At 39.9% G+C, this 144179-nt stretch overlaps 4 protein-coding genes and 1 long non-coding RNA gene across 9 annotated transcripts; 2 read left to right on the forward strand and 3 right to left on the reverse strand.

Moving 5' to 3' along the window:
* The first annotated feature begins 747 nt into the window (after positions 1 to 747).
* UCHL5 (ubiquitin C-terminal hydrolase L5) lies at positions 748 to 17246 on the forward strand. 4 transcript variants are annotated; one of them, XM_032695952.1, is made up of 11 exons: positions 748 to 902; positions 2319 to 2382; positions 3517 to 3622; positions 10982 to 11107; positions 11194 to 11255; positions 11334 to 11464; positions 12802 to 12865; positions 13915 to 14017; positions 14420 to 14533; positions 14698 to 14796; positions 16637 to 17246. In XM_032695952.1, exons 1-11 carry the CDS (start codon positions 821 to 823, stop codon positions 16679 to 16681), a joined length of 996 nt encoding a protein of 331 aa, XP_032551843.1. In that variant the 5' UTR covers positions 748 to 820; the 3' UTR covers positions 16682 to 17246. The 4 variants fall into 4 exon arrangements, with proteins under 4 accessions (XP_032551843.1, XP_032551844.1, XP_032551845.1 ...); XM_032695953.1 differs by having other exon boundaries at positions 765 to 902; positions 14423 to 14533; XM_032695954.1 differs by lacking the exon at positions 14420 to 14533 and having other exon boundaries at positions 765 to 902.
* Positions 17247 to 27564: 10318 nt separating this feature from the next.
* LOC116791262 lies at positions 27565 to 56962 on the forward strand. 2 transcript variants are annotated; one of them, XR_004358666.1, is made up of 3 exons: positions 27565 to 28616; positions 53821 to 53929; positions 56340 to 56962. It is a non-coding gene; the product is annotated as an uncharacterized LOC116791262 (long non-coding RNA). The 2 variants fall into 2 exon arrangements; XR_004358667.1 differs by lacking the exon at positions 27565 to 28616 and adding an exon at positions 53557 to 53612.
* Positions 56963 to 67769: 10807 nt separating this feature from the next.
* Positions 67770 to 70794, reverse strand: RGS2 (regulator of G protein signaling 2). The gene is made up of 5 exons (XM_032697014.1): positions 70668 to 70794; positions 70334 to 70435; positions 70171 to 70232; positions 69138 to 69304; positions 67770 to 68761 (listed from the first exon to the last, which is right to left on the reverse strand). The coding sequence occupies exons 1-5, from the start codon at positions 70775 to 70777 to the stop codon at positions 68567 to 68569; spliced, it is 636 nt and encodes a 211-aa protein (XP_032552905.1). The 5' UTR covers positions 70778 to 70794; the 3' UTR covers positions 67770 to 68566.
* A 36190-nt stretch (positions 70795 to 106984) lies between these two features.
* RGS13 (regulator of G protein signaling 13) lies at positions 106985 to 113251 on the reverse strand. The gene is given in 6 exon segments (XM_032696759.1): positions 106985 to 107045; positions 107047 to 107180; positions 109001 to 109076; positions 109078 to 109162; positions 111050 to 111111; positions 113187 to 113251. Coding segments are annotated over 6 exon segments (483 nt in total).
* A 12017-nt stretch (positions 113252 to 125268) lies between these two features.
* Positions 125269 to 128879, reverse strand: RGS1 (regulator of G protein signaling 1). The gene is made up of 5 exons (XM_032695876.1): positions 128686 to 128879; positions 128214 to 128297; positions 127529 to 127590; positions 126819 to 126982; positions 125269 to 126145 (listed from the first exon to the last, which is right to left on the reverse strand). The coding sequence occupies exons 1-5, from the start codon at positions 128784 to 128786 to the stop codon at positions 125960 to 125962; spliced, it is 597 nt and encodes a 198-aa protein (XP_032551767.1). The 5' UTR covers positions 128787 to 128879; the 3' UTR covers positions 125269 to 125959.
* Positions 128880 to 144179: the final 15300 nt, after the last annotated feature.

Genomic DNA, 144179 nt, shown 5'->3' on the forward strand with positions numbered 1-144179 from the left:
CTGGGGGGCAAAGGCAGCTTAGCTTACGCAGTAGAGAATTACGAGGCAGTAGCACCTAAAGCCGATACCGGAGCGCAGCTGTCAGTCATTATAAAGGCGATAAACACGTGTGACGAGGGAGCTGCGTAAGAGCGGGACACGCCCGGCGATGCCCCGCGGGGCTCCCCTCGCCCCGGTGCCGCCGGGGATGCACCCCTGGCTTCCCCACATCCCGCCACCATCCCTGGGGCCCCCCGGGGCTGGCACGGGGAGCCCGCACCCCGCTCCCCCCGCACCCCGGGACGCGCCACTTGCCTGCGCTGCCGCGGCCCGAGCGGGGCCGGGCGGTGCCGCAGCGCCGGAGCCCGCGGGGCGACGGGCGGGGGACGCGCCGGGGACACCGAGCGGCGGCGGGGCCGCGCCGGGCGCGCAGGGCGGGCAGGGCTGTCCCGCTGCGGCCGCCGGAGCTCCGCGACTCCCGCACCGGCCCCGCCCGCCGCGCCCCGACAGCATCGCCGGGACCCGGATGGGGCCGCGCCCCCCGCGCGGTGCCCGGATGGAGCCGTGCTCGGGGCCGGCCCCGCTCCCCGCCGGGGCGTACGCGGGTCCCGCACCCTCCGCCCTCCCCGCGGCCGCCCCGCAGCGGCCCCGCGGGGCGTGGCGCGGTCCTCCCGCGGCCGGGGTGGTGCCGGAGCCGCCGGCGGCTGCCCCGGATCCAGTCGCGGGCGCCGCTTCCTGCGGCCGCCCCGCCTCTCCATGGCGCTGCCCGGCGCGGGTCCTGCCGGGAAGGGAAGGGAGCGGCGCGGGGCGGCAGCGCGGCCTGAGCGGCGGCGGAGCCGCCATGTCCGGGGGCAGCAGTGCCGGCGAGTGGTGCCTCATGGAAAGCGACCCGGGCGTCTTCACCGAACTCATCAAGGGCTTCGGTAAGGGGGCGGCGGGGCCGGGCGAGCGGCGGAGGCTTCGCGGGGCTGTTCCCGCGCGGGTCGGAGCGGCAGCGGTGCCCCGGCGAGAGGTGCGGGGCTCCGGCCGAGCGGGGCGCGGGGCTCGGCTCGGACGCTGCAACGGGGCGGGAGCGCTCCCGGCGCGGGTGGGGACGAGCCGTCTCTTGTGACCTCCGGCTGCTGTCCCGTCCCCGCGGGCGGTGGAGCCCTCGGGCCCAGCGCAGGCTGTGCGGCGGTGCCCGGCCCTCGCCCACGGGGCCCTCGCCCACGGGGCCCTCGCCCACGGGGCCCTCGCCCACGGGGCCCTCGCCCACGGGGCCCTCGCCCACGGGGCCCTCGCCCACGGGGCCCTCGCCCACGGGGCCCTCGCCCACGGGGCCCTCGCCCACGGGGCCCTCGCCCACGGCACGTGTTGTGCTGCCGATGGGGAGCGCGGTGAGGACGCGCCGCGTGGAGTCGCCGAATCACTTAGGTTTGAAGAGACCTCTGCGGTCATTGAGTCCGACCTGTGACCGAGCACCGCTCTGTGAACCAGACTGAGTGCCGCGTCCAGTCTTTCCTTAAACACCACCAGGGACGGTGAATCCACAACCTCCCTCGGCAGTCCATTCCAGTGTCTAAGCACGCTTTCTGTGAATAAATTCCTCCTGGTGTCCAGCCTAAACCTCCCCTGGTGCAGCTTAAGACTGTTCCTCTTGTTTTGTCACCAGTTGCCTGGAAGAAGGGGAGAACAAGCCCCCCAGGGCTGAGCTATGGGCCTTGGCGTTGGGCTGGGGAGTCTACAAGGGGCTGCTTGGTCTTCTAGAGTATTAAATTTTATGTTGAATTGCGTTTAAAATCTTCGGTGATACTGTGAGTGTATGGTTATAGTGACAGCTAAGTCTACACAGGAACTGGCCAAAGAAGCGAAACGGTTTTATACTGGGTTGATTCATAGTTTCTATCCTGTCTTTTTTTCCACAAGTCCAGACATGCTTCTCCTTTTCTGTTTTTATTTAACCTCTAGATTAATCTTCCACGTTTTAAGTATTGAACCTTTTGGGCTCTGTCTTATGCCAATGTCTTGCTTGAGTATCATTTACAGCATTTTCAGTCTACTACCATGGATCTTTTCCTGGAGATAAATGTTTTAAGTTCTGCTTTGGACTTGCTGATAATGTCTTTGAAAACAGTGTTGTTTTCAGTTGAGTGGAGGACACGAGGTGACCAAAGACATTTTAATCTCCTCTGCTTCTTTCTTAAATGCAAAGCCCATAGATAGACTTATCCATAACCTGGACATACAAGTTGTAAGTGTTACATATGTCTTTATGTATTTTCTTTCATATGTCTTTGTTTAGTGGCTGCATCCCTTTTAAATGGGTTAGTTGAAGAAACCTGTATTTTTCCTTGTTTCAGGCTGTAGAGGAGCACAAGTTGAAGAAATATGGAGTTTGGAACCAGAGAACTTTGAAAAACTGAAGTAAGGCACATGGTTTTTATTTGCATTTGTCTAAAATGACCGAAAGAATGTGTACAAAACTCAGGTGTGGTTTTGGTGGCTTTTTTGTTCGGGGTTTTTTGAATTTGGTTTTTTTCCTTCAGTTTCCAGAGAAGTTTATTAGGATTTTGATTTAATGAAATACCTGACAGTTAAATTGCTTTTTATTAATGCCTTGATCCTTAATCTAGCTTTTCTGGGTTTTGAGAGAGGTCCTAATATCAGCTAGAATGTGGAAATAGATTTCTAATGATTTTGCCATTAGCTTGCATTATATCTTTTAACAAATTCTGTGACAAATTTCTGTTCCTTGCTTTTATTTTCCTTACTTCCTCACTTAACTATACTGCATCTGTTGTCTAAAATAAATTACTTTACTGTACTTATGTACCTCTGTAACTCGTTTTTCCTGCAGAGACACTTCCATATGTATGTGAAGGCAAATAGGCTTGTAGCTGAGAACAACTGGTGTCATATGGAGCAGTTCTGTTCTTATTAGGCAACATTAATTCTTTTACCATTTTGTTCATGATGCATTGTTACCCTTATTAATAGACAAATTTTAAGAGGAAAATGTCATCTAACCTGGACCATACTCCTGTGTCCTGTGTGGATATCCCACTCTTGCATAATTAACCTTTCAGAAGACGCAGCAATTGGTGCAGTCTGAAAAGCATGATGTATTTTTAGTAGAAAACTGGAAGTTTCGTGAGAGCTCCTCTTTGAATGTTTGTGTCTAGAAGGATTACCAAAACTTTAGTTCCTGCTCTTGTATGGGATTGACAAATGTTTTGACAGGTATTTATCACTAACCAATTCAGATGAGAGTTGTGCAGCTGTAATAGTTGCAGTAACCAGGAAAGCTGGCCCTGACTTAAGTTACAGGCTGAATGCTAATCTAAATTGGGTTTGTTTAACGTATACAGAAGGAAGCCTGAATTGTCTTCTGCCCAATTAAAAGACCACATCTGAAAATTTCAGTGCAAATTCCCTGTGTTTGTGAAGAGTGAACAGAACTACCATACCAGCATACACTTAAATTACAGTATAGATTTCTGGATTCAATACTTTTCATCAGTACAGGTGATCTTTTTTTCTATCAATTTTGTTTTTCAGGCCTGTACATGGGCTAATTTTTCTCTTCAAGTGGCAGCCTGGAGAGGAACCAGCAGGTTCTGTTGTTCAGGACTCCAGACTGGATACAATATTTTTTGCTAAGCAGGTATGGCGAGTTCAGTAACTTTCTTAAATAAATCATGAATCGTAGCTTTTAATACTGAAAAATAAGCTATCTATGTGTTAATATGAACACAAAAATTAACACTTTAGAAGGTGAAATGACTTCAACAAATTCTGAGAGTAAGAACTGTGTATTGAAAGGTGATTAACAAAGCAAATCAGTTTGATATGTTAAGACAAAAATACCATCCATGGAAGAGTAAAACTCATTTATTTGTCAGCCCACAGATTAACTCACTCTTCTGTGCAGTAAATAAAGACTTGATACATGTTCTCAGCAGAATGAGCAAATTATTTTTTTGAAACCACTTTCAACAACTTCTTGAAATAAATGTTTATTTTGGCCCTGTTTTTATTTCTTGAGTTTCTCAAACGCTCTGCAGCTGGAGAAGTATAGCTCTAGGATGATACTTTCCTTAAGGGTTTGCAGACCGTTTTGGCATGCAAGTTTTAAGTATTTAAGTCAGAAAGGTGAGTTTAAGTTTGAAATTACAGCAGAAATTGGTTTTGCTGATGTAAGCCATTGTGTTTTATTAAATACTGAATAGTACTGAAATTTTGTGTTAGCATTGACAGACCGTGTGTGTGTGTGTGTGTGTTGTTGGCAAGCAAGAAAAGCAAGAGAAAGTAACCAGAATGAAAACAGGAGTATTTAATAAATGTTTTTAGGTCTTTTGCGCGACCTGCTTATGAAACAGTGATAAGTGTAAGTCTAAACAGGAAATGTAATCCTATGTGTGTTACTTACAAACCATTCATACCAAAAGGCAAAATATTAGGCTTTCTATGAAGACTGTACATAGTCTATTTGCTGGAGAGTTTTTTCCCCTGGTTGGGTTTTTTTTGTTGTTTTATGTCCCACCACAAAGGCAGAAGTGTTTTGTATGTAAATTTCAGGCTATAAAAAGTCTCCACACACCTGCAGCTAAAAGTATAGAAATATGGAAAACAGTGGAAATAGCTGTCCTGGCCACTCTATACCTGTGCTTCTGTTGTATTTTATAATCACCTTACTGTTTCATGCTATTGTGGATGACTTCATTCTTTGGTCTTTTTTAATACTGATTTTCTTCATTGTTCCCCTGCTGCAGCTCTCAAGTCCTTCCAAGCACTGCCCACTATTTTATGATAGAATGATCAGCAGTGGTTTGCCAAATGTCTTTATAGTTTGATAGCTCTGCTAGACAGTGGTTTAAGTTGTGACTTCTGCCTAATCAAACATTCTGCTGGTGATCATAGGCTGTGGCTGCAGAATAGCCATAATGCAAAGAAGCTCAGGAAAATCCTTGATAAAACTCTCGCAGGGTAGTTACATGGCAGCAGGCAATTACTCTGGTATGAAGCTAGAGACGGGTTTTTGGGTTTGGGTTTTGGTTTGGGTTGTTTGTTCTTTTTCTCAAGATGAAGGTAAATTTTCCCTCACTCAAGGGACTTCATCTTGTTTCCTGTTAGTAGTTGAGGGTCTGCCAGAATTGCTGTTCTTGTGAGTGCTGAAAACTTTCAAAGCATTTGTCTGCTTGCTCTGCTTCTTTTGCCTTTCCCCCCCTCTTCACTTCCCTTTTTGAAGCTTGACAGTAAGCTAAGAGGAACTTTCTTGGGTTTAAGATTGCAGAATTTACATAAAAAAATTTGGATAATGGTAGACTTGAGAACAAAACCCACGAAGTTAAAGGCTAACAGTGAAAAGTCTTCTTTATTTTATAGCTTTCTTTGAAACATTCGTATTTCAATGTTTTCTTAAGCCTGAATCCTCTTTGTGAAGGTGTAGGAACTTTGTAATCTTCTGCTTCCTTCACTTTCTGCCTTTAAGGAGGGTGTGGTGGAGTGACTCTTAATTTTAGCAGGAAAGCAATTTCTAGAAACGTTGACTCTTAAAATAGTAGTACCTAGTTACACCACTTGATGGCATGGAATAGATGTTTCAAAAGTAATTTGCAAAAAGTTTAAAGTTAGTATCTTTGTTGTGTTTTAGTGTTGTCTGTCAGTCAAGTGCAGTGGCTTAGCAAAATCAGGACATTTTTCTTGTAGACATACATATGCTTGTGGTTTATATCAGTTCAGCTTTGTCTGGACTGATGCATTGTGGCTGAACAACTAGTGAAATAGCTGTGAAGAAATTAGTATTAAAAGCCAACAGATAAGTGAAAAAAACTGCTTTGGATATTTTGGAGGGAGCTGTAATACCAGTTTAGCTCTGGTGACTCTCACATCGAAGAAAGTTAGCCTTGGTTAGAGATTAAACTTGACAAGCAATATTTTGAGGACTTGTAGGGTTTTCTTGAGCAACTGTCTGATCTTGTGATGATGAGAGCAGGATGCCTTGGTCCTCTCAGCCTGTCTCCTTTCCATGCTGTGGTTCTGTTCTTCTCTCGCAATGGCTCAGCTACTCACTGAACTTGTGTGAGCTGCTGCAACTCATCAGCCAGCAGTTTTCTGTAGATGCTCTGTGCATATTTTCTGGGCTGGTCTCCTGCTGTATTGTGAGATGTGTTTGTCCAGTGAGTCTGGACAGGACAAAACCAGTAACAGGTAAGTGAGAGAGAACGGGAGTTTTTCTATGGTAGTGCTGAGACCATAGTCTGTGAATCCTTCTGAGTCACCCAGGAACACCAAGGAAGATGAGCATTAATATTAAATACTTTTATTGTGAAAGAGCAAGTCCTCCCAGCCATCATTCAACTGGGCTCATGTGTCTTTTTTTTTATTTTCTCTGTGTATGTTTTAAGTCAAATTTTGTGGTGGCTTTGAGGTCTTTCGAGAAGACTTTTTTTCTTCATTACAAAAATGATGATGTAAAATAACAATATGTTCATTTGTAGGCTGGAATCCCAGAACAAATAGATTTGTTAGGAAAATTTTTGACATTTAAGGTGTTTGCTCTGTTGATCTGTGTCTTGACATGACAAAGGAGCCTTAAAAATCTGAGAAAGTCTTTGTATCTCTTTCCTTTCCCATACATTTTCTTCTTTTAAATATCATCATCTGAAGAGATTTGGTACAATTCGTTTTACTGCAGACATGTTTTAAAATATAATCCTGAATCCTGTATGAGCAAGACAAAGTTACTGTTGATATGTAACAATAGTTGAGTATAGGAAATAACTGATGTTATTACAGCATAGCTCTGTTTCTATTCAACTTCAATTAAATGTTCCATCTTAAAATTTGTTTAATTGGGGGGAACTTTAGTTAGATTTAAAAGGCTACAGCTCACAAACTGTGTCTAGCAAAACATCTTTGAAATTGCATTAGGAAACACAGTTTTACTAAGAAGCTTGTGCATGCTCACATCTTACTGATTTCTACTTTCATAGTGATGTTGTAGTTGAATTCCAAATGACAACTAGATCTTGTTCACAGTTAAATCAGGATTATGTTTGGGGGTTGAATTTAAAAGTCTGTCTGGTATGCATGCATATTAAAGGTGTTTTTTTAATGGTCACTTTTTTGTGCACTCATGTTAAATTTGGCCTCCCTGTTATGCCTAGGTATGATTTGGTCCTCTATTTGAGGCCACAGAACTCTGGATGATCTTACATACCCTTTGAGCTAGGATACCTAGGCACAATGAGGTGAGTTAAGGATACAATTTCAGCCTTAACTCTGAATTTCCTGATTTCTGTGTTGTTTAAGTGGGCCCTTGCTGTTATTTTGACATGCAGCAGCTACATGGTTATGCCTACCCAGTGTATTCAACTTCCCTCTGCACTGCTTGGAGTAGCTGTGTTCTGTGCTCAGCACTGCAGGAGTGCAAGTGTCTCTTGACAAAAATGAATGCCATTGTTGCAGACTTGTGAACTACACTTTTTTAGTTTAATAAACTCTTCAGGTTTTATTACTAAAGTAATGGTATCCTGCCTTTCTTTGGTGCCATGTATTTATTTTATTTTGCATTGGTTGATGATAGAACATTAACTTCATTAATTGGGAATACCTTCAGAAGGAGGGTCTTATAAACGATACTGTTAATAACAAAACATTGGTCTTCAGTTGTCTTTGTGCCACTGAGGGAAGCATCTGTATTTTAACATTTCCAGTACTTAATTGATTTCAAGTTTTGACTCTTTCAGGTTTGGTAACATTAAGACAGACCAAATATCCATGTTAAAGCTAAACTTGGGGTATCAGATAACTTCTAAGTACAACTTGCAAGACATTAAACAAATTGGGAAAAGATTTTCAGTAACTGAATATAACTGTAAAAATATTATATCCTTACTCCAAGGAAATAAAAATTTTTAAAAACTTTCCTTTTTTTAGACAAGAATAAGCTGTGGAACTTTGTGCTAATGCTGAATTTTTCATGTTGAGCTTTGTAAAACCAACTGTTCTGTACCACTGGGATGCTTAGTAGTTAAAGCCCAGAGATTTGATGGTTATACTACCACAGCACAGGGTTGTCCACAGCTTTTTTGAAAAGCAAAATACAAAATCCATCAGATGGAAGATGCGATTTGAGACTTTAAAGTGCTTCAGCCTGAAGTTGATCCAGAAACTCAGACTGGATCCCTAGAGAAAGATGCATGCTTAGGAAGTAATGCATCTTGAAGAGTGTGCCAGAGTAACCTGTTCTAGTGGTTCCTTGGTTTGTTTTAAGCTGAGTTTCACTGGGTGATGTGGCAATCTTCTCTTGATACATACCTGTATATGTATATTATGATTTTGTTTCAAATATTATTAAATACTCTTTGTACTTTTGCTAGAAAAATCTTTCAAATACAGGTATATGCTTTAAGTTGGAGAGCTGGGTATCCTGAGCAGTTTCCCTTGAAGGACTCAGTAGCTGTGTGTGGGTACCAGTGCTGGCCTGGCTGTGTGCATTGATGGCATCGTGCCTGTGTGACAGTAAACCTTGCACTTGTCCACATCTGCTACTGCAGTCACATCCTCCTCACTCTGCACTCTTCACCCTGCCTGTGAGCTGCCACTAGCCAGGTACCTCCTTGTTCCTCCTTAGTACTTCTCCCATGTCATCTAGGTCCAGGAACATTGGATTGTTATGTGCATAACGTGCACTTGCTTCTGTTCCTCTACTACAGGACTGTTCTTGCTGCCCTTTCCTTACCTCCTGTACCTCTCACTTTCTGAAGTTCTGTAATGCATTTTTGTAATGTATTTTCATTTCAACAGCTGGAGGCCCCTGGCCTCAGGTCTGCATCTTCTGTATATTGTTTTCTAGCAGTTAGACATTGTTTAGCTTGGTCCTTATATACTTCATCAGACACAACTCATACTGTAGCTGAAATACGAAATCATATTTATGCTCAGTATTTGATGAGCCCACGAATTGCCTGCCAAGTCTAATTTTTCATCTTTTCTGTTGTTTAAAGCTCCTGTATCTAGCTAGTCAGCACAGTTTCAACATTGATCTTGCCTCTAAGGCACAAAATGTCTCTGAATTTCCCTTCCCTTTTTTTGAAGCCATTACTGAGTTATCTTTGCCAGAGCAACTGATTGTTCCATCCTGATTTTTCAACAAAAGTGGTTGCCATTTAGTCCTGTCTCTCTCTCTAATGTCCTGTATTAGTCAGGATTTAACAAGTACAGTTTGCTGTAGTGGCCCTCCCTTTGTTGTAGCAGCACTGTTCTAATATTTGTCAACACAGCTGTCCCTACCTTCTTTCTCCTTTCTCTATCAGCTTGGAGTGTTTGTAACCACTGTGTCAGGTTAGCCCACTCTGATCCGCTTGGGATCTTCTGTTTTCATCCTAGTGCTACTTTTACAACTGTCTCTGATAACATTCTCTAGTCATATCTGAGAGACTCTTTAGTTCTTGATTACTTTTCCTGTGTAACAGTGTTAATTCAAATTATGCCATTCTGGTAGCGGGGGTGTGTGTGTTGAATTTTTCTGCTTCTGTTTCATTATTTCACTGCCTTTGATGGCTTTTCTTCCTATGTTCTTAATTTTGCAGTTGTGTGTACTCCAGCCCTTGCTTGTGTACCTGCAGTTTGCTTAACCCGAGTTTCACTTGCTGTAATCTCTCTGCACGTGTAGTTGACTCCCTTGATTACCATTTAAGTCAACTAGATTGTAATTTTATTAAATTAAGGAGTGTTTTATTATTTCTTTATCATCTGCATACAAACATAATCTGAACTGAGAACACCCTGAAGTATAGAAAATGAATATATAATGTGGCTTATATTATTACCATAGTAGGTTTTCCTTTGTACAACTAGCTTTGACTGTAAAACAGGTTGGTCGGGTTTTCTCACTTTTTTTCCTTCTCCTTTCTTGTTGGAAGTGGTTTCACATTCACAGCCCTCAACTAATTTTCATTTTTTTAATACAAAATTCACATCCTCTCTACTAGTCCTATGGTTTAAGTAGCATTTTCAATTGCAGAACAGTGTCATAGACTAAAGATACCTTACTTTTTCCTAACCTATAGCTCACTGAGAAAACACTAATATAAAGTCTTTCTTTTATTACGGTCTTGTAACTTTTGATTACTCTGCTTTTAATTAAATCTCAGATTATATTTAATAATTCTTGTAGTCTCTTTCTTAAAATACTGTGGTTTAGTTTGGGTATTAGTAAACAACATTAAAAACATGGCTTTAATGTGAAGGGGGTTGTTTATGTTTTCTAAAATTGGAATATTTATCACTGAAGAGTAACAGTGTCAAACTAGTATGTTAGCTTGAAAAGGATAGGTATATTGTAAATTAAGAAAAAACTGAAAAATCTTGAAGTATCATATGGCTTATTATATTATTCAGTAAACTATATTTTTAACAATTTTCACATCTTGGAACACTTCTAAATTTTATTAGTTTATCCCTGGAATATGTGAAATTGTTTTGTCCAACACAACCTTTTAATAAAAATTCTAGGTTCCATAATGTGCTTTATTGCTCAAATTAATTTTTTTTTGACCTGCTGTGCCTGGTAGGAATTCTGATTATTTAAAGGAGTTTTTTGAGGCGAAAGTTGACTTTTTGGTTTAAGATACATTAATGCAATTTGGGCAGCTTGCTTTGAATAGTACTTTATGTGTTTTTCCACAGAGATCAGGGGATTCCTACATTTCTTCTGTGTCCTTCATTAATTGTTTTAGGGAGATGTCGAGGCAGTAGAATGACAGTTTCTAAGTAGAGCTGTGCAATACCAGTTTTATCAATGTTTTGCACATTGCAGCCATCCAGAATTTATTTCACTAGTCTCCTACAGCAAAAGCTTTTCTGCAGCTACTCAGGCAGCAAATCTAGTCTGTTTTAGAGCGAACTTGTAATATGATGCAGCACAGAAAGTGTGTGTTTGTAACGAAAAATGTTGCCCAGATTAAAGTAAGTTTTTATCACCGATGATGAACAAGTTCTCAATCCTTTTTTCTAGGTAATTAATAATGCTTGTGCAACTCAAGCCATAATAAGTGTGCTGTTAAATTGTGCTCATCAAGACATCCATCTAGGAGAGACTTTGTCAGAATTTAAGGAATTTTCACAAAGTTTTGATGCTGCAGTAAGTGCCCACTGTTTTCTGTATTTTTTAAGTGTTACAGTGTTCTAGCTGTGCTGGCTCACAGTCATTGTGTTACTTCCTTTCAGATGAAAGGTTTGGCACTAAGCAACTCAGAAGTGATTCGGCAAGTTCACAACAGTTTTGCCAGGTAACACATGTTTTAAATCTAGGCAAAACTGGAAGGAAATTCTTTTTAATCTCAGGTTTTTTAAAATTCTCTTTGCAGGCAACAGATGTTTGAATTTGATGCAAAGTCTTCAGCAAAGGAAGAGGATGCATTTCATTTTGTGAGCTACGTTCCCGTTAATGGTCGTCTATATGAGCTGGATGGCTTAAGGGAAGGACCAATTGATTTAGGTAACATTTGGTATTTTTTCTGGACATCTTTCATTGTAACAGTAGCTTTTTGAACAATTGGTCAGACATTATAGGCTCAAACCAAGTTATTTATTAAAATAAAAAAATATCTTAAGTTTTCTGAACGTGCAGTACAGGTTTGTATTTCTTTGTAGTCATTTATATTGTTTTAGTTTTGTTGGACTGAAAATACAGCTTTCTTCCTGCTTCCTCCATGTTTCCTATGATCTCTTCTTTCATTCAGTAATCAAATGAACAGGCCATGCAATCCATTCTAATACCTTGATAGTTTTGTTGCAAGAGAGTAAGTTTACATACTGGCAGCATGTACACAGCTGATTCCAAACACTTCTTTTACATTATGTGCTTGTGTTTGTACCCTGCCCTCTTTCTTCTTAGATAACAATTATTTTCCTAATGGTTCTAAAAAAAAAAGTTACTTCCAGCATAGTTTTATTCTCTGTAAGACTTGCTCCTGTTTTGTAATATTTCTTAACTTGGCGATATTGTGCTGTGTTGTGTCTTGAAAAGCTCAACAGTGCCTATCATGTATCTGTACTTTCATGTCTGATCTTATGTCAGTGTGTTCCACACTCCATTTCCAAAGTGTTTTCCCAGTTTTGTTGACAGTTATATTTTATTTTTAGGCTGAGTAGTGGCTTGCTGCTAAATGGCTTGTCTTGAGTCAGTCTAGAGATAGTGTACAGTCAGCAGACCTACCAGTAACATCATTTTTGTGGTCACAAGATCATGAGTCTCTTCATTTACTTGAAGGTCTTGAAGTTGTTGAAGAGGCATTGTCAACTTAGGAAATCACCTTCAGTTATTCTCTTGTTTATCTCAAAGTCAAGTTATCTATCATATAGCCTTTTATGGTTTTTCTCTGTGTCTGACTTTTTAACATTGTATTGCATCTGCAGAGACAAAAATCAAGAGTTAATACCAAACAGACAGCTGTAGCTATCCATAATGTTTTCTTTTGCTGTCTCTTGTAATGTTGTCATATCAACTAACTTCTTTCCTCTCATATAAATCTTCCATAACATACTTTCCCCCTGCCCTATTGTTTTGTGCTATCAACAAAATAAATTGTTAGATGCTTATGCCCTTAAAATTTAGTTTTGCTCCCTTGCTTTGGTCACTGCATTATCTAAATATTGTAATTAATAAAATGTCTTCTGCCTCCTGAAAAATCACCTGAGTACTTTGAGACTGCAGTTGCTAAGGAGGAACTTGTTACATACTTGCGAGTTGCTACATACACCTGAATTATCCAAGTCTTGACTTTGCAGTGAATTTTGCCAAGATGGTTAATTTTTTTCTTTGTTTTTCCCCAGGTGCATGCAACCAAGATGACTGGATAAGTGCTGTACGACCTGTCATAGAGAAGCGTATACAAAAGTAAATGGTCATGATGCTTTTAAAATATAGCACCTGCTGTGTGTTTTAAAATTCCTTACTCTTAATTTCCTTCAGTTAAAGAATTTCAGCTGAATTTCTGAGGAATTATGCTTATGCATCATTTTTATATGCGTATCATTATGTGCCTTGAGAACCTATTGCCCAACATGAGATAAATGTGAGACACTGTACTGCTGTGTAATTAATCAAAGTAGATATCTGTGTAGTAAAGAGAGACCCTATTAGTGCTCTGGAGAAAGAAGAGCAAGATTATTATCTCTGTTAAACAACTGTGGGTTTTTGCAAGTGAAAACTAAGAGTGTCATGACCATGAATAAAGTTTGAGTGTGTGCTTATACTTAGAAGTACTAGATAGTGACTATATCCATACAGCTGGGATTTAGAGATAACAAGGTTTTCTTTGGTATGTGGCTTGTTTTAGAAATTTAAGCTGGAAAAACATACTACGTAAGTTTTCATACTTGTTGGCTCTGACTCCAAACAGCAGCCCTAAATGTGCTAGAAATAAAGTTGATTTTATGCTGTTTTTAGAAAATTACTTTAAAAGCTTTTGCTTGAAGACTTTTTTTTAATAAGCAAAGCATTACTACAAAATTGCATTTGGAGAATTCAAACTCTGAAAGGCCTGCTAGTCTAATTGTTGAATGTACTTTTCACACTGTATGAAGAAGTCTCCCATGTTTTCTAACAAGTAATAGTAATGAGAAAGTAAAAACTATTGTATGCAGCAGTCTTCTGCAAGTTTTATTGTCAAGTGTATCGTGTTTTGTTTTAAGTGTTTATGTTTTGTGACCACAGACAGGAATAGTAATTATCTGGGGAGAGGAGGTTATTAGGAGTTACAAATTGGGTAGAATTCATTTGAAGCAAAATTAGAACTTAATTTAATAGGTCCACTTAAAATGTTGTTTCCACAAAATGCATTCCCTTCTAATGAAATAGAGGAGGAGGTTTTTGAATTGTCATGTTAGTGACTAATTTTGAAAGTGGGTTGTTTTTGTTGTTTTGTTTTTCTGTTCCTCCTTTAGATACAGTGAAGGTGAGATAAGGTTTAACCTGATGGCTATTGTGTCTGACAGGAAGATGATATATGAGCAGAGGATTGCAGAGTTACAGCAACAGCTGGCAGAGGTAGGCCATGGTATTTACATTAATGGAGTAGTTCTCTAGTAGTTCTGTGTGTTTGCTTTACTATTCACCTCCTTTCCTTGCTCCAAATGGAATATCAGTAAAAAAAGCAGGGAAGGATTGCTATTACTGCTTCCCTGTGCAGCACAGTCACTGCTGCAGCTCTGGTTGCTTCCCAGTGAGCTGAGCTGAGGACTGGGTACGGTGTGACCATGTCATTGTGGCTTTCAGTCTTGACTCATCTGCTGTGGTACTGGAATTGTTCTTTACCTAGTGCCTGAGCTACTCTGCTTATACCTAACTGAGGAAGTTCCTGGAATGTTGCTTTAACTGTGATACCCTAATCTGTGTTAGAAATATTCTGAAGACAAGACTTAGTTTAGGTTTTTTTCTGTTTTGTGGAAGGAGGAGCCTATGGATACAGATCAAAGTAGTAATATGCTAAGTTCTATACAATCAGAAGTTGCAAAATACCAGATGTTAATTGAAGAAGAGAACCAAAAATTAAAAAGATATAAGGTATGTAGCCTTTGCTTTTCTGATGAAATTATTGCAACAGTTGTAAGAAAAAGCTGGGTTTTGTATCTATGGGAGCTGCTGCAATTAATGTGAAAGAACAGGATGGGGACTAGAAGATAATTGAGTGATATAATAATACTTTAATGCTTTTAATTTGTTTTTAGATCGAAAATATTAGAAGAAAACATAATTACCTGCCTTTCATCATGGAATTATTAAAGACTCTAGCAGAGCACCAGCAGTTAATACCATTAGTAGAAAAAGTGAGTATTTTCTAGCTGACTTTTAAGAAACGGTATATTACTATAATTCTTCATACCTTCTATGTAAAATTAAATAAACAAACCCATGACATTTATGATTCCAAGATATTTGACCACATTTTTTACCTTCATGTGTATTGCTACTTTACCTTCTTCTCAAGAGGCACAATTTCAGTGCAAATTAGAGATTGTGGGACAGACCAACTTTGCAGTATTAGGCAAAGGCAAACTGTATCTCCCCTTTAATAAACTAAACAAATTTTTCTGATGGTGATTTAGGAAGAGGCAGTTCAATGCCATCTAAATCACATTACAGGGCGTAAGATGCTGCAATACAAGAGACGTAAGATTTGGGCTTTTCTGCGTGGATAATTAAAAATCCTATTAAAATTACGATACTTAGCTTTAATTAGTATGTGATAGAGTTCCCCATATCATTCCTGATATCCATTTTTGAGCCGCAGAGTGTCTGAACGTGCACCCCAGGACCGTCGGCGGTCGGTCCCTTTGGCCACTGCGGACTCTCCACGGCCAGTTCGGTGCAGTACCGGGCTGTGACCGCCAGGTGGCAGCCGTGGCACAGGGACTGGAGCTGGGAATTCTTTCCCTTCTTTTCCCTGTTCTGCTCATTTACGGGCTTTACTTTCCCCCTTTTCAAGGTGTTTAGCTATTAACATTGATTTACTGTTAAGGTTTGTATTAAAGCTTAGTTATTAAAGAGTGTCTGTCACTTTGGTAAGGTTATTAAACTGGCTGGTCGAGTACTTGAGCTGTACTGAGCTCAGTGCTGGTTTGTATATCTGCTCGTGTGCCAGAGGCAGTATCCCTGGTCTTGAACTCACTGAGAAAGGATCTCTGTATTATTATAATGAAAAAAAGAGCTATATATTATTTTAACAAGTCCATTCTTTAGCTGAATTTACTTAGGTAAATTTAGGTACATTTGCTGGCCTATAGCTTACAAGACAGTAACTTCTAGTTTTTAATCTTTTCCTTCTTTGGGTAATGTGTGGAATTTTAATCCAGTTTCGTGTTGGCAGGAGTCATTTATAAGACCATCAAGCTGCTTTTACAAACAAATTTCCAGTGAACCTGAGCAGCTGGTGATAGATCTTAATTCTAAATCACACAACTAGATACTTTTCTGTTCAATAACAAGTGATACAAGCAGCAGCCTGATTCAGAATGAACAAATATTTTGACAGAAAGTTGGCTGATATTGCTTCTGAATTGCCCCCTCTTCTTGGCCAGCCCGTCTTTTAACTAAATCCATAAGGAAAAAATGCTAGTTCCGTGTCAATTTGAGCCATTTGTAATTGATACAAGCTATATAAGAATTTGTCTGCAAATATCTTGATAGGAACTCTTATGGGTTTTTTCCCCACTCATCTGAAAGATCTAAAACACTAAGATCTTGGTCATTGCAGAGTTCAGTTTTGCTAGTCAGTGTGTCTGAATGCAGTGTTTCCTTGTGACATGGAATGTTTTCATTAGCAAGAGTTATTTCTATGTTAGATGAAATTAATACGATGGTATGAAAAATGAAGGCTTAAATTATGTTTTAAAAATAGTGCTTTTTCCTCCTCTTGTTTTCCCCATAGAAACTACCTAATCTTAATTTCCTTTATATTATTTATTTAAACCTGCATCTATTCTTAAAAGCCTTTATATATGAACCCAGTAAAATAGTAGTAGGATGCTTCTGAAGGGTTTAAATTTACATTTACAATGTTTCTTTTTACAGTACATTCTGACATTCAGGAATGTAATGAGTAGTCATTCAAAGCTTCAGAAAGATCTGTCTTCTCAGAGCTTGATATCATCTCCCTTTGTTTTCTAGGCAAAAGAAAAACAGAATGCCAAAAAAGCTCAGGAGGCCAAGTGAAGATGACTTTGCATAATACATACAGTTATTTGCTTCTGAAACTATTTTCATGACTACAAATAAAACTTTTCATAAACTTCAAATTTTGTCCAGTGCACGTTTGACAGTTGTAACACTTTGTCTTGTACTGTATGCACGGGTCTGATTCCTTCCTTCCCCTGCATCTTGTGCATGTAGTACTGCTAAGCAATGTTTAAGTTCTCTTCAAATTCAGTATTTAACAGTCTGTCTGATTGCTGAAAACTTGGGAAGTGGACCCAAAAATGTGCAAGGAGAACGTACCCATTTTGTCCCGTTTGAACATATAACGATACAAACGCCAGAGTTTTAAGCATAAGCATGAGCTTCCTTTGCTCATCCCTACTAACAGTTACAATACCTTCCAGTTGTTCAGTGGCATAGCCTGTGTCTTTGTTTTTATGAAGTATGTGTCTAATTTTTTTACGAAATTGAAAAGTATGAATTTAGCTGTAGAAACATTTGCAAAGACCAATGTATAATCTTAAAAGAACTGCATTGCTTTAGTAGAAAAGATAATAAATATTCCCATTTTTATTTTGGCAAACTTTCTTCTGTGGTATTTTATTACTGGGTAAGATAATTAGGATAATGGAGTTCATCAGCCTTGTGACTGTGAGTATATGCATTCTAGATTTGGGTTAGAAGGGGAGTTATACTGTTGTTTTGGGGAGTTAATATCCTTGAATATAAGCGATTACTCTTCTGGAGTATGTTAAATTCAAGTCTTTAAAGCAATGTTTTTTATTTGACCTTGAGAGGTAATTTAATATAAGAAAAAAGGTGGGTAGAGGATTATTGTTGATAAAATCATTGTGATGGAAGACACTTGCACTGTCTTCTGTGGACCAAGGGGAACATCTGAGGAATGGAGCTCACTTGGTGTCCTGCCACCTTAAAAACTGCTTGCACTATGAATAGACAAATTGCTTTAGTATGAATAATAACAGGTCATTACAACAATACATACTATTTTAATTACTCAAACACTGTCACTGTATGTGAATTTGTTTAGAACACTTCCTGTTTCCTCCTGAAAGGTTTGGGTAAAAAAAAAAAACAAAAACAAAAGCAAGAGAACTTTGATTGTTTGGAAGACATTTTAAACTGTTAAAATGCTTGTTTCCCTTACTTTGCCTGTGGGCATACTTCATTGAACTGTGAGCTCCTGTGGTCTTGTAGGCTTGTATGATGAGAATATAGTGTGTTTAGAGAGTTTTTTGAAACCCCAATATGAAATAAATTCTGTAATCTGTTAGTGCTTCATAAATATTGCATATAAACAGGATAAAGTTTTGGCTGAAGAAAAACATTTACTGTGCTCTTCTACTGCTGGAAGGATCTCCTTGAGTCATTGCTGTGGCTGGAAGGGTAAGATGTGTTTCAGAAGAGAACATCAGATCTATATTTGTGTTCTGTACAAAGTTGATCAGGTTAATGAGAACACAAATATGTGTGTGAGAGTCTCCCACTTTAGTAAATCATTGTAGCATTATTGTCCAGGGGAAGAGAAAGACACTTCCTCTGTAAGAGACATTTCTGATCTTAAAATTACATTTGAAACTCCATTTCAACTTGTTGAAAACATTTGTCTCTCTTTTTATGTGGTAACCTGACGATTCCTGCTGCACCCTGTCATCCTCGGAGAATTTTGATGTCTGCCATAAAATTTTGCTGTTAATAGATGTCAACTTAAACTCTACTGAAGTCACTCCATTCTCCTTTTATTTGCATACTTGAGCATGTACAAAAGGAAAAGGAATTTTGCTGAAGCAGCAAATTATTTTTGCAATTATCAACAAATTCTAATAGCAATTTTTGTAGAAATTAGAAAACTTGTGTTGCAAGCAAACTGTCTGGGTTTGTGGAAGGCAAAGAAGGATGGATGTAAAGATTTTCACAAAATTTGTTAGTTCAATGTTTAAATGAAAAATATTTTTTTTAAAAAAGGCTGTTTAATGCAGAAGTAGAGCAAGCCAAAACTAGTGTTCTGCATTATATGATAGAATCTTTATTTCCTGATCAAAACCCTTTTGATAATTTTTTACTATTTTCACCAAATTTGTGGAACCATTTTTTCATGTGTGTCTTGGCTTTAAAGGCAATTATTTGTTTATTACCTACTTTTAGGACAGTGTCACATGAATGCAAAGCTGGGTATGAAGCTGATGAATGTCCAGGTTTGGCTGGGCTACAGTTAATTCCAAGTAGCCTGTACAGTGCTGTGTTTTGGATTAAGTATGAGAATAATGTTGATAACACAGTGGTGTTTTTAGTTGTTGCTAAGTAGTGCTTATACTCGGTCAAAAACTTTTCAGCTTCTCATGTCCTGCCGGTGAGGAGGCAGGACATGAGGAGCTGGGAGGGGACACAGTGATTCCAGTGGCCAAAGGGATATTTCATAGCATGTGACATTGTGCTCTGTGTTTAAACTGAGGGGAGAGCTGGCCAGGGGCTCTGCTCCAGAGCGGGCTGGGCATCAGTCAGCCAGCAGGGAGCAGTTACACTGTGCAGCACATGTACATTCTAATTCTATAACTATTACCATCATCCTTTTCTGACCCTTTGAGCTGTCTTTCTCTCAACCCACAAGTTTTCTCACTTTTCTGATTCTCTCCCCTATTCTGCTCGTGGAAAGTGATGAGTAACTCTGTGGGGCTGAGTTGGCAGCTGGGGTTAAACCAGGACAATGAATTAGCAAATTAAAGGTGCCCAAAAAATCAAAATAGAGATTTGCGCCTTAATCTATCTTACAGTTTTCAGAAACTCTGTTTTGCTGTATGTAGAATGGTGAAAGGTTTGTGTTCTGATTTATTTCAAGGACCACTGTGTTCTGTTGGTATAAACAAAGGGTGTGGCATAGCTGTCAGAACTGAAATTTGGGTATAATGAGAATGAGCAGTAAGTTCCATTTCTGTGAAGAATTTTGCCATACAGCTGCTTTTTCCTTTTGCTCAAAAGAGGTCAGTGTGTCTCCCATTTGCTAAAAGTTTGCAAACATAAAATCCCAAACTTCAGTGTGATCTCTGGCTACTAGTCTTAGCACAGTACATAAAAATTTTAGAATCCTACTGTAGCCTGATTTCTTCCTTCACAGGGTAACATTTTATATTTTGTACGTGACTTATTTGTAAGGAGTTTTGTGCAGCTGAAAACGCAATGATAAATTCAAGTCATTGTTTTATCTGTGACCAGTAATGGAATCTTTAAGCATAGTTTGTCATCATTAAGGAAAGTTTTAAAAGTGTGTTACCTTGTATTTGTTGGAGGCTAAGGGAAATATATCTGAAAAGTTACGTTAGCTCTCGTTAGTCATAATAGTTGAACTATGAACCTGAACTTTAGGAGCGTTTGCCAGGATTTGGGTAGTGCATCCAGAGAAACTGCAGGGCTGTATTTCTAGATGACTGACTGAGAAGAAGCAGTTCTCAGCAGCACTGGTTGTGAACTTTGAGGAATTTTTTTCTTGCTCCCTGACCAAGTAAATAGAATTAACATCAAAATTAGAAAATACTGGATCACCTACTGCTTTGAGGTTATAGTAATTTGCCATAAAACAAAAATCCTGTGTTCTTAGCCAGTGATACAGTACTTTCTGGTGTGGTGAATAACAATATTTACTTGTCAAAGACACAGCATGTGTTACTGTGCATGTCATGTTTGGCAGACTTTGGGTGTGATCTTACAGCATGGGCTGAGCTATTTATGTTCTTTATCCCAATAGTGTATCAGTAAATCCAAGTTTCATGTTAACATTTAAGTGGTTTCTGTGCTTAGACCTGATGAGTGTAAAGAAATGAAATAATTCTTACACATTCCTCAAACTGCTCCTGTGATGACTGAAATCTTTTCAGTTGATTACCCTGCAGCTTCCTTAAAAGTTGGCTTACTACTGGGATTGAAGGGAAACTTACTTCCTAGGTGTTTTCAAAGCCTTGTGTGGTACCTAACTCCCCAGGTAGGTACTAAACCTTTCATGTTTCACCTTAAACTCAGTCATGTTTGCTGTTTCTGTTGGTAGGTGGCTGATCAATGTCTTGGTAAGTTAAAGCCTGTTTAATATGGCAGTGATAGCATCCAACTTCACTGGATTTATGAGGCAGCTGCGTGGAACAGTCTGGCTTCTGATGAACATCAACCACAATGTTTTAGTGGTCTTCAGGGTTGGAAGCACTTCTTCAGTCTTGTCTTGAGAAAGCTGAAATTCCTCATTCTGTTAATTAGTGAAACAGAGTGTGCTTAATCAGCCTGGTTTGGTTGAAGACAGGGAGCTTTCAGGAGGAATTAGAGTTGATGCTGAAATATGCACTGTCAGACTTGTCTGTGAAGTCCCTGGGTTTAAGTAGGATGACTAAGCTGCATCAAACTGACAGTGCAGTTACTCCTACAGTAAAATTAATGTGTCCAGCAAAGAGTACTTGATCAGTTTTGTTTTCAGCCTCAAAAGCATAATAGGAAAGTGGAGAAGTGTCAAGTTTATAGCCTGTGTTCACTTAATACCTTTGTGAAAGAGTGCTGCGTTCCTGCAAAAAGCATTTTATCATGATTTGCTACTCTAAGAAGCTTTACCCAATGTAAATCCTTACAGAGTGCTCAGAATACTGTGAATCATTTTAGCAACAAAATTTTTATTATGGAATTATGTTACAGATAAGTTTTGTAGAGTAGAAAAAACCATTTTTTGTTAAAAAAACCAAACAGTAAAAATTGGATCATTAAGGATGTATGGACTTGATCACTTTTTATGCCTTGCTAGTGAAATTTCTTTCCTGAAAGTTCATGCATTTCTGAAATGGGAATTATGTGAGATTATAAAACACAGATTTTCTCTGAGGTCCCTGAACATTCTCATCAAATAAAATACGAAGAGAAAGTCATCCTATGTGTTCCCTCCAGCTGTGGGGAAATGTTATGGGTCTTTCTTTTTGGTTTGTTTTTTTTTTTTTTGGTGAACACCTGATAGGGATATTTAAATCAATCATCTGTATGCAGTAGGTTCATAAGAAGTTCTGCTGGCAATCTCACTCTTTTTGTTCAAGCAATCTCTTACTAGTGGAAGTGGTGATCGTGCAGAGTTGTCCTCACAGAGTTACAATTATGAAGCTAAGTGAAACTGAGGTAGATTTCTCTGTTAGATGTAGTAGCTGCAAATGTTGGTTTAGCCATGGAGCCTTTTTGTCTGCTCTGGATAATCTCACTTTCCTCCTTTAATAACATCTAATAGAGTTTGTTATATTGAAGGCACTTTGAAAATCTAGTTAAATATTTTTCCATGATAAGCAAGTATTTTCCATATTTTGTGTGGTTTGTTTATGCTTTAGTTACAGCAATTGAAGATTATGTTAATATTTGACTTCTTTTTTTCAATATACACATTGCTAATTGCTGGGATTACGTCTCTGACAATAACTAATCAAATCATCTGCAGTGTTATCAGTGTCTGATATTTACAGTTCAGTGAATGAAAAATAAAGAGTGCTTTATGTAAATATTTTTACTAATTTCTGCTAACGTTATCGATGGCAGACTGGGACCAAGATAATCATTATATCCCAATTTAAACAAGAAAACATTGAAAAACTGTAGAGTGTTTTTTATAAAAATAATTTCTGGCTTGAACATCCAGTAGCACCTCTTACTTGAAACACTTTGTGCAAATGTGCACAAAAGTGTGTATGTGAATTAACATTTCTTTACATCAAATGCAGAAAAATGGTATTGCTAAGTTGTTGTACTCTGAGAGTTGATGGAAAAGTAAAGATTGTCTTGAGGAAGCAAGGCATGTGCGTAGAGTTCTGCTGGTAGTATTAAAGTAACCCTTTGAACAGCCTGGACATATTTGACTTGACTCATTGTGGTTACTTTGTGGTGTGCTTCAAAAATTAAAACAGCATCGTGGCTTACGAGTATTGTTTCTCAATAGAAAAAATGTTTTCTAAGAGAGGAAAAGAGTATCACGAGCTTTTTCTTTTACCATGTCCTTCTAATTCCACTTCTTGTTTTTTCCAGTAATGCATTGGTGACTTTTCAATCACTCAAAAATCTGTAGAGCATTTCAGGAAGTTTGGCACTCAGTGTTTACTTTGAAGTCTTAATGTGGTAAGCACTAAGAGGTGAACTAAACATGACTACAGATTGCTCTTGAGGAGAAAAAGAAGAGTTTTAAAAGTGAAGCTTCTTCAGCTGCTTTCATTTGTGTTTTCCCTGTTCCATCTTTTAAATGTCACCCTGTCCTCCATCTCTGTATCCCTGTTCACATGAGAGCAGGGATTTGCTGTCTAAAGTGATGAAGCATCATCAGATAGGTATTTTTAGGAACTGTGAATGTCTGTGAATGATGTTTTTTCATCCAGTTTTACAAGAAAGGTGGAACTTTTCTGATTTTAATCCTGGAAGTGCTCTAGTGGTGAAGTAGTGAAATGTAGCTTGTTATCATAGCCCTGGGAATGATAATAAGCATTTTTGTTCATTTATCTCATCTTCTAATGTGAAGCTGTGGTGTGGGAAGAAGTGGTATCTTTGCAGTGACTCCTGCCTTCATCCAGACCATTGTTTCCTCAGTGCAGAGAATGTTTATACTGTCAAAACTTACCAACGTAAGATGATGTATTAGTTTTCTCTTTGTGTTTGGTTTTCTCCCCTTCATTCCCAACTCTGGTAAAGAGCGAGAGTGAGGGATGTACCGAGATTTCTATATCTGTCTCTAATGTGAAGGAAAAAAATCATTAGAATTACATGCTGATACGTGGAAGTGAGACAGACATAACTGTCCCCCCTACACAGGAACTGGGAGAGACTATTACTTAATGTTGTCTGTGTACTGGTGAAAAAAACTACTTCTTGCCTGCCTGACAGATGATAAAAGAGAGCTTCTCTTATGAGGCAGTTTTCATGCTATGCTGAGAAGTGGAGAGGTAAGGACAGTAGGATTATGCTGTCCCAGATACCTGATGCTCCTTATCCAGGACTCACCTGTGTCTCTGTGCAGTCTTACATGTGCCATGGAAAAAACACCGGGGGAAAGCAGGTCTGTGCACATTCTTCTCTATACATCCTCCACTTCAGTAAGCCTATAAAACCAAACAAAGCTAACTCCTGACTGCACTGGCTGCCCTTGTCCAGGCTCTTCCCCGTGTATGCACAGGGCAGAAGACAGACAGGTTTTGCTGATGTGGCCTTACTGACCAGGCATCAGTCCTGCTGTTCTTTGTGTGACAGGTACTGGGGACCTGAGGATGTTGGGATGCTTGAAAATTTTCGTTACACTCTAAAGAAAAGATCTCTCCCACTACCTGTGCACCTTGAAGAGTCAAGTAGGTATTGTTAAGGACTTGAAACTGTCTGTGCGCTTATAATCCATACTTTCTATGAGCTCCTTTTATAATCTCTTCAGTAGTTGCTTCACTGGAGGTCTTTCAGTTCTTCAGGAAAGTACCCAGAAAAATTTAGTTATACATTCCTGGTCAGAATAACTGTTTAATACTTTAGATACCAGAAATTCAATTAAAGCAAGGAAAAGTACTGAAGGAAATAATTGAGAGAAGTGTAATAGGAAGCTGTAATGAGTGCAACTGAATTTCAATTTGCTTGTGGTGTGACGCATTCTTTCTTTTCCATCTCAAAATATTTATGGTCATAGGAAGCATTCTGGATAAGGAATCTGTTATACACATGCAAACTTTGGTTATGAAGTTACTTGGAAGTTGAATCTTAAAATTGAGGGGGGGAAAAAGTCGAAGAAACAAAAGTTTGAATGTAGAATTTTAGCCTTTATTTTGTGCTTTGTCTCAGGGATACATTTTCACTTTGAGATCATTTCACTACATATGTTTAAATTATTGTGTTTGACTTGCTGTTGTTGTACAACAAATGTGGAAAATAACACGACAAATGAAGAGGGAAACTACTGTGTCTGTGTCCCATGCCCAAAGGAAACATTCCTCCCTTCTTCCCACCCTGCTCCTCTCATTCTGTTTTAATGGTAGACTTGAAGTTTTGAAGATTCCTGAACCTCTTGCACTTACAGTATTTATGGGGCTTATGTGCATAATTATATTAGCATTGTTTTCTGGTAGCACTGCCCTCCGTTTCTTGTGTTAGTATTTTGATTCCTACTTCTATTAGCTGTTTTTCATAGCAATCACAGTCATTCTGATGCTCTCAAGCTTAATGTTCTTCTAGACTTTAGTTTTCCTCTTCCTTCCTTAGGTGCCACACTTCTGGTGCTTCAGCTCAGTGAGATCCAGTGACTCTGGAGAGACCCTTCAGTGCTCACACTGTACTGCAGGTGCTGTTTCTAGCTTCTGCCTTCTAGCTAGAAATCCCAGTATTTAACTAGATTTTCAAAATGCCTTCAGTATGTCTAGTAATATATTCTTAACATGAAAACAATCCTCAGTGACTTTTATAAAGGAGCTGTCCCCATGGGAAAACATTCAAGTCAAATTTTTAGTAATTTGATGATAGTAGTATGTTACATAGATGTCCCTTCTTTGTGTATCTCCTTTACATGCTCAAACCCCTTCAATAGGTGGGAAAGTCTAAGTCCATGTTTTTCTTTCTTTGTCAGTTACCAAATGGAATATAAACTGCTAATGATGTTTTACATTGTGTTTATAAAATATGTTATTAATATGTAATTTTACAGTAAAATAGAAATGAAGAAGTCAAAGCCAGAAGAGAATGTTTGGCTGACCTTTTAAGAAATGTTTTTGATTGATGCAATATAGGACACTGTAATCTATGGCTGGCTTTGGGGGCCTGGCCCCTAACAGTGCTTGGGTGAGGGAAAGGAGGGGGGAATTGTTTTCCCTGGAAGTGATGAAGCAGCATCCAAATTCAGTGCAGCTGGAATTTTGGTTCAGTGCTTTGAAGTGGGATGAGACATTTCCAGTAGATTGTCATCCTCTCTGTATTTCATGAATCACCCAAAGCTGCATGCTGTGCCATCTGCTAACAGTTTGAAGCCACCAAATCCCCATTAGCAGTATTGTCTGGGTTGCTTCACAAAAGGCTGACTAAGTGTGCCTAGAGCTTGACACAGACTCAGGATACCAAAAATGGTAAAAGTTGTGACCACTTGAGAGGAAGGCAGGTGTCATTGAAAGGGCCTAATGCTTTGTAGAGATTGGATGCTCTCCTGTCTTGAGAAGTTAGAAATGCTTATAACACAAGATGATGCTGGAATCGAAACTGCTTGAAGAGTTTATGAAAAACTGAAAACAAAGAACTAAAAAATGAAGCTCAGTATGAACAAAGAGTACTCAGACTGGGAAAACAAGAAAAGTGGCCTTTTCTTTCACAACTTTTGCAGAAGTGGAAGAGACTTAAAAACAAATGAGAAGGACAAGAATTTATGCAGTGCTAGAACTACTTGTTTTTCATGTTAGATGGAGCTCTACTGAAGTAATATTCCTGCAGTATTTGCATCAGGATAATTGCATCATACAATCTGGCATCATTCTTTCCAAAACAAATGAGTACAACTAGATATACAAGATGCACAAGAGATAAGGAAGTTAGATAGTCTTGTCCAAGAAAATATCCCAAGACTTTGGTTCTCAAAAATCTGAGACAGGAACTGGGACATTTGTAAAGAAGGTGGAAAAAACACTTGAAAATATGCATTGATTGGGTGGGAGAGCAGGAGAAGTGAAGATCCTGGTTTCTTTGTGTGCCTCCTTCTCCACAGAGCTAAATTCAGTGAATTCTGTCTACCACATGGTTTATTACATATACAAACACAATGTGCAGGAAATAAAGTTTATAGATATCAACTGCAGTAATGTCTTAATGACTGCACTCACAGCAGACACAGTGGGTACATTGTATGCTCCAGGTTCAGTTCTAGATAGACTGAATTTGCAGTCCTCATATCTTGGTAAATATCAAAAGGTTAACTCTAAAGACAGTCACCTTCACTGTGATGAAGCCAAAGTCCAGATCTTTGTTCTGATGTAAAGGCTTGCTTTGTCCATATAAAATAATTTTGAAGTCATACATCCATATACTATCCCCCCCAAAAAAAAAATATTTAGTAGAAGAATTAAACAGCATGTCAGATGCATCAGCCATTCTACTGGAGAGAAAAACTAATGTGGACTAACATTTTTAAAAAGATGAGCCATGTTAATCTGTTATGTTTTATGTATTTCAGTTAGTTTTTGGACTTAGGTTTCACATGTGGGGAAGTTTTTAATTGTGACGATATCATGATAAATAGTGGAGCTTGAGAGCTTCATGAGTGTTTTAGATGTTGTCACAAGCTCTTTGAAACTTTTTTTTTTAGTGTATAAAGAATTTCTTTTTCCAGCATTTGACTGATTCCTAGTTCTGACAGTGTTTATGTGCCTGTGAAGAGTCCTACCAAAGTCAGATTTCTTATATAAATAATTTCTGTAGACATGTAGGAAAGCTCATGCCTGTGTATATAATTTATGTACTTGATTAGTTCCTGTCTTTGAGTAACTACTTGCTGTATTTCTAAGTAGTTTTCAAATATGAGATCCTAGTGTTTAACTGCAGCAGATAAGAAATATCTCCATTGTTTTCTTTCACACTTCAGTAAAACTAAGTTCGGAACAGCCCTGAGAGAGTGATGAATTAAAAGTGAGATGTTTAATTTAGACTGGGCTTCAATTCATATTGTTCTTAGTCCATTATTTATAAGAGGTTTTATGCTTTACTGTAAATGCTCAGTGTTTGAGGTCACAGTTTCTTTCTGCTAAACCATGTTGAACTTTAATGGAACAATTAAAGTAAAAAATCTTCTATGTACTGTTCCCATTCTTCATGTTTATATAAACTTATCTTTATTCTTTGTTACTTTTTAAATTACTTTCCTGACCTTTTTGCTTTTGCAATGATCAAGCAAAATATATAAATTTTACAAGTTCACATAGAGGTTGAAGAAAAACAGTTGAATAATATTTATAGGTGCAAAGACTACTTTGAAATTACAAAATATTAAAGTAGTTGGCTTTGCATGAGGTACTAATTAATTAATCTAGTCCTAATCTGTGCTTTTGTATTTTTATTTCTTACAGGATAAAGCATTAAGGCATAGTTCTACTTTTTAGTGTGTGATACACCACGTCCATGAGTAGCACATACAGAGTTAATAAAACATAAACTCTAACGTGCTTTGCTTTGCTGTTAAAACTACCTCAGGATTTACCAAATAATCCAACTCTTTTTGTGTCTCAAGGGTACGATGTGTAAGCCCAAGTCAAGATGGGACATGCTTTTCTTTGGGCGCTACAATTACTGTTGATGGATGCCAGCTACATTTATTAACTGATTCTTTTTATCTTTTAGATCACATCACAGGCTTAATGATGTCTGTCATGTCCAGAAAGGCTTGTGACATTGATGGTAGAGGAACTGGTCAGCTGGGATATTTTATTTTGCAAACATAATGTACGTCAGGCACTTGGGAGGATGAGCTTGCTGCAGAGATGAGGCACTTTCCGCCTAAGCCAGGCAGGGGGAGCACCAAGTCTGGATGTCCTCCTGCAGTGGAGCCACTTTTGCTTTACAAGTGCCTTCAGAATACCCTGACCTCAGTGAATATTTTGTCCTAAACTCTGGAAAAAACACAACTGATAGCATGGGATCAGCTGTTTGCTGTTTATGTTTCCAGGCTGTATCTGCATAGTCTAAGTTGACTGCAGTATAACTGGAGTGAAAATGCAGAAACTGGAGCCAGCAGAAACTTATGGAGAAAGCTCTTTGCTACTCAGAGAGGGAACAGTGTTTCTGCATTTTTTATTGTGTTCTTATTTTCTGCCTTTATCCAGATTAAGGTACATCTGTCCCTACTGTTATGTTGCACCCAGTGTTCTTGCTGTGGAAAAAGGAGAGGATTTTTGCTTTCCTCCTTGGGGAATGCCTTAACCATGAGAAGGTTATGGAGCAGGTAAGCACTATCACTGCTCTTTTCCTCTGCACATCTTTAAAAGAAAAGTTAATCTCCTTCTTTGGAAAGGAAATTGTGGGAATGTGCTTATCAGGTGCGCACTGGACTCTGCACACGACGTCACCCTTTGTCCTCCAGAGCTCAGTGTCCTGTGCTGGCAGAGGGCACAGAGGGAGGATTTGCAGTGGCATTAATTACATTGGGTGTTTGCTACAGACCAGTCGTAGGAGTTCCCATCTTCCTGGCTGTTTTGGACACTAAGTTCCCCCTCAGTGTTGTAGTAGTGAACACAATTCCCTGGAGTTCAGAGACCATCTGACTAAAAGATACAGACCTAAATTCTCAGATTCTTTAATGGAGTTGCATGCCAAGCATTTCTGTGAAAATCTGCTTTGGCAACGTGTATTTTACATGACATGCTACTTTTGGAACTGTATCTTTGTATTAACAGCAGTGAGGAGAATCACAGCATGTCCACATATGACTGGATGGGAGTAAAGTAGGGACTGCCCTCAATTGCTGTTCAGTTTTTGCTGCCTTCTTGGCTTGATGTTTTCACACCCAGTCACCATAAAACACTGCTGTAGCATGTTAGATTTGCCTGTTCTAGGCTAGATGAGGCTGAACAGTGTTTATAATTGCCTTGTAATTTCCACAGTCTAGCATGATTTGGCTTTAAGCATACAATGTTAAAAATAGCTTTTTAATACAAGTCAAGCAAATCATAATAAGCAAGTTGCTGGCAATAGTCCTTCTGGTGTAGAGAAGTCTTATGAATGTAAGGAGCGTACATTAATTTAATCACAAGCTCCTAGAGGTTAATATTAACTCAACTAACTGAAATCACTTTAATGAATTTCCAAAATATGATATAATTAATGAGTTTGTGCTTATGTTCAGTTGCATCGATTGTCTTATGATCCATTTTGTTTGCATCTCTATCTCCAAGTCTTTGGCACCTACTGATTTTTAAAGAAAGCAGTCATGCCTATAGTTGAAGTCTAAATTCTTAACAGGACTGAAAAAAACCCTGTAGCAGCACCCCTTTTTGCCTCGACATTCTGGTTTTCTTTGGGCTTTTTAATGAAGTTTTCTCTGGATTTTTTTTTTATTTTTGTTTGGTGGATTATATATCAACTTCATGAGCAGACATGTTGCATTTTATGTTCTTAAGTAATCATGGTAGTGTCTTTACACAGATAGAAAGAAGCTGACCTGAAGTTACCTTGGTGGGCATTTTGATCAAATAATTTTTTTACTCATTAAACTGCAATTTGCATTTAAAATCCTACATGAATAATGATATGATTTTGATATGTTATCACTTATGGAAGGTTTTTCTCTCACAAAAAAGAAAGAGAAGGAAAATAATAATAGAAAAAGAATTGTATGTAGTTTCCTGGCTGAATAAGATATCAACTGTCACAGTAAACCAGTAAAACATTCTTGCTTGTCAGTCACTGCTTTTGAACCCCTGTATGTCCACCAAACATGATCTTTTATTATTTCATAGCTCTTTTGAACAGAATACTGCCTTCTAGTGAAATTTCAAGTGCAAGATCTTACTGGTGCACGAGCTCACAGGGTATTTTATTAGTTTCCTGTGCAAAATAGCTTTTCTTTTGTAAAGTTTAGCTGTGGGTATGGAGAGCCACAAAGGTTTCAAATGCCATTCACAGATTTCACACTAACATGTCCCCTAGAGTACTTGACTAATAAGAAACAAAGTTTAACCAAGAGCACCTGAGTTAAAAATGTTGTTACTAAAATGGAGGTTCCAGCTCACTCAGTCCTTAGTGCATCTGCCAAAAACCTGTCATGATAACTTCTGATTTTTATTTCATTTCAGCAGGAATAAAATTATCTGAGTCATAGACCTATGCAATGTTTTGATTTGGAAATATCAATTAGCCCCTTTCTGAAAAGACAGGAAAAGAGTATTTTTTAAAGTTTAATTTGAATAGGTACACTCAAAAGTAACCCTTAGGCTGTAGCTGAGAGTGCAGTGGAGCCTCTGAAAGGCTCTAGTTAAGGCCTAATGGATACAGTAAAAAAGATACGGTCTAAAGCAGAAAAAGTTAACAATAGAGTGCAAGAACCTCAGATGGCACTAGAGAGTTTGTCTCCTCTGAACTAAGTGACACGAAATCAGTCTGCAGCAGCACTAGTTCCCATGTGTTTATATAATTGTGGGAATAAAATCTAATGAAGCCCCTTAAAGCAAAATTTTAGCATTTGTTATTGGTTTTAGTTTCTTCCCATTGCCATTTTGGGTCAACACCTTCAGACAGAAGAAGAGCAGAAGCAGTTCTGGTATGAATATTAGTATTGCATATTCCTATTTAATATGTGAAATGAGGGAGTGGGAATATTCCTGTTGTATATGTAGGTGTGAGTGATGCTTTTTTTTTAATTCTTTTTTTTAAAACCAGTTTTGACTGTTACATGTGCTTGCATGTCAGCATTAGCTGGTGTAAATTAAACTTCGGGTGCATAAAGACAATGACAACTGCAGAGAGATGCTCCCTTCTCTTTTTCTAATCTTAGCTTTGATCTTTAAAAAAAACTCCAATCCTGGAAGTTAAAATTCAAATCTTTTCATTAGGGTGTCAGAAAGAAGAAACAAACAGAAGAACAAGAGAACTCTTGCCTCTTTCTTTCATCCCAAACCTTGCCTAAAAACCTGAAGGTGTAGTAGTTATCCTAGTAGGTGTAGGTGTAGTAGTTATCCTACTACAAAGGGCTGCTCAGGATTTATAATATTAGTTCCCTAAAAACGTATGCTGTATTTGATTTTTTATTTATTTTTTTTAGTGCTGGCTTCACTCACTTACTGAGGATCTTTTCTATTTATACAGTACATGTTAGATAAAGAAACTATATACTTATGTTAGATATGCCTCCCATTCTGTTACAATTAGATTACGTTTTTTAAGTACTGCTAGAGCAGAACGTCAGGAGCAGTCAGTGTCTTGTTCTTGTTCTTCAAATGAGTTGTTGTTAGAAACTGCATCTAATCTAAATATCCATCCTCAGCCCACCCTTCCAAAGCTGTCCATAACAGGGCACAGATTTCCAGTTCCTCATTTTAAAAGGGAATGTCTCCTGTAAACTCCCTTGCATGCAACTCACCACACTATGACCTGATGCCAATGTTTGTTTCCTGTTTCATAATAGGGGCTGACAGGTGGGAGAAAGTAAACCTGAGCAAAGAGGGAAGACCTGTGTGTCTTGAAAAAGTAACTGTAACCTATTTTTATCTTTTTCCTGCTGTCAGAAGGATGTAAGCCTGTATGAATAGGGCCTGCACAGACTCTGGCATAGATGCATTGCATACAATGGGGATATTGGAACTTTTACCCCTTAGTCCAGAACTTACTCTACTGAATTTCACAGAACCGAGTAAATTGGCTGAATTCAACAGCTCCTGAAAGAAAATGTGTAGAACATCTTTTTATGCACGAGGGCAGAAAACCTTTTTATGGATTGCTGCCTTTGCCTTGCAGGTGGTTGCAGTATTGCACCCAGGGCATCTCCAGGAAATGTGGATCTTGCTGTTGATAGAGGTGGTGTTGTGGCTGCTCAGCAACAAACCACGGGAGAACAAGTCCTGGCATAAATAATAACAACAGCTCTGATTCTGCAGGGGGTGAAGCTAATGAGTGGTGCTTTGTCCTTGGCATCAGATTTGGGCTTTCTCTTGTTGTGCCAGACATAGACTCTTTCGACCAGAGACCCCCGGGGTGTGTTTTGCAGCATGGGCCTTCTGTGGCCCTGCTGCTGGCACGGAGGAGAGCAGTTTCCCAGTTTTCTTGGACACTCTGATGAGCTTTTCAGTGTGCTTTCTGACACAGCTCCAGTGTACTGCCTTGTGGTGGTGTCTGCTTCTATCTAGAGACTTCTCTCGGGAAATAGCTGAGCTAATTTTAGAAGCAAAAACAGTCAAAAGAGGCCCATTTCAAATGCAGCCAGAGTACCTCCTGTCTAATCAGTTATGAAATCTGATTGATGCTAAAGCCTTTTCTTAGCAGAATGTTTATTAATCTTGAAGGGGGTGGGGAGAAAAACAACACAAGAGATCTTTTACGAGGCAGACATAAATGAACAGAAGCTCTTTAAATATGAACTGGTGGGAACTGAGAGATTGATGCAATACATCACAGGGACAGAAAGGCCAGACGACAGCTTTCTGAGTACATGTTGGCATAAAATCAGATAGAGAGAAAAGAAACTATGGTACTTTTTGCCTGACATGACCTGAGGAAAATTACTGGCCGTTGTGTGGCTCTTGCATCGTTGTCTCGGGCATATCATGTTCTGCAGTGATTAAAATACAACTTCTGGTGACAGCAGGAACCCAAATGCCCTTCTGAATTGTGTAAAAAGTGCGACAGTTGTTCCTTTAGCCCAGGTCATGTTTCAGTATGTGCTTCAGCAACTGCTTTTTATTCCATTTGATTCCTGTATCAATGTTCTGAATGAAAACAGAGGAAACACAAAATCTTAGGGCAATATTCTGTTTATAAGAGGAAAGGTCACCTGTTGTCAGGGTCTGTGAATGTTGCATGGATTTACACTGTTCCAGGAAGGCAGGGAAGACAAAATCGAAATCAAGCATATTTTTAAATCGTTCATCTAAACTCTCTTTTACTGCTCTTTTTCAAGTTGTGCTGCAGAATGAACAGCTTCAGGAGAATACGTTTTGCACCATGAGTAGAACTAGTGTTATTTCCATAGCAGGAGTACTGTTGAAGGCTCTTTTCTTATACTGACTACAAGAGCCTGGGAGATGAAGAAAGTCCTGAAGAGAGGGCATCTGTCATCCATTTTCTGGTGTTTGCTCCTGAATAGACCTTTACCATGTTCCATTTCACACAGGTAGGGGTTTTCTGCACTGAGTATTTTGTCTTATTTGACTCTCACATAGCTGTTACTAGACTTTAAAATGTTACTTAGATGCAGGCATGAGAAAGAGACTTTAACCTAAATAAAGTAGGCTTGAAACTAATATATCTGAATCCAGCTTTAAACACTTACATTTTGGGCTGCGCAAGTTAAAAGGTGCCACATTATTTGGAACTGTACATACATTTCTCCTCTGACTGATACATGCAAAACAACTAATTCCCTCTTATTTTTTTTGCTGAGATGATGCTTCCCAGTCTTCCTTGTAATCAGCTTCAGAAAAAGAGCAGTTTTTCTCTGTGCGAAACGTCTGCCATAAAGCTAGTGCCATTCTAGGACATCTTGTTACATCTGATTGTGCCTCAAATGTCATCTTATTTTTATCTCTTTAGTCTGGGCCAGAATGAACACTGATGAGCTATTTCTTGCGTGATTTAAGTTCTTGGAGCACAGCTGATAAGAGCTGTAACAGTCATGAAATGTTACAGCTCTCTGCTGGAGTGGGTTTTACCATACTCTGGCTACAAACTAGAGTGGGAGCAGATAAGCCTATGCTGAAAGGTTTTGACAAATCCTACTGAGAGCGTTTTTTGAGAGCTGTAGGACCTTTTCGAAGTTGTATGTAAAGATCCAATGTGAGGCACGGAGTGAGAGCCCTAAGGCAAAGAAACCGCTCTACTGCTCATGTGCTTAAAATTACTTCGGTGCTTAAGTCACTTCTGAGCCAAAAACAACCAGATATTAGACCTCAGTGAACTTGTGAATGTCAGAAGTATTTTGGGAAATTTTGGAATCCTTCATCATAACCACATATTTGGCCAAGATATGATGTGTGGCCCCAGTTCAAAGAAACTGTAAATACTGCCATTTATCCCAAGTATTATTCCCTCACTGTGTCTAAACTTCAAAGAAAAGCAGTTTCTTAATAGTTTGTATGATGCTATAAATAATATTTTTCTTTATTGCATACTGAGAAAAGGAAAGCATTTCATGAGTCATACTTATTGTGGGGTCTGCGGACAAAGCTCTCAAGGCTTTATGAGTTTCCACAATGTGCAAAAGGCTTAAGATTCAACAGTCTTGCTTCTTCCAACAATAAATTAAAGGTAGATTGTTAAAATACTTTGACATGAGTAGCTGAACCTACTTCAAGACACACCTTGGCGACTGAGCTGCTCTCAGATTCAAGCAGAGGAAAGGAACTATATGCAAACCCTCCTTACAGGTCAGATGAAGGAAAATCTTTGTCCAGAAATGCCTTGGGTTTGATTGGTGTTATCAGTCAATAGGGTGGAAGTAATATGTTTACTGAATGCTGTAATGCATAACTGCCAGGATTGTTTGGGGTTTTTCTAATTACTTACTTGATATGAAACCTGCTTAACAGAAGTGACACTTAGCCATGATTTACTGCAAGTATAACAAATCCTGTTCTGTTACAACTCTAATCTTGTTGAAGTCCATGGCAACAGAGAGAAAAAATTAATCCTCCTTATTATAATTTAAAACTTTGAACCAAATTGCCAGATAAGCTGTGTCAATACCATTTTGATCAAATATCAGATCTCTAAGTGTGGAAATTCCAATCACTGTATCTTCTGTAAAACAACAAAAGCAAAACCTGAAAAGACAGTGGTTTTCCAGGTGTGCAATTCCTTGCCCACAGTATTATCTTCTGCAACTAAGTACCTTTGAGTGACCCAAGTGCTGCAGTTTTTTACTGTCCTGTTCAAGTATCAAAAGATGTGAAGTTCAGTGGGTGCATCTAGATGTTTAACCAGGTCTTCCTTAGCTAGAAGGGTAGTGGCAGTATCCTTCCTTTTGTCTGAACAACAGCTGAAATAATAAACCACACTCTGTGACTGGACATGGCTTTATCTTCAATACCGTGGCTCTGACAGGATCACCAAGAAGTGATTGAATTTGAATTCAATTCTTCTTTGAAGACATTTCCTGTGTCTTCAGATATCTCATCCAGAAATATCTGTTTTGCAATGGCTCTGAGGAAAGCGTGTGATACCCTGGACCACACTGAATGATCTTCTGACTGACCAAATCTATTCCATAACATTGTCAAAGAGTCCAGTAAATACATCTGGGAAGCATTTCCATTTGTGTGCAAAAGCAAATATAACTGACCCTTTAGTACACTTCTGCAGACAGTCACGTCTATGAACTTTGCATCTGCAGAGATTGCACTCAGATGCCTCAGATGCTGTGCCCAAACTTAGAAGGCTGAAATGAAACTCTTAAGTTTAACTTTTTTTTCACCCTTTTGAGAATGAGATCCTCTTGAAAAGCTTTGGTTTGTTGATCTATCCCCAGCTTTGGAGAAGAACTTTCTTGTCCCCACTAGGCTTCCAGTTTCTGCTTTTCTAACATGTAAATAGTCTCTCATTCCTTTCAATTTGGAGACTAGAGAGAAACAATGCTATATTACTGTAGAATATTTTTTAACTTTGTTTTTCATGAGATTTTTACAGGTGAAAATACTATAAAACTAGTAATTGGTCCTATTCAGTAAGGAAATGGAACATTTAAGATTTCTAGATGAGAGCACTGAGATGAGGGATTGTGCTGCCAATATTTGAGTAACTATTAAAACACAGTAAACACTGTGAGAATGGATTGATGCAAGTGATAGTAACTGCAGTATTTCAGATGCTCAGTACCAGCAAGTCAACAGCTTTTGTGCCTTCTCCCTCTCTGCTTGCCTCTTTGCACCATTTGCAGTCGGTTTTTTTAGGACTTCATGAAGACTTTTCCTTTTATGTTCTTTTTACTGTCTCTTAAGTATGATTTTGCTCTATGTACTTGATGAATGTTAAGCGAACTGCAGGGAAATACTTGATTACTTGGGAAATCAGCTCTTAGGGTTGTTATTTTTTGTTTAACTGTACGGTTAAGTCCATGAAACAGCAAGATACTCAAGCACAGACCTCTTCAATGCACAGCTTTTTTACAAATAGTAAGTGACTGCTTCAGTGGTATCTCACCTAACACACAAATGTCAATATTTATAGGGGGTTTTCAGTGTGCCAGGGGGTACTTAATAGCATTTCCATGCAAGGGATCAGGATTTTCCACCATCAAGAAATCTAAAGCCTTTTATTGACATGGGGTAAAGATACTGGTAGCAATTGAAACCAATGCTAGAACAGTAAACAAAGGTTGATTTTGTATATTTGTCACAGGCATTCATCCAAACTAAGCTGTTTCAAATTGAACATGCAGGTTGGAATAGCTGAGCACAGACACAAAGGTGCTACTTAAGGACAAGATGAAGTAGTGAATAAGTTAGTTTTCAGTATCTGGCTTTCTCTGAGATCCACTTGTCTCTTTGGAAACCACTGTAAAAATTCAGATTAACCTCAGTAGAAGATGAAAATCAATATTAGCATGCTGTTAATAACCAGTGTGATCGTTGTGGACCAGCTTCCAATATACTTTCCCTAGCTAGTGTCCCAGTGTATCCAATGCAAGTTTAGCTTCAATAAGATTAATTAGTAGGGAAAGCTGGGTCTCATCGCTGTACTGCTGGTCTGTGAGTGTAGGACTCTATTCTCTTTTGCTCCTTCGGAGACAAAATCTCCATGACTTTGAAAACTTCTGTGTTTTCAGTCTTGCTACCAAAATTCTTTCCTATAGTCTCAGTTGAACAGACATACCTTACAACTGTAGAGGTAAAACCAGCTTAAACCAATTAAATTCCACTTGGGAATTTTTTAAGAGTTTCTCTTTGTCCTAACCCTCTCCTTCTGAGAAGTTCTTTTAGGATCTCACTGTTCTACGGATCAGGTAGTTTTCTCCTATCTCCAAATTAAGCCTGTTCCCAGGCCACAGATGGTCTTTTGGTCTTAACTTGTAGAAATCTGTGCAGGAAGTGCTCACTGTTTCTCTCAATATTTCTTTCTTTTGTTTCTTGTTTGGCTTTTTATAGTAAACAAGGAAGCCTTTCCCTCAAGAGGCTGATTTTGGCCTCTTTATTCATGTTCGGCTGGTAACTTGTGTTCCTATGCTTTGCACTAAATCCTTTGTGCAGAAAACCTGAAAAAAAGTTAACTTTTCTTTTTCCTGTGCAGAACAATCTTTTGTGATCCATGAAGGGAAAATAAGAATTTTTTTAAATTTACCTGTTAAATTCATGTGAATATTATTGAAATATAAAATGCATACAGTGGTGGGACATCCTGGAATCTTGAATTTTCAAGTTTAAAACTGGTAGGTGTTAAATGACCAATAATTTGTCAATATAATCTCCTAAATAAGTCTGAAGGGTTAGTGATGATCTCTTTGGTAAATGTATCTTCTACATTGTAGGATATTTATCAATTAGCTTGTTTATTGGAGATTTTTGGTCAGTGGTTCTTTTAAGACAGGGCTGCTGAGACTATCTCTGCTGACTTACAATAACTTTAGCACTTTGGAATTTATGACTTCAGAAATGAATGCTGTGGGTTCTATTGACAATTAATAACTAAAACCTGTAATTATTTCTGGGGGACAAAACAGGGACTGTTTCCTTTTCACTGAAACCAACGTAAGTGTCATGGGTTTGTACAAAATGCAGTTTTTCATTTGTCTTGGTCACACAACATACCAGCTGATGATAAAGAAAGTTGGAAAAAAAACCCTCCTATATAGTTTTCAGATTTCATATTATTTACATGAAACTAGTGTGAAAGTTAATCCTGTAGCACAGCAGAAAGGGTTGTATTACAAAATATTTTCTCAGACAGAACATTGTTTCTAACCTAACTGTATGATGAGGTCAAATAGACCTTTCAGTTGGTTGAGATATTTTTGTTTCTTGCTTGGAGGAGAGCAGAGGGAGGAGGAGATGCACAGGAGAACTAAGACAAGAATTTGTCAGTGTATTTAAAGAGATCAGTCGTAGAAATCACATATGTATCAAGGACATCTGGTCCTGGTCTTCTAGTTATAAGATGAGGATAAAATATTGAATTACTGGAGTCAGAAAAGAGCAAAGGCAAAGGAAGCCAAATCCATTGTCAGCAAGTATGTTTCCAAATAAAGAACAGTTTAATTATCTTTCCTTGTTAAGCCTGTTTTCTAGAATTTAAAAATAACCAAGAGCACTCTTTAATCAACACTGCAAATTATGATCTGGCAATGACCTGTGTCGAGCATCCTGCAGGTCTGTGCTGTCTGGGTGGTCACAGTGGGGACAGATTTATGAGTTTTCCTGAATACCTCCTGGACAGCTGGGAAGGAGGCCACTGTTCTTTTTTGGCATATAAATGAATGCCAGTTGTGGGTAGTGTTGCCTAAAAAGACCTCAGAGACAAAGACTCTGGGCCAATTTAGTGTATAAGATAAGATAAAGAGAGCAGGTCCTTTAGTGAGGCCAGAGGAATGCACACCCTGCATGCCTGCCCACACAGTGGCTCTGTGATTTCTTAAAAAGGTCCATCCAATCCCAGATCTGTCCATCCCCACTTCTGCCCTGTTCTGCCCCCCTCCACACCCCTTCGGGAATTGGGTCTGGGGGCGTTTGGGACCCCTTCTTCCTCATCTTCATCTTCTTCAAAGCAGGTACAGTCCTTGGAGCTCCTCCAGAGTTCTGGGCTTGAAGGTTGCTCTGTCTGCGTGATATCTCCTGGTCCAGGCCTAGAGTGAGATGTTCTTAAACAGGGGTGTTTTTCTACAATTCTGCCTTGAAAAGAAGGCTAAACACACTAAAGGAATTTAGAGGGATTGATAAAGGGTAAGGGATATAATACAGCTACATTAAAATCTACATTTACTACATAACTACTTCTAAAATCTATATGAGTTAAAAAGTCCAAAATAAAGCTCTGAGGCATCAATAGCGGCAAACCTGAAAGTTGGGTCTTGCCCTTTACCTCCAGGCAACTACCTCCAGTAAAAAATAAAAAGGTGGGATTTATCTCACCCACTTCAGATATATAGGTGTAGTTACTGAGCACAAACTGAGTGCAGAGAAATAGGTTTATCTGGAGTGTTGTTTGCTTGCTCTGTTTTAAACATCTTTCCATTTAAAGCTGAGTAAACAACTTTGAAATGTCCATTTCTCTTCACCAAACTTAAAAGAAAGTTTGACAGCAAGTCTAAACATAGAATTTTTTTATTTAGAACTATGAAGTTGGGCAAAAGTTCCTCCCCCTCAAAAGAGTCTGTTTATAGAGCCTCCTTTCTGCTTATTCTGTTTATTAGAGCTCAGGTAGGGATGCTAATTTTGCAGCACTTAATTAAGATACAAAAGAGGCCTTTATGTCATCTGGGGAGCTGCAGTGGTGCCAGATAAATCAAATTCTCCCACCCCAAGGGCTTCCTGGGGATCCCACACTCGGGTGACAGAAGACCAGAGTGCAAACTGGCATTTACTCCCTTTACCTCCTCTCTCTCCTCATGTCTAATATATGGGGAATTACCACAATATATCAACCTTGCTTTAGTAAAGTATTTCAAACTAATGTTTACCAAACTCTCAGATTTAGGCCATGATGGCCTAAAAGGTGCTGTCCACCACTGCTTCTGGGATAAAACTGCCTAGTGATTCATAAGAATTTTAAAGAGTTGCTGGTGGATCTAAAAGAATTCTGCCTACCCATTTAAATCACATATGTGATGATTTTTCAGTGCTCCTCCTGTTTATACTATCCTTAAACTTTTTTTATAAAATTAAATTACCTGTTGTTCCTCCAGCTGTTTAAAAAGAAAAAAAACAATTTCTTGCTGCAGGCATTAACTTATTTATGTAATTGGGCCAAATCTTAATTGTATGTATATCTGTATCATTCTACTAATTTCAGTGAGAAAGAACTCACTAGAACTGGTAACTGAACGGAAATTCTGCTACTTAAAAGCAGCTGATGACCCAAGAACAATAGAAATGTCATTATATGTGTTTATAATGTCCTCTAAAACAGAATAAGAAATTTAATGAGAAAATGTCTGGAGGAAGGAAAATATTGCATTATCTCTGCATATTGTATTGTCATCTTCAAAAACTACTCTGAAGGAAGAATGAGTCATTTTGGAAAACAGAGAAGGTAATGAAATATCCATGAAAGGTCTGAAAACTGAATGGTTACAGTGTCTACTATAAATAGATTTTCATGAGCTAAATAAGGGATTTCAGTAAAATATCCAGGTGCTGACTTGGACAAGTCATTAAATGTATTGGGAGGTGGGGTTGCCTGAGTTTCATCTCATGGAATAAGTAAGAATTCTCAAGTCACAACAAGTATTACAGTGTGGTCCTTATTTTGGCTACCAGTGCTCCTCCTGCATCTCTTCTTTCTCATGTTATCTTGTTTGTTACTTCTCCTTGTGCATTGCAGAGTAACAGTAAATGTCTGCAACTATTACACCTTGATGCTTGATTAAAGCAAATGAAAATGGAGGGGGAGAAATCTGTGCAGTCAGAAGAAAGCTTTTATAGTCAGGTAAAATATTATCAAGAAGAGAAAAAGTAATCCCTATGAAATGACTCTATTTCTAAAAAGAGGAACAACTTATTTATTAGACTCTGGGCTGGTTCTTCTCAAAGACGAGCTGGTCATGGAGCTCATCAGTCATTTCTACCAACATCACAGCACCAGGAGTTGTGGAAAGAAATGCTCAATTACAAGTGTTCTGATCTTTCCCTGTGACTCTGTGCCAGTAACCCTGATCTTAGGTTTTTCTTCAGCCCTGGTCTTTCTAGCTGTGACATGCAGTGACAGGGACACTTGTAAGCACTGATGAGGAGAACAGTAGCGTCCCACTCACATGAGTATTAGTTACTGCATGAAAAGCTTTATGAGACTGTAAAGTGTGATTCCTTTTCGCCCCCTCAACTTCACAAGTTCTCATATTTCTTGTCCTCTGTTCTTCCATACTATTTATAACCTATAGCTACGCAGATCACCCTCACTGTAGCTCCCCTGCTAGTTTAGAAGAATGTTATTGTCGCCTTTCTGTCTAAAATTACTCTAGTGTGCTTCATCTTCTCGTTTTCCTCTTATTATTCTCCCTCAGATCATTGTTCTTGATGTTCTTTCTAAAATTATTGTATTGATTTCCTGTCTCTCTCCTTGTCTCTTTATTATTAAGATGATAAATGTTTAAAGATAGTCTGTCATTTATTACATATATCACATCTCTCTTTCATCTTAGAAGAAAATTGCTACCCTGAATTTAAGAGCTGAATCACAAGTGTAAGGGCTAGAAGAGCCATCAAACACCTCAGTGTTCTTTGTTTCATTACTTCATTTCCAGGTTGCTGGTAAAAAAGGACTATTTGTATTCCAGGAACAGTGATATGATGGTTTGCACTTACATCTCTGAAACTAACTGCCACCGAGTGTCTGTCAAAACAACTTCTGAAAAGAAGCTGCTGTAAAAAAGATATCAGTCTTATTTAATTTTACATTAAGTGCAAAGCCTAAAAGTTTCAGGTCCATAACTTTGCTGCTTCTTTACCATTCAAGCTTCAGAGTCAAATGATCCCAAGTCAAAAGTCAACTGCAACTCGTAGGCTGCTACTGCTTTGGGTTTAAAGGCTTTAAACATATGAGACCGAAGTGATGTTTTCCTATCTGGAACCCTAAGCCAGACTAGGTTTCTTCAATCTGGTAAACTGTTAAGTGTTTTGATTTAAAAGGGAATATTTTGCACTTTTACTCATTTAGAGCCAAGTCTTTGTAGGTGTGAGCTCACATACCTGCTGGGGGAGCCTTCTGTCTCAAGGGGCAGTGCCCTCACTGCAGTGTATAAGACTCGGGTCTTCTGTCACCCGAGTTGGGATCCCCAGGAAGCCCTTGGAGTGGGAGAATTTGATTTACCTGGCACCACTGCAGCTCCCCAGATGACATAAGGGCCTCTGACTGCTGATGTGCTGCAGTCAGATTGCTCTGGAAAAAGGCAGCTAAGGCTTGTCCTGCAGAATTATATGTCCTTGGGTGCAAAGGAGGGGAAAAGGGGCACATGAGCACCTGAAAACCCACATGAATCTAGGGAGACAGGGAGAAATGGAGCTATGGAATAGAAAACTGGACAAAGGGTATGGACCCACAAGAGCAGGAAAGGTGGACACTGCTCCTTGTGTGCTTGCTCAGAAACATCAGGAGGTTGGTATCCCAAGTCTCCTGCTGGAGGCAGAGGCTGGAGCGCCCACACCCTGTGTCTGAAGGGCAGTGTGGGCAGTGCTGATCTTCAGTGCAGCTGTGGCACCGCTTGAGGATGTCATCTAAAGAGTCAAAACAAAAGGTAATCCAGCCCACATGTTGGAACATGGCTGGATACCATCGACTTGAGTGGAATTTCACTCCAGTCAAGGCTTACTCCAATCATGGTACTATATTTGGAAAGATAAACATAAATGTATGCTTATATCCTGAATGCAAGTTATTCAAGTTAGATAAGACAGGAGAAAGTAAATATAAGTAATGCTATAGACCAGGGTGCCAGCTGACCTTGTGTTTTCTCAGCTCACTTCTCAGTATTTGTTCTGCTGAAAGGAATACTTGAGTGTTTCTTTGTAATGTTTGTGAAAGGACTGATGTGTTCATCTTTGTGCTTTTCTGTCTCAGCACTGCAAACAAGATAACGAGTGATTAATGTACTCTGGTAACTCCATGGGCACGCTGAGGGACACGCCAGCTGCTCCCGCTGCAGCCCAGAGGTGAGTACAGCAAGAGGAAGATGCATAATGTGTACAGTGTGTAAAAGGATCTGTGGGGAGGTGAGGATGTTTACTCAGCCATAAAGAGAACAGGTTTGTGAGTGTGTGTGTGACTCCATAGAAAACCCAATATCCTGTTTATCAAAGGAAGTCTCTTGTTTTTTCATGGAATGAGTCGCCCTTGTATTTGCACCTTTGGACAAGAGAAATAAGGAGAAAAAGTAAAAATAGCTGCAGTATCAAACCTTCTTCCTGAACCAACCACCCCTACGGAGAGTGGTTGAAAGGCTCGGCTCAGGCAGAGAAGTGTAATTGTGTGGTCAGCTCCCAGGTGGGAGCCCTGCTTTATCTCTGAACAATAGAGTAATTTCCATCTGCTTGGTAGGAGCAGAAACCCTCTCTGTTTCTGACAATACTTGGCATAGTGTTGACTCTAGAACTACAATTTTCCATTGTTTTTTTGACCCTCGGACGACTTTTTTCATGGACAAAAGCTTACTACCTGCATGTTTTGTGTTCAATGTCACTGGCATTCTGCCACACTGGCTTTTCCGCTCCACTGTCATTGGGAGAAGGAAAGTGCAAGACAGTGGCTGTATGTAGACAACTCCACTCATTTCTAGTGAGGTCTTGCTGAGTGGCACTGGAGGGCGATGGTCTGGCCACTGGAGACCATCACCCTCCAGTGAGCTGTAGAGTTTGGGATTTCCAAATCCATATTAGAGATGGAAACCTCTGCCCCTTTTAGGCCAGTGAAAGTCATCTCAGGCTCCCAAGACTCAAAGAGCATTTTTTCCATCTTGCGCATAATGACAGACAATAAATATTGCATTAGGCCCTATCAGGGCTGTAGCAACAGCAACGCAGAGGCTGTGATGCACATGCACAGCTTTGCAAATGGTTTTATTCATGATGCTCAAGATGGAACAAAGCCACATTCCTTCTAGCTCAAGAGAGTAAGGAGAGGAAATTGGGATGCTGGATGACTATCCCAGTGGCTCCCTTGTGTCACAAGCAATGGGAGGGTTTCTGGGGGGAAGGGCTGATGGGGAGAGCAGGTCTAGGCTCCAGCTGGGGGTCAGCAATGGTGGGAGGAAGAGCTGAAGCTGCCTCATCAGGCTTCTCAAAGAAGAAAAAGCATGTGACTTTGCAGAAAGAGAATATCTAAGATATTTAAGTTAGATCAGCCACTGAGTACTTATAAAAAAAAAATTAAGGGAAACAAAAAACCTTATGATTTTATTAGTTTTAGGCATCTGCTACTCTCCCCTGTGGTGAGCCTGATAGCTTTCTTTGCCAAAGAATGGCAATAATAAAGTATCCTTAAAAACAAACCGAACATTTTTATATATGCTGCAAAGCTGTTCTAGCAAAATGCAACCCCTGACCGAACTTTGAAATGTCTGCTTCTAGAAATACAAGCCAATGCCTTTATATAGCAGCATACTGACAAGGATAATTTATGTATTCCACAGTATAGAAAATCCTGGAGGCAGTGTTATTTTTAGCATGTAACCTTTAAGTATATTCATCTATATACTAGTAAATTGGATTTTAACAGGTGAATGACTTAATATAGCAAGGCAGATGAATTACAGATGTGGACAATGTCTGCCCAAATCGCTATTTTTTCCTGGCTCTAAATTATTCATCTGGGATGGCCAGAAGCCAGCTATGGGGATTATTGATAAAAGTGAGTTAAGAATAGATTAGAACATTTCTCTTGTGCAGTATAATGTTTCTTTGTTGACTGCGTTATTTTCCATCTTCCATTAAGCGCTGCAAGCCAGACTTTTTAAACCCAATTTTAAGCTATTCATGTTCTATATAAATAATATTATTATAAATGCTTGAGTTCCTTGTTTGTGGGGCAAGGGGTGTTCTTTTAAAAGACATAATATTGCTGTAAACAAGAAGACAAACATTTCAGTGTTTTGCTTAGGAATGGATTTTCTGGAGAAGTAGAACTCTTCTTCTGAGAACTTGCCAGCTGTCAGAGCTGGGTGGCTGAAACGTGCAGTACCTTTTAATTTTAGTTGATAGTGCCAGTGCAGTTGGTATTCTCCTGTGAGTATTAAAGTTTTAGCCCAGCTGTGGTTTTGTATATTTTTTTCTTCTTCTCTGTCCCTTTTTTCACTATTGCTCTTTATTTTTAATAAAACTAGATTACTGAGAAGATTAAAGAAATCTTTGGCCTGCACCAAAAAATGAAGACAGAGTTACGTAAGGGGAATTAATTTGAAACGTGATAGTGGAAAAAAGCATCATTCCTTCTAAAGCATAAAATAAATGAGGTTTTATTCTACAATATGTGCAATAAATTCTAATACCTATGAAAAATAAATGAGGACTGTACAGTGGTGTAATAAATGTGAAGTGATTCTGTCCCTATGAAGATCATAAGGGTCATTTTTTTGCTACACTAGCATAGTGCTTCATTGCATCTGAGATTAATTTGGGTTACCACCTGTCATAAAGAGGTTATAGCTGAAATCAAGAAAAAAACCAGAAAGATAAAAAAAAGTCATTTATGAGGGGAAAAAAAAAGGTGCAGAAACAAGTCCAAAATCTCGTTGTTTCTTTTGGAATGGAATTGGAGTATTTTAGTCCTTGGTCCTTGAATAGCTGTAAAGGAGTGGTAAAACCAGTAACATAATAATTCTGGTGCTCCATACCAGAAATATGGAGAAAGGAATTACCTGCTGTCCTATGTAAACACTAGAGGTTAAAGATTCAGCTCTAAACTCTGATCTTGCCTTTTTCTGTCATCAGCATATATTTCCTCGGTCTTTTTTCCCCAGTAATGAGAATAATGCTTTCTGTTACATATTGTCAGAATTACTTTACTTATTTCCATGAATGCTTTTTTCAGTCCCAAGATGAACATTTTCTTGCGTGTAGTACGTTTCCATGTGACTTCTAACTGTAAGATAACTGTAAAACAAACTACAATTCATCGACCTTGCTGGTAATACAAGAGAAAGCATTGTCCCAAACATCTTTCCTGGCAGTCTTCCTGCTTCTGACCTTTCTCCAGCTCTGGGTTTCTGAGCTATTGGATATGATGAGTAACTTGGTAACACGAGTAAGAGTTTGCCTTTAGATGAATGGAAGCTGAGGTACAGGTTGCATATACGACAGTACTGTTTTTAAAATGTCCAGCTGCCTTATTTTTATCACTCCTGACTTTGCATTAGTATGTAACTGGGACAACTGGAAATCCTGTAGTGATGTGAACTGTGGTGCTGACTCTCAATGAAATGTCATTGCCATTGCAGTCATTATTTAAATGGCCTTCTAGAAAAAGAGATTTAGGTAAGAAACAGCAAATGGGGAAATGGAATTTGAATGACAACATGATCTAACATGCACAGTGTTTACCGAGGTGATGCAATAAATTACCTGAGTTAACATATCAGAAAGAGAAGAAAGTTGAAAGTAGAAGATAGCTCCAGTGCAGTTTAAAGCTGATACTATCTCTCAGATGATTTTTTTCCCTATTTGGTAATGTGCTAACTTGTGATACAGAATCGTATCATTGGACATTTGAGGTTTTTACAATTACTGTTGTTATTCCACTAAGTCTCACTATTTCTTATATTCCCTTGCTGTTCTTCATGTTCCAGCCAGGGTATATCTTGCTGGCCAGGATGACATTTATCAGTGTTGTTTACTATGGCAGTCTTGCCAATGCAATAACTTGTTTTGCTGCTCTTTCTCCTTCCCTGCCCTACCTCTTCCTTCCTCTGCCCTTTCTTCTGCTCACACTTGGCTGTGAAGTCCTGCCCCATCCTTGAACTAGTTGTGAGCCATAACTGAACTAATTTATGTTTCTAACAAAATGAGCTAAAACAGAAGGGCCTGACAAGTGCCAGACCCAGCTGAACAAGCTGGTTGAGAGCAGGGGAAGGGCTGAAAAATAATGGTCTATGAAGAGGGGTTCTTCAGTTCTGCCACAAGAGACAAGCCTTACTGGCATTGTGGCTGTTTGCTTTTGTTTGCTAACAGATTGTAGGGGAATTTTTGAGGGATACATTCCGTGCAGGTAGCTCAGGGGGCAGCTGCGGTGTGAGTTCTGGGGGGCAGGAGCCTGAGGAAAGAGGCCATGAACTGCTGACCCTTTTCATGACAAAGGGCATGGGGACCTGGGGCACAGCCAGGTGAGGGACACTCAGAGACACGGCAGGAGCCGATGGCCCCAGACTCTACTGCACTTGGACTGTGAGGGTATAAAAACCGGAGGCACCACCTCGAGTTGTTAATTTCTTAATTAGTTTTTGCACCAAAATTAAATTATTTTAAGGATTGGGACATCTGAGGAGGCTCTGCTCTGGGAAACCTGGGGCCGAGCTGGTGAGGAAACCTGGTCTGACTGTGAGTTGGGGGGTGTAGCTCCAGAGGGACTTCGGTCCCAGCTCAGGTGGTCCAGATGTGACTGCCAAAGTGGCTCTTGGATGGTTGGATGGGGAAGCTTCCTAACCAATATAGAAACACTTGGCCAAAATGTATCAGTTTGTTGAAAACGTGTGGTTTAAAGAGTACGTGTCAGAAGGAGCGCAGCCAGAACCAGGACAAGCCCTGAGGGGCACAGTGGAAAGCATTTCCCCCGTTAACCTTGGCACTGTTGTTCCTTGGCACTGTTGTTTCCTTTCTGCCTGTATGAAAAGTTTTCTCTTCCTGGACTTTGCATTGTGTTTCCCTGAAAGGTTTCAGTCTCCCTCATGGAAATTATGCAAATGTCCGTGTGCGCACATAAAAAAACTGACAATGGCACAAAAAGTACAGGACTAAAATAGGTTTTGCTAATAAAAAAAAAGAATCTATGTAGCAATGGGAGACCTAATTTCCCTTCTACATATTTAAATTATTAGGAGATAGTTCTGTTCATGAGTCTGCCAAAGTCTCATTCAGAAAACGAACTATAAATTTTAAGAAGTGGATTCACAAATTTAGTGACAACGATGAAGTAAAAAACCCTGAGATCTAGAAGCAAATTAATTTGCTGCCCCAGATCTTTAACAGCTGAAGGAGTTCAGCTTGTGTTTCAAAACAAGCTGACCTTCTAGCAGGGGCCAGGCATGAAGCTTTTTGCCAAAGGTGAATGGTTTGGAAAACTGAGCGTGTGTGAAAAAGGGAAACAGTGGAAACTATTCAGTTTGGAGCGCACTTGGGCTCTGGACAGCAGCTATGTAAAAATGTCAGCCTCTGACTAAGTAGGTCTGCTTTCTGTGTGTATAATCAGCCTCAGCTTGTTCCCTGTTTCATGTCCTGCATGCAGGTTGTACTATCGCCGCAGTCGATATATGGGTGTTGGTGTTTTAGTTGCTTGGTGCTTCACAGCCAAATGCAGATGAAGCAGACACTAGCCCAGCCCTGGCCATAAGTGGAAGTCTTGTTTTGCAGACTCTTCTCTGCCGATCTCTTCTTGTTTCACCCTTGCAGGTGCTAGCAATGCCATGGTGCCAGCAGAGTCCCTTTTGGAGATGTTTTCAGAGAGATGGGGCTCTGCAGGACAGGGCTGCCAAGCGTGCTAGAGGCCACCCTGCTCTGTGAAGTGTGGGTGTCCTTTTGCCAAAGAGCCTGATGGGCAAGCATCAGGTCTGTCTTCTGTGAATGTCACTCCAAAATTCCAGAAAGGAAGCACCGAGACCTTAGGTCTAGCAAAGCACAAGTAAGGCCACTGAAATCAATATAACTTCTCCTAGTGATTTGCTGGTGGCTCGAGGTCCTAAATTGTGACAGGAGCCATCCAAAACCATCTATTTTGATGTAAATATGTGTATTACACATTGCTGTGTTTATACTTCAGTTTTCTGTCAGATTTTAAGCTCTTCTAATAACTCCTGAAGTGTAAGAGACAGGTATAAATGACCTGTAATTGAATGTCATTTGTCTGACAGGGGAAGTTAATAACGTTAGTCTTTGAGGGAACTATAGCAAGAAACATAAATAGGAGCAGAACACTGTGTTCCTTTGTCAGTGTCTTGCACTAATCCTAATACGTGAGCAACCTACCAACACAGCGTTATCAGATCAAAATGGCCAGCCAATAATAAATCAGCCCTGGCATTAGCAAGGCTCTCGCTGTACAACAATGTGACCTCCACTCTGGAAGAGACTTTATATTTTGTCAGAGATGTTTGCATTTGGTAAAAAGCAAGTTGCACCAGTACTTGGTAGATGTGCAGCACGGGTCGGAAAAACAAAGGGTGACATGGGGAAGGTGTAAATTCATACAGAGTATGTATTGATGAGTTATCTTCCAGCTACCCAGAACAGCTGCAGGGACCACTAAGTGTTTCCAAAACACAGCAGAACTGGGCAGACAGCAGATGCTCGGTGGCGTGTGGGTTATAGCTCAGAGCTGGACATTATTGATTGCGAAGGGCTCACTCACTGCTGGCATACAGGGGCAAAAGTAAACCTCTCTGTGCAAACGTGTGATACTTGAAAAACTGAATGTAGGTATATAATAAAATCTGCTTTCAAAGTTACTGGCATTTCCATCTACAGGAAAAAATTGTCTTTTCATCTTAAAAACTATTTGAGAATAACAGTCAGTGCAGAAACCCCAGTACAATATATGAGACTATAATTTGCCCCCTTTGAAATGTGCTGGATGTGGAAGAGCAAAGTTCAGTATTCTTTTATTTATAGACATCTTGGTGGCACTGGGTGTTTTTTTTTGTAACTGTTCCTGCATGCTATCAGCATCCATCAATGCATTTCAGATAGATCCCAAACCAGAAGCTTTAGGGTTTTTCCATTCCCTCCCCTGCATTTTCCAAACCTTTGTAATCCCAGTCACAGACTGTACCAAAGGTCATGATGGGTGGATAAAGCTTTAACAAGAGTATCAAGAGGTCCTGTTTCTATTGAAAAAATAAGAAGTATTTGGTTCAAAGTTATTGGTTCGATTTAAACTGTTTTGAAGTCAATTCTGAGAATCTACTGACCCTACTGCAGGATGAATTATTCCAAGAGATCCAGTGCAAACATTCAGAGCTACTTAGCTAGAAGTAGCAGGGCATCTCAAAACCAAAAAACCACACTAAAGGCACATATTTACTGTTTGTGTACTAAGCACAAAGAGAAGGGCATAGAGCACGCCAGGAGAGAGATAAGGTAACTTCTATTTTATGCCATGAAATTGCGTCTGACAACACGGTGTATCTATTTGTGAACAGTGTAAATGAGCCTGAACCATATGGGAAAGTGAATAAGAAGGGATCTGTGCTGTTGGATGTACAGCTGATGGCAGAGGATGTGCCCTGTACTTTCTGTACTCTACAAAGCAGGAAGGAAGGGCAGGTTGCATGATGGCAGTACCAAGCCATCAGGATTTCCTCCCTGAGAATTTCTGGTGAATGTCAGAGAGCATTGTGTATTACACTGATAGATATTGCATCAGTGCATAAATTATGCATGTACATCTGTGTCAGAAGAACATAATCACGGGTCCAAAACTGGGCATGCAAAAAGAAATGCTTGAACTATCGTTGCTTGTAAAACTTTGCTTAGTCTTCCCTGAGTAAATACATCAAGACATGATCTTTAAATCTAGAATTTAAGTACTGCTTTGATTTCCAAAGACATTTGAAATGCGCACTGCTGTCCAAGTTTGGGCACAGCTGTGGCCAGCTCGTACCCCCATCTCTGTGCAGATCATTCACAGGTAGGTGACATATGAAATCCGCATGGAACTGGTATTTTTTGGTGCCCTTGTGCATTCTCTAGTTTCTGTACAGCTTTGCTGTTGCACAGAATGTCTATAAACATAACCCATGGTCACCTTTTGTACTTTCTCATTTTCTCCCCAAACAAGAATGGTCTGGTCTGGACTTTGCAGTAATCTCTGATGTACGAGCAGTCTATCCCCAGTGATGCAGGGAAGGAGTCACAACCTCAGCCAGCGATCCGAGCTTGCTGGCAGGAGGAGGTGTGGGGCTCTGCCCTATATTTGAAGGCAGAAGTGCAAAACTTCACACAGATCAAAGGGACTCAAGTATTCATTTGACAGATGCAGAAATCTGCAGTTGCAGAACAGTTTCAGAGCCAGAGCACCCAAACCAAAACCTGTGTTTCCCTAGAGTAGGATCTGGCTGGTGATGGAAATGTCTTTCTGCCTTCCTATGCTTGCAGCACTTCTCTCTGTCTGTGTGTCTTGCAGCCACAAGCTCTTTCAGTTGCTGTCAAACTTTTTTCTCACCTTGAAGTTTAGCTGTAAGGCAGTTCCTCTGAAGAGCCCAGCAACAGCAGAAGAGCAAAAGCATTGAAGACCATCACTTCATAGTGCTTCACTGCACTCTCTCAGAGATTTGTGTGAGACACTGGCATTTTCGCTGAAAGAATAATCAAAGCTCCTCGAAGTGTTTAAGGAAAATATGGCAAGAATTTAAGTCTTGTGTTAGAAAAGTTGTTTGTATCATTCCTGAGAGAATTTATTTATAAATAATGTTGTAGTACATTAACTTCTTGTGCACCCAGTCCTACCCGATCCTCTTTCTGGCTCTTGAAATGTTTAGATGGAAAATACAAATATATCTAATTATGCTTACTTATTGTCTGCCTCTTGCATTTACAAAGATGCAACCAGGTTTAGAGCTAAGCTACAGCACTTGTTTGAAAATGTGCTGGTTCAGAGACTCTTACGTAGAATGTTTGAGTTCTGGGTTCTGCTTGAACTTTGTTTTTTCGTTCTCTTAAATTTTTCATTGCTGTGTCATCAACATAGAGGAAAGATGTGTGAACAAAAAGAGATGTAAACCCAACATGTTTAGGTCAGTGACATCTGTGTGCTCAGATCCTAGATCCGCATAGATGCAGGTCTGAGAACTGGACAGTACACTTCAGGAAAGGACTGCATTTACCCTGGGATTGACTCAGCATTTTTAATATCTCCCTGTCCAACTCCACCAGTTGTCTCTGGAAGCCAGAATAATGTACTGCTAAATGTGATCAACACTATTTGTATTCAGCTTGTGCTAACAAAAAAACCCCAAACCAACACCTAAAAACCCCTGAAAATCATCAGGTCCTGGTAACATTTAGAATTACACCCATAACAAAGCCCTGACTGGTGCGACCTTGTGCTCATTGCACTGAATTAAGTACAAAATGTTGCACCAAAGGACTCACAGGCACTGCTACACTCCCTAGAGAGGTGACAAATGTAGCAGCCTGTTTCTGTGCTAATTGTGCAATCCCTTTGTCATCATTGAGGCAACTCTTGCCTGCTCTTGCAGCAATCTGTGCTAGTCCTCTTGCTTTTTGTGTGTGCCCTTGCTGCAACCCCAGGCTGCCCTGGGATCTGCTGTCCCTGCTGCTGATGGCAGGAACTGGGTCATGGGTGTCCCCAGGGACAGTGGCAGAGACCAGGGGCTCTTTCACCTCTTGTACTTACACGCTCAGAGGTGTTAAACGAACAGTGATGCAGTGCCTGTTTCTGGATCTGTACACAGCCCCACGCTCATATATCACCTCTGCTGTCTGGCTGTAGGTTTTTCCATGATGTGCCTTTATCTTGGCAGTTTCATTTGATTCTCAGTGTCTGAAACACAAGGTTCATACATCAAAAGGGGATCCCACCCCCATCTCAGGGGTTATGTCCATAAATGGTATTTAGATTTATAAACCGAGTAAAGCAGTTGCTATTTTAAGGAGATGCTGCTGAAAGTCTGGCTCTGACCCTCTGCAACTAGGTCTAAATAATAAATTTTAAATGTTCCACAGTGGTGAATCTGTCACCTGCCAGCAGATCCTCTGCTCTACAGCAACAGGGGCTCCAGGCAAAGGCAATGGCATTGCACCATTTTATGTTAGTCTGAAACACTCAGTAAGAATTTAAAAGTCAAGGCCTCTTAAATAATAAGAAAATAGGAATACGGGTTGGAGAGGAAATTGAGGGGTTTTAGCCTTGTATGTAGTAGCCTTTTGTGCTTTTAGAAGTCACATTTCAGTCTTTGTTCTGCAACCACAAATGCTATAAACATGTTTTTAAAAGAAAATTGAATTAATCGTATTAAACAACAGCTCCCATAACTGAGGGCTCTCATAAAGCAGAAAAGATTCCTTAAGTTGGAAATGCTGCCCAAGCGCAACGTGCTTTCAATTTACCTCTGGTTCTAAGTCTTAAACTTTCACTTTCCATTTTCCTTGCCCAAACCTTGTCAAATAATCTCACTACAGTGTATTGCTAAATCCCCAATTAATTAACATGTCATGATTGTTTTCTGCCGCTGCCTGACGGCCCTACTTTTACTGCTCTGCTCAGGAAGCTGTGTCATGAGGGTGTGTAAGTGCCACCGCGCTGACACCCGCAGCTGTGCACGATGACATCTCCAAATGAATCAAAAGGGAAAGGCAAATTTCAATGTGCACATCCTGGGCTGCAGCAGTGACTGATGCGGAAAATATTAAGAAGTGGCATAATGAGTAGTGTATGTGGGAGTGCTGGGTGTACGTGGGGCTTCACTAAAAAAAGCCTTGTGCCATCTGACAAGTGTTCGAGTAAGTCTTAAGTCGACAGAGCGAGAACAAAGACTGCACCCAAGCTTTCTGGGCTGGCCTAAGTGAACAGCAAATCAAACAAGCAGGGAGCATCAGGTTTCTATTTTTAAACTGAAAGTTCCTTTTGGTCTTGTGCAGAATGGTGCGTGAGCAGCGAAAGGTGCACCTTTCTGTAACATGTATGATGATGGGGAGTCAATATGAGTCTGCTTCTGTTGGCTGGAAGTGTGGGAATGTGCACCACCGTGTAAATATCACCTTCGTGCCCACTGAGACATGCAGGGGAAGCGTAATCAGCTGCAGGGTTTTTAATAATCCTGGTGTGACTCGCAGCACAAGAGGTTATCAAGGCCCACTCTGTGGGTCAGGCTCCGGGTGCAGTGCAAACAGCTCCTCTGGGAACTATGCACGTAGGTTTAGCACTGTGTGCTATCAAGTATTCGACAGCTCTGAGTCACTTCTTAACCTTTCTCTCAACCACTTCAGTAGTTGGAAGTGATGAACAGTTTTGCCACCAAGCCCTGCCTTGCCACGCGCTCTCACCCCAAACCAACAGCTGATACTTGCGACAGCGAGGTGGAAGGAGGTGTAGGGAGCTGGCTGCTTTCTGTGCCAGAAATGCCACAGCTGGCATCCCGCTGGGGGTGAGGACATGTGGGCGAGAGGGTAGGATTGCAACATCCTAAATATAGATGGGAAGTCCCCAGTTACGCTGCTGTGGGACTACATTCCAGTCTCTGACAATAGCACATGATTTTCAGACCGCATTTTTGCAGCATAATGCTGGGTTTGCCTTTTTCTTAAGTGCCTTGCACTGAGCTATTCAAGCTCTGGGTGTGCGAGCAGCTTTGGCATAATATAGAAATATATCCCTGACATAAAGCTGGGCAAGTATTTTCATGTTGGAGTGTACGTGCTTGTCTGTGATATATAAGCTTGTCCTGGGCTCCTGCAGTGATAATGCAGAAAGAGAACTTCCAATCACACAGATTTTTTACTGTTTGTGAATGGCTGCTTTTTTTGCTCCTTCCTCTTCTGCAGAATTCAGCAACTGGCAGCACTGACTCTGTGTGCTCACAAGAGCATACAGGAGGGACAGGGAAAATATGAAGCTCCTAAGTCCTAATTACAACCTCAGCAAAGTCTTGAGAAGCTTTCCAGCTTTGCTTTAACCCATTCGCTTTCCTAGATCTGCATGTTGACTGAACCCCTTAACTCTTAAGGGTGCTCTGCACAGTGGCACAAATCCCTGCTCATTGCCTTACTCATCATGGCAAAGACAAGATGATCCCTCTCTGCTTGTGCTCTGGCTGCAAACCAGTGCTTGGAGATTTCTCACAAGCAGGCCATCGGCTCTAATAATCACTCAGCCTAATTTTATTTTGTTGCTTTTTGGTTTTTTTTTTAATTTTTATTTTTAATCTAGCTAGTCACATCTTAAAAGCTGTTGATACTTTCAGCCTCTGGGTGATCCAGGGTGTAATTACAGCGTGTGCAAGGACATGTTCCCGCTTGTTTGTTTTAGATCTGCCTCCCAGCAGATGCAGTTGGGTGCCAGACACTTCCCGCATTGTATGAAGCAAGGAGGGTTTGTTTTGGGTTTTTTGTTAAACTTCTCTGCACTACTTGCAAAATTATAAACAGGCCCCTCTGCCACTTATTTTAAAATATTAAACCCCTTCAGAACTGACTGTTGGGGAACAAGGTGTGAAGTCCTTCCTGAGAACAGACCCTTTGCCAGCTCCCAGACCAGCAGGGAGATGAACATGGATCTGATTTCACAATCCGGGGCTTTCTGCTTATCGTCTTGTTCCCATGGGCTTTTCTGTGGGAAACAAATCTCTGAAAGGGAAAGTTGTCCAATGTAATATTGGGATTTCTCTTAAGCCCTGGCTACTGAAGGCAGCGGGAGCCCAGGGAAGCCAAAATTGCTTTTGAAAGCTGTTCCAGTGTTGCCTGGGGGTTTTGTATGTCTTTATTTTCCATCTCCTCCCAGTAACGTATGGCAATAAAATAAGACCTAGTGTTAGGAAATCGCTCTGGAGTTAACTCAGGTTTTTTTGGATTTAAAGCGATTCCTGAATGTCTGTGTTCCTGGTACTTTACTCCAAATGTAACTTCATTTCAGCTTAATGTAATTCCTTGAATGGGCTGAACTAAGTAAGCAAAAACCAGCTGTGTACCAGCATCTGAATATTTCTATCCTGGACCGAGTACTGTGGACTATTTTATTCCACATTAACTATTCCAGCAAATTCTCCTATGAAAAAAAAATGTTTAATGGAACTGTGGAAAGAATTAAAACCTTTTTTTCCCCTAGTAAATCTAAGCATCACTGTAACCTCATTGAATTGCTTCATATTTTTCCAGACTGAGGAACTAAAAGGGTATTTTGGATAGAAAATTCTGTTATGCTGACATTTATAAATGCCAGTTTTTTTACCAACCATCTCTTTTTTGCAAATCCTCTACTCTGTTTAAAAGGCCTCATTTTAATTTGAGAAGCAAGAAAGATATAGCAATAACTTCTCTTTTTGTAACAAAATTGTGCTGGCTTTTTTGTACAGCTGAGCCAAGTCTAAGGTGTATTTCCTTAGTTCTTTTTACATGTCCCCAAAACAAAGTTTCTCATCTCCATTTCCCACATGTCCATACAGGGGACCAGGTACCAGGGAAGCTGGAAGACCTTCTTGTCAACCTTCTTGTCACTCACCTATTCCCACGACTGTAATTGTTGAAGATGGTGACCATTTTTCAGACACGGCTGCTCGGCACAAAGCTTTCAGGAAACCAAACCAGAAATCTGAAGAGCTGGAAAGTTGATGTTGGGTGAGAACAACAGGTATAGCAGTGAGAAAAGCTTCTTGATAACCTGTGGCTGCTCCAGGACAGAAGGAAAGGTGCCTCCACTGCCGGGGCTGCCCCATCAGCCACACCACACTGGCCGTGAAAACATGGCAGGCTCTTCTCCAAGGGTTAATGTTTTAAGTCACAACTTGCACTGCAGTTATGCCTAATTAACTCAAAATTAATGGTCCAGAACCTAGTCCAACAGTTACGCTCAATGGTGCAAAAAAAAAAATCTCCCTTTTATGTTCAGGATAATACTTTTTTCCTAGAACAGTGTTGGTTAGTCTTGAAGACCAAAGAATTGTAAGCATAACTTCAATGTATACATTTATTTTGCTTTTGTTTCTTGTGCAAATTGTTGAGCCTTTCCTAAGTATTGCTTTTCTTCAATTTCCATGTCTTTACAAGTTTCATTTAAAAAATAAATAAACATTTTAAAAAAATAAATAAACATTTAAAAAAAATAAACAACATATTTAGCTGCATTCTTACAAAATACCCATCCGGATACTCAGGTGGAGTAATGGGAAAGATTAAATTAATGCTTCTGTGGCTGATTACTTGATTTGAATTTCAGGCTTTTCTGAAAGGCTAAACTTGAGGGGAATATCAATTTATTCAAAACAGTTTCTATTTTATATATGTCTTATTTTAATACTAATGAGTATTTGTATTTTAAACGCAGTCTTTATAGATGGTAACTCCTATCCAAGCTGTAACTGATGGGTAGAAATATATGATCAGTCCTTGAAGTAATTGGGATGATTTGCCTTGGCACCAGATCTAGCTATTAATCAATAATTTGGATATATTACCTAATACCAGTCAGAAAGAAAAATGCTTTAAGCCACCTACAGAGTGCTCAGATATGTTGTAATGTAAATCACTGTGCTGTACCAGTTAGCCTTTTGTATCAGAGACTTTTTACAAGGGCATGTAGTGACAGGAAGAGGGGCAATGGTTTTAAACTGAAAGAGAGTAGGTTTAGATTAGATATTAGGAAGAAAGTGCTTACTGTGAGAGTGGTCAGGCACTGACACAGGTTTCCCAGAGAAGCTGTGGATGCCCCATTCCTGGAGGTGCTCAAGGCCAGGCTGGATGGAGTTCTGAGCAGTCTGGTCTAGTGAAGGTTGTCTCTGCCCATGGCAGGGGGTTGGAAGGAGATGATCTTTAAAGTCCCTTCCAACGCAAACCATTCTATGATAAATGAGGGAAATTTTTGAAGCTGAGACTTCCCAGCAGAGCTGAGGGCTTGATCCTCACCCTGAAAGAAAGCAAGGTGTCATTACTGCAGGTGTGATGTGGCTGAAGTGATGTTGGCTGAGCTTCCAACACCAGCTTGGTTTCAGACAAACCCAGCTTCTTATGAAAAGTTAATTGGAAACGTAAATGCTGCCTATGGGAGGAATCTATTTTAGAAAACATACCAGATGCTCCCCCTGGGAGGAAAGTGGCTGCTGCAGAGGTTAATGGAAGGAAAGTCGTGCTGGCAGCATGCAGCTCAAGATGTGTCCACCAGTAACTGGTGTCATTTGGTGATACAGAAAAGCTACATTTCAAAGACATTTCAAACCAGAAATCTGGCTCCATGGTCATCTCACAGTTATTTTCTGTCCATTAGATCCAGCTCATAGTGACCAAGGCCAAATTGGGTTCTTAGTTCATGGAAGGATGATGGAGGAAAAAAGACATTCAATACTGCTTGGATGCATTTACTCCTGCCAAGGAGGAAATGTGGGTGAAAAGGATTCCCCGAATTTTGTAATGCTGCAGCTATGGCAGTAAATAGAAACGGTCGTTGGGAAAGATTGCAAGAATAGAAGTAATTATCATCAGTCATCCGACTCTGGGAAAGGGAAATAACCTACTACGTCAGCTCATCCAAGTCTTTTGGCGTATCTGAAACTGCAGCAGGAGGCAATCACTGTGCTCCCTTGCTTCATCCCTATTCGCAAGAAATACATCCCTGTCTCTTTGGGAGAGATTAAACTAGGAACTGTGGCTTAGTTAGGAACACACATGTACTCTAAATAAAATTTCATTGAATCTTGGGCAAATTTTAGGTGAAAGTTAAAGCTGTTCAAGCAAGAACAGTTAAAGTCCTTGCTTTAATCGGAACTGTCTGGCCCCAGTCAAAATGTAAGTCTGGTAACTGCAGTCAGTAACAACAGCAGTGCAGCTGCCGCTGCTGAGTTGTGCCTGCTGCCAGTAAAACCTTTTCTCTGTTACTGGTAGTGCCTGAGAGGGGCAGAATATTTATAAACTACGCAGTAAGAAAGGTGCTGCAACAAACTAACTTAAAACTAACCCTCATCTCAAATATACTGGATTCTTGACAAAGTCAGAATCCTAACTAGTTTGGGAGGGTGTATCTGATGGTATTGAAATATTGTAAAAATCAGCACCTTCAGCTGGCTACCTTAATCAATGGTAAAATGTCTCCTGGCAGTGGAGTTTAATATTTGCCTTATAAAAATCAATACACTGTAGGCAGTGTTTCCTATCCCATAACAACATGGGTTTTACTTATTCTGAAAACTGCACTCGTCATCGGAAAGCTACTAAATAAATGAAGAAGTACTGCTGGAAGATATGAATTTGCATCAGTGCTTTTCTAGCTCTGTTTGGAAACTAGGTAAGCTGCTTTTGGAAAAGGAGGGTGCTGAGCAGCTTTGTCCATTGACTCTTCTGCCCATTTGCATTATGCCAATGACTCAGATCAGGTCACATTACCAATGTACTGAAATTATTTCCAGGCCATAATTGAACCTTGTACCTCCCAACAAGTCTGTTAAGCGTCAGTAGGTACTCAGGTGATCTGTAACGTGAAACCATTTATTGGCTGTTAAACCAGCCAACCAGCCCTTCTCTTTTCTAATGACTGACCCAAGCTGCCCCTTCTGTGTTTGGGCATCACCATATTCACAGCTTTGCTGGTGATATCTACCATTTCAGCTGCTCCCACAGTCTGTAAATGTCTCCTGATGTGCTGCTCTGTGACCAGTCTGGCTGGGTTATCAAGGAAGGAGGGGCTGAAAATCAACAGTGCCGTTTCCAGACGAATGGCATTCCTTGTAAAGAGGCTGGTGATGCACCAAAGGAAGGTGGAGGTGGAGTGCAAAGGGGAGAGTATGACAAAACAGTGACAAGGGACGTGAACCCTGACGTCAGCCAGCCACGCCTTCCTGTAGCTCAGGCCATGGGCCCTCCCCAGTGTGTTCCTCTCTTACCCATCACCCTCATCTGAGTGTCTGAAGGGTAAGTTGGGTCAGTGATCTGATCCCATGGGAAACAAGCCCACCAAAAAAAGAACAATTTCCTGCCCAACCAGCTTGCTCATCCAGCTTCACAGCAGCTGCACAGCTGCTAAATCAGATGCGAGGGCAGAGAGGGACGTGCAGGGACCAGGGAGGGGAGGGAGCGGGGGAGCATGAGTGTCCTGCTTCCTGGTAAAGCAGCTGCTGTTGGTACGTCAGACCAAAGTGTAACACGAAATCCATATCCTTTGTCTGAGCAAACTTTCCTGAATCCATGCAGCTAGCAACAACCAATGGAAAGCTCACTGAGTGGTGATGCTGTCCCAGCAAAGGCCATACCCTGTGCCCTGTCAGTCACTCAGTGTGGTGGCACTGGGAAGGATGTGACCAAACAGCTGTCACCCAGCTGGTGATGCCACTCAAGGTCCTTTGATACTCACATTAACAACGTGTTGAGATTTTAAAAAAGACGCCCAAATGTGGCTGGTTTTGGTAAACTGCCATTAAAATAACCCTGTGTATTCATTTGTGGTTATGTCAGTTCCACAAGTGGCTTGTTCCAGGAAAAAGTAATTTGGGCCGTATTAAGTCCCACAGGCACAAGTTATGCTTTGTTGTCAGTAAAGCAGCAAAGCAGCTGCATTATTTCTATCCTTGAGGAGTGCAAGCAGTGATGCTCCTGCCACCTCCTTTTGATCTGAAGGGAGGAATATTTCCTATCTGCTGGCAATCTGCTATCAGCTACACCCACACTTCCTTAGTGACAGTTCACCCACACAACTCTATTGTCCATGGCACTGAAACCACACAAACCCTGCAGCTGATATGTTCTTTGCACGTAAACAGTATTTTGGTCTCCTCGTACTTGTTTGTTTCTGGTGGCACCAATTCCTGGTCCTCCGGTTGTCACCAGCAGCACCTGCCCAAGCCCAGCCTTCCACTTAGGCAGCTGTGGGAGATGCTGCACCAGCCTGTGCTTACTCAGAGGAGCTGCTGCTGTCTTTAGGCATTATTTCCTAACTTGTCGCCTTGTTAGTGACTGCCATCATTGTTAGTCACTTACTACTTCCTAGTGGAAAATGTGTTCCTCACAGACTCCTCTGCAAGTCCACACTGATTCCACCTGCTCATGTGAAAACTGAGATGACTCTCCCATCCTGAAGCTGCCACTAAAACCTTTGCTTGGAGGTGATTCACAGGGCTGAAGCAAATGCTTGGCAGGTCTGTCCCCCTTGCTAGTGGCCAGCCATCCTCTACAATGTCCTGTTTTGACCATGCTGCCAGCCACGTGGCTGGCCTGGTGGGAATGCTCTGCCTTCCCTAGGGAAGCCACTTCCCGTGCCAAGAGTGCTTCTCTTCAATCCCAGTACTCCTGTAATTATGCTAAGCTGCTGGGCTGGAGTCATACTCCTGTTCTAAAAACAGACCGGTCACTGCTGCAGGGCTGTTCCAGAGAGGCTCACCATCCTCTGAGGTTTCTAGGTGCTACTTTTGGGAGCAGGCTATTGCAACCTGATTATAGGCATAGTCCCTGCTTTGCTGTTTCAGTTACACTGCATTAGCTGAGACCTTCTGGATGCTCTAGATTGGTATAATTGCCCTGCACAAAGCTGAGGATCTCTATTTAATATTTCCTACTATATTGCTGTGCCTCTTTTATGTGTCACTCAATGAACAATCAGTGATTTGGTTTCCCCATCTCTATCACAGAGTGAGGCAGTGGGGATGAACCTGCTGGGGGCTGTCCAGCCCCTTGTTCAGAGGAGGCTGGAGAAGGGCTGTAGTTATCCCTGGATGCACTGGCAGCCAGCTGGGCAATGATTACGTTTCTCTGATCTGGTTCTCCCTCTGCAAACCCTTAGCTCTGCAGAGGGCAGGAGTTCAGTGGTGTACTGGGGTTATTTGACACCAGGTACAACACCTTGCTCAAACACTTCATGAACACTGTAAAAAAACAGACTTTGCTCAGCTAGGCTTTAGGTAATAATTGCTCCAGGTTAAATACTACAAGCATGCTGCAGGAGAGGTGCATTAGCTGGGGTGTGGGGTACAGCTCATATAGTTGCTGCTTGCTGCTCCTTTCAATACTAGACATTGTCATTAGTTTGTTGCCTTGATAAAAATTTGGTTTTCTCACAGGAAGGAAATTACTGAAAGAGAATAACTGTTTTATGGTGGTCAGTAGAGTTGATTAAGAAAATTATTTCTTCCAATTCCAGCAATGAAAAGGGAAAGCAGGTAGAAGCCACTTTCAAGAGGTTCTCCCACAATCAGCAACCTTGAGAAAAAAAGCAAAAAGAGATTTGCTGAAATTCTTGTGTGAAGTGTAAGTTCCTGCTCCAGAAGTTACAGGGCACGAGCACACCAAGAGACCTTTCAGTGTGCAAAGGCTGCTTGTTCCAGAGTGTAGTGGGATTTATGCCATTATATTTTTTTGTTTTCTAAGGAAATATACATAAGCAGAAATTGTTTACAAGTGTGTTTGTGTTTCAGAACACCACACTTCATAAAAATTGCGGGCTCTCATAGTTCCTTAGAGTCAAACAGCTTCAAGACAATACTTTGCAAGTATAATATCTTAGACTGTGGGGAAGAAATACTTGGATGCAGGAAGCGAAAAGGAGAAGAGAGGTTGGCTGGAAGAGAGGGCTGATGCTCTTCCAGCCTTCTCAGGTTTTGTATCTAAACATGTAGCTTAAATATTGTGACCCATTCATGTTGTGTATTTATCTGGCATTTTCTTCTTGAGAGGCTGCTGCTGACCTGTCCTTTTGAAAACAGAGGAACCCTGCCCCAAAACCCAGCAGCCTGCAGGGAGGACAAGTGGCAAAAATGGCACTTCAGTATGCCCATGGCATCGAAGGCAGCTGGAAGAATCCTGTCCTGTCTGGCAGTCATTGCTCCCCGTGCTCCAGGCACCTGGTCCCAGCCCACAGTAGGTATCGGGGAAAGCAAACAGCAGGAACCAACCGCAGCCAAGCCAGGAGACAGCTCAGCTCAGCAAACAGACGCACTCAGGCTGGGGAGGCACCAGGGAGGGCAGCCACACACGGCAGATAATCTCTATGACGCAGGACAAAGCCTGCTGGGAGCGAGGGAAGCCTCCAACATCTGCACATGCCACAGCTGTGATGGCCCCGGGACGGTGGGGACGGCTCTCTCCCAGTGCCCCTTCGCCTCCCAGGCTCAGCCCCATCAGCTCCGGCTGGTCCCAGCAAACCAGTTAATCCTGCTAGCCTTTAAAATCAACAGTTAAGTCAAGAGGGTGCAGGGACAGACCCTCGCTGCCCCTCTGCCATGCCTGTGTCCTGCCACGCTCCTGTTATTTCCATTTCCCTTGGACACCCGCAGAAGCAAAGGAACACACAAGCTCAGTAAACAGCCCGCTCTGCTCCTGAATGTCTTTTCCATATTCGATGGCCGACTTCCTGAGCCCTATAAATATCATATTAGTACCATGTCCCCTGAAAGCCTAAAGTCAGGCTCCTGCCCAAAAAGCTGTGGAGCTGCTCTCTAGTCTAAATCTGTAATGCAGAAACGCAACTTATTCCATGAGATCCCAAGTGGGAAAACTGGCTCAGGAACATAAGTACTAATTTATGTCAATTTGATTATCTTGAATGGAATATTTAATATTTTTAATGGAACATTGTTTAATTGCTGCTCACGGGTACTTTGTAGCTGTTGGAAACTCTGATCTAAGTGATTATTTTAATGAAAGATTGCCAGAGGACTCACATATGAAACTCCTACGTAGAATAACAGTGGGACTGTTTTCCCTGGGCTTCTGTGCTGGCCAGCCCTCATTTTCCAGTTAGGGCACTCAGGGTAATGCCAATTAGCACAGCTACAGAATTGTCTGAGGTCAATTGCTCAGAGTGGTCACCACAAACCCGGCTGCAGAACCTCCTCAAAAATAGTCAGCTTTGGGTTTATGAGCTGATGGGCTCATATGGCTCAGTGCAGGAGCCCTCAGAAAAAGATTTCTTCATATTTGTGTCAGGACCCTGAGGCCACTAATGGGCCCTGACCAGCCCCACCTGACCCCCCACCTGCTGCATATTGGCTGGAGCTCCATTTAAGCTCAGCCTCTGTCTTTCCTCTGAACTTGTTGTAGGCACAACCTTACATCCAGCTCTTCCTCCAGGATGGATTAAGGACCTACACTGCAGGTATGTCTGTCACCAGCCCTGTTTCTGGCCAGTCTCTGGGATGGACTTTGGGTGGATGTAGAAGCCTTGCTGCCAGTTCCACTCCTATCTCCTGCTGTCCCCTGGCACATGTGAGCTGGTAGACACACCAGAAATTCCTGTGCTGGTGGGATAAAGGAGGAGCTATTGGTAATGTTTTGCCACCCGAAGGAAGTTGAATTTGGGACACTGTCTCCGATTCTTGTCAGGTTTTCCCTCTTGAATCACAGTAAGTCAAATCTGGAAAAAAAAAAAATCTGTGGAGATCCTAAAACTACTCCTAAAGGTCACTTTTTACTCCATGCAAGTTGCCAAATTATGAAGTCTCACCCAAGAAACCCTTCCACACATGTGCATGTGAGCCTATAAAGCCCTTCAAGTTGTCATTAGTGAACCCTTCTCCAAATGGAGATCTAGAATTTCATGTGGAAAAGCAGATTGATTTTATTTATAGTCTCAGCATATCTTTCAGCCACAACACACAAACACATGGAGCAAGAGCCCTGTGTTGCCCTTTGTTTACTGCGTGGCATTGCTTTCCCATTCGGCTGCAGTGGTGAATCATCATCACTGTTTAGCTTGCCCTGTTCTCAGAGGCCCTCTCCAGTCTTTGACCTGATGAGGGTCAGCTGCTTTGGTGTTGTGTTTTAGGAGTTTAATTTACATGTTGCCTCTTGACAGTATGGAGGACTCTCCTTCAGCTTGCCCTATGCTGCAGTGTCATCACAAGCCCTCAAAAACCCAAGCTGTTGCCGGATGTGGGCAGTTGAAACTCCTGACCTAGTTTCCCAAAATCATGTGGTTGGCTTAGAAAATTAGAGGTTTTTTTGCTTTTTTAAAGAGATTGTGTAGTCTTTGCATTAAGTTGTGGTTTAGGAACTTACTGGAGATGCTCCAGTTGTAGGTTTTAGTTTTTCTTCAGTATCATAAGGGTGAGAGGTGTTCTTTTTTTTTGCAATACAACAGCAGGGGAATTGCTTGCCCCTAGCAGCTAAGAAAAGCACCACATATTATGAGACTGTGGTTGAAAAACAATGATGTATGGATGGTTAAAAGTTGCCTTTATTCTAGATTTGCTGGTGTTTCTCAGCAGTTCTGGGTACTCAGATTTTTATGTGCCAGTATCAGATGTTTTAGGAGGCTGGCATTGGCTTGCCTGGGATCAGACAGGGCTTGCTGTGCAGCTGAAGCCTGCACTGCACCAGGGTGCTGGGCTGCCTTCCTACAGATGTCTACTTCTCACTCCTCGGTTCTTTGCAATATTTCCTTTTCCTATCTATGCTAAGCTTGTTTACAGACTTGTTCAGGTTCTGTGCTCCTTTGCAGCTACCCACTGAGATCCCTTCTTATTTTCCTGCCTGGGAGGCTCCAGCCTATATCCCAAATAGGCCTGGAGCTGTTTTATAACCTTATGGAAGCTAAAAAAGGGATGGTGCTCTGGCCAACTGTTTAGCAGCACCCAGACCTTGACCTGCACCCTCCTTTTGCTGTTCCCAGACCAGTCTTTTCCCTGGCATTGTGGTGTGTTTGGCTGTGAGCACCCAGTGGGACTGGAGGGTATGTGAATGTTTGGATGGGCAGTGGGGGAATGAGCAGTTTATTATTTGTTGTCATTGGATACTGACACCAGAGTACCAATTTTAACTGCAGCTATAAGGCTGCCCAGAGCACAGAACCAGCATCTCTTAAAGCAATCGTGTTTTCTTTATTTCCCTAGGAAATGTTCATAGCAATCTCTTGGGTTGCAGCATTCTCAAAGTGGCTGTAGTACCCTTTTTCTGGTGAAGCTTATTCCTGGGAGTTGGGGAAAACAAGGCTCTGATTAAAAAAATGGAAAAGCTGCAACTGGAAGCAATGTTGTATGAACAGATCTATTATATTGTACTAAGTTGTTTGTTTTGGTTTTTTTTTGCCATTGATACACCAAATAGTTTTGCTGCACAGCTTAGCCTTGCAGCCAGGGCTCTCCAAGGCTGCAGACAGACTGTGCCAGGGACTCAGCATGGCTTGCTTGGTTTTCCACCCCAGTGGCATGGCCTGTGGAAGCTACAGAGCTGCCTGCATGGCCTTCCTAAGACTCAATATTCATGATTCAGATTTTAAAAATACACAAGGACAGCCTTCAGGCAAAGATGCCAAGCCTAACGGCCCCACCTAATTTCCCCTTGAAATACATGCTGTGCTATAAGTAGTTCAAGCACCTGCTGAAACTAGAAATGTTTCTTTCCTTAAAACCAGACACCAGCAGTAGTTAATTACCACATCCCAAATTGGCACAGATTAGTTCAGCTTCACTGAAGCCAATGAAGCTTCATGGAATTATTCCTGCCCTGGCTCTGAGTCATTAATAGGTATACTTCTGGCTATTTTCCTCTTTGGATTATTTTGTTATACTAGGAAAGCAATTATCAGCCCAAATCTGTTTTTCCTGGTTAGTAAAAAAAATCCTCTGTTGCAATAAATTATTGGGCTGAGGGGTTTTTTTTGTGCTTCCTTTATGTGGACTTAACTGATCAGCAAATGAGAGCCAGCTCTAAAAGCCCCAGAAATGGGGCTATAGCAAGGTGGGGGATGTACCAAATTTATTTCCATGCATAGAGTCAGGATAGTAGATAGACATATGTGTATCTGTACATATACATGTACTATACATAGAATCATCATATAATCATAGAATGGGTTGGGTTGGAAGAGACCTTAAAAGATTATCTAGTTCCAGCCCCTTGCCATGGGCAGGGACACCCTTCACTAGATCAGGTTGCTCAGAGCTCCATCCAGCCTGGGCTTGAACACCTCCAGGGATGGGGCATCTACAGCTTCTCTGGACAACCTGTTTCAGTGTCTCATCACCCTCACAGCAAAGAGGGTCCTCCTAATATCAAATTTAAGCCTATTCTCTCTTAGTTTTAATCCATTCCCCCTTGTCCTGTCACTACATGCTCTTGTAAAAAATTCCTCTGTGTCTTTCTTGTAAGCTCATTCCTGCAATGTATGTATGCAGACATGAAGTAGTTGCTTTTGAACAGTCCTTCCCTGTGTAATTGAAGTGGAAAATCCCATCGTTATAATTTCTTGGTGCTTGGAGAAGTGGACCCTTATAGAAGTGACTGCTGTGGATATATGTGAAATAAGCAATTTAAAGCTGTGACCTGAGGATTGGAGTCAAGCAGCCAGGACCTGAACAGACCTAGTGTTCAGATGCCAAAAAACTAATAAACTAGGGACTGGTTTTGGAAGTTTGGAGTTTGGATTTTGTCCAAAAAGTTAGCATGAAATAATGATGACCAGTAACTTTCCCTCTAAGAAGCACTAACCTAGCTGGGAGTCAAATGCCTTTATTGTAGTACTGCCTCTACTGAACCTTTACAGATTTTGCAGCCTGATACTAAAGTCCTCCTAAGTCCTTTCTGAAGCAGAAAGCAAGTGCAGTACTATGGGTGCCCGCATTCCAAATGGCATCCTGTGACCTCCCGCAATACTGCTGCTCTCTATTTGATCTGTCATCCTGTGTAGCCATACCTGTACCTTGTACTGTCCTAGACATTGGTTTCACAGAGATGTGTTTAAGACAGAGGATGTGATATGTGTCCCCTGCTAAGCTTTCAAGCTCTGAAGATTTTTATTCTGTTGAAAAAAAACCCAAACAGAACACTCACTTCACAGACTAAGAGCTACCTGCTTTAAAATTAGTCCTAATAAGATCTCCCCAGGTCCCCCAATCTCAGTATTTCGGAGTCCAGTGCCAGATAGTATATATCTGTGTGTGCTAAACAAATCAAGCAAAAGCAGCTTTGTATCAAAATAGTTTATTAAAAACAATAAAACTTCACTGAAGCTTGCTGTCCTCGAGACAGAATTATGACATTGCAGCATTCAACACAATCATAATCCACATATAAATATAATACTATACAGCTCCTGTTTGCCTTGGCCACGTTCTGCCCTCAGTCTGGCCCCATGCAGCCCTGCTGAGACAACTCAGCCCTGCATACTTTAGTTGCAGAACCTGTTCCTCTGGGAACTGAGCTATGTCCCTTCCTCACCCCACGCTGCACAGTGCTGTTACTGTCTGCAGGTTGCACAGAAACCCAGCACAGCTCGTGGCAGCTCGAGGCAGTTCACAGAACCGGTGTGAACACACCGAGCGACTGACAACAGCAACGCTGGTTGATGTTTAGGAAAGATAAATAGGCAACCAATTACTCAAGTTCCCAGCACTGCCCAACTGCAGAGAGCAGCTTGTGTTGAGAAGAAGGAAGCTCTGTTCGGACCTGCCGCGTTGCTCCTCAGCCGTGACAGAAGGGCTCCTGCACGGTGCGGTTTTGTCTGATGCATGGAGTCAGTTCTCGTGGCAGCACTGGCAGACAAGGGCACTGCCAGCAGCTGGCTGGCACACTCCTGCCATCACCCCTGAACACCTCCAAGCATCACTCTTGGCCATCAGCTCTGCACCACAGTTGGTATTTGTCCTTGCACGGTGGCAAACAGACTGAGTGCTCAGTGTCTCAGTCTTTTGGGTCAGGATGCTGCCATGAGCTGTGGCTTTGTTTTCTCACTAGCGAGAGGCTGCTTCTTCTTCTCCATTGCTCATGTCCCCTGGGCTGCTCTGGTGATGGGTGTCTTCTTGCACAGTTCCTGATAGAACTCAGACTCCAAAAACCGTGGGTATGAGTTATTCTCCATTAAGCTGTAAACTCTCTTCTGTGCCGCACTGAAACAGGTATGTGTGGCTTCTTGAATATTCTGTGCAATCATGTTCTTGGTTTGGAAGTCTATGTTTATCTGAAATAGAGAAAGAAGGACATTTACTTCTCAGAACTGAATTCAAGTACATATAACACACAGTACAATTTCTGAAGAGGTAAAAAAGGCAAGACCCTGTTACTACAGGGTCAAATTAACGAAGCTTTAAGAAAATTCTTCTTTTACATAAAACCCAAAGTAGTTCAGATACTTGTCTTTTCTCAGTTAAAATGGAAGTGCCATTTTAACTGTTTGTGCCATTTTCCAGTTTGGGAGAGAGTTGCATTCAGACACAGATATTGACACTGAGGTATGTACAATGCAGTTTGACATCTGTATCTTTAAATGAGTTCAAAGAACTAAAGGCTGCAAGAACTCACAGAATAGAGCACAAGTTTAGTCAGGTTTTCTTTACCTCTTTGGGAGCCTCCTTTTCAATGAAGTCATTGTAGATTTTCTTTGCTTTCGATGTTAGCTTCTGGGGTGACTTGGTTTTCTTGAAGTCCTCGCAGGCCAACCAGAACTCGATGTTCTCTTCACAGAACTCAGACTTCAGAAAAGCTCGGAAAGCAGCAAGACCATCTAGGGAAAGGAGTTGGGGAAAACCACTGTCAGTTAACTACTTCAGGAAGCTTGAATTTACCCACTGTTCACATCTGTTTCTATGGAAATGTTTTGCTGTAGGTCTGTTATTTTCAGGGATATCATGGCAATAAAAAAATGTCCCCATTTATGCATGCAAGCAAGTTAAAGCTCTAACAACTTGGCAGGCTTCACTTTGAGTTAGCCATTTTTTAGGTAAACACAAAAAATGAAAGCCATTTCTAGTTGGTATGTTCCTTCTTGCAAAGCCTATGTACATGTAAAAACCCCCCTTCTCTCTAGATAAGACTGCCTATGTTAACCTTTACACTGCAGTAAATATGACTGCTGCAGAACTCTGGAATATTCTTTCAATGGAAAGGATGACTCAAGTTCAAAGAGCAAATAGTAGTACTATTTCTTAGACCTTTTGCTTTGCTGTTGAATGCTGCTTCTTGTAGAGCTAAAGTAAAGCCCTGAGATCACTGAACTTCTGTGTTGCAGAATTTTTCTCATGTTACTGAAAGACATTTGTCTTGGTTATGCAGTGAGCTCAGGGAACAAATGCTCTTTTCACATTTGGCAAAACCAAGCTGATATTTTTGATTTTAGCTAACAGGGGTTACAGAAAAAAAAATCCACTATAGTGAGGTATTTTTTGGTTTACTATTAGTTTACAATTTTTTAAAGAACACTTCCGTGAGTTTTGGCTTTAAACTGTTCAAAGCATTTCACTTGCAAGACCAGAATCAAAGCTATTTACATAAACATGTACAAGGCTGACATGGAAGGAAGCAATCTCTTACAGACATATAAACTTCACCATCCCTTTGCTCCTGAATGTTACTTTTTGAAGACAAACTTACATTTATTAGCAAGAAGTTCATCAAAGGCTTCTGACCACAGCTGGGCTTCCTCAGGGGAAGGTCTGCAGAAAGAGAGGGAGAATATCAGACTCCACTGCTCAAGGTTTACTGTTTTTGTAGAACACTTGAGTTATTTAAACAAACTTTCTTTCTCGTAACTTACCTGAAGTAGTTGCGGTGTTTCCCTGCCTTCTTAGATTTCCTTTTATTAGAATTAGAAGAGTTCTGCAGGAAATAGCTCAGTCTTGTTTTCCAATCTTTAATGCTGTAAGAAAGAAGAGGGAGAGAAGCCTGTTAAAAATGACAGCTCTCAGAGCTCTAGGCACCAGCCAAGAGCAGTAGTAATTTTCCTCAGATGGCTTTGCCAGTTCTGTACCCAGAGTCACCCACAGCACCCCGAGGGCGAGGAAACGATTTCCCCCCACCCCTCCTTCCACTCAAACAACAGGTTCGCCCGGGAACCCGTTCGAAAGGGAGCTCCGGGCGAGGGGACTCACATCGTTCTCTTCATCCTGCCCTTCTCCGCCTCCTCCGCCTCGCTGCGGCGGCGGCCGCCCCGCTCCATGCGCCCGCCGTGCTGCACCGCCAGGAACAGCGCGCTCTGCATCGCGATCGCCACCGGCACCCACCGCAGCCGCTCCGCCGCCGCCCGCGTTTATAGCCCGGCGGGAGCGGGCGGGGCCCCCGCGGCACGGAGGGAGGGATGGGAGGCAGGAGGGAGGTGCTCCGGGCTGGGCTGCGGGGGGAGCGAGGGAGGCAGGGCTGGATGTCTTTTCCCATTATAGGAAAGTTCGCCTCCCCCCAGGATCGCGTCTTTTTTTCCCCTTTATTTTGTTTTTCCTTACTTCTCTTCCCCGCTCTCCCCCCTTTTTCTTTTTCTTCTTTTATTTTTTAATTTTTTTTTTCCTTCCTTGCTCAGCTTTCCGTGCCAACGTCTTCTCGGAACGCTTTCAGCAAAGGGCTGGCTGTCCCCTCCTTTCCATCACTCAGAAATGCACCCTGCATTTGTGCAGGTGGGGGTTTTTTTTGTTGTTTTTGTTTCAAGGTTATTCGGATTTTTGGGTATGGCCAGCACACGGAAAAGCGTAAGGAAGGAGTTAGCTCCGTTTCTTTAAAAAAAAAAAGTGAAGTGACCCTAAGTTTGAGCATACGGTATTTTTGATGTCGCCCCTCTGCTAACCCAGGCTGTCCAGTCGTCTGTTCGCACACGTGCTTTAGCTCTGTACAGTGTTGCCACCTACCAGTGAGTTGTGTAAATTACTCCCAGCGCTCGAAGCTGGAGTCGCACTGACTCGAGCCTTCAGCCTGTTGAAAAGGCCATGTGGTCCTTCTCAGTGGTGTCCAGCTGGAGGGTATCATGTCCAAAGAATTTGGATTTAGGAACCATGTGAGTTTTTCTTTAACCTACCCTGCTTTTCTACTCTTTTTCTGTGCACGTCTTCCTTTCTACAGTGCTGTAGAGCACATCTTTCTTCCCATAAAAAGCAGTGTTCAGAGAAACTGTTTGACTCCCAAAACACTGGCTGACTTTAGCACAATCACAGAGCATAAATGTCTGATCCTTTTAGGTAATTACTGTAGTCTTAGAACACTCACAAAGCTGCGCAAAGGTATTTTGCTTCAAATGAGATGTCTGGAGAAATGTCATTTAATTTCTGACAGCATTTAAACAAGGATGTGCTTTCAGTGCTGCTGGTGGTAAGTTCTTTGCAGTATATATATTGGTGTTCTGATAGGAAAATAAAGTTCCATCCTCTAAATTTTACCAAGTCCCTTTAAATGATTTTTGCAACAGGTAGCTCTTAGTCCTGCGTATGGTATGCACATTTTTTAAAGGGAAATTATTGTGACGGTGGTTACCATGGGAAGGGAGGAAGTGTGAAAACACCAACAGAGGTAAGGCTCTAAGTGCTGTAAAAGCATGTGTTCCAGAAACTTTATGGGGGGAACTTGCCAAAGAAAAGACCAGGGCAGGCAGTGCCTGTGTGATGGATGGACCCGTGCTGACTCGTTCCCAGGCGCTTTCATCGTCATTTGCTTCTAGTGCCAGGGTCAGCTGAGCTGTGCAGCTGCGAATGATTTGGGCAGGAGCTCGCCAGGAGCTGCTGAACAGCCTGTAACACACGTGGGGACGGGAACAGGGAACACGCTCTGCACGTGCGAACCTGACAGTGGGCGGCCCCAGGCTGGGGGGACGGGCTGTCTTAGAATTACAGATAGAAACTCAGCCCTGGGGCATTACCCAGAGTGGAGCCTTTGCAAAGGATCAAGTGCTGTTCAAGGAGAACAGCACGTCCTCACCTGCCACCTCATTTTTAGATTTCCCCAGTTTTGAACCTGGTTTCAAGTTTTTTTCACCTGATTCTCAGAGTTGAATGTGGGAAAATGTGCCAAATATTGGGAAGTTGAAAACGTTAAAGTCTAGTAAGCAACAGTAAGGTTTGGTTAAGTATTGATATTCTGGGAGCTTACCCACAGCACACCAGAAATCCTGCTGATGTTTGAAGCCTGACAAAATGTTTTCTTGTTGGTACCTGCAAGGGTAGAGCTGGGATACTCCCAGCATCTGCCAAGTTGTAAAGTTGGCAGTAGACAGCATGTGGAAAATGGCAGCATGAATCGTGTCTTTATCTGCTACTTTTTATTTCAAACTTTTTAATTGCTTCTTTCAGAAACCCATAAAATGGAAGTGCCAGTTAAGGAAGGTAGTCATAATGTGTAATCTTTCAACAGTGAAAAAAACAGGTAAAAAATAAGCTGAATATGGAATTGGGAGGAGAGATGGCCTGAGAAAACATACTTATAGTAACACTTGGTTTAAAAACTATTTAGATTAAAATTGAATTTTGTTGGCTGCATTAAGGTATATCTTTTGTTTATATATTTATTATACTTTTAAAGCATGGATTTTGCTGCACCTCCAGCTCGTGATTCCTTTCGTTGGGAATGGGGCTGTGTGACTCAAAGCAGCATCCAGAGCAGCACTCCAGATCTGTCTGTGGGTGTGCTGACCTCTACCCTTTCAAAACAGGGAAGCTCTTGATAGCTGAGGACAAATGCAAACATAGTGCCAAAGCCTCTCCTTTAGATCCCCCTCAAAGCTTCAGTCTATTTCTGTAACTAAACTTGTTGGCAAGAGGCAGGGCCCATGGAAAGTGATGGGAGGGGGGAGCCTGTAGCCAAACTTTGCTGTTGAAGTTGGTGACAGATTTGCTATTGCCTGCAGTGAAATCTGATGTCAGACATTTAATGGCACAAGCACTCGCCCTGGAGATCACACTTTTCTTTTCAGAGGCTTTCTTGAGAATGTTCTGTTCTTTTTCTGCTTATATGATTCCTGCGGGCATCAGAGATGGCTGGATGTACAGAGGACCGTAACATATGCAATAAACAACCAGGATGGAAAATGAGGTTTTTTCCATCTCAGTTACATTGTATGTTGCAATAGCCATGCTGATCTTTTTCAAGTCCCCAGTGAGTAGCTGCTCTCACTGCATGATACTTAAATCCGTGTCTGCATTTTTTGAAATGCCAGCCCTTGTTTCTTTCTTTTACTTGGCTGAGAGGACATAGGAAAAATTATCCAAAGACTTTATAGCTGAGTTTCATAAAGCCAAGAGGGTAGAATATGCTCTTGCATGGTAGTCCAAACCATGGGTTAGTTATTTGAGGGATGCTGAAAAAATTATATTCAAAAGAAGAAACAAGATGTTGAGCGATGTCTTTTTTGTTTTGTAATGCAAATTACACAGGTGACTTTAATTGTTCTTGAGCTTCCAGCTGTACAGTCCTGTTGCTGTGTCTGTGAGATGGTTCATGTAGGCATCAGAACAGATCAGCGACTCACACCACTGTGCTGCTTCTAAAAGCACTGTGACTGTCTGTTCTTATCTCTTTTTTAAGCTGTGTCTTCTCTGAAGTGCAGGGGACTGATCTGTATCAGTACAAAGGGGCATGAAGGTACCCAGCTATGGGGGGAAGGGATCTTCTTCTCTGCTGTGCACTGTTAAATAATAGTAGCCAAGCATGGGCTGTATGGTATTCATTTCTAGATGAATGTTATGATTATGAATATTAAAATTGCTACTCTGATTTTTTTTTTTTTGTAAGTGAAGAAGTTTAATCCTGTTCATTGTATTCTGCTTTTCTAGTCCCTGTTACAATTCCAATTACATGTAGTGAGGGGTGTTGGGTTTGGGTTTTTTTTTTTTTTTTGGTGGGCTTTTTTTATGGTTGTTTTGGGGTTTTGTTTTACTTTTAGTTATTTATTTTTTTAGTTTCTTTGTTTGGGCTTTTTTAATTGCTTGAAGCTTGCTGAAGTCAAGTTGTTGCATTCTTTGGCTTTGGCCCTGCAGGCTGTGCCTGTTGGGCTGTTGTACTTCTCCCAGTATTATTTTCCAGTCATAAAGCCGAAAACGTGCAAATCATCAGAAGCCATTCCTGGATCTAAGTTTAGCACTACTATGGATTAACACTAAGGCTTGACCAATTAAATGTTCAGTCTTCCCTAAAAAAAAAAAAAAAAGTGTCTCATTACAAATGGATCTTGTTTCACTTAACAGCAAAATCCTCTGTCTGAGTAATCTATAAACTAGACAGAGTTTTCTGAGAACTCATCATTCTCGGCCATCAGCCACCTTGTTTCACATAAACACCGACATTAGTTTATAAAAGTTCTAAAAATAGAGCTGAAATTTGTCGAAGTGGATCAGCTGGGACTGTATGTCTACTTACAGGCTTGCTGTTATGTGGACGTGTACATCTCTGTTTTAGTGATGCCGTAAAAAGAGCAGGAATCCACGCACTGAGCAGTTGCTCGTGATTCCACCCCTACCTGTGGATGTTTGGAAATGTTAGTTTTGAAGGGGACATACTGTAACAATGGTGGGCAGGAGTTGGAACAGCAGGTTCTCTGGGGAGGCTGGGATGGCTGTCCTCCTCCTCGTGTAAGATCTGCTTCATCCCTTCTGCAAAGACAAGCTGAAAGGAGACCTGTTAATATAGTCTGCATTCTAAAGGACAGGATATTCTCGTATTCCTTACGGTCTTTTGCCAATACAGAAAGCAAACAGCTTAGCAAGAAGCAGTGTATTTTTAACAATGAAATTTTCTTAGCAGAGACGAGCTGGGTTACACCATCTCAGGTAAAGAGAGATGATTAATCTTGTTTGAGGTTAGCTAGGTGATGCAGAACACTGGCTCCATGTTCTGTTCCAGTCGCAGCCTATTTTGTTTCCCCCCAAAGGCCGTATTTGTTACACCGGGTGTGCAGAGGGACATTAAACAATCAAATGTGTTTGTTGAATCTGGATATGGGCACCATCTTTATCATATCATCTGCACGTAACACAGTCAACACACACTCCTTTCGATGACTACTTAGTCCATGTTAATGAAACTCTCTGTAAGTGCCTGAATGGTATTAGTCAGACATTGATTCAGAAAGTCTTTGTGGCTTACAGAATCAATCCCCTTTTACAACTCCTGCAGATAAATACTGTCAGGAACACACCAATGAGAAAAGTAAAGATTAGAGAGGGGTATAAACATTTTTGCTCCACCTGCAAAGTTCAAATTAAAATAAGCATTGAAAGTAAGTGAAAATAAGCATTGAAATGGAGATTAAATGTCAGTCTTTCTTATTTTGTGATGGTCAGAAAAATTTCAATAAAACCACTTCTTGGAACACCTTGTTTTCCAGGTTGGTTAGAACTAGCAGAGTTTTAGAGTTTCTTAGTGGAAAATAAAAACACTAGCAAAATATCAAATTTGTCAGTGTAAATTTTTTCATTTCCTTAAAATTATTTTAGGGTGGTATATTCTTTTTATCACTTTCAGAGTTGCTGAAATTTGTCTGATCATGAGTACCAAAATGCACCAAATAGATAATTTAAGGTGAAAAAAGGAAGTCTTGCCAGTTCTTAAAGGTTAATCAGAGGTGTCAGAGAGGAGAGTTGAATATGTCTGTGAACAGACTTGTATTTGTAAGTTTGGTAAAGACCTAGAAAGGCTGACAAGTTGTGAAGACAACCAAGGATGTTGGTCAGCTCATTTGGAACCTCACAAGATGATGCAAACCCTAACCTTTACTATCCCCAAGCTTGGATGAAAAACAGTACTAAAGTCCTGAGAGGGGAGTGATCTTCCAGCAGGCATGTAGAGGAAAAGGGAGGGAGAACTAACTGCATAAGAGGGGCCAAATACTGCCCGAGTCCCTCTGTGGACACTGCCTTTGCTCCCCTCAGGTGTGACCTTGCAGATCACCATTTCTGTCCAGCCTGGTAGCTTCTTTTTAGAGATGAACAGCTACTGAAGAGGAGGGGCATGCTCTGTCATGTTAGCTGTGAGTTTACCTGGGCCTTTCAGGAAGCTTTTCTTAACTCTTCTAAAAATGAAATCAAATCTGTGGCAGTTTCTAAACGAACGCTTCATTACTCGTTCTGGTACGTGTTGTTCTGAGGTGTGATCCATGAGCTGCAGTTCAAATTCTGGGATGGTGAACTTATTTTACAGTTACCATTGTACTAGTGTTTAGTTGCTATGGTTTTGTTGATGGTTTTTGGTTTTGGTTTTGTTTTTTTTAAATCAAATTGTTTACTTAATGCCTTTGTTTTAAATAAATGTGTTCTTCTGGTAGTTTTCCAATAAGAACTGTTACTCGAAGGCTGGGAAAATATTCCTGGCAAGTTTATAAGAGAAAGAAACCAGGGGACAAGATGGCTTACATCAGCCCTCTGGGGTAGACATGAACATACCAGGAATCCCAGGAGGCATAGGTAAATTGCAAGGAGTGATAGAAAAAACTAAAATTATGAGGAGGAAATTTCTTTCTGCCATGTCTTCTACCAGTATCCATCAAGTAACTAATGCCTGCTGTATTGATTATCTTCTGCTTGTTTTGGCTACAGGAGAAGCGAGGACAGTTTCTTCCACATATTATGGAATTGTTACTTCTTTGTATAGTGTATTTTCTTTATTTCAGACAAATACTCTAATCCATATACAGTATGCAGCGAAGAGAGATTTGGAACTGGGCACAGAATCAACACACAGAAAGCCTCTTGCAGCTAGAGGATATTTTTGCACTGAGTTTCCACACAGGTGGTTTGCAAGTAAATGAAGAGTAAAGAAGGATGTGATGATGTCCTCTGCTGTGGTTTTGTTTTTTTGGCAGGTATTACAAAACTACTCTCTGTGCATCATACAGGCATGCTGCTTTGAATATTTTTTACTAAATCTTCTGTCTGCCAGCACTATTTAATTTGCATTTGTTAAAACATATTGAAACAAAAGGTTTTGTTACAAGTCAAAATGGCTAAGAGACTTTCATTTTCTTTGCCAGTTTGCATTTACATTTCTAATGTATTACTAGCCAGCTCATTTTCTCTTCTGATAGACTTTATTTTCAGTGACAAGCACAGCTGAGAAATCAGCAGCTTTTTATTAAACTACATCCCCATTTTTTTTTTTATCCCTCATGGGAGGAAATCTAATAAGATTTGGTTTTGCTTGTCTGTCTGTTTGTTTTTTAAGTTTATGACTGAAGAATCAACATGTATTTATAACATTATTATAGTGAGTCATTTCTGAACTGGGGAAACTAGATAAGGAAGGTCATCTTGAATAGGAACAGTCAGGCCTACAGGGTGTCTGCCTGTATTTTGGGCTGGCTGTCCTGGGGATGGAGATGGGTTACCATGATGGCTGTAGTATTGAATAGCAGCATTTCACAGCCGGAGCACAGCTGCATATGCACATGGCAGTGAGGCTTTCCTGTTAGGTCTGCCTGACATCCAGCCAGCTGGCAGCACAGGCAAAGCACCTGTGAGCCTGGCTGGACCCCCTCCGAGTGAAGCAGCCTTCGGAAGTGGACAGGTCGTTCCTTGTTCTCCGTGAACCTCCATTTTCCCTGCCATGACCGAAAGTTTACATTGCAAATGCATATTCGAACGCGTTTGTGCCCGGAAAGGGAAGGGATTTTATCGAGGGGTGAAAAACGAGCATTTGCCGCTCTGCGTCTGTGCTGATCCACTGCTTTATCTGCTCCTGAAACAACCGTCAGCCCGAGATCACGTTCTGTGCGAAACACCCCGTGCCAATGTTCCACGGAGCCGTGCTGAGCTGCAGCAGCTGCTGACTTGGCTTGAGCAGCCCTGGCTCCAGCTCTCTCTCTGTCACAGCTGAATCTCACCCCTGCACAGGCTCCAACACCCTCGGAGGGCAGAGCTGGGCAGCCCCAGCCCTGCCGGGGCTGGAGCTCACTCTGGACCCCGTCCCAGTCCAGGCGGGTGTGCACCAGGACCACGCACCTACTGCTTCTCTTCAGCAGAAAAATCTGTCTGTGGCTTCCTTCTTCCTTTGCGTGAAGCCCTCAGGCTCAGCAAGCCCTTTGAAGTGATGCTGGCAGCTGGGAAGTAACCTTCTGAATAAAGAGACTGAAGGTTTCCCTTTCCCTCTCTGTATTTCTATTATTTTACTTTTCATGTTTTCTTTCTATTCTGAGAACTGCGCATTCAGTGCTGCTGTGATTGTAATTCTTTTTGTCTCTTCTTCAAATCCTCAGTGAAATAGCAACACTGGTCCGATGTTTTAAGCTTTTAAAAGCAGCAGGTCATTACCATTTGCCATTGCTCAAGTTTGAGAGCATGTTTATTTATAAATATTTACCCAAAGGATAATGAAACAAGAAACTGGGAATGTTTTCCCAGTCTCCTATATTGATCTGGTCATGTGGTACCATTTAGTAGATTTACAGCAATTTTCCAGCTCTGTGAGCTCTCCTAGGTAAGAGAGCTACCAATGAGCAGCTCCTAGATTTCCCTTTTGCCAGCAAATACACTGGGAGAAATGGGAAGGTATGAAGTATCCTGAAAATCTGCAGGTGTCTATATTGGTTGTTCTAAGCTGTGCCATAGCTGACATTTATCCTCACCCGCTTTGCTCTGCATAAGCTGCATGGAAGCAGGTGAAAGTGTGGTCCAAGGACTGGATCAGTGAGGTTATATGGTAATTAAGATTTGATTAAATAATAATTAATATTTAATTAAATTAACAAATTATATGCTGTTTAGCAAGAGTATAAAAAGTAGATAATATAAGTGCCAAAAAAATTAACCACAAAAAATTCTCCTTTGCAGACTCTGAGCTAAAATAGCTGAAATGTAACCTCTCCCAGAGTATATAGAGGAAGATTGGGTCCAATTTCTACTTGTTTTCAAAAATCTAAAAGAAATTGTTATCTGGAAAGCATCCTGTTATTTTTACAGTAACAGAGGATTTTTAGATTTTGCAATCTCAAACGTTTCTATATTGGCCTGTATTTTGCCCTGCTGTTAATCAAGGGCTTCCTAGGGGGTAGTCATTAGCTTTTACTTAAATCACAGAATTCTGGGATGCATTTGAAAGACATGATGAAGTTTTAAACTTACTCCAAACAATGCAGAAGAAAAGCTGTCTGGAAGACTACATTTGCTGTGGAGAGGCTGTGATGAGATTTTTAGATCAGTTTAGTTGATACCACAGGATTTTTAAATCATGGGCACCTGGGTATTAACTCATGCAGCTGCCTTGCCTTGCATCATCTTTTAGAGAAGTAGTGGTTGCTCTCTGTCTTTTGTCTCGTCTTTGTCATTAATTAGCAAGAGTTTACGTGCTCAGGGACTTCTTTTCCTTAAGAGGCATTCAACCTTTGAATATTTTCAGCCATCAATGTAATTACCTTGATCTTCCTGCTTAATCCAGTTGCTGATTTTAAATAGCTATGTTTTTTTACACAACCTTTTCATGAAGTAGACTCAAATGCGTGTGAAATTATCCTCATCTCCAGCCAAGCTCCATTTGAGCGGGAATGTTCTCAGACTCTGATAACAGCATTTTGTGCTCTTTGGAATTTAGGGTAATTTTAGAGAGAGAGATTGAGAGCTCCAATTATTCTTTTTCAGAAACCATTTCGAGGAGAAATCCTCTCTAGGTAGACACATCCATTTGTGTTGTTTATTTTGCCACAGTCACCCTTTGCTCAGTCATTACCAGGTCGATTTTTCATCAGCTCCTGGGTAAACTGAGCTTCTTTTCTGCTGGCTCCTTAGTTACTGCAATGCCAATTTTCAGGGCCACACAAGGCACCCCTCATTTTCTAGACATGCATTTTGTGAAATACTGACATGTTATTTCTGCTCCTGTTTCCTTTTTTCATTTTTCCTGACCAGATTTTAGTCAGTAGTTAAATGTAGATGCACTCAAGAAACTTTGCAAGTACTCAAGATGTAAGACAAAACCATTACTAAGCAGTTAGTGTTCGATGCTTCATTGCTGCCCTTTTTGGAATATGTTCAGAACTACTGGAATAATGTGGTAATGGTAAGAGCTCCATTTTATTTTGTCCCCTGATGCATGGGACCTTATAGCACATGCTGTTAGTTCTTGCCAGGAGCAGGCTGGAGAGTTCATGGGCGATAGGTCTGTAAATGGATACTAAAGGATAGTTATTTTGGGCTTGTCTACCAGGAGCAAGGAAACAGTGCAAAGAAGGGATATTACAATGATCAAAGGGATGAAACCAGGGGATCACTTGATAAAAGCAGTAGGAGACCAGTTAGAATGGAAACAAACTGTCTTCAGCCAGCAGACAGTGACTACCGGGAACTTGCTTCCACGGGAGGCTGTGGAGATGGGGCAGTTACTGGGTTCTAAGTTAAACAAATTATGGACAACAGATCCACAAATAGATGCTAAAAACGATAAGGATCCTCTGACATCTGTAGTGAAATAGTTGTGAATGCTGAGCAACTGTGAGGGAAGCAGAGCAAGAAAGCAGTTGGTTTCTTGTAGTGGGTTTCCCTACTTAGCTACTTCACCACCACTGGAGACAGACTTCTGGGCTAGACGAGCCAGTGCTCTGTCCCACTGGGGCATTTCCTATGCCTTTGTAAGTTTCTATTATTGTTCAGACCACCACACAGTTAGGACTTAAAGCATTTACCCCTCAAAACTCTACAAGGAAGGACCTTGTATGTGCTCAAGATTTTTGCTAGACTCAGGTCCTATACTTTATTTGGTTAAATAGTACAGCGAACATTTACACAGCTATACAAATAATCCCATCCAGCTAGTCCTGTCAGCTGAGCCAAAATAGAGATTTTAAGTGCCAAAAACTTAGAACATCTCTTTCTAATTTTACCCTGGCTCAAAGTATGTTTAGAAGATAAGCAAAATTATTTAGTATCCTGTCACTTGTAAAATGTTTATCAGTTAAAAATAAAAGAGGTGAGAAAAATAAGTTTAATCTTTTGCAAGAAACAAAAACATATCTAATGGCTGGGTTAGGAGCCTGTGTTTAATAAGCAACAAGCAATGATTACAAACAGTCCACAGAGGCTCTTGACAGACATCCTGTTTTTGGCAGTTTGTGCACAATTCACAAAGAGATGCTACCTGCATGTGTTGTCTTAGCTGTAGCTAATTAGCTGGAAGATGGGTAGAAAAACATGAATGACTAAACTGAATATTGGAGCTGTTTGGAGATGTTCCAGCTGACTGGTTTTCTGGTAGAAAACACTGATTCTTCCAAATGAAAACATCTTGCTAGAATATGTAGTCACAATAAGACTGACTTCTGTGCTCGGTCCAGACTATTCTCCCACTTTGCCAGGCTCTCTGGCAGTCACCAGGCAGATGATATAGAGGTGAACCCTTTCCCTCTTTCTCTGCTGGATTTGCAGTGCCTCCTTCCTGGTCTTGCTGTCAGTGGCCATGTCTGTTCTTACAGCCACATCAGCTGACTGTGTTGTCTGTCCAAAGCTACCATTGCAGATGATATTTTTTCATATGCTTGAAATATTTTACAGGTGGAATAGAAAATCTTCCAGGCAGCTGCATTAATATACAAAGACCCTGGAGGCAAGAGAAGTCCTTGCAGAAAATACAGAAGATGGGGTTTTTTCTCCTGCAAGAAAAACTTCTGTAGGCTCCTCATTATTGATTTGTAAATCAGGAGGGATTTTCGGTGGTTTTTTGAAATATTTCCAGCTGAAACTGGGCTGTTCCTGCCCTTAGCAGTGTAATAATATCTAATGGCTTATGTATGCTAAGCTTCATCCTTGTTTATGAAACAGGACTTGTGGCACAAAGGATGCTGAGAAAGGTTCCTATGCAAAAAGATTTAATAGTGTGTTTCATAGCTTATGGTATACAGTAAATCTAATGATGGATGTTACTTTTGGGGAGACAGAGGCAGAAAAGGGAAAAGGAAAAATCTCAGTAGCCACTTCAGAAGAGGAAAAAGCACTGCCACAGCACCTCAGGTAAGAGGTCTCAAGAGCTGCAGGTGGGAAGTAGCTACCACATTGCAAAGAGATTTTCAGTGCTACAAACAGTAAGGCTCCTTGCAACATCCAGCTGCTACATTTTCTCTTTACCAGGTAGTTGGATGTCTGTTTACCTCTGTCAATATCTCATGTTTTATCAAACACTCCTTTTAAAAAATCACAGGATTGTGCCTGTCTAAAGGCACATTGCAAGTTTGGGTGGTTTTGTAATAGTTCAGTGTTTTCTCAGCCTAAAATGTCTCTTTAGCCAACTGTTTCACTGCTTTTGCAACCATGAGTATAGCTGAAATGACAGGGTAGGAACAAGCAACTGTGCATTCCTCTTCATCAGAAAACAGTTCTTTATTTCAGTTACAATATTTGTTTCTTTTTTTGGCTCTAAGGTGTACAAGTCCTCCATCGGAGAGATCTATTTTGTGCTTCGTAATTTATATCTTTGTGTCATGGATGTCAAAACTTCACAACATAGAAGGCAATAAAAATGTTGAGCTCAGCAAATCATAGTCCAGGCAGAATGTCAGCCGTGGGTTTGTCCTTCCTGGAGGTTGAGACATGATATTACCTTAAGGAGAAACGAAGAAGTCACTTACGTTTGTTTATCACAGTGTAAGGACTAACTTACCCTGATGGTGGGAAATTTGGACTCATCTCTGTCTTTTCCATATCAAAACTACTGTACTAATAAGGAAGGAAGGAAGAAAAAAATGAGGCAATTGCTAGACAATTAATTCTTGCAAAAGAGAAAAAATATGTTTACAGAACGATGTTTACATTATTAGATGGAACAACCATTAGGGACTTTAAACATGAGCCTTTTCAGTCTCTATAACTCCCAGATGTTCCTGCTGGCAGAGGCCAGCTGTCCCTCAGCCTTACTGCTTGTGCATCCAAAAAAGGGATGTGGAGTGATGGAGTTTCACCTTACAGCTAAACACATCAAATGGTGATTTGCTTCTGCAGGGGCTGGTCTTGTTGTTCTGGCTCTGGCCCTCATATAACCTCTGGGTGTGCTTCAGCTGGCTTTTCCAATGCCAGACTGGTGCTTTTGTCCCTTTCCCAGTCACTATATCAGATATGAGAGAAATAATGGGAGGAGGGTGCAGGGTAAAGCTCCTCTCAGTGCTTCTTTGTGTCTTATGCTGCCTTGGCTGGATGACATTATACCCTTAGGAATGTGGAGGTTACTCCTTTGCAAGTTCCATACCTGGAGTTTGGGACACTTACAAAAGGGTATGCTGGGGGATTGACATGTAGAAAGAAAAAGAGGTATTTTGTGGATCAAATGACTTCTCTTTTTCAGTGATAATTGATGAATTAAGAATAAAGCCAATTTTTAGAAGTGTGTGTTGTAATAATGAAAAGAGAGGGTTGGGTTGAAAGACTAGAGATGGTCCCATGACACAATGTTTAATCTTGATCTGGAATCATAAGTTTTTCCTTTGTTTTCCTTGGGAATCTGTAATTATTAAAAAAAAAGTCCAACCCAGCAACTTCCCTGCTCTGTGAAACATTTCCTTTTAACCCTGAGCTGATGAACACTGGAGAGGCAAGTTATTATTCCTTTCCTTTACAAGGAGAAAACACCAGCCTTTCCCTATTGCTGGTCAGCAGATTTCACCATGGATACGGATGACATAAAATTCTCTTTTTCTTTTCATTTTATGCACCATTAAAATATACTTGGCTCAGTTCAGAGTACTTCTGAGATGGCCAGGTTTTAATCTTTGAAATAAAAATATGCCTGTGCTTTCTGATTTATTTCTCCTATTTATTGACTTCTTTTTTTTTTTTCAACATAACAAACTAACTCTCAGGAACAAAGCAACATGTGAGAAACACTGTGGCAGGAATCCCAGTGCAGTGCAGCCTATACAGCAAAGCACCTGCAACAGGACGTGCTGATGACGACTTCTGCTGCATTTTAGTTGATAGATAGAGTTGGGGATAGTGCTAAGGTTTTTAAATACTAATGGTGGATTTTGCAAGACCCAAAGGATACCAGAGTCCAATAAGATAGAAATGGTTTTGTATATGTATTATATGGGCTGAACACTACGGTCAAGGTTGCAGGTGCATTTCAAAAAGCAGGTGCTTTAACATCCCACCGTCTCCCTGGCAGAGGGTTTGTGATTGTGGTGAGGCCTGCTGTGGTCAAACTGCAGTGACAGAGGCTTAGTTCTAGTACTGGCAGGTATTATTACACACAGGGCACAGCAAGTTTGTTTTGGGGTTGCCTGTTAAAAGTATAAGCAGTGAAGATTCCAGTTCTGAAGTTCTCACATTCCTCTAGTCCCTGGGAAGGAACAGGAAAGGCACAAGCTCAAAGAGGCAAGAACATCTTACATTTTTAGAAGGTACCGTGGAGAACATATTAGTATTATTTTGGTCGCATGCATTCCAAAATTAAAAAGAGATAAGGAGTTTCACTGCAGGAAGATGTTAAAATAATCCAGTCTTATATTTAAAAATTAGAAAACGATCTTCCCAGTATGATATTTAAAGGCTTTGAAGGCTGCTTGTATTAGATGATCCTGTCTCTCGCAGTGCAGTATCAAAAGAATCAACTTTCTCAAGACCACAGGTACAATTAAAATAGCAGAAAAGGGATGGCTGCCAGAACTCCTTTTCCAGCAAAGGGTCTTCTTGCAAGTGTTCTGGGAAAGAAGCAAGGAATAATAACAAGAGTGTTGATCTAACTCTTTTTCTCCAAATATATTCCAAGAATGACCTGAAAAATATTCCTTCTCTAAACTTGCAATGGATGTGCTCTTCCCTCTCCAGTCTCTCTCTCTAGCAATGAGAGAATTGCTGCAACAGGAATAAGGTCAACTCCTTATCTGGATTTTTATTATTTTTTTTAACTAGAAGTAGATTGTTAAAAGAACAAATTGAGACCAAATTTGCTACACAATATCGTGTGGAAATGCTAGCTTGGTGGGAGATGTGTTTGAAAGTCATAAGAATATGCTCAGTCCTCTAAAATTTTTGTCGCCTAATTTTAGAAAGGAAACAGGTGCCTCAGAAGGTAAATAGTCTCAACAACCACTTGCAGAAGTTCTTACAAAGAAAGTTTTCAGTGCCTATGAAAATGTAAACAGCGCTGTGCTGCTGACTATTTATTTTGGCTTGGCTTTGGTGGTATAAACTTTGGAGTTTCAGTTGGTTTCCTGTAAATAGATGTCACGGGGGAGCTGAGAATTCAAAAATGCATTATTTCTGTCAGGTGTCACTTTCTTCTCATTGTGTAGGATAGCTAACAACCGAACTTATTTTATTGTATAGCTTTACTATTTAGAGTTATTACATACTAGTGAACAATTTGCTTAAGGAGCCTAGAAGGACCTTCTCCTAACAAGAACCAGTCTCAAGAACTGAACTTCAAATTCTCTGAAAAGGACATCTCTTTTCTCATTTCCAAAGTGTTCATCTTCCATTTCCCTTATAATTGCATGGTACTTCTAGGAGACATTCTGAGTTCTAAATCTCTTCTCATAACTAGACAGAAGAGGTTTTACAGAAGACTCCTTCAGTGGGAAATGCACTGTTTAGCTTAGTTTATCTTTGTGTAGGTATTTAAGATGAGAAGTTAATACACTTTTGTGCAAAATCGTTATGCTGACCGGAAGATTTAGATGGTCCCACTTAACATCTGTATAGTTTATCTGTAAACAGGGGAAGCAAATGAAGAATTATTAGGGACATTGGCTTGTTTTCTTCACACAATTCTAGGCTCAGTGCCAGAGAGGCCTTCCTTTCCAAAACTCACGAAAGGCTTTTTGGGCACGGACTGCATCATGGTGACTGTTTGGAGAGAAAAAAATTCTTTAGTTTTCATGTATAAGCTCAGAAAATTCAGGAGCATCAGGTGAGAAAGAGGTGACAACATATTCGGGCTTCATTAGAAAGAAAAAAGCAGCAATACACCAGATTCAAGGAATTGGCCACCAAGGAAACAGAGTTAACAAACAAAGAAACAAACAAGAAAAGGACATGATGGTTTGCAGGCAGGAGGTGCTCTTTGGTACTGGATGAGGCTGGAAAAGGTGCACGTGGTGAAAATTCTTCTTCTGTCTTCATGAGAGTAAATATTCACAGTTAGCATTACGTAGGGTGGGAATTTCTTGTGCAAGTAGTGATAAATAAAAGCATACTGAGGAACAAGGAGGGCTTTGCTGCTTCTGGGAGAACAACCTTCCAGGCATGTCCCCACCGTGCTGGGCAGGGCTGGCTGGAGATCCACTTCAGCCATTTAGGAACTTCTGCAGATGAACAACACAGAGAAGGACACAGATGTGTTCTGGGCAGGAAGAAATGCAATTTACTCTCTCATGAGAAGTCACAATCGGAGTGCGAGGGTACAACCCACGTACAGGCCATGCTGTCAGCCCTGCCTAGGGGCAGGGGCAGCTGCCCTGCTGCAGTACCTTCAGGGAGATTCTCCTGTCTGCCCATATATATGAGCATCTTCTTAATGCTTGTGGATTGAACACAGTGATTACTCACTAGTAGTCACTGACATACACTAGTAATCACTGACAGAGATACTGAGCCACTAAATGTAAGCTGTTCACAGATATTGTTCATGACTCTAAGGAACTTATTCTGGAGAATCCATCTTATTACAGCCCTCTGCTTGTCATCTAATTGCAGTTCCATTATTCCTGTAGCCACAAAAGCAATGTGCTTAATCTTTCAACTTTCAGAGAATGAGTCAGAGGACTTGTTTAACCCATAAAGTATAACAATTTTTTCCTGTTTGTGATTTTCTGGCTTTACCTTACTAATCATGGTGTAAATATTTGAAATTATTTCCAGGTAAGCTTATCTGATAAGGCTCACATTGCATAAAATAGAATTTTACATTATTCACCAAGGTATTTATTTAATCCTCAGTTCATGGGAATGAGGCTGAAAGTATTCCGTAGAAAGACACAGTCAGGATCTGAGCGACTTCCTCTAGCCTACATATTAACTTATGACTAGCTTTACTAGCAAACTTGTGGCAAAAACACAGAATTAACGCAGTCCTGTAAAAGTCTGTGAAAAAAATCCAGCCAGGTTTTGCTACATAGTACTGAACTGTACATGTAAAAGAGGGGGCTGTAGAGATTAGAGAACTCTTGCAAATAAATGTCTTTTTTCTCAGTAGAAATATTTTTCCTTCCTTTTGTTAGTGAAAAGGAAATGTAAGGAATAGGGGCAGTATTTGTGGATTGCACCAACTACTATCAATACTACAAATACTGAAGATTGGAGTAATAGTAATTTATATAAAAGATAAGCAGGAGGAAGTGTACAAAATTGTGTTTGTCCATCTTCCATGACTTGGAGAACTCACACTGAAGTTCCTCTGCGTACATTAAACTAAGCTGAAATTGCAATAAATCTGAGAAAGCTGCAGTACAAACTGAATGTACTGAACCACAGAATTTATGAAAATCAGTCTTATCTCATGTTCTGTTGTAGGTTCAGACTGTTTCTTAGCTGATGCCAGAATTTAGTCAACTAGGTGTTTTTCAAAGACTAATTGAATTTTGAAAGAAAATATTTGCATAGGCATCAGATGTGCTTTTTATTCCATTCTCTTTCTTAAACTGATATGGACCATGCACCTCTATTACTGAAAATTAATACACCATTTTTGGACAAAACTATACTACTATTCAGCAAGACATACTGTAGCAGTCATGTGTAATGTGAAAATCACAGCAGCTCTTTAAAATCCCTTCATCACCAGTCAGTGCCAACGCAGCCTCGTGCAGGATTGTTAGTTACCTGCTTAACTCCAGCCCCTCTCCTGGTGAAATGATTTCTTATGCTACCTTGCTAGGTTAGTCATCTGTTACTAGCTTGGGGAGGCTTATATGTTTCACTTTACCTCCCAGACCTAAGCTGCCAACTTTGTGTAGAAGTACGCTGATAAACGGCTGGAATTTAAGGAAGGGCAGAGTGACCAAATATCTAATTAAAACCTTGCACAGTTGTGATTCAGGCCTCTAAACCAAAGTCCGTGGAAGCTAATAAAATGTGGGTCGTACAACTTTGTGCATAAACACAGATAAGAATCTAATTTTTGACCCCTGGTTTTCGGAGACTTTTGGCACAGATTTCTTGAAGTGCAGTGTATAAGCCATTGTTACTTGACGGCTTCTCCAGACAGAAACTGTGACAGCTGACCTATGATGCAACTTGTAAAAATTATAAAGAAACCGTATTTCTTTCTTATAAGGAAAACAAGGACAGCCTCAGATCATCACATTTTAATCTCCTCCTCTGTATTTCCTCTAAACTCAGAAGGAATTTGGCCAGGGCTTTCCACTAGTCCATCTTTACTGGAAATTTGTGCTGAATTAATTGGCAGACTCTGTAAAGCTTTTCTGCTTTTGCTGATGGTGATTACAAATCAGGACAATAGTGACTACAAATCAGTGCAACAGCAACCTAGAGGTGACAACTGCTCAGCTGCTTAAAAAGAATAGCAGAGAGCTGTTCTCCTGGGAGTACAGGCTGCAAGCAGAAAGTTTTCCTTTTGTTAATGGTCCCTAATGGAAAGGCTGTTCCATGTTTCTCTGGTTCTCTAAGTATGGTGGTATGTCAGGGGGTCTTGCATATCCAAGTTTAAGACCAGGTTTTCTTTGCATGTCAAGGGTAGGTACTTGTAAATTGAATGCAGCACTTCAAACTAGACAAAAATATGTTTCAGAGAACACCATAGACCAGAAATACCAGGAAAAATACTCCATAATATTGGCAGATATTGGTGGATATACTGACACCTAAAATTAGCCATATAGGTAATTTCAGTAAGGGTAGCCTAATTTGGAACAAGTAGCAGTTTCTGTCCCACTGCAGATGGAGTTGAACAGCTCATTTAGCAGCTGCTGCCGATCACAGTCTGGAATCCCCATTGGGCTGTCCTAAATAGCAAACAGGTGATGGTGATAAGGGCTAATTGAGCAGTTAACTGCTGTTATATGAAGAGGCTGAAGTGAGAGGAGGTTTTGCCTGGTTGGAGGGTGCATGTTTGGGAAAGAAGTTTTGTAAGTTTTAATGTAAAGAGTTTGTTTAGTTTAAGTTGTTTGTGTGAAATATGTAGCAGAGTGACTTGAAAAAGCTATACTGAATTATCCTTCTAATTCACTAACAGGAGACTTGCACCAAATCATCTGAGCAGCTGAGGCGAGGACATTCCTACAGGAAGCTCCTCCGGTACAGATGGCTAAATATACAACCTGCAAGTGAGTTCACTGGAATTCTAGTACCACAGTTTTAAGTAAATATGTTGAGTAGTAAAATGTGGTTTAAGTAAATAGGTCAAGTAAATGATCAATTGAATGATCACACTTATTTTAGCAGAAGTTTTCTGCAACTTGGGCTTTCTTTGGGGAGAAGAAAAAACCAGGATGTGGGTAAATGTCACCTCCCTTACCCCTGATGGTAGCTGTATTTTTAAGCAAAGCTTGGGAACTCCGGCTTTAGAGGGACATGGTTCAGAGCAGCAAAGGTGAATGCTGTGGTGGCCTTGCAGGTATTACAGTGCCTAGAACTGTGGCTTCTCAGGAGTTTCCACTGTTTGCAGGCAGAAATCACCTTACTCTGCCAAAATGCTGAGCTGCTGGGAAGGGTCACTATGTAGTTGCCTTGAGTTCAGTGGTGTGCTTGGCCTGCCTGCAAGGCCAGGAGTCTGTCTTCAGAGTTTTTGCTGTACAGCTTTGCACATTTTGTAGCACAGGCAAGAGCCTGTGCCTGCTTTGGTGATGAGCCAGTCAAGCCTGTTTCTGCTTGCAAAGTACTCCAAGGACAATCTGCAGGTTTAATAGAAGGCTGACGTATGTCCAGCTAAAGCATGCAGAAGATATCTCTTATCAATTCTCTTTTCTGTTTGTATTTTTATTCTCTTTTAATGAATTTTTTATTGTAATACTTCCAATAAAGACTGACTAATAAAATTGGGGAGCAGGGCTATAGATTTGAACTGCTACCAGGGAGACAGAAGGTACTCACTGCTTAGTAGGATATTAGAGTTAGTTACTAAATTAATCAATTAGTTAATTAAGCTCAGAAGAGTTTATGGAGCTGATGCTTAGAGTCTGACTAGCAGCATTTCCCAGCACTACCCAGACATGTATGGTCTCTTCTGTTCTTCTCTGTTTTAAATTCATCTTCATGCTTTTTCTGTTGGAAGAGTTTTTAACCAAAATCTACATTTGTTACCTTCTCCTGTGCGACCTGCACAGGGATATTCAGCAGAAGGCGGTGCTACCAGACCCAGATGTGAGCTCAGACCTGCTCTGGAAGCTCTCATAAGCATTCCCTTTGCTCTTTGGCACTTAGTGAAGCTGCACTGGCTGCTTACCTATGAAATGCCTGATGTCCCTGCAGCTGTTTACCTGGACAGGTACATGACCCTGTCAGAAATAGTAATAACAAAAAAAAATATGGAAAGAAGTTGGCACTCCACTTTGATAATTTAATTTGCTCTTGAACTCCAAAGCAGAACCTGAAAGTATCTAATTTAAGAGTGTAGCATTTTAATTGCATCATAGTCTATATGCAGTGAGATCTAACATAAAATGCAACGTGTGTTTTAGATTGAATTAGGGATGGGTTTGCTACTAATAACCTTCTCATTTCCTTGTGATGAATTTAGTGTTATTTTGTTGTGTGATCTGTTATTTCTGTAAATACTTTGCCTAATCTAGTTATAGGAGCATCTGCCTTTGTGAAGAATTCCATTACTATACCTGCTCCTTATATTTGCATCTCTGCTTTCCGGGCTTGATTGTCTTCAAATTTGTGCATCACAACAAGTTAGTCAGTTTTTCCACTGAAATAAGTCACATTTATACGAAAAGGGTACTGCCTGAAAATTTGTGCAAGCCCTGTTATGTGTTCTTTAGAAACTCTAGTGTTTTATTGCTATCTTTCTTGTTTAATGTTTGTTTTGTAGCCATAAAGAAGGAGAGGGAGAAAGAAAAGAGCAGGATATGTGAAATGTTTTCTTGCATCAAAATTAGGCTGTGAATGACTTTAAAGATCCTTTTACAGATTAAAGGGTTAAAAAAAGTCACTGGAGTGTACTATTTAGAAGTATGAGGGCTTTTAGTAATGAAAAATCACCAATGAAAATGCTGAAATTACCACTGTATGCCTTTTTTCTTGAAGAAAACTGTTGTCGGAGCATGTTTCCTTACTTTCATCTGAAATATTCTCTTGGAAAAAAATTCAGAAAGTGGGTGTAGAATAAATATTTTCTGATACTGCAAATGTATACAATAGGAGGTTATGTATTTGGTTTACATCATAGAAACCTAGCTGCGCTTAATCAATTGCTCCTCCTTGCTAACCTTCCTTAGGGTAATTTGGCTCTTGTTTTATTCGGGTTTTGCATTAGTTACGGTTCTTGAAATATTGCTACTATGTTGCAGGAGACAGTATCTGAAAAGAAAAACAGGGCAAAAAAGTGTGACAGAGAATTAATGTTCTAGTTATAAGTTTACAAGCAAATTTGAACAGACTGTTCTAAACTATTTTGTACTTCTGGCATAGGAAGACAGAAAAGTGATGTTGGTAAGCTGGAGCAAGTTATGTGTTTGTGTACTTGGCGTGTGGGATTTTTGTGTGTTACATTTGGCCAGATCTCTGTGGTCTGAAGTCAGTACAGCTTTGCTGGTCAGGACCAGGCTAATGGGAAGCTAATTTTTTCATTTAATGTTATGTTGGAGATCAGGCTTGATATTCCCATTCTGTCTCGTGTGTGTGACTTTGTGCAAAGGTTGTCTCATGATCTGCCTTTGATTTCTTTGTTTACAACATAAAACTAAAATGTCCTTAATCTGCAAGGAGTCTGGAAGAGTTTAGACCATTAGTGGCTGTTAGTACCATGTGCTGGGGCAAGGTGGCTCAAACCTATCCATCTCTTAATTATGTCTTTCTGAATGGGATCACTCACCTTCTCAAACAAATCTTCCTTTGCTAATATATCTTTCAAAATATTTTTTTCCAGTCTTTCTTTTTGGAACCTAGAAAGAAAATGTGGTTTAAAATTTAACCAGAATCAACTGACTGGGGGGAGGGCAAACCCAACTCTTGCCTTATTTCAATTTTACTGTGGGTTTGGTGTCTTGCACACATTGTAGGTTGGGCAGAGTAGCAAAGGACCTGCCTTTCCCAACTCTTGTTCCTCCTGGGGATGTTTCTGGGAAGGGGAAGGTAAGGTGGCTGTCTGTCAGCAGGGTCAGGGCCGTGAGCTGAAGGGAGGCAGCTGTACTGATGGGACCTGTTGCACTGGGAAAGGTGGCAAAATCTTCCACAGCAGAAGTTTTTCCTGAGGTCACAATGTTGGTGGAACGTGGGGAGTGATTTTTACATTGTTACTCCTGTACTATTTTACATCTTATTGTAGAAGCTTCCCTTTTGTTTGCCTGCTGTCACCTTCTGGCTCCTTTCCCTGATAACAGATTTTCTGTATGGGCAAGCCTGTTACATCTCACCAGGTAGCAAGTGCTCTTCTCTTGTAGTCCAGGCTTCAGGAGAGACAAAAAAAAAAGCCAAACAGAAAACCTGAGAGAGATCACATGGATGGTCTTCTGAAGACACCACTAAAAATGAATGTTTGTGACAGTGGGAGTTCTCTACATGTGATGTACTCTTTCCAAGTATCCTGGGAGGAAGTATGCCTCACTGATTGGGGACATTCATGGGTCTACTGAAAGATGGAAGAATGAATAAACAGAATGCTTTATTTAAACAAACAAAAAAGGAAAAAAGAAAAAAGGAAAAAAACCCACCTCCTGGGTACCAGAAGCACTGCTGTTTGCTGTGATCCTTTATTTGCACAGTAGGCAGGTATTTTAATTTCTCTATTCTAATTACAGTGGCGAGTACATGTTGCCCATTTCACCTTTTGTTGTTGGATTTTCTGTTCCAAGTATTGTAATTCACACAGGACTGCCTGGAAATGCACAGTTTGCTCCTGATGTAAATAACTTGCTGTCAGTTGCTTTTGAGTAGGGTTTTGGCCCCTATCTGATGGAGGAGACAGAGAACAGCACAGTGGTGAGTTGTGCATGATGAGGAAATGACTCAGACCATCTTTACATCTCATTTGAACCTGCAGCTGAGGATTCTTGTACTTCAACAGGCCTGGCTTTAAACTTGTGCACTTAAACACAAGGATGGATTTATTTCAGTTATAATCTAATCTGATCTGTGCTGCTGGACTAATTACTTTCTAAATGAGTGTGATGATTCCATGTGGTAATGGTGCTCTTTTTTCCCATTTATGGGGACTTAATGACACGAAGGATTTGAAGCTTGGTATAAAACCATTCAGCAGATCCGTATGATAAAGAATGGAACATTTTACTGATAGCAAATATCACTTGGTGGTATGAGACAGTTAAAGATGTAGCTGGTGAGCTTCAAATTTCTTGCCTTTTCTTCCCTCCTTGGTGTCTACTCCTGCTAATAAGCTTATAAGAACAAGTACAGTAAGTTTGGTTTCCTGTGTTACTCTGCTTCTCTGGCATAAACAAATCCACAAAGTAAAAGCAAAATGAATATGGATGTCTTAGTTGCATACTTGCATTCTTATCAGAAATTATAGTCTTTGCTCAGCTGAGCCTTTCAGTTGCCCTGGATACAGGCACTTTGTGTATTAATGTTCTCTCCTTATCAGAACTTGTCAGGAACTTTCAGTGAAAGAAGAAAATGATAATTCAACTAGTCTTTTAAGTTCTGATAAAAATCAGTGGTATCTGAGCTGCTTCTGGCAAAGATGTCTTAGCTCTTGTGGTGAAATTCTTTTCCAGAGCTGAGAGAAAAACACTTCTGAAACCTATTGCCTGGACACTGAGGTGGCTTGAAAACCCAATGTCTTCCATTTTTTTTCAAGAGGTCTATCTAAAGCAGACTGCTGGTTGGCCACTGCTGCTCAGCTTTATGTAACCACATTTAACAGGAGTTCTTTCTTCCATACAGCAGCTGAGGGTGCTGAACTAGTCATCATTTCAAACAGGTTTTGTTTGGATGTGGAGACCCACTGTGGCATGACCTAAAGCTGTATATTGTGGGGACTTAAGACATTTACTTTTGGCTTTGGATGAGCACAGAAAGGACTGGCATGGCTCCTAAAAACACAAATGGGCATCCAAAAGTGATGGGTGCCATTCCTAGCCTGCACTCAGCCTCAATCAGTATTGGTTACGTCTTTTCTAATGCTTTCCTACTGAGACTTGGCTATTAGGGATTGCATCTCATAAGGTTACCTGGAGAGCTTGTGCCTACAGAAGAAATCTTTCTGACACTGACATGGTGATTGCAGAGCTCACCTCTGTCAGCGAGCATGGGTGAAATAGGAGGTGTTTCCTTCAGGCTGGGGGTGAGCCCTGGAAATCATGCAGCTGAAACTAAGCACACTAAGAGCCTCGGCCACTCCCAGTGTCCTGAGCAATGTGTATTTTATAGGATTTTGGAAAAGCTGATTTCTCTGGAGACTTCAGAAAAGCTAGCATTTACAAAGCAGAGTTTATTTGTCTGATGCTAATACTACTTGATCTGTGTCAGACTACATCTGGGTCTTGGATTTTTGCCTAATAGACCACAGCTTTGGAACTAGCATGTTATAACAAATTAACTGAAACACCTGCTTTATTCTAGTCACACTTTCTTTCTTAGATTGTTGAGACAGCACTATGAAATTTTAATTTATTTGAGGATATATTGCCATATAGTGCTTTGACAACTTGCCAAGTGTTAAGTGACTGAGTTTTCCAGCTGCATGCAACTCTGACTTCCTTGGTTTTATTCCTTTGAACTATTATTCTGTTTCACCAGCACACTGAGTCACCCCCATACACTGAAGTTATTTGGTAATATTCCTGGAACACTGTATAAACCAGTTTATTCTGAGAAGTTACAAACTAAAACTGACATGATCTTACTCAGCAGACCTACTCCTCTTATTCATTACAACTTATTCGAGCTGACACCAGAGGCCTCCTACCTTTTGCTACTTTTTGTTCCTGGGAAACTTTTGATCAAATGTGTCAAGTCCCAAACCTGTGGTATCAGAACATTTCTCAGGAGGTGCTATCAAGCACCACTGCACAATTCAATGTGGAAAAAATGCCCTTTCAGACATCTACATGAAGGAGGAGAGCTTTGATGACAGTTTCTGCCTCAAAACTACAGTGTTTGTGCACACATATAGAGCCAAGGATGGAAGATGAGAAGAAAAGTGAAACATTTAAAATATTTTGTAAAAGTTCACCATGTTTACTGACACAAACCAGCAATGGGTGGAGAGGCTGATAAGGAATGCTTTTGCTTTTACTTTTACAGAGCAGATACTGGCTGGGTTTTGGCTGTCCCTGCGTTCTGTGAACAACACAAGAGTGATTGATTATGCAGACAGTTATGGAGTGGGAATTCCTCGGATGAGAATTGTTTGGTGGCAACAACTTTTGCCAAAACAGAACCCTGAGTTTTATATATGTTTTAAAGTGATGTTTAAATGCCTCTCTTTAAGTCATAACAGGAAAATTGTGGTGATGGAAGGTATTATCTTAGGTTTGGCTACTTCTAAGCTTGTGTGCTTTACAGAAGACATTTAACCTCTGAAAATGAAAGGATTACTTCTGAAAATACCTCCAAGACTGTTATCAGGAAAGAAATGTGCTTCTAGGCTCCTTGCCAAGCCTTGGGGTTGCATCTGTCCTTTAAGAGTATGTTTTGTTAGTGCTAAGGAGACAGTGTACTCTTGTGTGTGTTGTCTCTTTTCACTGGAGTAAGAGAAGTGACCTTTCAAACGATAATTAATTGGATTTTTCTTCCTCTTTTGTTCGCTAGTTTCCTACTGAATCTAAACTTGCTGGCTCTGTGATCTGTTGAACTGTACCTTCACTCCATCTTATCAGGGCAGCAAATTACAGGTCTCCAATATCTATTGTTATTGAATGAAGGGCTCGGTGGGTAATTAATATTCCAAAATACCTAGGTATAAGACACTTGTGGAGAAGTTTTGAGCAGCAAACAAACTTGTAAAAGTTGCAGAACTTCTCTACCCAGCATGTAATCAGACAATAGTGAAACCTGATGGCTAATTTTCAGGTCATTTAAATGTGTTTTTTTCCTCCTCCTTTTTACCGGCAATGTCGGATGGGATGGACCAGGATTGGAGGTTTCGTTCCAGGCCCTAAATATGCTTTCTCTTATGATGATGGAGCAAGCTGGTTTTTGTATTTGATAATTTGAACACTTAGGAAAGCAAGCAGTCAGTGGTTTGAGTGCTCAGAGGAATTGGGAATTCACCTTTGCTCTCAGTGTTTGCAGTAGCACTGACCAGGTGAGAAGGGCTGGAACAGCCAGGTCAGAAACATGATATATCTGCATGGGGAGGCAATAGGCACAACTGTCATGCAAATAATAATTGGAAGAAAAATCCAAACAATACTCAATTGACAAGTGATCCTAACGAGAATGATAATGGTCACATAAAAAAGGCCCTAAACATCTAAAGAACTTGCATGTGAATCTTGAAAAGTTCACTTCCAGGTTCCTCCCTTGAGATATGTGGCCCTAAATTGCTCATCATTGAGGGTGTTATTTCTTTTTGATGCTGACGTTTTCTGTATGATTTTTCAATTTCTTTAGAAAGTCAAGGAAACGTATTAATACTTTATGGAGGGGCAGAATTCCAGCTTGTGTTTGTCTAAAGTTCTATCGGCATGCTATTTAGACACACCACTGCTCGGACTTTTATTTAGCTTATTTTATTTCATGTTTGAACTTAAGGGGGTTTTTTCCTTCTTTTGCAGCATATATATCAGTAGTAATTCATCTATATATGAGTAATAGCTGGCAAGTTTCCAGAATGCAGAAGTCTCTGAAGAAACCTTATTCAGAATTGCGTTGCTTACAGTAGTGGGAAAGCAGAAATAATCTGCACCCCTGATAGCAGCATCTTTTTAAGGAATTACTAAAAGAGAACACAAGTGACACATCTTAGTATATATTAATATGCTAGAACTGCATGAGCTGCTTGATTGGCCACTGAGAGTTCTGCAATGTGTATGTACCCCTTCTAGTTTTGGTAATGTCAGCTCTTAGCTACGTCACCTTCCTCTTCTTAAACAAACTAACTGCAATCTTCACAAAGTGGAAGTAAACATAAATTTCACTCTAAACAGGTAGGTCTGACTGCCTTTTATGGACTAAACTGTGACAAGGCCAAGGCCAAGTGTAGCTAGTGGCGGTAGTACTGTTTAAATTGGAGTGAGACAAAAAAAATTGTCAGCTTATAAGTGAGTTTTAGGAATCCCTTATCAATTATGGGAAAGAATTTTTATAAGGAAATTGTTGAGGTTTAACAGATTTTAGGTCTTCAATGTGACTTTATGAATGGATGATGGGCATGTCTGAGAATTAGATGATTTCCTGAAGAGTATCTCCAAACTCTTTTGGCTTGGGTCATTAACTGAGCCCTGCACAGTCCTCCTGCTTCAATTAAAAGCAGAGACATCAAACACTCCTGTAATATTTGAAGTCTTCTACCATACAGAATATTGTGTAGTTGTAACAAATGCAGACCACTCCCCGTGCTTTTCTTGCTTAACATAAATACTTGTGTGGTCACTGTATAATACATATATATAAATATTGGACATATTAAAAATCAGTCTTTGTAACAAGGCCTATCTCTTTAAAGACTGATAGTTAATATCTATAATCAGCAGTAGCATCATTTTAGCATACTGAGACCTTCTTATGTGCTACATAGTTGTAGCAGCAGATAAAGCTGCATTACTCTGCAAAACTGCAGGACAGGAATAAGTGATTTCTCTTGAAATTTGAGCATGACCACCGTATAAGTTATCAGATTTGTCTTAAAGTGGGTAAAAGTAACTTAAGAAAATTAAGGCAAAGCATGTGACTGCTTGTTTGAGGATCTAAAGAGTCTGCACAGCAACTAATCAATATAAATCCGCTTGAATTAACTGGACTATTCAGGACTTTTTGTGAAGCCTGATGCTTCTAATGGTGGGGAGTAGAAAAACCCAAACAGAAAACGAAAGCCTCCCCCTGAGTCCTCAAGAATGTCCTGGTGGAGGGAGAAGCTGATGCAGTAAGACTTTGAAAGGTAAAGGAAGTGCGTGGGCTTGATGGGGTTTTTTGTTTTGATTTTCTTTTTTTCTTCTCCACAGACAGTACCTATTACACATTTCCATTCTGGACACAGTTCTAAGAGTGTTTTGACATAATCTGTTGTTAGATAGAGTTACTTTGTTGCTTTAGTATGGTATATTACTAACAAGAGTTGGAAGAAGGGTTACAGCAGCAGGTTGTGCAGATATGGTATGGTTGTAAAGATTCCATTATGCTTGAAGTAAAACTTCTCCCATGGAAGATGCTGGACCTAGGAACTGAACTGGGGAGTTGTAGTTAAACGAGGAAGTCAGGCCTGCATATTTTTAAATGTGATCTTTAATAAGGAACAAGAAAAGTGAATCAAAACAAGTACAGAAACAAATAATAGTTCAAGAAACAAATAACTGTTTATCTAAGCTCACAACATATTTTTACGCACCAAAAAGGCTATGACTTTTGTTAAGGCTGTTGGTGAGCTTACTCATTTTGGGAGTCTGGTTAATTTTTGTGTTTGTGTAAGATTAGCCACACATTCCCTGGGAGCTGCAGTGACAACTGCAGCACTGGTTTAAGCAGCGTGGAGGAACTGCTTTCTTGCTGAGAGCTGATGAGATCTTTCAGATGTCTTTGGGGACTTTCAAACATGTCTCACAGTAGCGTTACTTCCAAAAGCACAAATTAGAAATGTAGGGAAACATAACAACTACAGCTACATGACAGAAAACGTGATCTGTATCCAGTTGCTGGCATTCCCTTCTCTCTGGGCAGTTTTGGCAGAACAGCAATGCTGACTGGAACTGGTTTCAACTGAACTTAATATTAAAGTGACTGAGTGACATAATGGGTACTTTTTGCATGTGGAAATCAATGCAGTTTTGGGGAGGGTTGAAAGGAGGTGTGTAAAAGGCTACAGCTTGCACCTTTCCTGATCTTTTCCCTAAATGCTCTTCTGTTTGAGAAGCTTCCTTCTCAAGTGAGAAATCTTGCTTCTTTATCACAGAGAAATTCTTTTGCTCCCCTAATCCTTGTCCAGGTGCAACTTTTTGTTCACCATCTTTCCTGATCATTATGGGTCAGGACCAGTGCAGGACTGATACACAAATAAAATACAGATATGTTATAAAATTTATGTAATATATAAATTACATAAAAACATAAATTGCTCTACTTTGAGTTATTCACCTTATCTTTTACTTTTGAAGTACTTCTTCCTACTTGTTTCTTTTGTTCTTTTTTTGATTGATCCCTTTTGTGACACTGCACTTCTTGTTTCTTCACGTATCTGAGAATCCATCTGGGATTAATTCTGCACTGGATAGTGTGGTTGTATCTACCATCTCATTTGTCACGCTGCAGTAAAGCAGAGTACGTGTTGTGCTTTTTGTCTCAGTGAGCTTTACCACTTATTAATTGTCATACACTTTAATCATTTGCTCATGTAAATTCTTTTCAAATCTTTCATTAAAAAGGTTAATGGTAAGCAGCTGAATTTAAATGGCAAATGTAACCACACGATTGTTTCCTGACAGAGCTCTCTAGACGAGAAGCAGTAACAATTTCAGTTTGCTGAATGTGTTTGAGGACCATATTTTCTTTATCACATAAGAAAAGGCTCTGCTATGCCTGTCCAGGCAGGTCTGCTTTGTACATCTATCAACAGAGCTGTTTGGCCAAGGGAAAAAAAAAGGAGAAAAAGAGAACTCTAAACAAAATAAAAATAGCAACAGTGGAAAACTGACCAAAAACCATTTTAATTCATTGAGCACCAAAGGAATGTTGAGTTTCTATAATGGTATTTCCCATTGGATCCAAATTGTCCCCTTTACAACATTGGTCGTAAATACTTTTTTCATTGCTTCAGTAATATTATTGCACATCTGGACTAAATATGATCAGCCTTAGATCTTACTGGTGCAATGCATGCTGGTGCATTTGCAGGAATGGACTGTGCACAAGTTGGGAGGGAAAAGAAAGCTTCTAATCTCCTCCATGTGTGGTAGACTTTAAATTATTTGTGAGGGTTTGAGAAAGTTGTGTTAGGCTAAATGGGAAGCCAGAGTCTTTTTATAGTTTTTGTTTCTCTACTTTCTTAGTTCTTCTTATTTCTGGTCTTGCAGGGGTGGTGTCCTGATTAAAACATTCTGCCTTCTGAAGCCTGTTGGACACATGTTAATTGTGTTTTTAAATGAATAAATCAAATAAAATGGAATGAGAAAAGTCTGCTTGAAACTCTTAGTTTCTGATTTATGTTTGTATGTTTGGTGCAGTTTGCTTCTCTAAATGCCTCTGTACAACTAAATGATTATGACCAATTGTTTTGTGGGTTTTTAAGCTGTGCATATTAAAAATACTTTTCTAATATAAAAATACAGAATTATGCACACTTACTGAAATAGAAGCTGTAATTTAAGATGGCTTGATGTGGTAATGTGGATATTCTGGGTTTAGTTTGAAATTTTAAAAGAATCTATCTTAATAAAGAGTTTTATTCATATGACTCAATTTTTAACCCTGTTTCCTTGAACACTTAAAAATTACCATTACCTGCATGGTAATAACCCCTAAAACACTGCTGTAGCTGATGGATGACACGAAGTATGACCCTTGTGAGGTTGCCCTCTTTATTGGGTTCAATGTTTATCTGGCTGGTTGTAGCAGATAAAGGAGCCCCAGCAGAGCCTGTGCTGGTGGTGACACATTGATTGTCCTGCAGGTTACTCCCGGGATAGCTCCAGGGACTCTTCCCAAGTGCTTGTCCTGGCTGGCAGTGGTCTGTCTAAGGGTGTGGGCCATGGCCAAATAGGGATGTGGAGGGGACAAGGTCAGGTTGAGGTGAGCTGGCCCTCTCCCAGACTTCTTTCTGCTGTGCTAACACCCTAGGGCTTTCCATAAGGACTACCAGCATTAACCTAATGTAAATATATGACAACCTGGTCCTCTCTGTCCAGAAATCCTTCCAAGTTACATCGCTGTTAGAGTCTAACTGCCTCAGAGTCATGAGATGTGCTTTTGTCAAAACAGTTTCTCAGCAATGGTTCTAAACTTTTGCTAGTGGGGTTGGGTAGCTCTTGGCACTGGAAATTGTCTTTCTTCTGCTGATGTGAAGTGCAGGTGGAGTAGATAACACCTTTCTACTGATGCTGTAGATACATTCCAGCTAGCTGGCTTCACTTTCAAACCACTAGATGCTGGGTAGAAAAGCTATTTTTATCACCAAAATGCCTGTCAGGCCCAGTGCAGATACAGAAACTGGAAGAATTCTTTTCAAAAGCTGTAAGAACAACTATCTGAATTATTTGGAAAATTAGCTTCATGTATCACTGCACAACAATCAGTAAGTCCAAACTAAGCTACTGGAGACAAAATTATCAGCATATACTTTTAAACTTTTACCTGTTAAGACAGGTAATTTCTTTGCTAGATTTAATCTTCACTGTTTGATCTCATTTCTGATCATGCTGAGAAAGTTTTTGTAACACTATACCTTTTACAAGTTTATTAGAGAAGCAGAGCTAGGCAGAACATAATTATCTTGGTAACTGTTGTTTTCCAACTTATCACTTCTATAATTGACACTAGATGTAGATTTCACCCACTCTTCAATACTTAGAAGTGTAAAACTATCTGGTTTTAAATGTCAGTGAACTGTTCATCCAGCGTACTACAATTGTAAAGACAATACAGGCTTCTTATCCTCTGAGCAATTTTATCTTGCCATGCTGAAGTAGCAGCAATAAAAGTTTAACTGGAATCTCCCCCTTGTAATTTGGTCAGTTGCAGTGTTTTATTCTGGAATTATATTTGATAATGTCCTTTTCATCATTTCAGTCTTGTAATTAATCCTTGTGAGGAAACCTCTGAGTCAATCAAGGGATTGCTGGATGGGCAGCACTCCCTCTGAGCAGCAGGGAGCTGCCATAGTTATACCTTGCTGTGGTTTAGGTGGGACTGCAGGGAAGTCCGTGAACAGCACTTCTGGGAGGGCTTTTTTGTGCACTGAAGTATTGCTGGTGCTTTGGACATGTTATCTGGGCTGATTATGAAGAGAATGTGGTGATGCTGGAGAGTGTTCTGGAAGGCTCAGTATGGGTAGAGTGGAGAGAGGTCTTTTTAAAGTAGCATCAAGGTAACTCCTGAGAGAGTATGAGCTTGTCCAAAAGGGCTGGAAGTGATAGATGCTGATCTGGAACCAATGTAGTAAAACCTTACGTTATTTAAAACAAACACCAAACCCTCTAAAATATGCTGAAATATGTGAGTGTTAAATATGCTTTAAAAAAAAAATGTAAAAAGAAAGGGGAGCCAGATTGAAAGGGAAGGAATTTGTAGAACTGCTGAGATAGATATATAAAGGCAAATACGTTCTAGAAAACAAGAGCAGGGTGTCCATCAGCTGGAACTGTTGCAAAAATACAACTAAAATGAAAAGTAGGGACAGAGTAAAGAAGATAATGAGGAATAAACAAGTAATTTATGTGTTGGTATCTGAACTGAAATGAGATTACTTGTATTAGTTATAAAATCCTCTTTCATTGTTATAAGGTTATGTCAGCAACAGATAAAACTGAGTGAAGGAACAGGGATAATGATTCACAGACTAAATATTTCTTCCTTTTGAATTTTTTCATTGATTGTGGACTTTTTGAATTATGATATTAAAAAATAAGTAGGTATTCATTGGTAGAGAGTAATTAATAGAAAATATTGCTGACTACTACTATTGAGAATTGATGTAGTCTGCCATGGTACTGAATGACTCATTAATAACTGACTGGGTCATGTGTTGTGAATGATAAATCTTTATAATTTCAAGTGTCTGAAAACTGCTTTTAGAACTTTTGAGAGTTCTTTCTCTGTATTTTTATGCAAATAAAGTTACAGTCCTGTACTCTCTTTATCTAACCAAAAGCAAAGCAGGTCATGTCATGGTAGTAAGGAAATACCTCCCTTCTTCAAGGGGGCGGGGGGGGGAAATTCTTGTTCATATTTACTCACCTGTTGTTTCCAAAGTGATTACTGGAATCACCATTTGCAGATAAGGAGTGTGAGAGAAAAACTTATTTGCCTTGACTGGTGCTATGTGTAGCAACAACCTTAAGGATGGATGTTCTGGGCAAGTTTTGACTTAGCATTGGGAGACTAGTGAGACAGACAAGCCAGGACAACAAAGAGGTAACAAATTAATTCTGTCCTTAGATGAATACCATGTTCCTTCAGAACTGAGCAAATACAGTGACAATCTGTCATTTCTGATTATTGGCACTTTCAGTGCTTATGAAATGCTATCTGCCAGCTGTGGTGTCACATGACACCTTAAGACTTGTCACCAGCCTGGCAGAGCACTCTTACCATTGTTACAAAGCTGCTGCTCTTGGCAGCTGGGCAGGAAGGCAACGCTCACATACAGTCTTTGCTACGAGTTTTAGGTTTTGTCTTCTGAGTTGTTTCCCACTAAGAAGCGTGGGCTGTGGATCTAGAGGGTCCTGTAACAGTGACTTACAGGGGGATGGGTTTGTGGAAGAGGAACTGCAGCCCTGTTTTCCTGCCCTTTTGCTGTAAAGCCTTGGGATTTTCCCCCCGTCCTCAGATTTGTGCACCTAATGCAGAAATGCAGAGAGAGGAAGTAGCACTGGAGAGCTATGGGTGTGAAGGTGGGCTGTGGCTGATGAGTGGAGGTTTGACATGGTTAAAAACCCCTAGTTGGGTAAACTTCTCAGACTAGACCTATCCCACTTCCCAATTGTGTGAGGTGCGTGTCCTTGCAGTAAGGAGCTGCTCTTAGTCCCTGGATAGTTGCATTATAATTTGAGCTGAGCAAAATCTGAGGTACAGGACACTTGAGATAACTGCCATGGCAGTTTTGGAGAGAAAATACATTTATAGGTGAAACAGTTCTTCAGTAAATGATTTAAGATGGCAGAGATGGGTAAAGTCTAACAATTGTGAAACCTTTAGCTAATATAGTGAAGAAGTTGAGCTTGAGTTGTGTAAACACAGGCATCTAATCCTACTGAGATGCTCTAGGACCTCTGGCATCCACTTACCAGCAGGGAATGGGCAGTGTCAGACCTACTAGTCGTAGGAGAAGACTTAGATATCCCAAGGGGCACTATGTGCTATAAAGTGTTTATGTAACTGAGTCAAGACAGAATCTGTATGTCCATGATGCTGGCTGTCTGCAGTGCACTTCATGATGTCCCATTCCGTGTCACTGTTCCTGTAAAGACACACAGACACACGAAAGTCAATGGGAAGACACGCCTGGAATCCATAATATGATGCTCTTTCTAATTTACATTCCTTTCTGAAGAACCAATTGCACAATTTGGCTGCAGTGGCTGAGGTCTTATTTCTGGTGTCATGAGAATTCCTAGTTCTTGGAGTCTGCACACTTACGATGTATAACATCTAAAACAGTGCTCAGCTACATGATTAGCTTCCTGAATACATAATTTGCTCCTCTTGTGTTTCTTTATCCTTCTTTCTACATTGCTTCACCTGTTTCTTTTTTCTTTTTAATCTAAAAAAAAAAAAAAAAAGAATCCTTTGTGTATCCTAATCAGACCCTGAGATGGGTCTGCTATTTTAAATTTGAATTTTTAAAAGTTCAATTTTCTAAAATGTTTTAGCGCTTGAAATTTAATATTTTGATATCAAAGCACCTTAAGACTGTGCTACTGATAAATTATTAAATGGGTAATTCTACTGGGAGAGGTTACCATATTACCACCTCTGTGAAGCTTTTTTGTAGGAGACTGTAGGTAAGCCTGTGTTAGGATGCAGTCTTAGCCAAGAAACAGCTCTGATCTGTAGCCATGGATTCCAGCTCACTGGAATGTGCAGCAAAATGTTCTTTTTGGAAGACTTTTTGCATTGCACTCTTCCCACTGTTTAGCGAACATTAGACCAAACGTCATTTTCTGAAGGGTCCTGTGATTGCAACAGTACTGTACGTTTGGTAATATTTGGAAATGCTGCAGTCATTTCCCTTTCCTCTGAGGTTGCAAGGTCCCAAACATTCTCATCTGCCCTGTAATTGGTGATAAACATTTCTGCTCGCAGTTTGTTTAAATCTGTTGTCTGCAGTACCAAGTTCTGTACAATTGTTCATTGCTACACTTAGAGTGAGACTGCCTGCCATTTATTTTTTGGGACTTAAAAGTAGAAATATCTAGAGTTAAAATGGAAGTACAAAATTAATTGAGAGAACTTGAGAGAAAAGCCTCCTCACAACTTATTCTCTGAAGTCTGTTGATTGTACAATGAAGAGACATTGCATGTTCTCACCACCCATCTGCGCTGAAAATATTATCTTGTGCTATTCTTACAGTTTTGGTTTGATTGACTCTGATTATAAGCAGATTTTTACTTTGTTTCATAGGTCTGATCTGCAATCTGCATTTTTTATTCTATGCTTACCAACTATATACCAAGAGAATGGATGTAAAACTCATGAAAACAGCAGTATAATAATAAAGTATGAATTTCAAGGCTGTTATCAAGAATGGAGGCCAACACTGCTCATATTTACAAAGAAAAAATTATGTAATTGTCAGCCCTTCTAAAAACAAAACCCAATAAACCCCCAGACCATCTGTTCAGTATGGTTGTTTTCTTGGGTGCCTCCCTAGGTCAACAGTTTCCAGGGTTGAATACAGTTAATTGCTATAGTGGTTTTATTAATCTGCATTTTAATCTTGGCAAATTTAATGTTTGAGGAGTTGCCTACTTGATTTTTTTAATTTTGTTTTTATTGTTCTTAAATAAATAAGGGAAGAGACAGAATTCTGTCAATTTAGCTATTTTTAAGTTTTTTATCTTTTTCAACAGTAGCTTTGAATGATTAATGTGAGCAAATGCCTTTTAGTTTTTTCTGCCAGTAGAAAAGTGTACCTGAGCTCGTTCAAGTGCTGCTAATGAACATGATAAAAGCAGTGATTTGTTATTGCTGCTGCCATTAGTTACTGTTTTATGAATCATATGATCTGAGGAAATACAGTGTTATTGCCTTGCATCTGGTAACACAAAAGAACAAGCAGGAGAAAGATCTGTAGCAGTTAACAATAAATCTATTTTGGGAAAAGGACCCTCTCTTCTTCCAGCTGGGATGGGGGGGATGTGTGGAATGGACTTGGGGGACAGGAAACCAACCTCCCAAAATCAACCTTGTAGTTATTTCTAGAAGGAAGGGGGAAGATAGTGCCTCATGAATTCTAATATCAACAGAACAGTTGAATGGATCAGTAATAATAGTCATCTATTGCCTGATTTCTCCTGTCTACTTAAAATCTGAAACACTTGCATACCAGAAGAACCTTTCTAAATTTTCAACCATTTCTTTAATTTACTATTGAATTGTTGCCATTAGTTTGAAGACTGCGTTTGAGTTTTTGGTAGAACCGATTCAAGAAATCAAGGATAAGAATCTCTTTCCATATGCATGTAAATTATTCTCTGTGCTTCATCAAAGCAGGATTGTGTTGGCTCTTGGATATTCCTCGTGATCCCGTTCCTCGCAGGACTGTCAGTGTTGATCTGAAACAGAAAGTAACACCACCAAGGTATCTCTGAATATGTGCAAAGGAAGGGGAAGGATCATTCAATTCAGGGGATCTGTATTGAATGCCTTCTGTTTATAACTTTTTATGTATTTTATAATCTAAAATCAGAACTGAAAACAAACCTTTGATTTGCTAAGAGTTGTTTCTAGACCTAGGATTAGATTCTGTAGGAGGAAGCCTGACTTTTGATTTCTAATGAGTCCAAGTGTGTGAAGGTGCACCTTACCAGTGAAAAACAATGTCTAAAATTGTTCTGATCTCTGAGATAGATAAAACTGAGCCTGTATACCAACCTTGTTTAGGAGAAGTTTTAATTTCTAGAATTTTTCTGCTGCAATCCATGGCTTGTAGCAGATAAGTTGAAGCTCTACAGGTGTGTAACAGCAGAAGGGTGTAGTGATCAGCAAATACACCAGGGAAAAGGAAATGTTTGATAATCCATCAACTCATGATGAATTACATTGTTTATTTTCAGCTTCACTTTGTCTGTTAGTGTTGAGAGGAGATCTGGTTAGTGCTGATGTCTTTCATGGGTTGAGATCTTGCACTTCCAGAGGAGTCATTTGAGTGGCACCTTTTTATATGCTGCTGAAATCTGAATATAAACTGGTTTTAAATCCTCATGAGCATCTAGTTTTTTTAGAGTGGTACCTAGTTCTTGTGTTAATAGTGAATATATGAAATCAGTGTGTCCTGAAGACCTAAAAACTCGATACCAATAGCAAGATTCAATTACACACTATTTTAGAAAAAAATTACACAGCTTATTTTTAAATGTCCTGATTTAAGCCCTGACTTTTCATTAATTAATTTGTGGTTGGCAAAACTGACATTTCTCTTTTGGAAATGCAAATATCTTGCTGAGTTTCCTATAGCTGTTCATGCTAAAAATAAAATCAGGGGAAAAAAAGGGGGACAAGAATGCATTGTCTTGCCAATTGGCCTTTAAAACCAAAAGAGGGAACTTTAAAATTTTAAAGTTTTGGATTAGTGCAAGTGGTTTAGCCATTTAAAGCAGCAACTGCTCTCAGCCAGCATTTGGGAATCCAGCTGATTTGGGTTTGGCTTGTCCTTCAATGCTGGCAGGGGGGCTGCATTTTGAGCCTCTATAATAACTTTATTGTTACACATAAACAAAAAAATAATCTAGCATGATTCTCTGGTTATGTCAGCCTGCCAAAAGCAGTGGCAGTAAAAGCCAGTACTGGCTTGTTTTTGCAAGGAGAGTAATAAACAGGAATGGTTAAAGGTCATAGAGCATTACTGGCTGAGCAGGAATGACTTTTGTCTATAGCCACTTGTCAGGGGAGAAAAATCAGACATTTTACATACAAATCTGCTCTGTTTTCCCTAAACCTTGTGCTGCTGGAAGCAGGAATAAAAAAGGTTATCTGTCCTGGAATCTTTATTTTAGCCCATTTTACAAAGGGTAGAGTTTTTACTTTGTTCATGTATATTTACTCTTTCAAAGATCAGACTAATATATATATGCTGCAGTGCCATAATCCAAAATCTCTTGAAGTTATATCAATGGCCCCTGGATCTGATGCTAAGGAGAACAGGACAGATCCAAGAACCTGTGCCTTTTGTATTCTTGGTGGATATAGCTGAAAAATTTACCTATAGACAAGATGTAGAGTCAAGTATTAAAATTTGGGAAAGAGGTTTGGGGAGGATGAATAGTTTTCACTCCCTTTAATACAAGAGGTGCAAGGCATTTAATGTTGTTCTTTGTTGCATGACACATCAGGCCCTTCTGTAAGAGAAAATAGAGAGCTCCTGATATTTTGTCACCTCCTTGGGAGCCTGGGGTTGAATATAACTCGTAAAAAGCTTCCTGGCCATGGAGATCCTTTTCCTCTGACATGTTCTTATAAGCTTCACAAGCAAGCCAGAATTCTATATTTTCATTGCTATGTTCTGTCTTCAAGTAGGTCTTGCAGATCAGAGGCCCATCTGTAAATATTTTAGAAGCCAAATTTACATAACCTGTATATATGCATTACCTTTAAAGTCCTTTGGAGGCAATAGGGATATTTACAAGGCAGTGTAATTTTTGATTGTACACCTATAAATATTATTATATTTATATAATATATAAATATTATTAGATTATGTCAAATGGGGAATTAATCACCGTATCTCACTCCCACACTTCAACCTTGCATTTTCCTGCATGTGCAGTACTCCCTTTAACTTCAGTGGCATTTCAGTATACAGGGACAGAGCATGGAAAGCTTTGTTCATTCTGGACTCTGTGAGAAAAATATCCAAAGACTTAGAAGTATTCCTAATTTCCAGTTCTAAGTTTTTACAGAAAATATCTAAGTATTAACAAATAACCACGATCTGAGTAAAAAACCAAGACCATTTTTTGTGCTGTAAGAATCTAGGGGGAAAAGCACTTAATAAAATAGAAGAAAATAACTTTTTCCCTGATGATATAAACATTTAAAATAATTCTTTCTTTGGCAAATAAGTGGTTCTGCACCTGAGGATGTCTTTGAAACACCTGGTGATGGAGTTTAACAGGAGCAATTAGTGGGACCTTGGCAAAGATTAAGTTCCTGAGGCTGCCTTTTGTTATGTCACGTCATTAGGCTTGCTTTGCACAGAATTAGGTGACAGAGTTGCTAAAATGCCTCTGTCTAGGAGAATATTTATGAGGCTTCACGGGGTGGCACGACAGTGGAAATGGTGCTTGCAATTGTGAGATGTGCTTTCGGAGTAAATCCAAGACAGGCAAACACTTTGCCCACTTTTCATAAAGAGCTGCAAATCCACTGGCTTTAGAGTCTGTCTTTTTATATGAGCACATCTTTGCATTTCTTGATGTCTTGAAGCTTTGAAATTAATTAAAACTCAACGAGTAGTGCCATCTAAGAACAATGAAGGAGGCATTTTAAGAAGGGCAGCGTTCTGGGTACTGCTGGAAGATACAAGTGTTTTATTTAAAGCAAGCTTTCCTACTTGTGCAGCACTCTGGGCTTTCATATTTCTGAAGGCATTGAACACTGTCTATCATCTGGCAGCAGTGGTGATCACACACGTGCCTGCTGCTTTTGTTGTGATTGTGTCTCTTCAAACTGTTTCCTTTTGTGGAGTTTCTCCCTGTGCTTTCCCTGCAAACTGTAACATACTAATTTGTTTCCTGTTAAGGCTTTTACTGGCAAAATCTTTATAGTTAAAAGTTCTGTCTGTTAATCTTCTTGCTCTTCATAGTTTGTCTCTAGTTTGAAAATAATGTCAGTCTTCGGGAATAATTTTTAGAAGTTTGTGCTGTGATGTAACATTTTCGTCAATATTTAAAAAAAAAAAAAAAAAGGCAGTGATGTTCCAGACTGCTGGTCATATGAGAAACGTGGGAGAGCTCTGAGCCCTCTGTAAGGCTGGGGTGGGAAAGGTCAGAATTGCTACTGCAGCTACAGTTCATCCCATATCTGAATACAGGAGTTAAGTTCCATGGCATCACCCTGCACAGAGGTACTATTAGGTGCAGTGCCTTTACCATACGTGGGACTTCCCAAGTCAAATTTTCTTTCACTTTTTGGCTAATATAGGTTGCTATTCAGTGCTCTAAGTGGGGATATAGCAGATAAACCTGCCTTCATTGTACGTCTTTAGAAGAATTATGTGTGAATGCAGAAATGGCAAGTTTGGGAAAGCATTTACAACATGCCACATTTATTTTTAGTGCACTGCACGCTAAGCATATCACATACAGTTGTTTTTCATTAGTTGCATATAAGGCAGCATATATTATACAACATGAGTTGTTGATTTTTGCTTTGTGGGAACTTTTTTTCAGTAATCCATCTGGGATGCAAACACACAATTACTTACATTTCCTTGTTACCAGCTTTTCAAAAGACTGGGATCACTGTAGCACTTCCTCCAAAGACACACTTCAGAAAAAAGGAGAGCATTATTGCAGGATTAGCTGCAGTTCAGAGTATTAAAAAAATATATTACACTGTTGAAAATCTGTCCCCTAATTTAAGTATGATCTGTGTGAAACTTACACTTTAAAAGGACTTTCTGTGTGTCCTAAATCTTGTGCTTATTATGGTGACGCAAATATTTTTCTTGCTGCAACAGATATATTGCAATTTAAAGGTGTTCCCATATAATTCCTCTAGAAATGGCATTCACCTATTTAAATTGTGCTTAGGAGGAGGACAAGAAGTTACTAGCTTTCTAGACAGCAACTTCATTGGGACAGGAATCCCCACAGAGTTTGGGGAATACTGAAGTTTGTATTTAGTAGCAAAGTCTTCAAGGATACAAGATCTTATTGTAATATTTAAAGGCCTTTAACATCTAAGCTGACTTATCAGCTGAGAGATGAATATAAGCTCTAAACATAAGGTAAATAATGAAAGGCTGATGCAATCTTAGCTGCAAGGGTACTTTCCATCTCTCTCTAGTCTGTTTACAATGCAGAATGACACATTATTACTAATCTAGACAGATCTTGGAGGTGACTAAAATCAGATTTTACTTTTATGTTTGCTATTCTTAAGCAATAAGTCCATAAGCTTGTAGGAGTCTCCTGCCTGATTCTGGGAAAGCATGGAAGTAGTGAGGTGAGAGACTAAACAATTTAAGGAAAAACAAATGTTTGAGGGCAGTAGCTCCATTTGAGTGCGCGTAGTTCCATTTTCACCAACTGATTTTTAAGCATTGCAGTTTTAGGACATCAATGCTGGTAACTTGGAAAAAATTCTTATGCTTATATTAATAGAAGAAAGCACAAGGGATTATGCACCAGCCAAACCTGGAGGAAGATCCATTCTCCTTGAGTATTCAGTTTTCATGTTAGCTATAATTCTGACAACAGCTTTTTTTTTGACACAGCACTTCTTAAAAATCTAAATTAAAATTTGTTACAAGTGCTGCATAATGCTGTGTAGATTTCTGCTGCAGAACAGCCATTAGTAGCTTTGTACCTTTTTTAATTGGTGATGACCCATTTATTTTTAATTTGATATAATTATCGTTCTCGGAAAAAGTACTTGGCTGTGACTCACAGATTTTGTCAGGCTTTCCTGATCATTCTGACCTCTTCAAAGAAATACACAATAAAAGAAATTTTACCACTGTTGAACTGTGGTGTCAATAACTCTCTAGCAACTCTGGCCAGTAAAATAGTTATTTTTTTTTTTTCATTCTCATGAGCTATTATCCTTCTCTCTGCATAAACTCATGAAGTGTGTTGTTGTGGGGAGTGAGAATCCTTTAAATAATTTCTTTTTTTTCTCTTTAAGAGCTATTTCTGAGTCATATTCACTGTTACTGACGCAGATAATTTTTCACCTCTGTCAGCAATGGCACTTTTATATAGAATGAGTGACAATCAGGTCTGTCTCACTGAACATCGTCAGTAGAGCTGTCTTATTTCCATTTCTGATTATTTGTCTTTACCATTAATCTGTGAAGCAGAAAGAACACTGCCCAATGGGGCAACTGACACAGAGGAAAAGCTTTTTACCTTTTTACTTTCCTTTAAAAATTGGGAAAACGAGAAAGACAACAATATGAATATGAACATGAATATGAACATGAGTTATGATCTGTATTAATGCAACTTTAATAGCTGTTGTACTGATAATAGGAATCTTGCTGCACTGATCTGCAGCATGATTTAATTTGCTGAAGAATATGTATTACACTGAAAAAAAATTAGTATTCCACAAAAATAACTACAGCTTTATAACTCCAAAATTTAAATTGTAGTGCCTTGTGGGAGCTATAATTCACTTATTGTACACCCTCCACTGTGAGTGGCTTCCCTTGTCACTGTGGGCCAGAAGTCCTTGTCCAGGAGGCACTGGGTGGTCAGCTGGGGCAGTTGGGAAGATGTTGCACCCTTTTGCATGACCTTAAGCTTACAAAGAAAACTTCCACTGTGAATTTTGAGGTTTTTGTATCTCTTACTCAACTGCATGTACTGCAGGACATAACTCTCCTCTTTACTTACTTAGAACTGATCTCATTTTCTTCTGCTCTGAATATCTTGCAAAGCCAACAGGTATTTGGGCTCATTCTTCTAAACATGGAAAATATGTGAGTTTTGAACCTGCTATGCTCAGTTGTGGCCTTCTTAAATAAAAACTTAAAATTCACTGTACGTATAGCAGTGCAATCAGTTCTAACAGTATTTTTATTTTATGTATCTGATCTGTGTGTGAGTCATGTCTGAAGCATTTGACCAAAATATATTTTTGTAATATATGAGAACTTAAAAAAAAAAAAAATTAAAAATTATCTTTAAGCAGTCCTGTGAATATCTCTTAGGGAAGAATAGAAATGTTAATAATTTTCCCTTTTAGCTTCCTCGATTGTGAAAAGAGATTAGAAGGTTGAGCCTGACCCAAAGCAGAAGGAAACTAGGACTCTTCTTCCTGAAAGTTCAGGGTGACCTGGATGAGAGATCAGAGCTCAATGTAGACTGGACAATGCTGATTAAGTTGTTAAGTGTCAGAGATTAACACTGATATTTGTCCAGCATGTATCTCAGAGTCAATAAAACATTGTATAAAACTTGCTTTTGTATAGAGATGATATCCATAAGAAAAGGTGTAAGTTTTTGTTAGGAATGAGGCAGTTAAAATGATGTTTGTCTAAAAAAGACAAAATTTAAAAAATGTCTTGTGGCATGGAGAATGTTTATTGCTTCTCCTTTGGTTTCCAAGCAATGCCAAATACTTTGGTAAGTTTTCACAGGACAGTGAGTAAGTTTGTATAGACCTGCCTGAAATTAAAACAATAGTTTTATTTATCTAAAGTCAGAATTTCTTTCAGGTTTGGCTTTGACTGGCACATATTACTCCTAGAATCAACTTTTTTTTCCTTCAAACTGAAACACACAGTAAAACACAGGGCAAGGCTGTATCTTCCAGTTTTCTGAGTCTGTGAACTATGCACATTTGCCTTTCATCTTATTTTCCTTCTTTCCCTGACACCTATATTGAGTTTTACATTATTTGAGAGTCTTACCCTGTATGTTTCCTACAGGATATTGAAACTTCATAACTCTGCCCAACTGCTGCACTGCTACTCCTGCTACTCATGCTCCCTGCAGCCCTATAGGATTGCCAGTGGCCACTGCCTGTTGCCTACTTTGGAATTCTCTGAACTATGTTCTCTGCTTTGTTTCTTTGTCCTATTCGTTTTGTGAGTATTTACTTATCTCACCCTCTGCCTAAAAACAGAGTGTCTTTTAAAACTACACAATATTCCATATTTAAGATGAAGTTATGCATTTAAATTCTAGCATAGGGTTATTACTTATCATCTTAGTTTAGACTATTTTACCCAATTCTGGGTATTTTCATGCGGCAATCATTAGTCTTCTATTCACTGAAATATAAATTACATACAGCCTTTGTGGCTGTTTGGAAACCTGGAGAAACCCATGTAGGTTGCCTGCTATACAGAAACGCTCAAAAAATATTAGATTAAGCAATGTAATGTAATCTAGTTCAGCTACTTCCATCTAAATTCAAAGTGTCATTCAGTAATTTGTTTTTTCTTCAGGTGATTTCTGTATGAAGTTACTTCTGTGTAAGGAAATGTTATTGTTCTGAGGAACCATTTTAATTTGAGTGAGAGGCTTTATGCAAATATTATTCCCCAGGGCTGTTGAGTACACACATTTGTCAAGCATACATATCCAGGGCTTTGTGGTTCTCTCCTTTTATGTTACTCATCTCCTAGTAGACCAAGGAACAGAGCATGCTGATTATATCTTTTCCAGAGCTCTTTGGAACATCTTTTTTCCACTGAAGCATAGTATATGTTTCATTAGTGAGATGCTGTGTGTTTCTGCTGACCATGGTGTTAACCCTAAAATAAGACAGGACTAGTGTGAAAGCTACAACATCCCTTGAGCAGTTTGTTGGGTTTGGATCGTGTGATCTTCACAAGTGCTGCCTGTTACTTTACCTATATTAATGTCTATTGTAAATCGTAAATTGCATCTTAACTACTCAATACATCTTTGCAGAGTTCAGCTAACCAGACTTGGATCATGGGAACTCTTTTCATCCAATCCATATCAGTGATGTGTAGAATCCTTTCTCTTTGCTCATTATGAGGCTTTATTGCAACAAGACCGTAAGTTCTTTTAACGTGTGGGACCTGTGCTTCCTGCAGGACCTGTAATCAAACAAAGTCACGTGGCTGCAAGGTTTTTGGACAAGGAATTGCCTGACTGATAATATATGAATCCAAGTGCTGAAGTTATTCATGTCTGTAAAACATAAAAGCAGTACTGATCTGGAAATGACCATTTAACCATTAACATGTTTTATATTGGAGAAACATCAGGAAAACTGATTTAGTATATCAAAGAACAAGATCTGTTTACTTTTCAAATTACAACATGCATTTTGATTTTTTCACCACCTTTATGCTGTGCCAATGAATCTGTAAACTACCTAATGTCACAGTTTTTAGTACACATCTAGCTTTCAGCTAGCCCTCAGAGAGAAACTGCTATATTAAAGTTTTAATTAATTGCCTCTAATGTTATTCAACTTACTTTGCACTGTTACACAAAATATTCATATATAAATAGGGATAAAGTTGTTTATACATCAGAAACATTTCAAACATGAATGCCTTTGCTATGATGAAATACCGTTTTTCTCTTGGCATGAAAAGTTATTTCCCTGCCTTTGCTATACTTTGCTGTTTTAATATATCAGAGTATGAAATCTTATACTTCCACAAACTCTTCCTGTTTGCCTTGTTTAAAAAGCTTCATTTAGCAGTTCCATTTGTAAGGGTAATTTTCCAAATTTCTTGACTCGTTCTTTTGTTTCATCATTTTCTCATGGTGTAGATAGTCTTAGTACCCTTTGGCTGTGCCTGTGCTGCTTGTGTTAGTGCCTGACTCCTTTTTTTTTTATACAGACATGGGTGAACAGTTGCTGTGGTTTCTGCCAGAAAAAGCTCCTTTGATTAAGGGGCGGAAAACATTACTCACAAAACTTGGACAATACATGCAAGATTTCAATGAAGTAAAGCACATTTTCATGTCATTACTGCTGATCAGTAGAGATGTCAAGATAATTTCAGTGCAAACAGACTGTCAGTGGTGCATCAGTCCAAAGTTCTTTATATGAAATCTAAAGTCCATGTTGAAATGAGACAAAAGGCACAAGCATTGCATTGAAACTAAGTTTCGTCTTCCTGCAGGAGAGCATTAGGAAGCACTTTGGGCTGCCATGAGTGAAGCTTTATTTTCTGCTCTGATCCATTAGTGTCAGGCACTAACCTGCTCTTGCACAGCATCTGAGGGATGGTAGACCAGAATTCTCTTTAAACTTGTATGAGGTCCCCTGTCATTCTTCTCATAGCTGTTGCCCAGGTTATGGCCTCCTTTTAAATTGGGACTGAGGTTATCTATGTTTTGCTTATTCTTCTCTAGCCAGGTGTTGCAAGGCAGCTGTGCAGAGCAATAGCTCTTAAGTTGCTGTTTGTGCCAGTGGTAGATTTGTTTGTAGTGGTATTGGGGCTTTGAAACTAAGTGCTACCTCAACTAATTGCTGCAAATTAGTCATGGAAGGGGATATTTCTAGGCAGTTTTCTGTTCTTCCTGGGCTGGTTGTGATCTCTGAGGATTTGCCAGTGCCTGTAAAGTGCAGATTGACACTGTTGAAGAGGGCAAGGTTGGTCATCTCCCTGCTCCATCTGGCAACCCAGTTGTGTACAGTGATATTTCTTTCAATCTTATCTCTCTTCTGACTCATTTATTTTCGTTTTACGGAGTCTCCTAGGCAAAGCATGAGCTGTGTAGAATTGGAACTTCACTTGAAGCTTGAACCTACAATAATAGAGTGCACTCATTTATTTTATTGCAGCTCACCCTACTGGTATGCAGCCTTTGTGTGTGAGGATGTACACCAGTTTCCCCACAGTAAGGGTTCTGCTAGGGAGGAAATGTATGTGGTGTGCTCCCCCACAGCAGAACCTTGTGTTTGAGCAGGGCAGCATCAGACACATGAGACTTGGCCTGTGCTATTGGCTCCTTGCTATTTGGCAAGGACAAATATCCTCATGCGATCTATTTTCTATGGGTTGCTATTTCATTAAATCTTATTTTGTGTTCTTCATAATTTTACACAGGATTCTGGAGTATTTTATTCTATTTCTATATTGGGAATGAGAAGGGGCAAATATCTATGCAATGTGTCTGAGCTAATTATTCAAATAACCACAACAGTGACATGTTTTGACTTTCTCATGTACTTCCTCAAACATCATACTTTAATGTCTCATATAGAGGCAGTTATATGCTAAAAGTATCTGAGGGCTGGAACTTGACAAGCTAAAAATGGCTATAAACAATTTCAGTTGTAGAACTACTTAAAGTTAAATAAGAAAAAAAGCATCATGTTAATAATGGAGTTAACTCTGGAGAAGTTACAGAATGGAAATCCCAATGATGTTGTTAGTCTCCAGTAGTGGTTTGAACCAATATTTAACCAAGGTATTTACATATGTTTTGTAAAAACCTTGTATGTATAGATAGGTACATATGCAAGTTCTTTTGCAAAAGCCTAAATCTATCTATTTTGTAATAAATTTCACTGGCATGAAATGATAGCGCATCTAAATTCTCAGTATTAAAATTAATGTTAATGAACTATTTAGGGCTTTTTTTCTATCAAGTGTTGCTCAGGAGACCATATATGACCAGATATGACATGTCTTTGTAGGTTTAAATTGTGCAGAGACTGAGGATCAGTAACTAATGACTTTATGTTCACATATTTTTCTTTTACATATTACAGACATAAAGAAATAGTGTAATATTTTTTTAATTGAAATAAACTTATTTTGGGATTTTCTCTCTAAGTTTGTTTTCACTATTAAGTTGAAGAAAATAGTTTTGCAAACCTCTCTTGACTTGTACAGTGGGAGGATATTTAGGTACAGGACTTGTTGCTTATTTCGTATCTGCAGTTTTGTTGTATTCTTGACCATGCTCTAAAGCATCATTTGAAATGTAATGGTTATCCACAGGCACTTAGCATTGCCTGAGTCTCTTAGCATTGGGTGACTGACTTGCTGGAAAATGTGTCCTTGGATCAGTGTAGAGGAACTGTAAAACCAGAGAATCTGTTTGGGTGGGAAGCCCTCAGAAACCTTAGAGACCCTGAAGGGCTGTGGGTACATTCCTGGCTGCCATCTCCGTGCCTCCCAGCCACTACAAGGATTCTCCTTGCTCTTGACAGAACTGCTGCCATTCAAACCTGTTCCTACTTCATTAAACTTGTTGCAAATATGATTTTACAATTTGTTTCTGAGTCAGCTCTCTTCACTACCATCATTCATAGCTTGATACCCAGAATGTTACCTATATACTTCTGGCTTTAAAGCCCATAGGAGTGGAAATTTTAGTCATTAACCAGGTGTGCTGCTTCACTGAAATACTGTGATTTAACCAAAATTGTACACTTCCTTTTATTGCATCTATATTCCACTAGATGTCATCTGGTACCACTCTGAAGAAGGAGGTTGAACTGTGGTGTTCATCAGCTCAAACTGGCCTCATGAAGGGTAGATGTGGGTGCAGGCTCTGTGGACATTCACTGCAGTGCCACTGACGAATGGTCTCATTTAGCCTCAAAGACTCCTTGTGCAGACAGGTGAGACACTGAGATCAGCAGGAAACTGAGACATAGCTGGAACAGGCAGGTTGACATGGCTTCTGAAACGGCTTTGTTCCTTTGAATTCCTTGTGTTGCCATCTGTATGGGCACAGAACAGCTTTAGTGTCATGAGGGGATGTGCTACATAGGAATTGATCATTGTTTGGTTTATTCAGTGGTTGAGCTTGACATCCTTTTCAGAAAAGAAAATGATGAGGAAAATTGAAAAGTACAAAAAATTAAAGATGGCTATATCATACCAGAGCTGCTGAATTTGTCAATTGTCAGACCTGTTCTTTTCTAGGGATTCACTCTTAATTGCCAGCCAGTTTAGAAAATGTATGCTGACCATCTTGATTGCAACAATTTTTGCTTTTAGTGAGGATAATGCTCCCAGATGAGTTCTTGCTCAGTCTTCTATTTCCTTTTCTGTTTTCTTGCCTTCACTTACCTAGTATCACCTTTCTTAACTTTCATGGGATTTTTTCCTCCTACCGTTGTATTAATTATTTCCCATTTGTGTTTCTATTTTAATGTTCCTCTGCTCAATAAACATCTCACCCACCTACATCTGTTTCGCACTAGTGCATGTGGAAGTGCTGTCTGTCTCATTCTCTGTGTTGTACCCATTCTTTCCATCTACCCACATGCTCCCTTGCCTGCACATTGCCACCCTTCCTTCTGCAGTGCACCCACACACTGGCACTCATGAATGCCAGGGACACTGCTTGTTGGGGCTTGCCTGGTGCTCAGGTCCTACAAGGGCATGTTAAATAGGGACACCCAGGATGGGCCTAGAGGTCCAGGTCTAAGCACAGGAAAAGCAGTTAGACAGTAAGATGCCTTTGTTAATCTTGAGGTGAGCACAAAGTGGATACTCTGATCTAGCTGCTGCTCATCCTTAGTGCTGTTTGAGTGTGCGTAGTACAGAAATAATGGATCAATGTTCTTGCTTCTCGCTTAGTACAGCCTTAAATATTTCTAGCAGAGAGTCCTGTTTCTCTAATTACATCTGACTTGGTGGCTTTGGCAGATTTTGTTGGGAGCTTTCTTGCTATACATATGAAAATAGCCTCAGGAAAAGTTAGGTTCAGTGTGCAACAAACGTCTGCTCACAGGATAACAGGGAACGATGTGCACAGGTTCAACTCCTTACAGTAGGTCACAACAATCAATAAGTTGTCTGCAAATATAGAGATAATGCAGTGGTTTGTTTCTGGGTAGAAGTAACCAAGGCCTGCTAGTAGTTACTGACTGAAGAATTTCAGTAGTTTCTGTGTTCATGGCTTTAGATTTTAACAATAAAGTTGGACAAATCTTAACATCGTGACTGGTTTCTGCAAACTATTAGCCATTGTCTGCTGAGTGAGAACAGATTCATGTCTAGATAGCACTTTTGAAAGTCTCACCTCAGTTGTACTGTGTGACCTTTCTCTTCCTTTTTTCTTCCTAATACTGTGATGTCATTGTGTGAGCCTCATATCCTGCAGCCATTGCAGTAGGAAAACACATCATGTCATTAGAAACTTGGACTGATTTTTAAATGAATTTTCAACCCACCCCTTCATTCAGGCTTCCTGGAGGAGGGTACTGTGGTCTGGGTATGATGCACTGCATGCCCTGAACTCTGTCAGACTCTGCATTCCCACACAAAGCTCTGCAGTGAGCAAGGTTAATCACACCACCTGCAGGGGCACTCATTTGGAAGATCCTGGTTCTCCATCTTGCCACTCTTTGTTTATGTCAAGTTATCAATTGTGGTGTGGTCCAAGTTGGTCAGAACATTTGACTGTGTTAATCCAGGGCCCCTGTATCCTGTTGTTGTTCCAGCTGGACTTTGGGCTCTGTTTGAACATCCAGAGTGTGTTCACTGTTTCCTCAGACTGGCACGAACAAACACACTGCCTTACTCAAACTTGTGGCTGGTTGAATTCTGTTCAATATTGAGTCTCTTCTCTGTATCTTAAGTTGGCTTCTTGACCTTCATGGTTGACAAATCATTTGCTACAGTAAATGTAGTACAGACTTACAGACTTCTTCCAAAAGTAGTATGGAAATCATGGGTTACTGAATTATTACTCTTATGCAAAGAGTGTTTGTTTTATTTTTGAAGCTTGTTCTCTAATAGCAGAAGCCCTCCAACCAGAGTAACTTGAAAAAAACCCAAACCCCTTGTGACTCAAGTGATGTCAAGTTTGTAGACAGCTGTGCTGTCACTTTAGTACTTTGGCTGCATAACAAACTTTGAAGAGAAGCATTGCTAATCTGCTCTGTTTCTCTCTGCGCACAAGTCTAGAGTGGTCCTGAAAGGTTTACATTCCTGCATTTCATGTTCTACTCAAGCTATTTCTAATTTTATTAGTGAAAGGGACCATATGAGAGCTGGTCTCCAAAGTGGTTTAGATAAGTGCTTTAAGGCTGTGTGGTGCTTAGGCTGCTTGAGGAAATTGAAGGGAAATGCTCAGTAGAATGTAAATGTTGATCATCTTTGGGGTCTTTTAAGAGAGTACCTTCTGGGGATGCTTTGAGAAAGGAAGGGGAATGAGTTTATTTCCAAAGTAGGCACACTGGCTCATGATTGATGTAAATCTTCTTTTTGTGACTTAAAACCTTTGAGGCTGTATCTGTCCAAGCAAAGAGAAGAGGAGGCTCAGGGGAGACCTCATCACACTCTACAACTCCCTGAAAGGAGGTTGTAGCCAGGAGGGGATTGGTCTCTTCTCCCAGGCAGCTCTCTCAGTAAGACAAGAGGGCACGGTCTTAAGATGTGCTGGGGGAGGTTCAGGGTAGATATTAGGAAGAAAGTCTTTACTTTCTGAAGGTAGTCAGGCACTGGAATGGGCTGCCCAGGGAAGTGGTGGATTCTCTGTCCCTGGAAGTTTTTAAGATGAGACTGGATGTGGCACTTAGTGCCATGGTCTAGTAACCATGGTGGTAGTGGATCAAGGGTTGGACTTGATGATCTCAGAGGTCTCTTCTAACTCAGCTGATTCTATGATTCTAAAGCCAGGGGATAACTTTAGCTCCCCTCTGACCTTGTTTCTGAGCATCCAAGAAAAATTTAAATCATCCGATGATTAATTAACCAAGAACTTCTTTTGCAATTTCTGCCTGTGTTTAATGACTAAAGATTTTATTTCAAAAAGCTTCATTTATAGACATTACACACTCTGATACAATCAACCTGTGTCTCTGAATGGAATATGAGAAAATCTAATTTTTCCACCTTCTGTCATCTGTTTTTGCTTTTCAAACTCATTTCACTACTATAAAGGAGTTGACATCTGGAAAGCCTGCTGCTGCAGAGCGTGGGCAGGGAGAGGTGGCACTGAGGAGTCTAAGTGGTGAATCTGTACTGTGTGTCACTATCTCAGCTTTAGTTTCCTTCCTGCTTCACTGTGCATAATGATAGAATGTCTCTGCTAGCAAGTTTCCATGGATGGTCTATTCAGTATATGGGAGAGATTGGTACTATGTTATACCATGGCTTATTTGGGAAAATATTAAAAATACCTGTTTTGGTGAATTAATTTTTTCCAAATTGGAGAGGTTGAAGTTAGTCTTCTAAATTCACATTCAGGGTCTGCTGGACCCTCGAATCCTTCTGTAAAGAAAACTGAAGCAGAGAAAAGTTAATTCACTCCAAAAGTATACCCGAAGAGGGTACAATGATTGATTTTTTACACTGGAACACTGGCAAACAATGAAAATGTTTCCTTCAGGGCTAAGGCAGAACACATAAAGAAAAGTCTGAGTCACTACTGTCAAATCTTAAAGCTTCTCCATGTACTGCATCCTGTTTTCCTATACTCTTCTGTAGCTGATGGTCAGTCTGATTCAACTGCTTCTCTTAGAGACAGTGAATGGAACAACAAATATCCATTCTTTTATTGTGTGCTTTTTCCAGAAAGGGAAAGCTAAATCTAGTTCAAAAAAAAAAAAAAAAGGCACAACCCACAGCTGTGAAACCACTCTGTGATATTGGGGCTATTCATGTGCATGAGTGGAGGGAGGAGATGAGTGTATGCACCTTGTAAATAAACCAAGGGTCACAGAAAGTACTGAGTTCCTCTGATCTATATGTTCCACTGTTTTTCTGAGTCCAAAGAACCTCTGTTTAGGCAGTATTTAAAAAAAAAAAAAAAAGAATTCACTGCAAAATAAACATTGTATACTGTATTTAAAAAAAAAAAATAATAGAAATACCTATCTCTGAACCATTCTAAACCATGTAAATATTCTTAACTGTCTTAAAGTAATGTAAAAATTCTTTCACTTGTACGGTCGGACAAATACTTATAGCTTCTTTTATAAAGTACGAATGGCACCATAAATTGTCATAAAATATATCCAGATCTCTCAGACCTTGTTTAAGCACTAGTTTTGTATAGCCCTGCTATAGCAACAGATATATAATACTGGGTGTATGACAGCACCCCAGAGCCAGGTCTGAATTTCTGCTATACTGTTTATTGCTTTGTGAAACGTGGTTGTGTTGCCAGGGGACGCTGGAGTGGGCTGGAGTATCTCTGGAATTAACAACCTGGGTAATTGACTTCTGCAGTTGATTTCAGGTTTGTACTGCAAATAAGGTGAAAGACTAAAAAATATACCAAGGTTGGGGTTTATGGAGTGGAATCATTTCTTTTTGATAAAGAAAAAACCTTTCAATTCTCTCACTGTACCAAATCATGAAGTAGGGAGAGATGCATGTGGAAAAGAGGCAAAAGTCCCTTCTTCCCTTCTAAAATACTCTGGTCTATACTAGCTGTGTAATACAAGTTGCTCTACAGTCTTCTCTGCCAGCAACAAGCCATTTAAAAATAAATGAGAATTCTAACTAACCATGCTATGAAATATGATTTTAGTCAGAAATTTCATACAAGTGCTTGGCTAAATTGTAGCAAAATTGTAAAACTGCAGGGGAAGCAAACGAAGACTGTGGCCATACTAATTTAAGGGATTTACAGTCAAAAGAACAATGTTACTTGAAGGCAGTGTCTGTTCAAAGAGTAGCTGGTATTTCATAGTTCTCTTTTGTCTTCTCTGAGGTTGAAGTAATGCAAGAAGTGCCATTTGGTCCATGTCTGTGTCAGAACAAACATCGTGATCCACCTTGTGTGGGAGGCATATTTGTTGTTCCTGCTCCACAGAAATTAGATTTATTTGTAGTGATCCTGGGAAATTATTTCATGTAAGAGTGCCAGCTGGAGGTTGCTTTACATTGTTTCAGGAGCATTCAGGTTTTGCAGCCAGACTCCCCCAGGTATACATATTTAGCAATAATACTGCAAGACCAGGTTCTTTTCTTCTGCATTTTTTGGCCCTGAAAGGAGGAAGATGTGATTTGCAATGGCTTCCAGCTCCAACAGCTGGTGATGGTGGAAGCTGGCAGTGTTTGCCATTTTGCTCTGTTCCTTCCAGCTGTTTTGCTTGTAACATAGATTTTTGTTCTCCCTTGGAGGTCCCAAAGTCCCCAAAGGGTGGCAGCAAGAACACACGGTCTGTTCTCGCCATGAGGTGACATCTCTGGGTTTATAACTTCTCCATTTGGTAAGGAATAATGCAGTGGGCCTGACTAAGCTCATGTTATTTTGGAAAAATGGAAAATGTGAGAAAATCTTGTATTGCCACCCATGTGATACCAGTATCTCATGATGGTAACTCATTAAGACCAGGGCACTCTTTGATTTATTTTTCATTGTAAACTCTAATGTCACAAGATCTCAAACACTTTAGTTTGGGTGGTACTCATGTTCATAGTTACATAGTTCAAGCATAATCACACAACTTTTCTTCTTTTACTTTAATTCTCATCACTACCCACTGTGGTATAGGCTACTCAACATTTGCAGTGAAATCATGGGATCTTTGATGCTAATATTGGTATTGTAAGGTACAGTCTGGATCTTACCAAGGTGATATCACAAGCAATGGGACTGCTGGTGAGCCTCTCTGATTGCTGCCTCTCTGCATAAGCAACCATGGGTGATGTGTGTGCTCAACACATTATTAGTGTTAAAAGGGGATTGAACTGTTAGTTCAGTGGTTAAACAATTTCTGTATTTGAGATTGGTTTGAAGTGCTGGTAGCTGGGGCAGTATGAAAAACAGGGAGGAAGTTTAGACCTGCTCCTCTTTTTTGTGTGTGTTTTGGGGGTTTTTGTTTGTTCTATTTTTTATTTGTTTGTTCTTTCTCGGGGGTTGTGAGGATGGATCTGTGTCGGTCAGGATCACCTACTCCAGATAACTAAGGTTATGGTTGTGTAAAATGGATAAAAAGAGACAAGTCCTGGTGGCAAAATTAATATTTGGATAAGAGGATGAGTAGTGGCACAGTGGGATGGAAGGGAATCATGTTTCAATACTTCAGTAATTATGGTTGAAAGACCACTTAAAATAAGATACAAAATGACAATAAAACTTTATTTTAAGTAGATTTCATTGAAGAGTTGCTTATTATTTTGCAATAAATTAAACAGCAAAGATGCTACATACCTGCCTGCTGAGTACAAACTTATTAAAAGTACAGCTTATATAATTCTTATATAATTTAAAACATAAATTTTAATACATGTCAATTTATAATATATTTACATAGCACAATAGCATCGTGGAGTTCACACTCACTTATTAACACTTCACAGATTTTTATGAAAGCTATCAGTCTTGTCTGAACGTTTTCTTGTTATGCACAAAATTGTCAGTCATCCTTGCTTTTCTTCTGAACTTGATAATCTTTTTCCAGTACTCAGCTTGATAGTCTTGCACTTCCTAATAATCAGCAGTTCTTTGGGATCGAAGATTTGTTTCAATGTTCACAGTGTAGGTCAAACAACAAATAGTCTCCATATCCTGTCTTGACTCCATGGTGTGTGGGAGGAGAGGATTTTCTCCCTGTGCTGATCTCACCCTTGTGACAGCCTTGCCAGCTTTTATCCTGCATTGTCTTGGCTGTGGAGCTTTTTGCATCTCCCTCGTACTCTTCCTCCCAAGGCAGGGATTTTCCTTGCCAAGATCCAACCACCCTGAAGGATCTTGTCAGAATACTTGACACAGAGTTTACCTGGCTCTTCACTGCCTCAAACACTTTATTTTGAAGTTTTGGGTTGCAGCTGGTTCAAAAGGTTCAGGTAGGTTTTGGATTTTAAAAATCTGGGATATGAATCCCTTTCCATAAGGGTGTACACTGTTTTCTGGGCTTCATCAAAACTTGTGTGAGTTGGGTCTTGAGCCTTTTTGGCTGTTGCTTCTCTCATCTGATAGTCAATATTGATCTGGAAAGGAAAAAGCAAATGCCATTTACTTAAAACGTGCTCTCTTTCTATATCTAATGTTTTTAGTGTGTTGGTTCAATATCAGAACTGCAAAGTGAGGGACTTTAGGTACTTATATTCCAATTAGGCACAGAAGTTGCTGTTCACTATAAAAGTGCAGTTTCTTATGGAGTCAGAAGTAATACAGCTCAACAATGGACTACTTGGAGGAACAGCCTCCAGTTAAAAAGAGAAATCTTGTGTTGATTGTCTCCAGTTTGAAACATGACCAACATACAGAACTTTCAATTTTCTAGAAGGTCCACATATTTTAAAAGACAAGAAATTACCCATGGTGCTTCTGCTAGCAAATTCTAAGGATCTACAGACACCATCAGTAATTCAAACTGGGCTGACTCAGCAAGAATCATCATATGCTAAGCTGCTGAGGCCTTTGCTGAGCTCTGCTAATGATACTGCCAAGTACTGGTCTGTATCCTGTGACTCTGTGAGATCTGATAATCTCATGGCTGAAGACAGCAATGATGCAATTATGGTCATGAAAACATGTGTCTGTCTCTTCCTCTTATGTAACTGAGTGAATGTGTGAGTACCTCAGTGAAACTACACTTCTATTTTCTGACTATCCAGAATCCTTGTACTGTAACACTGCACTGGCTGACTCTGTACATACCTGTTTAATAGCATCTGACTGAACAAACTCCTCATAAATCCTCTCTGCTTTGCCATGTAACTGATCAGACTGGGTTTTCTTGTAATCCTCACAAGCCAACCAGAACTCGATGTTTTCCTCGCTGAACTCTGACTTCAGGAACTCCCGAAAGACACCTTGACCACCTAAAGCCAAACACAAATACATCTTCACTTATTGACCAGAAAGGATAAAGTAAATAGCAGGAGTTGTATTGAAATCTGATATAAAATCTTGCCAAAATACACTGTTCTTCCCTTCTTCACCATACTACAGATAGTCTAATATTAAGGCTGGTGGGAGTCTTCATAGTTATGTTCAGTGTTTTTAGATCTAGACCCTGAGTACCATATTATATCAATAGGTTCTAGTCCTTCCTGAACAGATTGTCTTATGGTACAAGTGGAGAGAAAATTCCAAGTTAAACTGATGTATTATCCAAGGATAGAAGACTGAACTAAAAGCACTGAAATGAACTATTTGGGGATTATTTGATTTACTGAAAATGGAAAGAAGAAAAAAATCAACTTGGAAACAAAGCTGTACTAGTGGCCATGTTACAAAAGAGCTGTAAAAAACTGGAATGCAACTGGCCATTCTCTGGCAGTGTTTATATAATGCTACAGCTTTGCCTATTTGGTGAGATTGGACAAAATTTTGTCCTCATAGTCATACTGAAGTAATAGACTTACTTTGGCTGGCCAAGAGCTTTTCCAAAGACTGTGACCACTGAATTACTTCCTCTGTAGAAAACCTAAGATGACAGGAGAAAGAAAAACTTTAGGCAAGAAGTCATGGGGGTTTTTTTGCACATCTGAAGGAGATAAATTTTATTATTATATTCTAGGAATATGTATACCAGGTATTTACTAAGCTTATGGTTTTCTCATAATTTGAGACCCTGGAGACATCCTATTTTGAGGAAAATAATCAGAGATGGAAAAATGTGCAACTATCATGTTGTCCTGAATTCAGTTCTCAGGAAGATAAGCTTCTACTGTAATTGCAATAAAGTAATTTTGTACCTGTACTTCTATTTCCAAATTTCTGCAAGAATGGTAATACCTCCTGCTCTTCACTTAAGTGTGAAGCACTGTTTCTTGTAAATCTTTAGAGAATAGATACCAATGTCCTTCTGATGAAAATGGATTTAACTGAGGTGTCTTCTCCCTCACTATTTTATGCAAATACATCAAATCACTAAGAAAACATCTCTAACTCCATGAATAATTTCTATTTACTAATGTTCACCTCTCTTGCAGTTTGGAAATTCTAGGCATTATATTTGTTGTTCTAGTAGTTTAGAAATTAAGTAGTTTATTACATTGTAAACTAACTATAATTATATTTTATAACTTGTTTTATCTCAGTACTTACATGACATTTCTAGTGTTGGAAGTCTTGATCCCAGATTCAATATGTGGTACCATGCACTTCAAGTAGTTTTTGAGATCTGCACCACTGAAACAATGAACAGACATTTTTTGTAATCCATTAAAATTACAGTTGCATTTAAATTCCACTTAAATTTTCTTCAAACTTTTAAACAGAAACAGACAGGTCCATCCTATGACCGAAGTCTTGGAAGCTACGTACCCAAGCAATTTTTTTGAAAAGACTAAGAGACCCCCACCCCGTATCCAAATCTACTTCTGATTACTTAAAGCAATCAATTAATTGATATGCCTCAGCTCAAGCCTTTTTTAATGTTGCTGCAGTCCTGGGCTTTGAGCAGGCTTTTGCAGTCATCTAACCTGAAACACAGTGCTAATTCTTAATCTCCAAGATTAGCAGAGTGTTATTTTCACTTCTAATACATTAAAGTTTGTACTGAGTTGTATATACTTACAAAGACTTTTGCTTCTTTTTATGGATTTTGCCTTCTGCAAGATTGCAGTCTTCTCTTCCATTTAATTCAGTCATGTTGTGAGAAAAAAAAAATCCTGGCATTTTACTTAACTCCAATATGAAGCGACTTTTGCAGTGATAATCCTCCAAGCACCAAATGTCAGCTCTCTGCCTCTGCTGCTGCCTTTTATTGACGCAGGCAGTCCTTCTAGCTGGTGTGAACAGATCTGTTTATCATGTATCCTCACCACAAACTGGAAGTTCCCTTTTTTCAGTGCACAGTGACGTGAGTCTTTTGAGAAAGAAAACAGACAGCGGTGTCTTGTGGTTGAAGTTAAACCGGATGACACTGTGTGTGTCTGTTACCCCAAAAGAAAAAAGAATCTCCTCTAGAACTTTGAATCCTTGTCCCTTTCTGATTGGTACTTGCAAATCAGAAATATTTCTTGGTTTTATCAAATGAACTGCAAATACTGCAGTCTTTTTCTTCATAAAATTCACCTGTTACATGCCTATGACCTGAAATTTTCAATTAATTAGGTGGGCTTAGCAGAATACTAGAAAAAAGTACTTTAAGATACTCCAGTATTAAAGTTCCATATGCAACAAGTTATATGCAAGTCACCAATTACGTTTCAAACTAGAATACTATATTGGACAGAGGCATCTGGTTTGTTTAGACATGTGCTGTGAAAATATTTAGAAGTGATTTTCATAGGAAAGGCTTTTGAAGCAGCAAGAACTTATTTAATTTGGTGTAATTTTACCAAGTCAGATTATTTAGAAGCACACTGCCATATTTTCCAGAACACCTCCATAATTTTAAGTGACTTGGCACATATAAATATTAAGTTAAAGAGCTGCTGTTGTAACCACAATGTGAATATTACAGCAGGTTTGAGGGAGGTGTGTGGGTTTTGTGCATACTTGAGTTCCATTGCAAAGGAGAAACCATGGATATAAAACAAGATGAAGAATTAATTGTAACTCTGTCTGGGATGATGATTTAGACGTTGAAGTACTTGATCTGGTCCCTGGGCATCCCAATTTCTGCTTGATTGCTTGTTGGTTTTTTTGTGTTGATGGTTTTTTGTTGTTTTTTTTTTTTTTTTTCTGTGACATTTTGAAGATTTTGTTGTACTAAATAACACGTACAACTTTGATTACTTATAAATAGCTCATGACTGATGTGAGCAGGGCTGCATATGATCGTGGTAACTGCTCACACATCTACAGCTTCCTAGTGAGGCGTGATGCAAAGGACTGGGAGACCAATAGCTGCCTGCAGACAGCTGTGCACGCAAGGACACACCGTCTGCATCAGGGTGGTTTTAACCGCAGGAGGCTCCTGATCCTCAGTGTTTAGTGACACAAATGCGTCTGCATAGGTCGTACTGCAGGAAATATTTATCTCCGTGCTATCAGATAAACACTGACCTTTGTGCAGCAGAGGTATTTACCAACTGCTCTTAGCCGCCCTGAATAAGGCTAAAAAGGAAGAAAGAGATGTTATCAGTACTGTGTGTGTTTTTCGTACCTGGCGTGCTGGGCTTTGACATTCAGCCCCCTCAGCACCTCATTGTGTGTGCTCAGTTAGTAGCCGTCCTTAGTGAATTGCTGGGAGGGTTTTAGAGATGCTGCATCCAAACTCATCTCACAAAGGCACAATAAAAGGGTAAAAGGTGACAGACAGAAGTCACATTGAGGAGGGGAAAAAAACCGAAATCACTATTTCCTATCATATCTCCCGGTACTTTGTAGCCTAAGGCTAGAAGCAGGGCAATGTCTTGAACTTACGATTACAAACTGGTATAAACAAGCCACCGGAGACGTTCTGTGAGTCTAAGAGGGACTAGATAGAGCAGATTCCTTGAAGAATAGGATGGTTTGTTTGTTTATACCTACTCTCAATGCAAGACTGTTGACAGTTCGTTTGCAAGACAAGGAATGTCTGTTCTCCATTTAAAATGAAATTATTATCTTTACTTTTGGGATTTGTTAAATATATCAATGCATATAACAGGTGTTGCATCAGACCTTCCTCTAGAAAGGGATTATCATGTGGTCTTTGTACTTCACCTTCTTGCAATAAATATTCTCTTGAGTAAAGAAAGAATAGTATTCTTGTAATTTACATCCAGATAATGCTGCTGTCACACAATATTTGAATTGCTTTCCAGGTACTTTATCTTTTATAGAGGAGATCAGATGTATTAAATTACATAACAGCGTCATTTATAGAGATATTACACTGGACTCTAGGAGAAGTGATAACCTTTGTCTTTAGGATCCTGGTACTAATAAAGACAGTCAAAAGTGAAGTAGGAATAGGTGGGGTACTATACTGTGAAGGAAGAAAAAGTAGTGGTTAACAAACAGACCACCTGCCATCAGCTCATGTTTTTTATGTTCTGTTGTTCTCACATCCTCAATTAGCAATGCTCTTAATACATTGGAGAGTCCTCTCCCATCTTCCAAATCAGTAAACCCCATTCTCTGCACTACTACTGCTGCTCTTTATTCGTGTGCAAACAAAATCAGAGCTGCCTCTCTGGTTCACTCTATGCCAGGTCTATTTGTCTGCTTGTGTAAAGGTTCGTTTAAGACTGGGAAATGCAGAGAGAAGATTGGGAGTTACGAGTATCTGATTTGGAGAAGGGATGAACAATGTGTGCCTAGGAAAGAAGTTTGGCTCATAAACTTCTAGCTTAGGCTGTAAGAAGTGTAAAGGCAATGTAAAACAACAATATTCTCATATCTTCCTGTAAGCAGTACTCAAACTCCGCAAAATCAAAGCTTATTGCATTTAGTAGCAGACATCTCAACCTGGAAGCGTGATTATTATTCACTTTTTTTCCTCTAATGTGGATAAATACTTTCTTCCTCTGCGCAACTCTGATATTCAAGACATCCTTTTTTTTCCTCAATGGCATGTTTCACAGACTTTGACTCACTCTTTCTATGCAAGCCCACTTCTCTTTAAAACATTACTTGTTGAGCCCAGTGCAAGTTTCCCAATTTCAAAAATGGGAAAAATTGTCTACAAGACTTAGGTAAATATACAATTACAGTGAGAAGGCAAAGAACAATGGCAAGATTCATAGGGCTGACACTAACTTTTCTCATTACTTGGGTAACCTTATGCTTCCACAGAAAGTCTGCAGACCACAGAAAACGAGGAAAACCCCTGGATGGAATTTCCAAAATTAAAAGTGCTTTGCTAACTATGTATTTGGTTATTGTAGGGGATTCTGCTTTGCACAAGAGCTGGAATAGATCCCATGGATGGACTAGAGGTTGATTACCTGCAGCTAGCACCATTCTGTTGTTCTGAATACTCTGACTTGACATTTGCAGTGTCAAAAGGGCTACTGATTTTTAACTTGACTTAAAAAATATAATACTTTCAAACCATATGCATACAGCCATATTCAGGGTCACTGTCCTTGTTTCCTGTAGACAGAAGTGTAGTCCGGGTTCTGGTGGGGTTTAACATGACTCCATGAGGTATCATAGTTATGTCCAGAGCCTGTGGAAAGCTTTTGCATAACTTCTGTCCTCCTAATTTCCTGGATTTCTTTCAGTTTCCTTGGGAGATGGTTGGTAATAGACCTGTCTTTTTCATTTCCTACTGTCTTAATCTACTCATATAATACTTTCCTCTATTTCATGCAGAGCATGATGGCTAATTGCTTCTTGAAATACTTCCTTGCTTAATAATCAGTCTTCTTCTGTATTATTACAGGAAATTGCAAAAAGTATATTTTAAGCCTTACAATTGTAGGGTTTATTAGAATAATCCCATCATTTGATACAGAATTCTTTTTATCCTAGGGTTTGACCCCATTGCCTCGTTTAACTCTGTCCAATAAAAGGACAGAGGAGCACTTTTTGCAGCAACAGTAGCACAGGTGGCCTTCATCAGCTGGTTTCTGCTGATTTCCAGATGTCTTGTAGGTTTGTGATAAGTAATTCATCCAACTTAATGTGCACAGAAAACACTTGCAAATATTTACTAATCTCCAACCTGTTACCATGCATTGTTTTCTGTTATTTTTGGTGACCGGTTGATAAGAGTGTAAGAGAAAAAATATCAGAATTTCCAAGGTTACTGGACAAGTTTGGTTAAAGCAAAGAGGATAAAACATCCTGTGAACTCTTAAGTCCCATTTGCTGGTGTAAATGACTTCAAGCTTCTCCTTCTGACTTCTGCTTTTATGTTTCTTTTTGGTCACTCTTGACAATTTTTAGCTTCACTGCACTCTTGCTGTTTATCACAGAGTTCTCTGGAGTTAAGCCTGGCAACAACTGCTGAGGTCAAGTGCCCAGCCAGACAGTGCTGCCCCACTGCAGAATATCCACCTGCCCATCACATAGCTGAGTGCCAGCTATGAAAACAAGTGATTTCTTTGAAATGCTGCTGTCTTTTATGTGACCTAAAGTCAACTGCTGATAAACCATCTCTCTACCAAAAAAAAAAAAAAAAGGTGCTTAAAGGAAATAGAAACTAGTTTTTATGTGAGAGGAAACAGTGCTCATTAAAAAAAAAAAGGGTGGGTACTTTTGAGGTGCAGGGATGATATGCTGGAACATTAGGATTTTCTCTAATAGCATGTAGTCAGTCCATAACAGTCATGGTATCCATTATGATTTATTTTTATATCTAATTTCTACTACAAGCAAAAGTTTACTCGAATGAAATACTGAAGCCATTAAGATAAAAATCTTAATACTGGTTTTAGTGGTCTCATTTTTGGTGTTGGAATGATTTGACTGAGAATTGGTTTCTTTGAGGACTATTGCTTTTGTTTGAAAGTTCAGATGTTCCCAATGTTAGCTGTTGTTCCTAATTAATTCAATGATAGTTTTAATTTTGGAACCACTGAGGCCTAACTGGGATTGAATGGCATCATACTTCTCAAAATACAAGAGGACTTCTATATTTGAAAAATAATTGAAGCCTGATGCCAGCCTAGGTCAAGGAATGCCACAAGCTAAACCTTGGGCAATGATCTACCACTTGAGGAAAGTCTTGTGGTGTTCGTTCTGTGGGAGACCTGACTCTGGAGGACAAGTAACCAGAGCTTTCCTGCAATCTGTTTTAGCTCTTTCACTTCCTCAACATAAAGTAACTTGACAGAAACATTCCTGCAAACTGCCAGTTCTACCCAAAATTGCCCTGTCTCTGAAGTATCTGCAGGATACTTTTAGGGGATTTTTTTTTTTCTTTTAGGGGTTCCCCTAGCTTCTGAGGGAACCTTGTGGAGTTTTGGGGGTTTTTTTGGACCATGACAGCGAAGGAGAGACCTGTCAGGAGGTCTTGAAATCACTGTGGAGAGCACTCAAGTGATGTTTTCCCTGGTTTTATGAATCATATGGAGAGTAAAATACAGTCTAGTCTCTACATCCATTCTGCTATGCCTACTGGCTCTGTAAAGAGATGGCAACAGGTCTTTCCTTTTTCTGTCTAAACCTCTAAATGTTTCCATGGGCACTGTGCTCCCACCTTTTGTGACTTCAGTCATGTCACTCACCTCTCTGGCTGTTGTAAGTGACCATTAGCTACTGAAAGCCTTCGAATTTAAAACGTTGCAGAATATAAGTTGTTATTATGGTTACTCTTTTCTCTGTGGCATCTTTTCAAACTTTCATGACTCAGCTTTACAGAAAAATATTAACAATATTTCATTATAAGTGTTTTTAGCATTAACAGTCATGTTTATAGGATAGAGTCAGTGCAAGGAATTAGATGTGTATTTTCTCATGATGCTGAAGCACATTCCGCTGATATGCATATCCAGTAACTCTCCATTTTTTTTTGGTGACCATTTCTTAATTACAGTGTAATAAGCTTGTACAGTTTATCGGAAATCAGATCCTTTTCTCTCTGAGGCTTTGCATCTGAAATAAATTAACTGTTTGATTTCTGTGAAATCAAAGGACTTCTGGTTCTCAGCCAGACTGAGTGACACATGGATTGACAAAAAAAAGGGGGGAGGGGGAGAAAAAAACTGCAGTACAGTGACTTTTGGGTGCTGATGCCGATGGTGATGCTTCCTGTATCTGCTGTTTGGTAGTGCAGGAAGTGTTCATCATGCACCATCTGGGAAACGCACACATTTCTGATTACCTCCTCACATTTTTATGCAGTCACACTGCACTGACCCAGTGTGCTGTTTCTCATGTTTTATTAAGCAAAATAGAGTGAGAACAGGGCCTGAGGCACTGGGGTGTGAAGCAGAGTTCGCTGAGTTGTCACTGTCAGTGTGGAAATGTGGCGTGAGCAGAGTGCAGCTGTAGCTTTTGAACTTGACAGGCTTCAGTTTCATCTGAATCTTGACAGTGAAAAATCAGGTGCTTTTTCTCTCTTACTGTATTAATAGAAGGTAAAATTCTGTATCCTTCAGTATTAAAGTAACAAACGGTTTGATTCAACGCAGCAAGCTAAAACTCTTGTTTTCCATTCTTAAAATGTTTTTAAAAACTTTTAAACAGGAAAAGTATTACTGAAGCTTTAAGTGGGATTATTTTCATGAAGACTTTTCTGTAGGATTACAAATAGTTTTAAGTGTCTATTTCATGCTTGGTGTTATAAATTTTCTGGCTGAATTACCACATCAGTGCTGGCCCAAATATGGCTCTTGCTTTGACCAAAAAAAAAAAAAAACAAAACAAAACCAAAACCAAAAAATCCTCACAGGTATGGGTTCATCTAAAGATTGCCTTATACTGGAGACTACTCCAGACACAAGGAGGATCTGTCCTGACACTCAGGAAAACAACCAGATGTATCAGGAGACTATCTTGGCTGAGCAGAGAACTCACAATGGAGCTCAGATTAAAGAAAAACAGCGTACAGAGAGCTGAAGAATGGATATGCTAAAAAGAAGGAATTTAGAAATGTTGTCCGAGGGTGTAGAGATGTTGTTGGAAGGGTTATCAAGGAGGTGAAACTAGGCTTTCACAATGCTGTTTGGTAGGAGGATGAGACACAATGAGTGCAGATTTGCACAGGAACAGTTTTTGGTTATACAGAAAATCTTCTTCCCCCTGAAGGGCAGCAGAGCAGGCTGCCTGCAGATCTGGGTCATCTCCATCCTTGAAGATTTTCCACAGCAGACTGGATAAATCTCTAAGCAACATGGTCTAAGCTCATAACTGATCCTGCTTAGAGCAGGGTGTTGGAGTAGAAACCTGCTCGGTTCCTTCCCAACCTGATTTATTCTGGGATTCTATGTATAACTAATGAATAATGTCCTGACTATAGAAGTGTAATTCAGTTAGGAGAGTCCTAGTTAGGAAAGAAAAAAAGTCAAGTTGGAAACATGTAATAATTTCTACAATCACCATTGTAGAAATTATTACATGTTTCCAACTTGACTTTTTTTAATAAGAACTACATACTGGAAGTGCATAATTCAAATTACCATTTCTTCCATCTCCCTCTGAAAATCCTTGCCTAGTATATGGGAGAAGTAGCAGAAAGTTACTTCAAGAAATGGGAAAATTGGAGGTAGCAATGTAGTCTCAATTTAAATCTGTGGAGATTTAAAAGCGACGTGTTTTCTGTGATGTTCTCTTAGAACCAGCTCTTCTTGTGATGAACCAGGAAAGGAAGAGAGTTTAGTTGTATTTCCTGTCACTTACTTTGAATCTCATCTGCTGTCTACTTTGACTTCTCAGGAATCAGAATGTTTACTACATAAAGACTTCAATTTGCTCTCATTTATTATATATGCTGGTTTATGCTATACCACAGGGACCAACCCCATCCTCCCTCCCTCCCTTCCATATGACTTGCACCTGACATATCCCAAAACACTGGGACATCTTGCCCAGAGAGGTGGTGGATACCTGGGAACATTCAAGGTCAGGCTGGATAGGGCTCTGAGCAACCTGATCTGATTGAAGGTGTCCCTGCTTATTACAGGGAGTGGGACTGGATGACCTTTAAAGGTTTCTTCCAACCCAAACCATTTCAGGATTCCATTAAATGCCTGTACTAGACTGGCTGCTACTTTTGAACTGCTGGCACCTCTGTGCATTTGAGGAAACTCAGTTACCAGCAGTTAGCATGTAATTCCTGAGAAGAATGTGGGCAAACACATTATTACAATGCAAGCCTACTGTAGTTCTTAGAAAACTGAACTGCTCTTTGATCATATAATATTTAGTTAAAGACAGTTATTTGTTAGAAACAAGTGGATTTGTTTGACAAGACAAATATTCCTGAATGTACTCACCCATGCTACCAGTGCCTGTGCTTGGCACTTGTTTTCAAACATGCATCACCCAGGATGCCAGTCTGAAAGCTTAATGAAGCCTTTGGTGCATGGGTTTGATTAAGAACAGTCTAATCCTTCACATACCTTCTCCTTGCAGAGTTGAGAACAGAGTTTATGTATATGCCTAGGGTTTTACTAAAATAAATGTGTGCTTCTTTGGATCCCTACAATTCTCTCTCATCCCTAATATGTGTGGGAAATGACTCTTTAATTCACATCTAAATTACAGGACACGGGCCCTTGTCATTCAGAACCACTGCTCAGTTCCTTGTTAATTATCTACCTGGAAGCCTACAGACAAGAGTACTGATTAGAATCTTTATTCAAAAGAGGATTTGTCATATCCTCAGAATGGATTTTCCTAATACGTGTCATTCTCAAAACACAAAGTGACTACCATGTCACACCAGTCCCTCACCCGTGGTGAAAACTGATTATTTCAACCTTGTTTCTGTGACCTCCACAGACCATTAAAACTGCTCTTCCTGCAGCGTGGGCTACGTGTTGCCAGGTCTGAATTCCCCATTGCCTGTGTGCTGTACATGTCAGTACTGTAAACCAGGTGAGCTCTGACACATGGGACCACTTCCCTTTAGATTTGAAATGAATTTGAACACGTGAAAATTCAGTGTGCAAACCAAGATAACCAAATCTGGAGGGAAGGTTTCATATGAGCAGCAGGAAACGGAACCCGCTGAGTTTCACGACAGTAATAGTTTTGCTCTTAACTGCTGAGCTTTTTTGTGCTGCTCTGAGTTACTCTGAAAGAGTCATCAAAACTTGATATAAAAGTTCTTCTAACCTCAGCCTGAGACATTGGGCCTAGAAACCACAGGATAACAATCCTTTATAAAGATAGCTGTTCTATTTGTTGGCACTGCCTAGGCAAGTGCTAAAAGGAAGCAAAAGAGACTTTTAAATATTTTTTTTTTTCTTAAGAGAGTAAGATACTTGTAAAAACACATGTGGGTATGCATGTGTATATATAACTTTACATTATCTCCAATATCCATTTAAATGTAATAATAGAATGGCTCTTCTCTTTCCATATATGATACATAACATCAGAATGTTTGCAACAGATCTGATTAATACACACCTCTTAGGAAATATTTGTAGATGCTTGCCTGTGTTTTATTAATAATGTTACTTAAAAGCAGCTTTGCAGCTTCCAAGTTGCCAGGTTTCCTCTCAAATACAGTTTGTTCTTGGTTTTCATTTAAACCTTGTCATATTTAACACTCAAGCAATGTATTGGAACACATGTCAGTGACAAACACTGCACAAAACCTGTTGGTGTTAGAAGATAAAATATAAAACAAGTATTATTCTATATAGAAGCATGGGGGTAATTCTCTTAGATTTGCTTAGAATCTGATTACACCCTTCAGTTTTACTGTGAACTCACTTAATGTAGGAATAGCCACAGTAAGTGAAGGAAAAGGAAGGCGATTTGGGTTTTTGGTTATTACATTCTCTTTTTTTGTGTGTTAATGTCCTTGAAATGCTAATGCTTTCTGCATTTGTTTTTCTGGAAACTGCAGAATAGCTCCCCCCCTCCCCGCTTCTTACTCTTAATGAAAAAAATCAAGTCAGGTAATGATGCAGTTTGAATTAAAATCAGCAGAGCTGGAGTGATCTCTGCCAAACTTCACCCTTAATTGTAATGGTAAGAGACACTTCCCTCAGCTTGGAAGCTCTTTCTTTCTTTTTAGCTCTCACTTCCTCATTGCTGTTCTTCAGAAGGACAAAACTCAAATTTTCGGTGAGGTTTTTTGCTCACTTAAGACTGTAGAGAAGTCCCAGACCTTTTTAATGTAAAGGTTGGGATCTGTAACCAGAATGAGTAAAGGCAACAACTCAGGAAACAAGAAAGCTAACTTCTGAGCTGAATAATAAATAGGACTTCACTTGCACTGGGACTCGGGTACCTAGTGAAAGATTAATTATAAAATTTCTCCTACCAGTGGGAGAAATTCCTAGCAATAGGAAATGGCAGGACATTACCTGCTTTATGGTTTTTCTCCTCTAGTGAATTGGCATGTTGTGCCACTTATTTTTCATGCAGTAATTGGTTATGAATAACTGGACTATCTCCCATGGGAAGACTTTTCCCATGGTCCTGACTTCGTTTGGTTATATTTTGCTTAGGATCTTGCATGTGGTAGCTTCCCCCTCACATAAACAAATATTGCTGATTGGAAAATGACAAAATCAGGAAGTCTTATTACTGCTGGGGAGGGGGAAAATGTGTAAAATGACATTCTGTATGACATGGCCATTCAAACTTTGGCCATCAAGGATGGTATAAGTAGAATCTACTAAACACAAAGCTACAGTGAACCTTGATGAATATTTAATAGATCCTTTCTGTATTCTCATGGTTCATGCAAATAACCCTCTAAAGTCAGGTCACAATAAAAGAGAGACCTAACAACGTTAATTTGCGTCATTTGAAGCTCAGAACACTGTTTGCATATTGTTCTCTTTTTTAACTCGTTTCGTCTGCTGTTGTAGCAAGATTTTTATTTTACAAGCCAACCTCTTTCTGATTCCTCTTACGTTCACTGAATAACCAGCACCACTTTCACTTGTCATCTGGTTTCATCTCACTGTGGGTTGCTATGGAACGTTCCAAATATTAGGGAGCTGCCGTGTTACAGAGCCCAAGGCTCCATGTGGTTTCCAGTCACAGAGCAAAACAATTGGAAAAATATGATCTCTGAACCTGAGAAACTAACACAGACCTCAAAACATTGCAGCACATGGAATACATATTTTGCGACACTCATGGTTTATGATTGAATGAGGATTCTGTTTACCTGATCTATCAGCTGATAGGCTCAGGTGAAGAACAGACTATTCTGCTATTTCTGCAAATGTAATTTCTGTGAATTTTACTTGTTGCTCTCATTGGCTCATACCTGTTTCCTTTTTGCCCAACTTGTGTTATACCTCATATTCATAAAAGAAGGAAGAACACTTACAACTTCAGTGAATCTCTTTAGAGACTTCTTGTCCCATTTTTCAGTACTTGCAATATGCTGCTTGCATTTTCGAGAAACAAAGGGAGGGCTAATGTCAAGACAAAGAAGCAAATAATATAATTGCCTAAAAAGTATATTTTTATGTATCACACTGACCCTGCAGTTTATCTGGATTCTTTTCCCCTTATGTTCATCAGCTTTTGCTTTTCATTCTCTTCTTTCTACGAAGCATCTCTGTCAGTGCTAGAAACCATTCAGCCTCTCTATCTGGCAATGCTGCATGTGGATGTCGAGAAGATGGCAGGGTGCAGAAGGGCTGTGAGTGAGGAAAAGCTGCGAGGAAACTGAAACAAAGGAGCTAGTAAGACAGAAAAAAAAAAAAGGAATAAAAGAGTGAGAGAGCACTTTTCCCATAGAACCTACCACTGTGCTGTGGAATGAGCCCCAACCCTGTACTTTTTCAAGGCAATAGACTTCAGTGAGATGAGGAAGAAGCTGTTACATTCATTTTCTCCCTAAACTTGATAGCAGAGTTTAGCTTGAAACTTCATGTTCACAAAGCTTTCCATGAAAATAACAATGAAAGCTCAGTACTGTCCCAAATACAAAATTTGCCAAGGATATGTGAAGTGAGGTTTCAGAAAAAAAAGACTCAATTTTAAACTTCCCGGTCTTTTGAGGATGGTAGTGAGATCTCTTGTTACCATACACTGGCTCCAGGAGCGATACAGAAAACCCAGCCCGCATAAATCTGTTTGTTCTAGAATTCAAGCCAAAGCTTTAAGGCTTTCCTCCTGTATATGGTCTCAGAAACAACTGGAGCACCTGTGACCACCAGTGCATCTGCAGTTGCTCTCCCCGGGGGCTGGCAAAGGGAAACCACTTCAGAATGAGTGGTTTTCCGCTGTCTGTGCAGTGTTTATCAGCCCTTTTCAAAGGTAACTTATTCCTTTTCACTGTTACAGTGGCCAACCAGATGTGGTAGGGAGGGCACACCCGAGGTTTAGAACAAACCCAATACCATGATTCTTTGGAATAAACTAGACAGTCTGTCACACACACAAAGCACCTGCATAGCAGTGTGACGTTCCCCTTCTCTTCTTCCTTCTATGTAAATGAGTCTGACTGCCTTTGGTGGGATCCCTGCTGAGTACTAGCTTATTGCAGAATGTTTTTGTTGCAGAGGCAGATGAGGAAGTTTTATGCAGCAGCAGCAGAACTGTAGGATGCCCTATAATTACAATTAAGTGATTGTTGTGAGCTCACCCTGACAGTGAAAAACACTCATCTTATTTCAGAAGGAGATAAAAGGAAGTCACTGGGACATGGGCTCTAAGAAATCTGTGATACTGCTAGAGTAGCAGTGGGAAGTTTATTCACCATTCTTAGGAGACAAAATTGGAGTTCTTTGACTTGTTTAATTTAAAAATCCTAATTAAAAAACCAATTAATTGCACTGAATTGTACCTATATTAATAAGAAAACTCTCTCAATATAATTTCAGATAAATTTTTTGTTTCATTACTAAAACTCCAGCTCAATCAATGGCCTTGTAATTTCCTAGTCATTGTTGAGCCTGGCTGATGGAGATTGTTTTTCTGTTAAACAAGATAATTTTTGAGTAAAGGCCATGTACGCATTCTTATTTTAACGTGTTACCCATTTGTCAAGGGTAGGCCAAGTAGGTAACCTCACAAGGAACACCAAATAATACCATGTTTGTCCTTGAGTAGAAGGGGAAAGTATCTGGAAGCTACATTGCAGAGAAAAGGCCAAAAGGCACCCTCTGTGACCTGCTACATTAATGAGCTTTTATGCTTTACGGACAAGTTCACTGAGTACTTGTAGACAGTAAAGAATTTCAGAAGCCAGTGTGAGTGCAGAGATGATACACTTTTTTTTTTTAAACTCCTTGCTACACTGATACTGTCACACTGTTCTAGCTCAAAGCATGAGCACAAGGAAGTTGCTCCATCTGTCAGAGGAGATGCAAATTTGTTCAGTTTGGCTCCATTGTCATAAAACCTGGGACAGAGTCTTTGATCCAGTACTAACAGGCATGATGGCAGCTGTTGCACACTTACTTAGGTAAAGGTGGGTGTACAAACCTCTTGTGATTTCCTTCTCCATTCCATGGTGCTGGTAATCCTGGGTCCTCAAGGTCTGGGAATAACAGGAGTTAGTTTCAGCACTACAGAGCTGACAAAGGGATAGTGAGTGCTGGGTAGGCATAGAAAATCATGTAATTTGTTTAACATAGGGTTCTGGTTAGTTGTTTACTATTTATATAGATGTATATTTTACATAATACAAAAAGAGAGGAAATTTCTTTCTTTTTGTTTATTTCACTGTATTTGTAATAATAATTAAAAAAAAATAATAACATCATAGCAAAGAATTTTGTCCAGAACACTATGTTCTGAAGCATATTGATCTTAAGTCCCAGTGTATACCAGTCTGCATTTGCAATGCAAAAAGGTAGTTATGAGTTCCTGGAACAACTGTTGACATGTAACCTGGGTCACTCCTAGCATCACTGATGCAAGTTTAAGAAAAACCCAAAACAAACAAAAAAACCCAAAATGCTAGATGATGCTGTATTCTTTGGACCTTGGACCTGCAAATGCTGAACCCAGGTGCTTTTTGATTGATCCTCTCCCTAAATTGTAATTTCTTTGAAGTTTTGTGAAGAAACAATTATCCAAAAGTGGAGATTCTTGCAGAAACAGGGTTGTAGGTTGTATAAGAGTGGTAGTATCAAATTGGCTTGGCTTTGTGGGTCCTGTTGTCAGATGTGAGGCTGCAATATTATCTCAGATCTCATCTCAACAAAGAGATTTTGTGGAATGCTTTGAGCAGCCATCAATGTCATTGACCCTCTAAAAATTATTTTAACATTAACAAAATTAAATGAAAATTACATGTACCTACTTATAGAAACTTACACATAGATGCATGTCAACCTTTGTGAAACATCATCATGTGATGTTTGAATTTGCCTAGTTCCAGATTTGAGTTGAAGTGTTGAAGGATCTTATTTACCCTTTATAAAATGAGGTTTTAGTCTTAGCACTTTTTAGCATGGAATAGCCTTCTAAATCTGGTAATGTGCTCTCTAACATGTGGATTTTGTTCCTCCTTAATACTTCTGCCCCCTTTTTTTTTTTTTGGCTTTGTCACAGGGTTTTGTGATGTTCTAGCTGTTTCTCCTTTTACTTACAGAAGACACCAGTCAGTAGTACTCTGAAACCTGTTGAGCTCAGTCTCCTATTAGTTCACTGGATGTAGCTGTGCACCTGCCTAAATATCAAATCAGATTGAAGACATTTGGAATTGATGAGAACATGGCCTTGTGCAGATATGAAAGAGGAAAGTAGACCAGCTTGCCACCTCAAAACAATTACAGGAATTCAAACTTGTATATTTTGATTTCGAATACCTTTTTTCTGGTTTTATTTGGCTCATAACTATTGTTCTACAGATAAAATTTCCATATATCAACTAGATACAGTTTCACTGCTGGAGAGCACACTTGAATGTCTGATGCTAGAATATTAGGTTGGCAGACATGCAACTTGGTGTTTCAATGGATTCCTAATATGTGTGTTGGTCACACATCAGCAGTATTTACTGATTACAGCAGTGAGAACAGTACATGACAGAGAACAGAACATGTTAGAACAGGAGAAGGAAGTAGATCGAATGTTGGGTACAAAAATAGCTAAGAATTCATATTGCTGTGGTTGGAAGATAAAGTGTGGGTTGTTTGGTGCTAAAGCATGTATAAAATGAAGGCGTTTCTCACCACCAAAAAGGGGTGATCAGTTTAAACAAGTTTCATTGCAGCAATAGCAGGGGTCATGTAGTTATGGAATGACACTTCAGTAAACTGGGTCTGCCATGGATTTCCTGTGTGAGTTAGAGCAAAACTTATTCTTTCTGGGTTCTTGACAATCACCCAGGCATGGGTATCTACTCCCATGTGAAATATGGTGCTACGTCTGAAAAGTCTAGGCAGCATTGGCAAGCATGACCTAGTTGCTGTGGAAGCCCTGTGGTCTCCTCAAGTGATGAATGAAAATCAGGTGGCTCATGAAGGGATGTGAGATGGCAATATGTCACTATGTGTGGGCTAAGTGGAGAGAACAGAAACCAGAAGAAAGGATTTGTAGGGATTTAGCAGATGTGCTGCAGGTAGAACAACCTAGATCCAACAAAAAACT

Source organism: Chiroxiphia lanceolata, chromosome 9, assembly GCF_009829145.1.
Source record: "Chiroxiphia lanceolata isolate bChiLan1 chromosome 9, bChiLan1.pri, whole genome shotgun sequence".
Classification (NCBI taxonomy): Eukaryota; Metazoa; Chordata; class Aves; order Passeriformes; family Pipridae; genus Chiroxiphia; species Chiroxiphia lanceolata.

Bases quoted from the DNA above. Each gene is read 5' to 3' on its own strand.
- UCHL5 (XM_032695952.1), top strand. From the start codon at position 821: ATGTCCGGGGGCAGCAGTGCCGGCGAGTGGTGCCTCATGGAAAGCGAC. The intron at 11,465-12,801 runs GTAACATTTGGT...GTTTTTCCCCAG, and splicing joins GGAAGGACCAATTGATTTAG to GTGCATGCAACCAAGATGAC. The intron at 14,534-14,697 runs GTATGTAGCCTT...ATTTGTTTTTAG, and splicing joins AAAAATTAAAAAGATATAAG to ATCGAAAATATTAGAAGAAA.
- RGS2 (XM_032697014.1), bottom strand. From the start codon at position 70,777: ATGCAGAGCGCGCTGTTCCTGGCGGTGCAGCACGGCGGGCGCATGGAG. The intron at 70,233-70,333 runs GTAAGTTACGAG...CTCTTTCTGCAG, and splicing joins AAACACCGCAACTACTTCAG to ACCTTCCCCTGAGGAAGCCC. The intron at 68,762-69,137 runs GTAAAGAAAACC...TCTCTATTTCAG, and splicing joins AAAAGGAGGCTCCCAAAGAG to ATAAACATAGACTTCCAAAC.
- RGS1 (XM_032695876.1), bottom strand. From the start codon at position 128,786: ATGCCAGGATTTTTTTTTTCTCACAACATGACTGAATTAAATGGAAGA. The intron at 128,298-128,685 runs GTAAGTATATAC...TCATTGTTTCAG, and splicing joins AAAAAGAAGCAAAAGTCTTT to TGGTGCAGATCTCAAAAACT. The intron at 127,591-128,213 runs GTAAGTACTGAG...CTGTCATCTTAG, and splicing joins TCCAACACTAGAAATGTCAT to GTTTTCTACAGAGGAAGTAA.